The 144,179-nt window shown below is 40.5% G+C and overlaps 2 protein-coding genes and 1 pseudogene across 3 annotated transcripts; 2 read left to right on the top strand and 1 right to left on the bottom strand.

The window, feature by feature from the left end:
• Positions 1-50,128: 50,128 nt before the first annotated feature.
• On the top strand, positions 50,129-109,706 carry LOC147463933 (uncharacterized). 2 transcript variants are annotated; one of them, XM_086492000.1, is made up of 3 exons: positions 50,129-51,404; positions 55,862-55,942; positions 109,496-109,706. In XM_086492000.1, the coding sequence occupies exons 1-3, from the start codon at positions 51,280-51,282 to the stop codon at positions 109,530-109,532; spliced, it is 243 nt and encodes an 80-aa protein (XP_086348126.1). In that variant the 5' UTR covers positions 50,129-51,279; the 3' UTR covers positions 109,533-109,706. The 2 variants fall into 2 exon arrangements, with proteins under 2 accessions (XP_086348126.1, XP_086348122.1); XM_086491996.1 differs by lacking the exons at positions 55,862-55,942; positions 109,496-109,706 and adding an exon at positions 52,533-54,109 and having other exon boundaries at positions 50,970-51,404.
• Positions 109,707-112,085: 2,379 nt separating this feature from the next.
• LOC147463932 (dnaJ protein homolog 2-like) lies at positions 112,086-115,295 on the bottom strand. Its single transcript, XM_086491992.1, has 7 exons — positions 114,951-115,295; positions 114,467-114,641; positions 114,156-114,306; positions 113,941-114,074; positions 113,121-113,263; positions 112,825-113,023; positions 112,086-112,498 (listed from the first exon to the last, which is right to left on the bottom strand). Exons 1-7 carry the CDS (start codon positions 115,098-115,100, stop codon positions 112,170-112,172), a joined length of 1,281 nt encoding a protein of 426 aa, XP_086348118.1. The 5' UTR covers positions 115,101-115,295; the 3' UTR covers positions 112,086-112,169.
• A 1,014-nt stretch (positions 115,296-116,309) lies between these two features.
• Positions 116,310-118,623, top strand: LOC147463931 (uncharacterized; annotated as a pseudogene).
• The last annotated feature ends 25,556 nt before the right edge of the window (positions 118,624-144,179 follow it).

Below are 144,179 nucleotides of genomic sequence, written 5' to 3'. Positions count from 1 at the left end.
CTTGGGTTGCCCTTGGCCTTACACCCATCTTTTCTTTTTGTGGAAATTGGGATTTCTACATGCATTACTTGTAAAAAAATTGGGTTTATTGTAAATTTAATAAGCTGAAACTACAATTTTGTTGGCTAGATTTTGAGCTTGCGTCGAAGAAAATTGGTAAAATTCTACAAGGTTTAGTACAAGATAGAGTGAGCGCTTGGTGAGCCGATGTGAAGAGAATTTCAAGTTGTTATTTATCTTGCAAAGACATTAGTTTTTCAACTTTTTATTAATACTATCATTTGTGTGTGTGTGTGTTTGGGGGGGGGGGGGGGGGGGGGGGGATGCAAGGGGGGGCAATGATAGCCCTTGGTGGGGGTTGGGCAGCACCCTGTAGCCAAAAATTGATGAGAAATTGTTAAAGGGTTTGTGGTTGAAAAGAAAATGAAAATGGTGTGGCTCACATTACAAGAAAGTAGTACAAAACTGCTTGTATTTCTTCTTGGTGCATATTGAAAGCACATGAATGCTTTCTCCAATCATGGATTTAGTCCATATTGGGAAAAGCATGTCTATTGGTGTCTCTCTCTATCCATTGTGCTCTGGGCACTTCCAATTCTTTGTCCATTCTCTGTTTTTGTGTGTGTGTGTGTGTGTGTGTGTGTGTGTGTGTCCATTGTGTTTTGTGTAGTTCCAATCCTCTTTATTTTTTCAACATTGCCTTCATTATGGGATTGCTTTGATATCTTGTCGATCCTAACACCCACACTTGCAATGCTCAAAAAATACTTTCTTCTGGAAACTTGAAAAACCTATCTATGGGAAATTTTGGAGGTATTACTATATATTTGAAGGTTTTCATACTGACTTTCTCTCAATTCTGTAGGCCTTTTCACCTTAAAATTTAAAACTTAAGATTGAATTTGTAGGTGGGATTTCAAGAACTAGGGTTGTGGCTAAGACTAAGATTAAGTGGGGTGGCAGTTAAATTTCTTAGGCCCATTTTGAATAAAAAGGTCGAAATGAAGCCCCAAAAAATAGAAGTGGGTGGCAAAATTTTACTTTCCCTCCCCTACGTGGACAGGCAACTCTCTCCCTCTCTCTAATTTCTAGCTAGCTTCACTATCTGATTGGTGCACCACTTGCTACATACCCCTCATCATGTGCTTGGAACGTGTGCTAACAAGTAGACACTCCCAATACTTGCCGTTTCACTGGTTGTCGACATCATGCCAAGGGTATTCCCCCCCTCTCTCTCTCTCTCTCTTTCACAAGTTGGTATGGTGATGCCTAGCGTTTGTCCTCGGCTCATACTTGTTTTCATTTGGCTCATGGTGGCTAATTGCAAGATGTTTGTGTAGGTTTAGCAACATACAAGTGCATTTATTGCTGAGAAAGGGCTAGTTTAGGATTTATTGTGATTAAGATATCTTTTAAAAAGAAGTATAAAATTTACAATATATAAATTGGAAAACATAGGCAGCTCTTCTGAATCATGTAATATGTATATAATTATTCCCACGTCAGGATTTTCTCTCGTGTGTGAAAGATGGACCATAAAAGTAGCATTGAGTTTCACCCACCTGAATCACTGGTCTTCAATGATGGAAAAGTATGCAATATTCTTCTTAGTTGTTAAGAATTTCTTACTAGGTTTCATTCATGTTAATTGTTTTCCTTGCATATTACACAGTTGTGATGTGCAAAACATTGTGTGAAAACAGCTTTTTCTCTCACAAGAATAGTTCTTAACCCAAGTAAGCCAAGTGGTTCACTCAAAAGAGGCATGCCGGCCTTTGATGTGATTCATCAAGCATGATAAAAGAATGAAATCATACACAAATGAAGTGTTACCAATAACTTTGCCTAAAATGCAAAGAATAAATCCAGGCAATACAACTTTGCGGCTTAAGATTGTTGGCATTAATGATTTATTGCTCTTCCACTTATGGATGTGGCTATAGTTTAGGAGTCTTGGATGAGGAAGAGCTTTTGACAAAGTTGGGAATGAAGATGGTTGATATTCCTTTGGAACCTCCTTTACCAAAAATGCTGCTCACTAGCATGGACCTTGGTTGCATTGACGAGATTTCGACCATCATTGCCGTGTTATTTCCATACAGCATTTTCTACAAGCTTTGAGAGTAACACACTGAAGTCAACCAAATAAGAGCAAATCTTTTCCAGATACAGGGGGGTTATTTGACCCATTGAGTGGTTTATGAGGCAAGTAAAACAAGGAACCTTTGTGGAAACAACGTCACTCTTTCTTTCTTCTTGTTGTTGCTCATCATCATACTAGCCAATGCTGCCATCGTGCCAACTCTCTAAAGTTAAAAACAACTCTTTGAGCATGTGTGTTCAAAAGTTAACATAGAATGAGGTTCTATCACAGGCTTTGTATGGTGTGCATAGTCCCAAAATATTCAACGACAATGTCACTACCAAGCATGATTAGAGACTCCTAGAGGGAGCTGCTTCTTTGATTATATGTTGCTACATCCTTAGCTTTGCCGCCACGAAGTCATTGGATTGAAATCACTCAAAAGAAACTCACAACAGCGGGTTGCACTACGTAATGAAAATTGTTATGAGATGTCTATCAACTTAGTTGTTGAATATTTAATCCCATCAATGTTCTTCCTACACATGGCTATTACTGAAACAATCTTGCATGCTTTGGATCATCCATTGTAGTGGCTATGCAATCAATACTATGTAAAAGTTAATTAAAAATGTTGAGTCAATCTCATTTGTTTACGTTTTAAAAGAAAATCAAGTGCCATAAAACATTATGATTTTCTACCTTGATAAGTCAGCTCGCTAAAAACTTATTTTTGCAATTTATCCATATAGAGATGCAAGTCTTTTCTTAGAATTTTTAAGGTGTTATATCCCTTGTGGGAATCCTACTAAGTACTAAGTAGGAGGCATACTTATTTGATAAGCTTTTGAAATTATTGTCAACATAAAACTTTGACAAAATGTTAAAAAAGAACACAATATCTACAACTATTGATAGAGAGATTAAAACCCCCTACATATATTGTAAAGGGGGTCAAGTTGACTATACAACATTGTAGAAAAGGGGTTACATGATTGCTTTAGTATTTTTGGATAGGGAGTTGGGCTAGTGCTATAAGATCCATGGATAGGGGTTTTCCCTATACGGTCTCATGTAGGTGACATCCCCCCGTAAATATAAGTGAATCCCTAGGGAAGGCTATTGAGGTAGGATTGTTTATAAATAATTTTTTTGGAGAAGCAACTAGCTCAACTAGCTACAACACTCATGATGTGCTAGATGAATAAAAAGCTATTTTCAATCAACATCAAGGGATAAGGCTAACCATGGTCTTGTGATTTGTACGAAAAACTTAGAATGGAAAACTCATCTATGAGGAGCTTAGTCAAAGTATGTGACAACCCTCATAACTTAGATGAAGTTCTGGTATCTTTCCAAGGAGATTCCATCTACAAGGTGCTTCCAAATGATGGACAAGATACATCTAGATCTAACAAAAGTGCTCTTCTACTTCATACAACTACATATTGGAATTAAGTATTCTCAGGTTTCGGCTCAATTAAATCGGAAGTAATATCCAATCAATATGAAAATCATGATTTGGTTGAGATTTGTTCAATAATGCTTTGATACAAAGAACCCTAAAGGAGACACACAATCATATCTTTCCTAGAGAACTTTTCAGGAAGGGGGAGCTATACACATGACCATCACTTAGAAATTCCCTTACAAAAGCTTGTATTTTTGCAACTAAGGAAGAAAAATAGAGAGAAATAAAATAGCTAGGGAAGTTTGAAGGTATGCAAAAGAATTAGGATTGTGCACAGACACAACTTCTAAAATATTTTCCATTATTTTGTTAGAGAAAAAGAGATTCAAGTGTCGAATTGAGACTTGTGATAGAGAATAAAAGTGGCCTAGTTTAAAAGATTGAGGAAAAGTAGCTTGGTAATGGATTAGACTTGGTTAGCCGGATCCAATGCTTCTTTTTCTGCTGCTTCAAAACACTAATAAGTATAAAACGTCTAGTGATAAAAGCAAAGAAGCCATAATGAACTTGTTGTAAGGAAAATGATCACCATGAACCAATTTTGTAAGTTTACAAGACTAAAGAGGTTCACAAGAAAGAGGCAAATGCATCTTGTAAGTGCTTCTTCGGGCACAAATTTGGCAATCCTTATGCAAAATGCAGAAGGGCCTTTATACGTAGTGTCAATATGATTTGTTTGTTTATGATACAGTTATTGTAGAGTTTGCATGTTCGGTGCTTTGGCAGTGGCGAAATTAAGCACATCACATTTTTTCATGATTTGTTCACTTCTCCTAAGATCGTTTTTAGTGAGAAGACTCGTATATGTGCTAACAAATTACCTTCTTATCCAGTCAAGGGAGTTAAAGATTATGCTTATTGCTGTAGGTAAAAATAGGCATGTTGATGCTTTATCACCTGGGATCCAGAAGAATCTTTTATCTATACTTAAAGTGAAGACTTGATCTTGTATTTAAGTTTGTGGATGACCTATGTGTTGTCCATGATCTCCATTTTGGTAATACAATTGAGGCATCTAATGCTTTCATTTGTGAGTTGTATAACCTATGTTGGAACAAGAGGCTATGGTGGGTGTAGCCTGAGGCAAGCCATGGCGTGGATGATGAGCAACAAAAAGAACGAGAGAGAGAGAGAGAGAGAGAGAGAGAGAGAGAGAGAGAGCAGAGATTAGGCCTGAAAAACACACGTATTCTCTATTGAAGTATAGCCTTACATATAAAGGCAAAAAGCCATGCACCACTTGACTTACAAGTAAAGTTGATCTGCATGCTATAGAGCCTGTACCCACGAGCTAGACACCGGACATTTGGATATTCCCATAATTGGGCTTGCATACCCAACAATCCCCCCCTCAAGCCCGAACTGGACAAGCAGCTCATGATACCTCGAGTTTTTGGTGACTCGTCAACCGTGAGTTTTAGGTTTTCTCACAACCAAGGATTTCTGGTTTATCCATAACCTGGTGCTATGTCAGTAACCCCCCCTTGAATAGATAGGGTGTAGGCAAAATAGTTAGCTACCAAAAATGATTGGAGTTTTTGGTTCACTGCCAAACCTTGGGTTTAAGGTGTACCCAGTAACCTCATGAGAGTGCAACAAAAATGGGCTGAGAACTGATAAAAATTGGGAGGTCTTACCACTTATCTTTGTGGCAGTGTCTATAACTCGTACAATGTGACAACTGACAAGCATGACAATAACTCACAATGTAAAAGAAAAAGCTTTGACTGGAAAGTTTATGATGGTTTTGACAATAGACAAAAGCTGACAAAAACTATGACACTAAACTGGCAAAAAACAGTTGATGAAAAAACTTGTACTGTGGTCTCGAAGCGGATCTGGATGTTCAGCATCTTTTGATGTACCTCTTGGTTCTCGAAGCAAATCTTCTTTGGCCTTAGTGGAACTCCGCGTATAAAAAACTTGTTTGCCTCTTCCTTGCTGACTTGAGCTTTTGAAGCGTTTTGATATACTCCGAGAAAAGCTTGTCTTGAAGCTTTCTTGCACCACTTCATTGTTTTGAGAAGCTTTTCCGAGTGTGGGATCTTGCCGATTTGTGTGCATGTTGACTTTTGATGCCATATTTGACAGACAATTGAATTTGATTGTTGAAATTTCCGAAACTGAAATTGGCAGCAGCTGTCGAACTTGAAGCCGCGCACCAAAATGAGCAGAGATTACTTGATGAGGGTGTGAGTGAGTATGTCTTTTATCGAGGTGATGTGTGTGAAGCGCTTCTTGACCAAGGCTAAAAAAATAGGAATGACACGTCATAGTGTGAAAATGAAAACAAAAAGGGCGAAATTTCTCTGTGTAGAGATGGCGCAACAAACGGCGAGGAGGGTAGTTCTACTTGTAGCGATCAGCAGAGGCCGAATTGGATATGCTCGTAGTGTCGAAAAAGCCTTACAACAGCAGGGCGATCAGGTTGATGCCGTTTTTGGTCGGATTTGAGCAGGTCGACAGTTTGCTTTCCCTTCTGCAGGCACTGGTTCCCGCACGCCGACTCGAGCCGAGAGCAGTGGCTCTGATACCAGTTGTTGGAACAAGAGGCTATGGTGGGTGTAGCCTGAGGCAAGCCATGGCGTGGATGATGAGCAACAGAAAGAACGAGAGAGAGAGAGAGAGAGAGAGAGAGAGAGAGAGAGAGAGAGAGAGAGAGAGAGAGAGAGAGAGAGAGCAGAGATTAGGCCTGAAAAACACACGTATTCTCTATTGAAGTATAGCCTTACATATAAAGGCAAAAAGCCATGCACCACTTGACTTACAAGTAAAGTTGATCTGCATGCTATAGAGCCTGTACCCACGAGCTAGACACCGGACATTTGGATATTCCCATAATTGGGCTTGCATACCCAACAAACCTCAATGCTTACAATAAATGTGTGGAAGAGTCAACATGCTTAATTTGTTCATCTAATATTATTTCAAATGCAAAACATTGCTATCCATATTTGGTCTTATGAATTTCTGCGACAAAGATTTGATATGCCACTATACACTATATTTGATAGGGTTTTTCCCTCTAAATTTGACTAGCTTGCTATGTTTGGAAAAGTTGGTACGTTATCATCCATTAAAGCATTGTGGTCTATCTCTCAATATGAAGCTTGGGATGGCCTATTAGTCAGTTACATGTCCTTGGTTGCTTGCAATGCTTTGATATGTGAGCCATAAGAGAAAAAATATGATGATAAGGTAGTGAAGATTTTGTTGGTTATAAATCAAAGGTTATAGATTGCATCATCTATAAACCTAGTGTATCTTGATCACTCAAGATGAAGCTTTTGTGAAAGATGCAGTTTAGCCTTTGTTAACATGTACCAAGGAGATAGATGTGAGCCCACAAGAATGCTGTGAGCTCACATAAATGGTGGGAGTATGCTCGTAAGTCCTAATGAAGCACATGTACAACCTATGAATCTTTTGGCTGATGTTACAAATCAGTGAATTATTGATATAGATGTATAGGATTTACTTAATGGGCATGTGGCTAAAAATGAGCATGCTAGAGGTATGTCAAAATGATTGGTGTCTAGCCATACTTGTTTAGCTTCTTAGAATGTCTTTATGCATCAAATTGTTATGATTCGGTAGCTCAAAATGGTTGGGATGTACATCAAGTTGACATTATATTGCATTTTAGAATGGTGATTTGCATGAGGAAGTGTATGTAGCATGACCTCAAGGTTTTTTCTAAAAATGGTAGGAAAACAATGTAGGTTGTGAAAGGATTAAAGAATACGCTTATTGATTTAGGTAAAAACACACATGTTGATGCTTTATGCATACATGGAATAAAGAAGAATCTTTTGTCTATATTTGAATAGTAAATTTGATATAGTAGTCAAGTTTGTGGATGACAAGTGTGTTGTCCATGATCTCAGTTTTGGTGATACAATTTAGGCATCTAGCACTTTGTTTTGCGGGTTGTATAAGTTCAACTCTTATGAGTAATGTGCGTAAGATTCAACATGTATAATTTGTTAATTTAAGGGCATTCCAAATGCAAAATTTTGGTATGCACATTTTGGTCATATAAATTTTGCTAGTTTGCTATGCTAACAAAATTTTTGATATACCATTATAATCCACTAAATTTGATATGTAATTTTCATGTGAATTTTGCTAGCTAGCAAGATTTGAAAACTATGATATGCTATTGTACACTAAAACATTGCAACATTTCACTTTTTATGAAGCTTTGCCTTGCAAGAAGCCACCTAGTTGCCATTTACATGTCCTTTGTTGCTTGTGATGCTTTGATGCTTGAGCCACATCACCGAAAATATGATGATAAGGTAGTGAAATATATCCGTTGGTTAAAATTCAAAAAGAAAGGTTATAGGTTGTATCATCCACAAACCTACGGCATCTTGATCAATCAAGATGTATTACTTGTGGAAGTTGCAATTAAACCTTTCTTAACATGTGCCAAGTAGAGAGATGTGAGCTCAGAGATATGTTGTTTCTTGTATAAATGGTGGGAGTATGGCTGTAATTCATAGTGAAGAACATGTATGACCTATGCATCTTTTGAATGATGCTACAAGGCAACAAATTATTGATATGGATGTATAGGATATACTTGATGGGGATAGGCACGAAAATGACCAAGCTAGATGTATGTCAAAATGGATAGTGGTTGGCCGTGTCTAGTCATACTTTTTTGAGTTCTTAGTATGTCATGTATGCATTAGATTGTTATGCTTTGGCTATGTCTAGTATGCATAATGAGGAAGAACTTTTGCCGTTTGATGAAGCACAAAATTTAAAAATATATTCAGGTATAATGAAATTTGAATATGATGCAATTATGAAGAAAATTGTATGGTCTTTGTGTGACTTCTCCCCTTAACAAAAAGATTGGTATCAAGTGGGTTTTCAAGTTGAACCATGAGTAGGTTGGTAGTGTTGATCAACATAAGGCTAGATTTGTGGCAAATGGCCATGTGTAAGAGAAAAACATTGATTCCAACAAGACTTTTACTCCCACTCATCATATTACTGCCATTTATATCATTTGTAAATTCACAGCTAAGAATGGTTGGAATGTACATCAACTTGATAGTAGATAATAATTTGTGCAGGTTGTAAAAGAATTTGTATATTTTAAAACAATCTCCAAATACTTGAGTTAAAAAGATACATTCTTATTTGGATGCGCACGATTTTCAAAAGTGTCTAATTGAGTGTAATTTTTATGTCAAGCTTGCGGATCATGTACTTCTGATCATTGTTCTCTATGTTGATGACATGCTTCCTGCTGGACCAAATGAGGGACAAAGTGATAAATTTGAGGCTAATTTGAATGCCTCATTTTAACTAGTAGATTTTGAGGCTCTTACATCAGTATATGAGTAGACAATGCAGTGTCTTGTGCCAAAAAGCATACACAATGTGGGAAGGTATGCTACAACTACATAATTGTCACAGAATCTTTTGAAAGAAGTAAAGTTCAAGGGAAATGTAATCAAAAGGAGTAAAGAGGATGAGTATGTTCAAAGGGAGTCAAATTTTTACCTGAATTTTAGTTATGTGTATAAAAGTGCACACAAGACGGGAACATATGCTAAAGCCATGTAATAGCTGCTTAAGCCATTGGAAGAAGTACAAGGTAAATGAAATGGAAAGGAATTAAGAGGGCAAGCATATCCAAAGGGAGCCACCATTTTTGGCCAAATTTGTTGTTCCCATTTTCTGCAAAACCAAATGGCTACAACAAATGATTGATGGAACTTGCTATTGACTAGAATCCAAGGCTTCACAATCATGGAGTTATTGTCAATTCAAGTAATTAGCAGCTACGGGAGAGGACCACACAAAGTGGCAAGAAGCTAGTGACACAAGATAGGTGTCGACGGGAGGGTGTACTAGGCTAGACGTGAGTCCTACAAGATGGCGAGCAAGTTTTTCTGAGCGATGAAGAAAATGGGTGAGTCCCTCAATAAAGTTATTTGTGAATTAGAGTAATTTTCAAAAGTGGTAAAGGGGGCAAGTGACATCAACCTTACGAGCATTGAGAACACCAAGAAACTCCATACAATGTTTTGTGTCCATTGCTTTGTGTATGTGTATTTAAAAGCTGCTAATCAACCTTGATTTCTATTTTTGATGCATAATCCTTGTGTGTTTTTCTTTGTTTAAGTGGTTGTGCTCTAGTTTGTGATTTAAAGTGGAAATACAGTAAGTAGCACACTTGTTTGATCACTAATGTGCACACATTTTCTCCTTGGTGCATGCAGGGTGACTATATCATTCCACATTACATTGAGTGAGAGTCTATGAAGCATTTGAGCAGTTGAGCATTGCACATGTAGGAAAGTGTGCCCATTGTGTTCCAAACAAGTAGGTCAAGGAGTAGGAATGGTAGAGCTTGCAAGCGGCATTTTCTTTGCACCTCTCTAGACCACCAATAGAGTAGTGAGTGTAGATGGCTTCCGTGCCCTAGGTTAGGGTTATCTTCCGAGTTAGTGTGGGGTTAGTGTGATGCTACAATGCAACTCCACACATCAACCTCTAATGCTACCCCATTTGTTAACCCTCACGCACATTCCTATCACCTATGATAGACGCCGTATTATTTATTTGGTAGAGTCAGGTACCGGGCTTGTCGGTCCAATGGAAAAAGGATAAGAGTGATCACCGATGAGAGGTGCACTCTAGCAGGAACAATCAAGGGTTAGTTGGCTAAGTATGGGCGCCCAAGTGTGAATGGGGCGAGCTCATACAAAAGTCACCTAAACCTAAAAAACACTTATTCTTTCATTTGTGCAATTGAAGAGTACTCTTGCTCCATCTCCATCTTCTTCTTCTTCATCTCCTTGTGTATGAGAGAGAGAGAGAGAGAGAGAGAGAGCGACCGAGCATTGCGACGACGGCATGGCGGCGGCAAAGCGGTTGAGTGCGGCGCAACGACGGCTCCTTCTTCTTCGCGGCGAGGAATCCTCCACGAAGGCGAGCGTAGGACGGTGAGTGACACACCCTTGCTCTCTTGAGCGTGCTAGATTAGTCTAGTTGTGTGCTTGGAGCCATTTGTGGCTCGCACACAGTGTATCGGTTAGTCCCTTGCATTGACACGTGCGATGGACGCGCATATTCTTGGCACCGCTGCTGGGGAATGCCTCACACTAAGCTCGAGTAGCACTCTATGCTACTTTGTGGTGCATTTTGAAATGTAGGAAAGGTAGAGAAGGAAGGTGTGTGTGTTGAGAAGGAGTTTGTTTTGCTGCTGTGTACTGTTTTTGTTAATAAGGTGTTGAAAGGTATTGTGTTTTGTGTTTTATCTGTGATAAGGTGTTAGAATTAAGGTAGTAAATGCATAATGTTAGTTCTGTGTAAAGTACAATAAGTAGATTTGTTAGCTAATGAGTTGTTGTAGTACTGTGTAACAATAGGTGTATTAGTTGTAAGTAGGTAGGTTAGGTGTGTGTGTGCTCGCGCGCACAGCGTGGCTGCGGCGACCTTATCAAAAAAAAAAAAAAGTAAAAAAATTTTAAAAATTTAAACATTTTAAAGGTAGGACCGGGATCGAGAATATCCCCCAGACCCAAGCCCAGACCCAAGCCCAAGCTTACGCTCAGGCTGAGGCCTCAGTTCCCCTTTCAAATTACGTATTTTAGCCTCACGTGTAGGTAAAAATCAACTTTTTTGAGGACCAACAAAGCTTTAGGTAACCGAACGTTGTGTTGTAAAGCACACCACGACCCCCTGAGCAATACGCTTGTTTCGAGCTATTACACGCTATAATCCAAAAAGCGATCATTAAAAAACATTAAAAAACGAGTGAAAACGAATGCCTAAAAAAGTAAGCGGTTAACCTTCGAGGTTATTCACCGACGCTACAATCCACAATGGGAGCTACTAGTGTGAGGATCAACAACAAAGAGTTTGTCAGGACAGAACAAGGGGATCCACATGCCTTCAACGGGTCTCATGAGATTCTTGGAAACAGGGAAGGCTAAATAACCAACCTTATCGCAAATGGAGACTCCCATGGTAAGTTCAATGGATCCCCCATATGTTGTTTCACCAGGGGTCTCAGTGCAATCTGAGCCCATCAGTGATAGATTTACTTTTCCAAGTCTAGCTAATATTTCCCTTGATGACACCACGGCTACCATGCCTACCATGCCTACCCCAATGATGGGCATGCCAAGAAACACTCCATGGACATCATTTGTTAGTAAAGCACCACTACATGGTAGCTCAATGCCTGCAACAGTACCTACGAGTGTTACCAATCGTATATACCTATAGGTCCTCGTACTCATGTAGTCCCTACCCCTCCCATTGTTTCAACTACCTATGCTCCACAACCACAACATTCAAGCTCTTATTCCATGGGACCATACCGGCTAGCATTAGCATGTCACATCTGACGTCTGCTATGCCTAGGGACACACATATGAACTTTGGGCCGCCACATCGCGCAACACCGTACCAAATGTGGAACCCAAGGGCTTCCTATGCGCCAAGCCCAATGCCAATACCTACTCCACATGTAGTCTCTGGAGCACCTCCACCCACGGTTCCTGCTCACTTAGGTAACTTGGCAAAATTTGCTCAAGCTATCGATCGATCTATTGCTGAGAATATGCGGAACATGCCTGATAGAGAATCTAGAAGTAAGGCAGTACAAATAGCCAAGCTCACACAAAAATTTAGTAGAGACGGGGATGTGAGAAAGCATATCGAAGTGTTTGAACAAATATGCGATTTTCTAGGTGAACACAATGACCTGCATAAGAGTAATGCTTTAAGCATAACCTTCAGTGGAAAGGCTAGGGATTGGTATAGAACCCTAAGGGTGGAAGAAAAAACAATATACCCTACTCTTAAGAGACTGTTCTTAAAAGAATACATACGAGAGGGAGTGCTTTGGGGTGTAGCCTCTTAGCTCCAAAAATCCCAATGAGAGGAAGGAGAGTCGGTGAGAGACTTTATTAGTCGCTTGAAGCATTTGAATTCGCGTTGTAATCCAAATGAGCACTTCAATAATAATCAATTGCTTGATAGATTCATTAGGGGATTACGACATGAGGATATCTACAATGGCCTGGTCATTAGAGGTATCACCACTTGGGAAGCAGTCACCACCAATGCGATCCAATTGGAGGGTAATTTAATGATTCAAGGAGAAAGAGTGTCTGTTGAGCCTAAATCTATTAGCTCACAAGCATTGGGGCATCAATCAATGACCCTAAAGCCTATTGATAAGGAGCCAAAGATATCTGAGATGACTTTAGCAGATCTCACCAAGGCCATTCAAGAGAGTCTTAGAGACAATCGTGCTCCGCAAAACAATCATATGTATCCAAGAAGGGAGCAACAATGGTGCTCAGTATGCGATGGACCACATAGTACCAGTGAATGCCCTACTTTTAGAGTAAAATTCAATGGGAACTGCAATGCCTGTGGGAGGTATGGTCATCAAGCTAAGGATTGTATAGTATTTAAGCGTGCGATGGCCAATAGACCAATCTTAGCATGGACAGACACACCTTGAGTGCTTGCATTGATGCCGGCCCCACCTCTTGAACAAACGTCACAACGCATGGTCCCTAGGGCCCAAAATGTTGTTCAAACAACACCCTTACCACCTCCAGTGCTAGGACTGCAACCACCACATCCAAGAATCACTTCTGTGAATCAAGTGGGTTGTGAGTCATCCATTGCTTGTTTGGAAGGCTGCGAGGAAGATATAGACCCTAATATTGCCTATGGGATGGATGCGCATGAACAAAGTCCACAATACTTCATGGGGGACAATTGGGGACAAGTCAAACCTGTCTATCAAGTAGCTACTCTTGCTGCAAGAGGCCAAAATATCAATTACACTGCTAAGAGACCACCTCTTCAATGTTATGAGTGTGGAGGTCCACATCGTGTGGCTGAGTGTCCTATTAGGCTACAAAATAACGCCACACTAATGCAAACAAATCAAACGAGCACGTCTACAATGCCGATAGTCATGTGTAATCAATTTGGCATAGATCATTTGATTGCCCAATGTCTAAATAATCCAAATGCACCCACGATCACGCCATTAAACTTGATTGAGGTTATCGAGGAGCCATCACAAAGTGGACCTGTGGTACCAGTAAACGTACTCACACTATCGATGCTCCAAAAACTAAATTATATTCTTGAGTAAAGAGACACGACATCAATTGTCCAATCTCAAAAAAGAAGAAAACACTAAGGAAGAGATCGCAAAAAGCAGTGAAGTCAGACCCCAGTTCAAAGACCAGCATAGGGACTGGTGACGACCCCGTATATATGAACGACACTGAAGAGGATTCTGATTGAGGTGAAATCATGGAGACCAAAACGACCATTAAGATAGAAATCAACGAGGAAGATCTTCATGAGCCACAATGGCCAGGATCCAACAGGAAGATAGGAACTTATCCAAACCCTACAGAGGAGATCGAGCGAGTCAAGCAATTAAGGAGTTTGGTAGAAGATACCCAAAGGGATCTAGAACCAACACCTAGGTAGATCCAGATTACAGACACAGTGTTCCCTATGCAACAACAACCTCACCAAGTCCATAGACCCTTAGCCATACCTAGCGTCATCCAAGAAGAAAGTGACTTAAAGTCATGGGAAAGTGGGTGTACTCACTTCTTGATGGAAAAAATGTTTACAGAGGGACTACCTGATCCTATCGAAGAAATGGAGATCCCATCTTCCCCACGTCAAGGGACTGAAGCCCAAAAGGTGTCGTTAATCATTTCCAAATTGATGGATTTCATGTCTTTAGAAGTTAGAACCACCATCATGTCCAAACTATAAAAAGACCCCGAGCTAGTCTCAGCTCTTCGAGACTTCCTCAATGGAGAACTGAAGTTTGGGCTACCACAATTTGCACAGATGGATGGAGATGGGGAGATGCCAATAGAGGAGGAACACTTAGACCCACAACCCAACCTAGATGAGAACCTTGTGGTAGAAATACATGTTAACAAGTTGGGACAATACTTTGAGGGCGATGAATCCAATACAACCATACCAATCACTACCAAGGGATTAACTATGAAGAGAATCCTTGATAGTGGCATTGGGCTTAGCATTGTGAGTAAAAATTGATCGGAAACTATGGGAAGACCTCACCTTGCAACCACAACCATAGTAGTGAAGATGGCCAATGGGCCTATTGTTAAACCTATTGGGATGCTAGAAGATCTCAAGATCAAGGTCTTTGGACATAAAATAAGAGTTACCTTCATTGTTATGGATTTCTCCAAGCACACTATGGCATCTGAGATGATCTTAGGAATTCCTTTCATAAGGGAAGCGAAAATGGTGCATGACTGTTCTAAAAACCATGTCTACTTGCAGTTCCAACATTCTGCCATTTGAGTGGATCTTGTAACTGGTCAAGCGCATCCTCTAGGAAACAGGTTTATGATTGATCATAGATGTGACATCACAGTTCACTCAGCCCCATTGTAGTATTGTTACACATGTAAATCGGACATTGATGTTGGGGAAGATTCTCCTTATATGGATGTACTACCTGGGATGACTGAGTCGGACAATGTGGATTGGGTCCACCTAGCAGCAACCATAGACACTTGGGGAAATAGGGGGACGACCTGGGTAACACCTGAGGAGGATGAAATGCCCGTACCCTTAAATATGCTAGAAGCAACGCATATAGCTTCTGACAAGACTTATCCTAATATAACAAAGAAAACATACAAGTGGGTCCCGAAAGCTTCTTCAGCGACCATAGCTAGTGTTAAAAAATAGAAGCCTTGTAAGAAACATCCCACTCGCTCCAAGAAATGTAAGGAAACGTGGCGGTGGATTCCTAAACGACTATTGGAAGCCCAAGGCTACTATCAAGGAAATGATCAAATCTGGGTGCCAAAACGTAAATTGTGTTCTTACTTGTCACCTGACCCATGTGAGCCCAAACCCGTAGCTCCAAAACGAATCGACGATCACGGAAAGAAAAAAACCACAAAATGCTACACATCCGATCCAGAGCTAGTTTGGGTACTGAAGAAAGAACGATTTGTTCCACCTAGCTCAGAAAGGGGGGAGTCCCGTGAAGCTTCTAGCTCCTCATGTAATGCATCCATAGAGGTAAAAGCTTCTCCACAACCTCCACCTACAATAGTGGACCTCCATGAAGCTACAAAGGAATCCACACCTGTCAGTGTTCAAGAATCACCTGATGAACCACTTCAAGTTTGATCCTGGGAGAGTACCTCACCACCCTTGCAACTCGACGGGGCAGCTAAGGTAATAGAAAAATACTGACAAAAATCCTCACCTATTACCAACTGGAACAATTGGTTTCAAAGCGTGACGAGCACATTTCAAACGGTATGATCTACCCAAGGAAAGGGGGAGTGTTTGCTGACAGTCATCATTCACTCACTCCCCTCTCAACCTTCCTCCCTGACCTCTCAATCACCAATCTTAGGGAATGTATATATAAAGCCTTATACTCACAAAAAAGAAAGATAGTAAAGAGCAAGAGCAAGAGCAATTAGCAAACGAGTGTGCACAATAAAAGTCAACACATTGACCAGACCTACACATTCATATCCGGTACACTGAAACATAAACCTATGTCATCAAACACCTTTGATCCTCATCTATCGAGTGATGGAGGGTAGGTAAGATTAGTACGATAGGAGTGTTTCTGTTTTAGAGTTTAGTGATTAGCAAAGTTCTTTCTTCCCACTGATGTGCCTCCTATAGGTATTCTTTGTGTATCCTAGTGTGTACATGAATGTGTTGCTATTGTTAGGATTTGGACCTTCATGGGATCTCTCTCATTCACTCTTCAAATCAAGCGCGATTATTAACACAAACATGTGTTTCTTGTCCATTAGCATTGCCCCTTATCTTTTTTGCATCCACGTTTGTCTGCTTTAATTATAATTGGTAGCATAATATTCAACGCATTTGGTTAGTATCAAACATTAAATTCAATGTAATTTTTTGTCATAATCACTTGTTTAGGTTTAAAAATTAAGCAATCCGACTAAGCTACTTTGACCAAGCTAGGCGTTACAGATCTTCTCTTAATACCATGGGGAATGCATTCCTAATAATCAATGGTTACTTAGGTTCTTAATCCAATTTAGGCAGCATTGTGTGAAATGTACTAGGGCTTTCTAGTGGGCTTAGTCCCTTTTGACCTTTAGCTTAAGTATTATAAATCGAGTTTACTAGTGTGATGAGCATGGGGAGGGTAACAATGTTATATGACCCCCCAAAGTTACAAAATCAAAATGCTAAAAATGAAAAAATAATAATTCAAAGTGCCACAATGTAAAATCTTAAGCTGGAAGAGAACTCTCAGCTTGATTTGGTACTCCACTCACATGTATCAACTATGGTACTAGAGCCCTAGAGGTTCCTAGTGTGGGAGCTTTTTCTTTAAAAGAAAAAAACCCAAGGCATACAAAATAAGCACATCAAAATTGAATCACTGTGAAAAGACTTTGGGGGGTCAAAGGAAAGGTAATCAGTCAAAGGAAAAGCCCTAGAGGTTCCTAGTGTGGGCGCTTTTTCTTTAAAAGAAAAAAACCCAAGGCATACAAAATAAGCACACACATCAAAATTGAATCACTGTGAAAAGACTTTGGGGGGTCAAAGGAAAGGTAATCAGTCAAGCGATGATTTCATGAGAAATTCCTTTTATCGTAGCTTAACTACAAGGCCTTCTAGGTATAGCCTCTAGTCAGCCCTCGGACATGAAATACTTGGCTCTCGCAATTAAACAACTTAATTGACCAAAGAAAATTGAGAAGCTTGCCCATGGTATTAATAGTCGATCTTTAGTGCCTTTGGATCGTTAAATTAGAGACCCCAAACTTGTTTAATTTTTTATCTTTACAAATATTAATGCGTTTGATTATATTGCAGTTTAATGTTTATTGCTGACAAATGGTTTGAAATTTTTACCAATCAAATTGCCTGCGTACAACTGCATATGATTTTTAATTGATTATAAGGATGCACTTATTGCGCCACTTTTGTTTGATTTTGCAGTGACTAAAGAAGGCTAAGGACATTCATCTCAAATGCTCTTCCACGTCGACGAACAAGCTTCAACTCAATAGCTTCCGAGGACGGAATCTACATCAAGAAGGGAGACATGTTAACCCTCACACACATTCCTATCACCTACAATAGATGCAGTATTATTTATTTGGTAGAGCTAGGTACCGGGCTTGTCGATCCAAAGGGTAAGAGTGATCGCCGATGAGAGGCGCACTCTAACAGGAACAATCAAGGGTTAGTTGGCTAAGTATGGGCGCCCAAGTGTGAATGGGGCGAGCTCATATAAAAATCACCTAAACCTAAAAACATTTATTCTTTTATTTGTGCAATTGAAGAGTGCTCTTGCTCCATCTCCATCTTCTTCTTCTTCATCTCCTTGTGTGTGTGTGTGTATGAGAGAGAGAGAGAGAGAGAGAGAGAGAGAGAGAGAGAGAGAGAGAGAGAGAGAGAGAGAGCGATTGAGCATTGCGACGACGGCGGCGAAGCGGTTGAGCACGGCGCAGCGGCGGCTCCTTCTTCTTCGCGGTGAGGAATCCTCCACGAAGGCAAGCATAGGGCGGTGAGTGACACACCCTTGCTCTCTTGAGCTTGCTAGATTAGTCTAGTTGTGTGCTTGGAGCCTTTTGTGGCTTGCACATAGTGTATCGGCAAGTCCCTTGCATTGACACGTGCGACAGACGTGCACACCATTTTTTTATCACAATAAAGAGGTGGGTTGCAAGCTCTAGATCTATTATAACAGGGTGTAGGTAACTCATGCTTGCCGAAAATTATGTCCCTTATCAGAACCTTTTAAGCTTCTTGTTGAGCCATTGCATATGCAACATTATGTGGAAAATCCTTTGTCATGTCTCCATCCCAATGAATTGTCATGTAGCACAACCTCTTGTTTTAGTAGCCCCTCCTATTGCATCCGTTTAAAACAATCAAGAGAATCTTTGGTCGCCATTGTTGAGCAGATTGTCCCATGCATGCTGTCAAACAAAATACAGCTTATGAATACCCTCAATGTACATTGATTATAAACAACAAAGAGATTATTGACACTCCCTTTGCTGCTTGCCATATTCTGCATCCCCACATTCCAAGAACTACTAGTGTTTACCTAGTCATCCATTGCTTTTTTTTCACAAATTATATGCAAAAAGTCATTGACTTTAGAGAGCATATATGGTTGTTGATGAGAGATTTCTACTAGGGATGTCATCTGTTTGATTGCATTGACTAGAGGTTATTCCATATTTTGTAAGGCCAACAATAGTGCGAAGAAGGTGTCTCTAGATGCACTCATCTTACATCTCGTATGCATTTGGCACTATTCAAGATTTTTAAGTGCACAAGAACATTCAAGATGGCACTAGTAGCAAAGGGTTCATGAAATAAATAGTCGTGCTTGACAAAGTATCTATTGAATTGCACATAGGGATTTCATATTCACGTAATCACGAGTTTTTTTTGTGATCAAACTGTTCTCAATTCACAAGTCTTCACATTCACAGAAAATGACATGGTGACCTGAAGGGAACCTGGGGGGGCGTCAGGAATTTCTCACCGGTACAACACCTTAGTCTATAGGGCCCAACAGGGGAACATCCTCAGCCCAACGGGCTGCACCTCCAACTGGCCCGACACCTAGCCCGATGGGAACCCTTAGGAAACTATATATAGGGGTCCTAGGAGTCCCTTGTTTCCCTCACAATTCCCTTGCCCTCTACTCATAGAACTTCCCAATTTTTTGAAATCTGCCAAGCTTTCCCAAGCCCTCACAAGCAAGACAAAAATTTATGGTATAATCCTTAGCCTAATATCCTAAGCCATTTATTTGCTTTGTAATTAAGTTGGTATACATTTTTCTTATAATGTTTTTATAAATGTTTTTTTCTTAAACTTTAAAGTGTGCTGATGTTGCTTCTAACGTCACCATCAATCCTTTTATTGGACTGGAAGTATCATTGTGAAATGCTAGACCAACAGGCACTGTTTTACAATGTTGCTACTATGTTTGCTTTGGCATGGGCTCTATTTTGGACCTGAAGTGTCGTTGTTGAACATGGTTGGCTACATTCGATTTATGGGTAGTTATATTAGTCTTCTTGTTGGCATCATTTCTACTATTGGATTGGGAGTGTCGTTGTGCAAGCTAATAGTCTGCTTTCTATGTCTTGTGTGCAATACACGTGCTTTTAGGCTAGTTAGGTGTTGCTTTTGGCATTAGCTCTACTATTGGGCTAGAGGCATCATTAGTTTCATTGAATGATGCCCTAGTTTTTAGGTGTAGTTCAATGTTGTTTTCGACATCAGCTCTACTATTGGGCTGGAGGTGTCGTTAGTTTCATCAAATGATGCCCTGATTTTTAGGCTTAGTTTAGTGTTGCTTTTGACATCAGCTCGACTATTGGGCTGGAGGTGTTGTTAGTTTCATCAAATGATGCCTTGCTTTTTAGGCTAGTTCGATTTTGCTTTTGGCATCAGCTCTACTATTGGGCTAGAGTTGTCGTTAGTTTCATCAATTGATGCTTTGCTTTTTAGACTTAGTTCAGTGGTGCTATCGGCATCAGCTCTATTACTAGGCTAGAATTGTTGTTAGTCTTATTGAATGATACCCTGCTTTTTAGACTAGTTTAGTAGTGCTCTCGACGTCAACCATTAGGAAATTTGGGAGGTCATTTGGAGGGCCTTATTGAGGAGAGAGAAAAGGAGGCGCATCCCATGAACAACAATCTAACGTAACGTAGAAATAGGAAGAAATAAATCAAAAAATGCAAAAGAAAGTAAGAAACATGAGGTAAAACCTTGTTTTTATGCAATTTACGGTATCTATATGTGGGCCCCGGGTCTTAATGTAGTTAAGGTATTGAAAGATAGCTATAATAATGTATCGTACTCCCGCCACCAAAAGCTCTTGCTCCATTAACCAAGCGTTCAAAATCGAATTTCCTCCTTTGCAAGCAAGTTCATGCTTTCTTCTACCACTCAGAAAGAGCCATGGTTTCTTCTTATTCTTCTTCCCACCCTAATAGCTCTAGGGATTGTTGTGCTCTCTCCACAACCACCCTTGCCATTAGTCTCCCAAGGAGGCCAAGTAACACCATAAGCTCTATCACTATCTCAAACTCCATCAATATAGATATTCAATGGCAAAAACACACAATATACCAAGGTTCTTGGGTTCTTATGCAACCAAGAAGGAGGAAAAGATCCTCAACAGCAAATCTATTTTGTTCAACATGGAAAGTATGAGTGCTAGATTTCAAAGTGGAGGTGCACAAGAATAATGTTAAGGAGGTTTTGGTACAGCATGTCTATAATCACTCCGATATGCTTGCTAATGGCGGAGACGTCTCATTAGCTTATCATCCTCAATGTACCTGTAAGTGGGTTCATAGCCTTCCATCTAAATTATTTCTTTCAAAACTTGTTGTTCTCTTAATTTCTTTTTTCTTTTTGAAGAGGTAGAACAATATTAACAGAGGTAGATCAAGTTCTCATAAGTACTAAATTCTATTAAGTTGTTAGACTAGGTTTTTTATTGCAATTGTAGATGTCTATCCTTCATCATATGAGGAATGGGAGTGTATTATAGGTCTCATCTTTGTAATCCACGCTGACATTGGTGTTTTACAATATGATGGAAGAACTAGCAAGAGTCTTGTAGATGATGGAATTTTCTTCTACGAGAATTTCTACCAACTCAACCAAAAAAATAAAAAAGGTACTCTGGTTAAACTCCCCCTCCCTACCAATAGGAGCTGTATTGACTGGCCAGTCTCGAACACCACAGTGTGTGAAGCTCTCAAAAGCAAGCTGTTTAGCGATGTGCAAAGGTCCCTACAAAATTTGGTACCCACTAAATTGGTAAAGATTTTCTAATTTTTCTCCTATAATTTTATTTGTGGGATTATTTCACACCTGCCACATACATGTTGCAAAGAGAATGTTGGTATGTAAATCTCTAGACACTTGCTTCTGTGACAATCTTCTTCATAGAGGCTAGTATGTTAAAGAGGTGGATGGCATACATTGCGAGGTTGCACTGGACACTTTGGTGGCCAAGTACATGATTATCACACAATCCCTTCTCATCTCCTTCTAGTACCAGATCTCTCAAATTGTTATAGGCTACTCTAAGTTTATTCCTATTTATCAAGACTCGGTAGGCCTGGAGAACAATGGTATCATAGATGTGGAGGTATTTGACAAAGAGCTCAACCTTGTGGCAATGGTCACAATAAGAGAGCAATGCAGCCTTTTGGAACTTCGATACGACATCATGGACGAGACCGCGGAGAAGGAGCCCTTACAATTATATTTCTTAATTGGTGGATGCAAAGTAATGCAATGAAGGGAAAAAGAGATTGTCTGTAGAGAACTAACTGGCGGAGTCCAAATTGTGCCAATGTAACTAGAATGAATTCCATTGGGCATAACTTCTTCTTTACTTGAAATCTATATTCATGACTTCCATTCCAATGTTTCTGGCAATTTAAATCTTTTGTTTCAATTGTGAGATGATTCCCACAGTTTGTTTATATCTTTATTTCAATTGTAAGATGAAACTATCTTGCTACCTTTGTCCCTTTGTTGGGGGGGGGGGGGGGGGGAGAGAGAGAGAGAGAGAGAGAGAGAGAGAGAGAGACCAACATCTTGCAATTTATGAGAAATGTGTCATAATATTTAATAAAAAAGTCAAATACTGGTGTGTCCTAATACTTACCTATTATTGCATGTATTATGTTTTTCTTAGGATTAAGATCTCACAGAATGAAGAGGCAAAGGGTCTATCCAGAAATTATCTTAGGTGAACAGGAAGCAGAAGGGAGACCACCTCAGTTGCTGAGAGGCTCTTTAAAGAGAGATGTGACTTTGCTCAGACCAAAGATATATTTCTTGGAGATGATGTTATGGGGGAGACAGAGGAACCCCCAATCACTCAAAATCATCAGAACAGGAAGAAGTGCCTGTAAGTCTGAAGCTTCAAGTGACTAGCACCAAAAAGAGAGACATTGATCTTTCTTCTGCCTGTGAGCCAGCTACAAAATGTAAGGAGGAAGGGGTGGATGGTGTTGAGAATCCTGCATGTGTGGATGAAAGATTGTTTGATTTTGTAGTATTTGTAGGAGCTACTGAAATGTTTGACAAGGTCTCTTCTATCTTCAATGCCCCATTCATTCTGGATGACCTTATAGCTCAGCACAACGATTTCCTCAAGTCTAAAAGAGACAGGTTTGAGCTTGAGGTCCAAAGGGGCACGGTGGTTCTTGTTGACATGGTGGTGGTACACTTAAAAGATTGTGATTCCACAAGACGGTTATACAAGAAGTACCATCAGTTGCTTATCATCTATAGACCCTCATGGTGTCCTATGCACGAACAAGATTGCAAGCTAATCAAAGATTCCTTTGGGTTCCTTCTATTCTTAAATTCTCTATTTGCTAGTCTCTTGAAATATCCTTCAGAGGTAAAGGAGGAGGAGGATCTACCACCCGATGAACAAGATGATGAGGACATGGAGTCCAATGAGGTTCCCGAGATTGAGGAGGATATTAATCTTGAGGCCGAGGCTAAATAGGTGCAACAAAGCAAAATACTTACAGTTAAAACATCTGACATCAAACTACCTTTAGATGTGTGTGGCTTTAATGAGAAGAAAGAAACATTGATGCTTCATAGACTGCAAGAGTTCAAATTTGGTGAGAGATCGTACATTTTCTTCCATGACATTCAAATTATATTTTCTTTAAGGGAGGACTTTGCACTTGCCACCATCTCCAAATTTCAAAAGGGGAGGAGTGGATTTGTACCTGATGACAGTAGTGACGAGAGGCAATGGAAGCCTCCAGTAACCCAATGGAGTTCCTCAAACTCTACTTTGACAAGGCAAAAAAGTATAGAGAGACACTCCCAGATGAGGCTACCTTCCAAGCTATCAGAAACAACCCCAGTCCGTCAACCAGTACTCAAGAAGTAGAGGATTGGTTTACGCGTCCGCACAAGGGTCCACAAGGTTAGTGGACCTATGGAAGGATGACTTATATATGCAAGATGAGAGCTACGTGGTAGCCCCCCCTCCAACCCCCCCGACCCAAAAGTTCTAGGTGTCACTGTCTTTCTCTAACTCATCCTTTTGTGTACAGTCATGGATTATTGAAAAGGATGACTTCCTTCACCATCGGATAAGAGAGTATCATAGAAGGGATGCAACACTACCTTGACAAACTGTGGGAGGCGCCATACTACTCTTCCACAATGGGGTGTCACAAGAGGGAAGTACTGCAACATTCTCCCTCAAGATGCTCTCACAATTCCTAGGTGGACCAATATGCAGACAAAGTTATCCTCGTCAACAAAGGTTTTGCTACACAATGTTTGGATATTGTCCAAGGTACACTGGTGGTCGTACAGCTTATTATTACACATACACAACAATGGCACTCACTTTGGGAAACAAAACCCAAATGAACTCTTAGATTATGGAAAACATTTAATGATCCGATACAAGGGCAATGTGCCAAAAGATATCCACTATTTGTCATCAAGTTGAGAAGCTTGTGACTTGTACTATATCTATTATATGATTAGGTATCTCTTGTACATGTTGTGACCTAAAATCAAAATATCTTGATCCGCATATGGTTAACATATTGCATTGTCTCTCTCCATTTTCTCTAGCCTTCACGATCACTGGAGTTGTTGAATGCCACTACTCGTTTCCTTTTCCTTTGTTGCAAATGCCTAATTGCTTGTGCTGTTAACAAATAGTTCAATACATGTTTTTGCTACACCCAACGAAGGTTTTTCTGAGATAAAATTACTGAAACAACTCTTTCAAACTATTTGCCTTATCTCGAGATGGCACCATTTTGTGTGTGTCTCAAAAATATGTATTCCTGGCTATGTAATAAGACTTTTCCAAGCCTTGGGTGTTCCATATGACTGGGTTTCCATACTTTTCAATAAAATATGGTGAGTGATTGAAAATGATGTGCTGCAAATAAAGCAAATTGTCAAGAATTTTAAACATCCTTTTAGCCCTTATCATTTAAAAGGATGCTTTAACAATACCATGTAATGAGTAATCTGAGTTTCAATCCATGCTGTTCTAAATGCTTTCTTTAGTACCTGAAGGATCTCCTTAAACTTGTTTCGATCATTTTGTGTCTATGCATCTTTGTCACACATCTGAAATAGCACATCGATGGAATGCCACACTTCACCCTTGGCATTTGCGAGTTGTGGGTTCCTGGTCCTTCACTACCATATGGAGATTTTTCCAGTGCTGAAACTTAATTTTGCTGACATAAGTGGAGTAATATATCCTTCCACGCTTGATTACCTTCTTATGTTTCACGCATGTTGGTTTTCATAAAAAATGACGTACCTTGACCCCACAAATAGATGGTCTGCAAGTTACATTTATCATTGGTTGACCTTTCCTTGTCCCTTTGGATTTTCACATTGCCCCCATGGAGACCCATCTCTGACAAAACCAGTTCAAGCTTCTCTACCACAACCTTCTGTTCTTTTGAGTTCTTGATTTTCCAAGCAAACCCAATGTACAGATACACTAACTTCTCCACAATTCTAAAAAGAGCATGCATTGTACAAATGTGGACATTGACAAGTGGAATATCCAGAACTGGGTGGAAATGAAGATCCTCATTGTGGAGAGTAGGAGCCTTTCTTCACCATTTTGGATCCATCATCTTTGCAAGCTCCATGCAATACAAGCATGGAGCCTTTACCATAGCACCCATTTCACAATTATACATACACTTCAATGTTTTTAGGTCACTTGCAAGATGCCATTGGACTTGAAAGTCTCCCCTCCCTTTGACAACCATCACCTTTCCTTGATTCATTTGTTTATCAATGATATCAGGGTTAGGGGTTTGATGGAACACCCAATATAAAATGTCATGGTTTTCTTTCTTTACCTTCAAGATTAAATCCGCATGAGATGTGAAACTAAATCTAAAATTAAATCTCAAGAGGGCTAACAAAGGTGAAGAGAAGATGGAAATGGAATACCTGAAAAGCACCAAGCCACCATATGTTTGTTTCTGATTGAACACTAAAGTATGAAGGATCATCAGTGGGGCATTTTCAAAGATCCCTATTCATCAATGTTATTGTGACTCATTCTAGCTTCTTGTCGTTGAGAATCTCACACTTATCTAGCTTTAAAAAAAAATGCAGAACGCCACATGTCTCTTCAAATGTTACATTGTAGAACTCAACCAGTCTAGTTTTGCAACAAAGTGAGGTCCATGAAGATATTGTTGTACTCATCGTAGGTTACAATTGTTCCTTGAGATCTATAAATACCATCAATATGAAATGGACATCCAATGAAATCTATCTATGCATGGTTGAGTTGAAGTCTCTCTTTTCAGACACTTGTTGTTGTTGGTACCAAAGTTTAGACTTTATTCCATTCTTCAAAAAAATGGAGGAGATAGACTACTGAATAGCTGAGTACCCTCTCTTACTCATTCCAAGGGAGTCAAGTGTGCACTGTATTTCACTGGCAGGCACAACACTCTTTGTAATAAATTGGTCAACAGCATCTCGCTGCAAAACCTTATACTTTTTGTCATGCATTATATCTTTTGCAAGACCACTTGTTATCAAAGGCTTCAACTGCTTTCCTACATTGGACTTTGGATCTATGTTTTCTTTGTTTGGATAGATAGCATGTCTACATAGAAAATATGACAGACATAAGAAACAACTATGTATAGGTGAAATAAACTAAAAGGTTCACAATCCTGACCTCAATGCTTGGATTCTTTTCTTGAGACCTACAGAGCCAACCTTAAGGTTTCAAGATTCCATAGTCTCTTCTTTCGCACATGAGCACCTAAGCTTGTATCTTTCCTTTGTAAGTTCTACACTTTTTCTTGCAAGACTTGTATTTCTTGTGTGCATTGCAAAAGGGTTTTTTGGTCCTCACAATGCAAATTAGAAAGTCATAGAATCTCATTTGCTTGATGGTGAACCATGATTTTCTGATTTCTAATTTCCCAGTTAGAGCTTTGCAGTAGCCAAGTAAAGTATTCTCTTCATAACCTGCAAAGGTCAATAAAGTAGTGGGATTTGCAAATGCAAGGGAGGCATTGGTAATAGGATGCAAAGGATAGAGTGAGCCATTTTTCCATAAATATATGTGTTTTGCTCGCTCTACTTTGAGTCTTTTTTTCTCCGTGAATGTTACTATTGTATTTGTTTTACTTCGCTTGCATAAAGGCTCATGTTCAGGATTTAAATTAACGTGTAGATGATATTAATGTCATTTAGTGATGAGAAGGTTTGAGGGGGTGGATGAATAAGCCATGAATACACAATCAAGAAAATCAAGAAACAAAAGAGTATAACGCCATTACTCCCTAGACTCCCTATTGCATACATCGTATGGAGAAGAACTTTCCTCCTATATGACAAGGTGCATTCAATATAACTGAAAAGGGACATTCCATCAATCATTATGACCGTTTTGATTCTGTCAAAAGAATCCACTTCAAAGTACACTTTTTGAATGGTTGATGAGGACACCTTTTCTTTTACCACACCAATTTTCTAGAGAGAGAAGGCAAAAAATTGTATTTTCTCAAAAGGCCCTCCAAATGACCTTCCAAAATATTCTAAAAGGATTAAATAATATGCTTATTGATTTAGGTAAAAATACACATCTTGATGCTTTATGCATACATGAAATAAAGAGGAATCTTTTGTCTATATTTGAATAGTAAATTTGATACTGTAGTTAAGTTTGTGGATGACAAGTGTATACAATTGAGGCATCTAGCACTTTGTTTTTCAGGTTGTATCAGCTCAATTCTTACGACTTATGTGCGTAAGATTAAACATGTATAATTTGTTGATATAAGGGCATTCCAAATGCAAAACTTTGGTATGCACATTTTGGTCCTATAAATTTTGCTAGTTTGCTATGCTAACAAAAATTTGATATGCCATTATAATCCACTAAATTTGATATGTAATTTTTCTTTGAATTTTCTACGTTGCAAGATTTGAAAAATATGATATGATATCATCCACTAAAACATTGTAGTATATCACTTTGTATGAAGATTGGGATTGCAAGAAGCCACCTAGTAGTCATTTACATGTCCTTGGTTGCTTGCAATGATTTGATGCTTGAGCCACATCACCAAAAATATGATGATAAGGTAGTGAAATGCTTCCATTGGTTAAAACTCAAAAGAAAAGGTTACAGGTTGTATCATCCACAAACCTAGGGTATCTTGATCAATCAAGATGTATTTTTTAAGGAAGCTCCAATTTAGCCTTTCTTAACATGTGCCAAGTAGATAGATGTGAGCTCAGAGAAATGTTGTTACTTGTATAAATGGTGGGAGTACGGTTGTAATTCATAATGAAGAACATGTATGACCTATGCATCTTTTGAATGATGCTACAAAGAAACAAATTATTGATATATATGTATAGGATATACTTGATGGGGATAGGCATGAAAATGACCAAGCTAGATGTACAACAAAATGGCTAGTGTTTAGCCCCTATCTAGTCATACTTTTTTGAGTTCTTAATATGTCACGTATGCATTAGATTGTTATGCTTTGGCTATGTCTAGTATACATAATGAGGAAGAACCTTTGCCATTTGATGAAGCAAAAAATTTAAAAATATATTTAGGTATAATGAAATCTGAATATCATGCAATTATGAAGAATTATGTGTGGTCTTTGTGTGACTTCTCCCCTTAACAAAAAGATTGTATTAAGTGGGTTTTCAAGTTGAAGCACAAGCAGACTGGTAGTGTTGATAAACATAAGGCTAGATTTGTGGCAAATGGCCATGCACAAGAGAAAAAAATTGACTCCAATGAGTCTTTTAGTCCCACTCATCATATTATTGCCATTTATATCATTTGTAAATTCACAGCTGAGAATGGTCGGAATGTACGTCAACTTGATAGTAGCTAACAATCTGTGAAGGTTGTAAAAGAATTTGTATATTTTACAAAAATCTCCAAATACTTGATTTGAAGAGATACATTCTTATTTGGATGCACACAATTTTCAAAAGTGTCTAATTAAGTGTAATTTGTATGTCAAGCTTGCGGATCATGTACTTCTGATCATTGTTCTCTATGTTGATGACATGCTTCCTAGTGGACCAAATGAGGGACAAATTACTAAATTTGCGACTGATTTGAATGCCTCATTTTAACTAGTAGATTTTGAGGCTCTTACATCACTATATGAGTAGACAATACAGTGTCTTGTGCCATGAAGCATACACAATGTGGGAAGGTATGCTACAACTACATAGTTTTTACTAAAGCTTTTGAAAGAAGTGAATTTCAAGGGAAATGCAATCAAAAGGAGTCAAGAGGACGAGTAGTGCCAAAGGGAGTCAACATTTTTACCTCAATTTTAGTTATGCGCATAAAAAGTGCACACAAGACGGGAACATATGCTATAGCCTTGTTGTCATAAATTCTAATATCTAACCTACCCAAATGATCTTCTCATATTAAACTGATCATTTAATGTGGGAGAATAAATGGGAACAAGGTTTACAATATAGGCATTTGCTTATAGATCTATCTGAACACGGGGCCAATGGTAAAGGGGTCCAAATGAGAGATGGTTTGTAAAAGAGTAAGGCTAGCTAATGGAGCTTAAAGACCTTAGGGTTATCTTCATTAAAGACCTCCAAATGTTAGTGTTAAAAGTCCTCTGACCTTAGGAAATCTAGGACTGAGCTTGAGGTGGGAACCCGACCCAAGCTTGAGGTCCTTGCCGTGCTTGCTGGCTAAGGTGCTTGAGGTGCTTGTCGTTCTTTGCTGACTAAGGTGCTTAAGGTGATTGAGGTGCTTAATGACTAAGGTGCTAAGGTGCTAAGGTGATCCATGACTAAGGTTCTTAAGGGGTTTAGGTGTTCAAAAAGTCAAAGCGCATCCCTACTTATGAGGGGGCAATCCCTCTTTGTAGGAGCTAGAGAGACAACACACACCCTCACACATGGCAAGCTTGGTACAAAGAAAGCAACTAGGACACTTGTCAAGTTCTTCTTCATGTTGCCTTGATGGTGTGCCTAAAACCTATTGGTTAGCTTCCAAGGGGTCCAATGATAATTTAATTAATTTTGTATGCATTTATCAAGTCCTCTCTCTCAAAGGGGAAAGGGGGACACTTGTCCCAAGGCTACCCTTGTTGCTTGATATGCATTAAGCATGTGATTGACCAAGCTTGAGGAGGTCCAATCAAGTGCAAGCTAGTACTAGAAGAGGGGGTCGACCGAAGCAAGGAGGGGGCTAGCTTGGGGGTATACTCTCCCAAAGACACACACACACTCTCATTGTGTGAGTTGCAAAGTGATCCTTAAGTTGTCCATGAAAGGTTGGGCCTATTTATTGCAATAGGATAAGTGGGACAGGGATCTATTATCTTGGTTGAGAAGGAATTAGTTTGAGGTACACCGTTGGGAACTATAGTCTTAATAATGGAGCCTCTCGGGGCTTTCCTTTGGCTTAACCATTATTGAGCTACGAGCAATCTCAATAGGAACCATAATCAACTGAGCAATGTTGGACCCTCTCCACTAGTCTTTGCAATCAACAATGTCTAAACCACGGGTGTGGCTACTTGAGAACTGATTTTCAAAGCTAAAGAAGAGTAGAAACTAAGGGTTTTAAGGGTACCAAAGCACAAAGTAATCTAAACATGAGTTTAACTAGCATGGCTGACAATAACCAAGAGAGTAGACTGAACATTGATAACTTTGATTTTACACATGAAGGTGTTAATGATGATGCCCCCATGTTTGTTAATTACCTTGCTACTAGGTTGCAGCAAGCTATGGCAACCCTGCTTTGTAAGCCGACGTTACCAAATAACTTCATGCTTATGGGATTTCCCTTCATCTCCAAGAGGAGAGAGAGCTTAGGAGGCCTCTTGATGAGACCCCCAAAAGAAGACTCTCTCCCATAAGAGATGAGGAATCCAAACAACAAGAAAGAAGCAAATCCCTAAGTTCCTCTGAAGATGTGGCTCCACAAAGACGGCGGTCTATATGGTCGCCAACTCCTCCCAAGAGGAAACAATTAACCTACATTCCTTCTCCTTGTCACTCCAAAAGGGAAGAGAGGTAACAAAGGAAGGAAAGGGCAAGAAATAGTTCACCCTCTTCTCCTTCTTCTTCACCTTTCTATGAAAGTTATGGCTATTCTCCTAGAGAATACAAGAGGGGAGGACATTGTAAATCTTACCCTACATGGCAAAGGTCCCAAAATCTCAAGAATTTCAAAGAGGGAGGAAAGAGTATCTCTTTCCTCACCTATGATGGCACCTTTGGTGCCACTGACAAAGTATTGGCCTTCATCCAGCAATTTGATGCGGCCTTTGGAGACAAGGGCTTCACGGAGTCCTCCAAGCTACACCATGTAGCTGTGTACTTCTAGAAGTCTGCTTGTCAATGGTGGGCTAGCCTTCATGGAAATGGTGAGGCCCCAGAGACATGGAAAATTCTACAAGTTTCCACCATGAAGCAATTCCTTGCAAAGCGATGCAAAGGACAAAGTGCTTACCGAATGGTGGAGTTTGAAGCTTCTCTCCCATGAGTCCATCCACAAATATGTGGAAATTTTTTGAATTTACATCTCAAAGCTGTTGTCTTTAAAAAGATAGACTTTGCCGAGAAAAAGCAAAAATTTTGTGTGGGATTACCTGAAGAGATGGCAGACTACGTCAACTCCCAACGGCATGGTTCTATCACACTGAAGTAATCCACCACACTGTGGTTGCTTCATGCATCAATTTCCAAAAAGGGTCTAGAAGGAATGTCAAGCCCATGGAAAGAAAAGACAAAAGTGATGCAAAGGGGAAAACCAATGCCCAAAATTCTTCCCAAGGTAATTCCAATAACAAAAACAACTACAATCAGTCCAAGGAGAAGGGAGTTTACAAAGGTAAAAATAAACTCTCTTCTAAAGAGCTTGAAGCTTTTCGTAAGGACCACAAATGTTTTAAGTGTGGGGAGCAAGGACATGGCTATCGTTCTTGCCCCAAGAGAAATGCCTGCAATGAGACTCTCCTAGAGCTTCCACTATCAAAGCTCCAAAAGAGGATGCTCATTTCAAAGGATCACCTCTCTCCTACGCTTGGTGAAAGGTAAGGGAGCATGATTCCCTTATCTTGTTTGACCCTGACTCTACTCACAACTTCATATCAATGGAGTTGGCCACCAAGTTGGGCATTCAAGCTTTTGAGATGGGAGATACTATAACTGCTGATACAGTTTTCAAGGGACAACAAGTCTCCGTTACTCCCTTGATTGAGAAGTTGAGGCTTCATGTCCAAAGCTACATTGACAAAGAAGACTTTTTTATCTCTCCTCTCCAACATGAGAATGCTATCCTAGGGGCACCATGGTTCAACCGCATGGCTGCCAACATGAAGTTCCCTGAAAGGAAAATCTACTTCACCTACATGGAAACGAGCATGTATATAGATGCTAGTGAGTTTGGTCATACTATACCACTTGTACCACTTGTAAATTCTCTTGATTTTAACAAATCAATGAAAAGCTCAGTTTCTACGTACATGATTTTTGTCAAAGAGTCCCTAAAAGGTCCTAATGTTTCATCAAATGTAAATGGTAGGAATCAAGAAGAGTTAGACTTGTCTAATTTTCTAAAAGGATTCCAAGATGGTTCATCGATGATATCCCTATGGACTTACCTCCAAAACAAGGGGATGATGACCATTGAATTGAGCTCCTACCAAGGAGCTCACCACCTAACAAGCCTCCTTATCGAGTTTCCCAAGCTCAACAAGAGGAGATCATGAGGCAAGTACAAGAATTGATAGACAAAGGGATGGTGAGGCCTAGCTCCTCTCCCTTTTGTTCTCCAATCCTTTTAGTACAAAAGAAAGATGGTACATATCGCATGTATGTGGACTATCGACCACTAAATCATATCATTATCAAAAACAGATTTCCCGTACCTCAGTTAGAAGATCTGTTTGATAAGCTACAAGGATCTACCTACTTTAGTAGGATTGACCTTAAAAGTGTCTACCATCAAATAAGGATAGTGAATGAAGATATTCTAACGACCGCGTTTTGTACAACGTTTGGTCTTTATAAATATCTAGTCATGGATTTTGGATTGGCTAATGCACCAGCCACATTCAATCATTCAATGGAGAAAATCCCGCAAATTCACCGAAGTGTCCTTGATGATATCATCATCTACTCCAAGTCCTTGGAGGGATACAAGCAACATCTCCATATGGTTTTTCAAGCATTGAGGGAGAACAAGCTTTTTATCAATTAAAAGAAAAGTGAATTTTTTCTTCAAGAGATTCAATACTTAGTCAAATGGTAAGATTATCTGATGGTATCTTATTAAGTTCAAGAAATATCCTTTTGAAGATGCTAGATGGATGCAAGGAATACAGCTTAAGGATAGTATGAACCCTGTCAAAGCTACAATGCTACATTAGAGTAAGAAAATGTACATGTTTCTTTTAAATGATCATTGTTTTTGTCTTATAAGACTAATTCTCTTTTTATTGTGCACAAAGTTAAGTAGCATGCATGCTTAGAATCATGTTTGTGATGACGACGTCTCTCAAGCACCAAGTAGAATTTGTCACTCTACTAGGGAGAATGAAATGGACTAAAGAGCAGACATGCTTGCGGTAGCTACGTCTCCCAAGCACCAAATGGATTAGTCATCCATCTTGAAATGATGTCATAGGGTAAAAAGGGATCCTTTACCCACTAAGAAATATTGACTAATGACTAAGGCTTTATCTCTTCTACCTCATAGTAGAGGACAACCATGATTTCAAGAGAGAGGTAATGTCATAAAATCTAATATCTAACCTACCCAAATAATTTTCTCATATTAAACTGATCCTTTAATGTGGGAGAATAAACGAGAAGAAGGATTAGAATATAGACACGTGCTTACAGATCTATCTGAACACGGGGCCAATGATAAAGGGGTCCAAATGAGAGATGGTATGTCAAAGAGCAAGGCTAGCTAATGGAGCTTAAAGACCTTAGGGTTAGCTTCATTAAAGACCTCCAAAGGTTAGTGTTGAAAGTCCTTTGACCTTAGGCAAGATAGGTTTGATCTTGAGGTGGGAACCCGGCCCAAGCTTGACGTGCTTGCTGACTAATGTGCTTGAGGTGCTTCCTGACTAAGGTGCTTGAGGTGCCTGTTGTGCTTGCTGACTAAGGTGCTTAAGGTGCTTGAGGTGCTTAATGACTAAGGTGCTAAGGTGCTCCATGACTAAGGTGCTTGAGGGGTTAAGGTGTTCAAAAATTCAAATCACATCCCTACTCATGAGGGGGCAATCCCTCTTTGTAGGAGCTAGAGAGAAAACACACAAACCCTCACACAAGGCAAGCTTGGTACAAAGAAAGCAACTAGGACACTTGTCAAGTTCTTCTTCATGTTGCCCTCATGGTGTGCCTAAAGCCTATTGGTTAGCCTCCCAAGGGGTCCAATGAAAATTTAGCTCATTTAATTAATTATGTATGCATTTATCAAGTCCTCTCCCTCAAAGGGGAAAGGGGGACACTTGTCCCAAGGCTACCCTTGTTGCTTGATATGCACTAAGCATGTGATTGGCCAAGCTTGAGGAGGTCCAATCAAGTGCAAGCTAGTGCAAGAAGAGGGGGTCGACCAAAGCAAGGAGTGGGCTAGCTTGGGGGGTATACTCTCCCACTCTCTCTCTCTCTCTCTCTTCTCTCTCTCTCTCTCTCTCTCTCTCTCTCTCTCTCTCTCTCTCTCATTGTTTGAGTTGCAAAGTTCAAGAGCTCCATCTCCTTCTTCAAACTTGTAGAGAAGTTGAGAGCTTACACCAACACTCTTGGCTATGGAATGTAAATCCAACCGAGAGCCATGCTCAATGCTTAAGCTTTCCATCTTCTCCATCTTCATTACTATGCTACTATGTATGCTAAGCAAGAAGAGTGATGATGAGTGATAAACTATCTCTTTCTCCTATGAATATTTCTTCTTCCTCTTCCCTACCCTCATTCCTCGGTAGCTCTCTCTAGTTTTGAAGGTGTTTGCAGCCTTGGGACTGAGGCCTTGGTACTGAGGCCTTGGGACTAAGGCCGGGATGGTTAATGTTTTTTACAAAGTCTATGTTATGCTCATGATGCATGAAGCTTCCCATCTTCATTCCATCACATAGGTCACAAGAAACACAAATATTCTATTCTACCAACTCTCTCTCTTGATGGAGAATCTATAATACAAAATCCTATTTGAGGGGGGACCGGCTCCACATAAATCCGGTCCTCAACTATTGTCATTTTCTCTAAACTCTCTCTCTCTCTTGCAAAAATATTGTTCATGCCAAGTTAATTAAGTATTGTGGTTATGTTGCTACTGCTAATTAAGTTTATCCTCTATGTTCTCAAAGTAGTCTCACAAAAATACCCACTCTAATTCTGCTATTCTCAAAGTTCATAGGCCATTTCCATTACACATGTAATAGCTGCTTAAGCCATTGAAAGAATTACAAGGTAAATGCAATGGAAAGGAATTAAGAGGACAAGCATATCCAAAGGGAGCCAACATTTTTGGCCGAATTTGTTGTTCCCATTTTTTGCAAAACCGAATGGCTACAACAAATGATTGATAAAACTTCCTATTGACTAGAATCCGAGGCTTCACAATCATGGAGTTATTGTCAGTTCAAGTAATTAGTAGCTGTGGGAGAGGACCCCACAAAGTGGCAAGAAACTAGTGACACAAGATAGGTTTCCATGGGAGGGTGTAGTAGGGTAGACACTGATAGCCATTTTTTGGCTATCTAAAATTGCCATAGTGAGCTACCTCACCCTATCAAAATCACTCAAACACTGTGGCTATCCCTACATTTTCATTGTACATAGGCATGTGTGAGTTAGGGGACTTTTCCCATATCTCCTTAAAACCCTCAGCTAGCTAGTCATTAGGTTAGTTGAGCCAAAAAAGTAAATGCATAAATAAATATATATATATTATGGCCCATTTGTGTGTAAAATATTTCATTCTATATTGGGCCTAAATATAAGGATTTTTCATAATTATTTTGGTATTTATTTAAATATTTCTACTTAGGTGTGTGTTATTTGCCTATGTATGCTATGTACATTGACTCACCATTACCACAATTTTTCTTACCATTTTGCATATTCTTTATTCCATATAGAAATATTTTCATGCAAGCTTCTTTTATTTTTGGTGTGAATCCACTCCAAGGAAAACCTCAAAAAAATACCTTCCACCATCAGTCATTGTCTTTCCTTAAATTCCTATTTTCTATAGGTATTTTTCCTTACCTCTTGTAAATAAATATACATCACTAAAAAAAAATGAGAGCCCTCTTCAATTAATTCCCTATATTTTCATATTTTTATTTTATATATATATATATATATATATATATATATATATATAGCTCACACTATTCTAGATTCCAAGAATTGTTTATATATACTAGCCCGTGCTCTTATGCAAGGAGGGGCTGACCTTTGGATCCGTATGCAAACTCAACAAAAGGGGGGCCACTGAAGACTATTTTGTGAAGAAATATAGGCATTTTGGTGGGACTTTTTATATCCATCTCCACTCCAAATTTGAAGCGGTGGAGAAAAGTAAAAATGTGAACCAAGAGCTGAATAATCATCTCAAACATTTTGGTAATTTTTGGAGCTACCACAGGTGAGATAGGATTTTTTGAGTGAATCCCAATCTGCCCACTTTTCTCACAAGTAGCCCATAGTCTTCTCTCACCTGTTTCCACACTTCTACACACACACACACACATACTCATTCCTCTCAATCCCTCACTCAAACTTACACCTTTTGGTTTCTCTCACCTTCTTCACCATTAACCTCTCCTCTTACTTCCATAGCTCTCATATGAGCTCTACATGTACATACACCATCTCTATGCCTCTCTCTATTGCTTCCAAAGTACAATTTCATCTTACCCCTTCTCTATATACATAAAATTCAGCATGTAAACCATGCTTAACCTCTGAAAGCTAAGAGATCTCATCAACCAAAATGCCATTTTCATCGCGATAATCAACCTTGGTGGCAGTGGCATAAGGAAGAGAAGAAGAAGAAGAAGAGGATCGAGAGTCATTTTGAGAACCTACACAAGTAAGTCCAAAACTTCTTCAAGCTTCACCAACACAAGGATTTCCTCACTTCATTCAACCATCTTACCTCAACCATCCACCTCATTCTACCCATTGTAAATATATCATTACTTTTTAGTGATTACTAACACTAGCCACTAAGATACTAACACAAAATAGCCATTGACCTAACCATAAAAGACTACACCTCACCTCAAGACATGTGCATAGTAAGTCTCTCTTTCTCTCTCTCTCTCTCTCTCTCTCTCTCTCTCTCTCTCTCCCTCCTTAAAACTCTACTTTCATCTTATCTACCATCAATAATGCTCTCTTTTGAGCCCACATCCATGATTCAAACAGACAAAAAAGCCCCGCAATGTTTTGATATTAAAAAAAATCATAATCTTGATTTGTTAGCTTGTAAATTAGGATTCCAATAATCTTAATGAGATGTCTCCAACCTATAAATAGCCCCCTCTCCCTCTCCTTTTTGTAAGTCATCTCCAACATCTCACAAGCACCCCAATACTCTTTACACAAGGAGAGATTTAGGTGTAATCATAATCTTGTGAGCTTCACACTTGTGTGAGAGACGATTTGTCGCTACACATTGCAAAGTGAGAGAGTGTGAGTGCTCTATCTAAAACCACTATTGTATATGCTCTTCCATTTTCAACAAATTGAGGTTTTGGTGCTTCAAAGGCATGTGTTTGTTCTAGAGTCTTTGCCCTTCCACTTGTGCCACGTGTTTGGTGAATGCAAGGTGACTTGTATCCTTTAAGTTCCATCATTTGAGCTTGTTTGAGAAGTGGTTAGTGTGTTTTCATTGGCAAGTTTCTTGTTCATTGTAAGAGGGTTTTGTGGTGAGAGGTTTCCCACACCCTAAGACAGTGTGTGTGTGTGTGCTAGCACTGTTTACCATTCACTAATGGTTTAGTTTATGCAAGCTCCGGGATAGTGGGATAGTATCCATCCTTACCTTGCAAGTTGTCAACAATCAGATATTTGCACAAACTTCATTCCATTTCTCCCTCTCTTCCCATTGCTCTAGGTCTCTCTTGCTCCATTTGGTGTGTGCCTTTCTTTGTGTTATATTTCTTGTGTGCGTTTTGTTGGACCTCCTCTTGGTATTTGTACAAACTCCATTCCACATCTCCCTCTCTTCCCTTTGCTCTAGCTCTCTCTTACTTCATTTGGTGTATGCCTTTGTGTGAGATTTTTTGTGTGCGTTTTGTTGCACCTCCTCTTGGTTGTGACAAAATCTCTCTTGCGTCCTAGTTCGCATCCTACAACTAGCTAGTGCTCCTATCTTGTTTGGGTTTGGCTATGGGTTTGTTGATGTGTTGTGCACCGAATGTCTATTAAAACCAAAAACATGACATGGAGAATTTCTTGTGGTAGTAGAAAAATCAGGGATGATTTTGAAGATGAGGTTGTCTACTCTTAAATATGTGCATTTTGACATGAGAGTCATGCTAAAGCTATAGATCACTTCCAAACGTCCTGGTGATTTTTTATTTTATATTTAGTTTTTTCTCCAAATAATTTTCTTAGGTTCTATGTACTATGCTACTAAGAGTACATCATTATTCTTTTTAATACTTTGAAAGAACATTCATGTCTTATGTCTTATAGAGTCACCAACCTTGTGCTTGTTTGTTGTGAATATTTGATGGCTGCAAGAGCCTTCAAACAAGCATGTGTGTAATTCAAATGAGTATAAGCAACAATGAAGACAATGAAATTTGTCTTTGATAAACCATGCTTGGTATCTCATCTTGTATCACCTTTTCTTATGTTGGCTTGTGTTTATCTATTTGTCTTATGACATCATGTCATTGATGCCTATTACCGATGTAGATGTACAAGATATACTTTGCAGGTTCTGGGTTCAAGTCAAGGGTTCAAGTCAAATAGGCACACCATGTGACATATAACAAACTATAAGGTCATACATTAGCCACTTACTATGATAGAATATGCATGGTAGTACTCATGCATAATTTTAATGATCATTTTAGTCTATGTTCCTCACTTACTTGGTAGCATGCATGCTACCAAGAAAGGCATATCAGAAGAGATCTTCTACTAGTATTTCCTTTGAGCATACAAAAAATGGTACCTTAATCTAGATGATCCTACAACAATGTGCTTCAACCTTCAACCATGTCAATTTGGATGTAATCACAAAAACTGATACCTAGTCATTTGTCCTAGTCATCTATTTTTGTCGCTTTTTTAAAATTAAGGCCAATAGATTGTTTGTGCATCACACTATCAGTTGCTAGGGTGCTTGAATGGCTTTTTAAAATGGAGCCAATACAACATTTTAATTGGGATTGTAATGATTCTTAGCATCAAGACTAGATTTACTATATCCACTAAAATTGAATAAATCCACACAAGTAATTTTTAAACATTTATTATGTGTAGACTAGTATTTTTTGCTTACATATTCCAACCAAAAGCACATACATATATACATATAAATGCACTTAAATGTATCAATATTAACACCTATATCAACAAAAAACTTTTTATAGACATCACATTACTTGCATAGCCTTATAAAGGCTATTTCTCTTTGGTAATAGTAGCCATGGATTATCTCTTGAGCATTTATTAATTGAATTTTTTTTCAAATTATGCTTTCAAGCATTTTTTTCAACTTGTGCTCCTAACTTCAATCTGGTTGTTTTTGTGAGTAAACCTATTTCTTATCAAGTCCAAGCTACGTATCCACTATGCAAAGGCTAACAAATAAAATCTTTTTTTTTTTAATAGCAAAACTCACAATTGTGAGTGAATTATATTGAGCAGCCCAAAAAATTACAAGGTTATGTCATGCTCATGTCAAAATTACAACGGCTATCAGGGCAGCCACCCCTACCACACCGCCTCCACATCCTTGATACACAAAGCCCATGCTCTTGTCATTCTGAGATCTTTTATTTACTGATGGCCAAGATTGCCCCCATCCTAGGCATTCCATTTGCTGACAACAAGGCACAAGTAGTCCTAGACCAATCCTCCGAGTGATGCTTGCGCCCGAGTGCCCATATTAGCACTTTGCTTTTTGGTATAATTTTTGCGAAGCTTGCCACCTCAAATCCTCCTTCAAAAACACGGCGGTTCCTTGTCTGCCATACATTATGAAAGAAGAAGTATCTGACGATCTGAGTGTTGACGAGGAGTGCAGGACTACCTAAATTTTTACTTCCAAGGCATAGGTCAGTCTTGAAAAAACTAATTTTCCATGTTCTCTGGACCCACTTGCATACTTTCCCTGCTAGGCCTTTTACAGTTGGGAAGTCCATGAACAAGTGGGCCAGATCTTCACTAGCTAACCTGCACCCCAAGCATCGATCTGACCCAATCCCTCTCTCCTGAATCTTCACCCCCGTCGGTAGAGCACCCCAAATAAACTTCCATAAGAAAACCTTCATGAACAGCGAAACCTAAGGCTTCCATATGTTCTCCATTACATGCTCCCACCTTTCCTCCGACCATTGCTTTTTCCATAGCTTGTTAAGGGGGCTAGACCAATTCTTTATTTGCATCATTGTCTGATAAATGATTTTAGTATGGGGTTACCACAAGAGATTGCTTCCGGGCCATTTCTAGGCATTCCAGTCCAACTCCGCGAATCACAGATTGGCATCACTAGATTGTCTATACTAAGTATGGTTATAGAGTGTATCTTGAACGATATAAGTGACATGGAGTAGGCAATAATTTTATGATGCATACTCCTCAACTCAAATAGATTGGATTCTGAATCATGAAATGTTACTTGAAATCAATCCTATTATTGCATTAAAGAGCAAAGTTGATAGAGATAGTGATCACAAAGACTTTGTGTAACTAGACATGCCCATGCCTCCATATGCCAGATTGATTGATGCATGTGGTATTGATAGTTCGTGTTAGTGCCTAGTATGCTATGATTTTTGTTTGCACTAGAAACCACCCACTAATTTTCATTAGTCATTCTAGAAAAAAAAATGATCAATCAAATAGAGTTCTCATCTCAAAAAAAATGCCATAATTGATCTATGAAAATTTTTATGCCGGTTAGACTTTTTTTGGACAAGTTATTATATAAGTGGCTATAAGTAAAAACGTGTATAGCATTTTGAATTTTTATGGATTTGTCGTAAACTTATTTATATTGTATAACATCAACATGCATTGTTGGCCAGGTTTGAATGAATGCACGTGCTATAGGTGGTCTTTGGAAGGTGGACCCCCTTCCAAATTTTGTATACCACTAAGGTAGCAGTTATACATTTTTAAGTAAACAAAGCTTCAAAAAAATGTCTAATTTTATATGGTTGTACTATTGCCTTACCATTATGGCATCCGTACAAGTTAACCTCTTTTTAAGATAACACCACTTGGAAACCCAAAAAGACAACAAAGTTGTGAAGATCTTTGAAAATCAATTGAGAACTAGCAATATATTTTTAAATACACATTCTTTACTTGATATGTTCTATTGAGACCCTGTCCATGCATATTTACAATCTCTCTTACTCATCAATTGCTTTCTTTTGTTTAGTATTTGAAAAATGAAAAAAAGGTTAGATAAGACTTGAAGGATCCTCCACTCCAAATTAAGGAGAGGGTGAGTCATTAGCACATAGGTGGGCCACAAAAACCATACAATCTTATAACTTCCATATCTCTCTCTCTCTCTCTCTCTCTCTCTCTCTCTCTCTCTATATATATATATATATATATATATATATATATATATATATATATATATATATATATATATATATATATATATATATATATATATATATATATATATATATATATATACCTCCACTCCAAATTAAGGAGAGGGTGAGTCATTAGCACATAGGTGGGCCACAAAAACCATACAACCTTATAACTTCCATATCTCTCTCTCTATCTCTCGAGAGAGAGAGAGAGAGAGAGAGAGAGAGAGAGAGAGAGATAGAGAGAGAGATATGGAAGTTATAAGGTTGTATGGTTTTTGTGGCCCACCTATGTGCTAATGACTCACCCTCTCCTTAATTTGGAGTGGAGGTATATATATATATATATATATATATATATATATATATATATATATATATATATATATATATATATATATATATATATATATATATATATATATATATATAGAGAGAGAGAGAGAGAGAGTATGTGTGTGTGTGTATGTATGTATGTATATATCAAACCCTAAACCTACATACATACACACACACACATAATCTCTCTCTCTCTCTCTCTCTCTCTCTCTCTCTCTCTCTCTCTCTCTCTCTCTCTATATATATATATATATATATATATATAGGGTTTGATGTAGCAATGTCTTATTCACAAACTAGCAAAACATAATTTTTTCACTACAAGAGGTTATGTGCACTTGTGACGGCTGTAGCGACTAAAATACAATGGGTTTTTTTATCTCCGACTTCGCTAAAAGCATCGCAACAGGAACGTCGCTATAAGAGTCTCTATAAGCCGTGCTATATGTGTTGCTATATGCATCTCTATATAGCCACGCATACAATTCCAATTTAGTGATGGTCATAGAGACGTTGCAGAACATTATATAGAGATGACTATAGCGACACCCAAGAATTAAAAAAAATTGGTTGGCAGGGCAATGGATAATGCCTTGCCACCCATCAACCATATTGAACATTGTTTCCAGAATAAAGATGCAAAAGTGACAAAAGTATTTCGACGAATGCGAATTGACAAAAGTAATACAATGATAAAATTATACACATGATAGGAAAAATCACTTGATTGTTAAGCTTTGACCAAAATGTAATAGTTACAACACAATTTTCATTATTAAGAAAATATATTGTTGACCAATAGTTACAAAAATGACGTACACACGTCATCTCATTATACATGCTATGACAAAAGAAAACTAGTGCTATCTGGCTACAACTAGATTAATGTCATCTAATCAGACGTCTCATGGTGTCCGAGCGGCGTATCTGTTGGATTCTGCACAAAAAAAAAACGATAAGACTTTCTATAAGTATAAAAATATAATTACAAAACAATCTATTTTTAGCTTATCATTAACATAAAACAAATGTAAGAGAGTAAAGTTAAATACTAACCATGCCGGAGTGAGAACTGAGAATGTCCATAAGGGCGTTTATGCCCACATACTGGTGCTTGTACGATGTTGAGGTCACGTCCTGTCTCATCGACCACTGTTCAAAATATACAAAGAATATGTTATGTTAGAATTTAAAAGTACAATTATCCATAACTACCAAACCTAAAGGGTGATGCAAAAACACTTACAAAGTCGGCCTTAAATGATGCCCACCCATCGCTCCCCAAGTGGTGCGAGCTCCCTGCCTCTACTGGCGCTTTGGCTACCTCCTTCTGTTGCTTCCACTTGTCAGGATTCTCACGTGCTGCTCGCTTTGCATTCTTCCAATCTTCTTTAGCCAGCCAATCTGGCATGTTCCACCCATGCTTTATTTCTTTTTGCACTTAAAACGCTTGTGCTTGCAGTATTCGCTCATCTTGACTTGACACGGGAAACTCGTCATGCACCATGCTGGTGACTTTGTCTTTTAATTCATTTGGCACTTCATGCTTGTGTAAAACACTTTTTGTCGATCCGTTCCACCCTAAAATGTCAAATTTACACCATGCTACTGTGTATGACTTATACTACAACGAGCAAAGATTTTGAGTGGCTATCCAAACATCTAGAAAACCACGAGTTGTACATTGCAAACTTACTTGGTCGCGCAACCCCAAGAGTACTTCCACTCCTCCTCGGTCACTTGTTCGCCACACTGTTGTGCACTTTTCAATTGGTTGTGCAATTATCTTAAGCTCATGGCTCTCAAGACCCGTTAGATAATGCATCGGTGGTCGTCTCCCCATCTCCACTAGATTTGTGCCCTTTGTCGCTCTTGCTTTGCATCCTCGTATTGTGAAATCTACTTTTGCATCACTGGATTCTGAAGCATCCAAAATCAATTGATTTTAATCTCTAGATCTTCCGTCATTTTTTTCTCAACACCAAGATTTCACATGACAATCCCAGATATGCGCTCATCATCTATGGTTTGCCATTGGGAATGTGGTTTGCATGATCACCCTCCACTGTCAAAGGCTACATCATGTGGCCTCGCATATGCTGCTTGATCGAAGCACTTGCGAACACATCTATTGTGTTGCAAGATTGCTACCTGTTGGCCAGCGTCAGAGTCCGACGAGTTGTATTGGCAACAACTCGATCTATAATAGATGGGTCAAAATCACCAAATTCGTGAAACCATGCTGCAAAGAAACACGTCTTGTCCATCACACAGCATGTTTGCATTGATACAAGGACATAAGATCCTTGTTGAGAGATAGGCATTTCGGTTGCACGACAAAACCTTATAACTTGAACATAAATTTAATTTTCTATTGGCATCGCCCGTCTCTTATCTCTCTCTCTCTCTCATAATAATCAATATCTAATTCTCCTAAATAATTTTCTCATATTAAACTGATCATTTAATGTGGGGAAGTGCCATGGGAGAAAAAGCTAGAATATTGGTTAAGCTAGCAGACCGGCCACAATAGGGATCCAAAGGAGGGAAAATAGGGATCCAAAGGGGGGGCCATCTGCGAAAGAGCCATGTGCAACAATGGGCTAAAAAGACCCTAAGGTTCAGCCCATTAAGACTTCCAAAATGCTAAGGTTCCAAAATTCAAAGGTTGTGTCCAAAGGTCAACCCTAGGGGAAATTGGATGCTTTGTGTGTAACTAAAAAGTCTTTGCATATCCCTACATGGGAGGGGGCGAGCCCTTCTTCTAGGGGATGAGAGAGAAAGTCACACACACACACACACACAGGCTCCCTTTACACAAAGGGAATTAGGGACACATGTCAGCTCCCTAGCCCAGATGCCCACAAGGTGTGCCCAATTCCTATTGGATGGCCTTGGAGGTGGACCAATGAGAATTAGGCTAGAGTAAATCTAGTTTAATTAATTTAAAAACACTTAATAAAAGAACCAATGAGAATTAAGTCTCCTAGAAGACTATTGGACAGTCTCCCAAGGGGTCCAATGAGCATTCAGGAGCCCAATGGCTTGCCTGATTCCTATTGGCCACGAGGCAAAGGGGTCCAATGAGAGTTTAGTTTAATTATTAAATTACCTAAAGCTCTCACAAAAGGGGAAAGGGGGACACATGTCAGAAGGCTATCAGTTATGCTGCTTGATAGCCATTAGCTTGACTTGGGGAGGTCCAATGGGGAGCCTACAAGAGCAAATAGCAAGAGGGGTCGCCCAAGAGAGAGAGGGGGCTGATTTTTGCAAGGCATTATCACACACACACTCACACAATCCCAAATGTGAAGAAAGAAGCCTACATCGACACACTCTTGGCTTGTGGATGCAAATCCAACCAAGAGCCAAGCTTCAATGCATGCTCATCTCCTCTACCAAGATAATCACTAAGCTAAATCTATGCTAATATGAGTGATTATGTGAGGAGATGTACATCTTTCTCGTAAGATACTCCTTCTTCCTCTCAATCTACTCTCATGCCCTGCTAGTTCTCACCATCTTCGAAGGTGTGTGAGGTCTTGGGTCTGAGAACGGGGATAATTAAAGTTGTGTTTACTAAGTGTTTTGCTTAGTGCATGAAGCTTTCATCTTCATTGCACTAGCTAGTCTTGAAGGAACACAAAGAATTGTATTGTACAATGTCTCTCTTGATGGGAGAAACCATAATACAAAGCCTTTTGGAGGGGGGACCAGCTCCATGCAAATCCGATCCTCAATTGTTGTCAATAGCTTAATTTCTCTCTCTTTTGAAATTATAGTTGATGCTATCTAACTAGGTGTTATGCTTTTTGTTGCTCTCTCCACCCAAGCACTCTTGTAATTCTCATTAGGAATCTATTCTAATGAAATGCCCACTATGTTCATGCTAATTTCCGCTACACATAAGTTTTTAGACCATTAAATGTTACACACTCTCTCTCAATCTCCCTCACAGTCAACAAACCATAGATCACATTGTAAACTACCTCAAATTCTCTAGGCATGTCCGATCCCCCCACACCACGGTCTAGAGGTGTACGGAGATCAGAACCACCGGGTTATAATCTTGTCTTTATTGATCAATGCCTATATTTGTGGGTACGAGAAGTCTACACACCCACTTCTACATATGACAATGCATGTAGTGGACAAAACCCCTTTGCCTCTTGTTCAGCTGTAGCAATTCACATCAGCTTAACATCTCTTCACAGCAGCTCCTCGAACAAGGTTCGAGGGATTACTATGCACATTACATGTCTGCCTCCATTCTGAGTATCATGTCGTTAAAAGCTTTCCAAATTAATGCCCCATCCGTGGAGAGGAAGAGAGGGATTATCATAAACCTAACTCTAAATTTAAACCATAATCGTAAAGATAAACTTTAATATAAAAACTAAATCCAAAATCTAATCTTAAATCTAACCTAATATCTCTCTCTCCCACTCAAATATGTATGCACATACACATAACAAAAATGCAGATTTTTCAAATGAAAACTGCTCTTGCTACGTCGTCTGCTTCAGCTGCTCTAATTTTTACTCAGCATCAAGAGTGCTCCCTCCCTCTCTCTCTCTCTCTCTCTCTCTCTCTCTCTCTCTCTCACACACACACACACACACACACACACACACAAGCCAACTTGATACATTGTGAAAGTCCTGAGTTATCCACTTTTCTCTTCCATCACTCAAGCTCAACAGAAGGAGAATGCTTTCAGTAGCTAGTGTTGTTGCCTACCCTTTGAACATTCCAAAGCTAACTAGCTTCAAACACCTTTAAGCTCTACAAAAAAAAGGGAAATGGCTGAGCCTCTTCTTCAACTCTAAACCTTAAATCTTGAGTTAAATCATAAACCTAACCTCGAAGCTCTAATATTAAATCTAAACCTAAACTCTAACTTAAATATAAAAACTAACTCTTAACCTATGTTGACTCTCTCTCTCTCTCTATCTATCTCTCTTTTCCTTTCTCTTTATCTATATATATCATAGTACTCATAGTACGTCTATTTACAAAGACAGACATTGACGCAGCTCTTTATCGACCAATGCACTATTTTCTTGGACAACACAGACAATATATTCGATCCACAAGGAGTTTATTGGATTGGTCTCATAAATCTTTTTAAAATTTTAAAGACGTTCAATATAACATTTTATTTCATATTTTCTCTCCTTTTCTCTATTTATCTCTCTCTCTCTCTCTCTCTCTCTCTCTGTTTTCTCCCCTTATCTCTCTGTCGCTCTCTCTTTTCTTTCTCCCCCTCTCTCTCTATCTCTTTGTTTTATTTCTCTCTCTCTCTCTCTCTCTCTCTCTCTCTCTCTCTCACACACACACACACACAAACAAAGACACACACACACACACATACACATACACATACACATACACAATGTGTGTGTGTGTGTGTGTGTGTGTGTGGGAGAGAGAAAAAGAGGGAAAGGGAACTTGAGAGGGAGGAGAGGGAAGGAGCATACATGGCTCTCCTTCCTCTCCTTATGTGTGTGTGTGTGTGTGTGTGTGTGTGTGTAGAGAGAGAGAGAGAGAGCACGAGTAAACCTGTTTCATTAGCACATCAAAACTCAGATCTGAGATCTGAGTTTTTGGCGCTCTCGGATTATTTTTTTACCCTACGACATCACTATGCAACAAATAATATAGCGACTCTCATAGCAACGTCGTGCATTTTCAGATTTACATGTCGCACTACTAACGTCGCTAATATGATGAACCTCTTGTAGTGATTGTTTTCTATTAACACTTAGATAAATAGATGCCAAGCTCTTGAAAGATTTATCACTTACTTGCATTCTAATAATGGGCCCTTACTATTTTTGGTTTTGAATATAAATTGTCTTTGTAAATAGCATGTTTTAGACTTTGTGCAAAACAATAAGAACCCAAAGATAATTTCTATGCATGTACTTTCTTATGGAGACAAAAATTACGTGGGGCCTTGATCTTGTAGTATTCCTAATGGCTTCAAAAAAATTAAAAGGTATTCATAATTCAAAGATTTCTTAACAACAACAAAAATGATGTGCTAGTCTATAGCACATCGTTTCTTAACAACAACAAAAACGATGTGCTAGTGTATAGCACATTGCTATGTGCTAGTTTATAGCACATAGCAATGGGCAATGATGAATCACGTAGATTTGTAACAATATTAGCTAGGAAGGACGGATACAACATTGAGAGAGAGAGAGAGAGGACACTTTGAAGAGAAGAAAACTTTAAACAAAAAATAAGGAGAAGAGAAACACCTCTTTATATGCACACAAAATGTGTTTTGACTTGTCACCTTGATATGTCTTTTGACTTTCACTTTCATCTATCTTTTGATTTTCTAAACTCACATGCACTTAATATGTTTTGAAAGAATTTTTATTTTTTTTGAGATTGGGAAGACCTAATAGTAGGAAAAAAAAATTGAAGGAAAGATTGTTTTAGTTGTGGCTCGTGTATGAATCTTGTGGGGACAGAGCACATGTGCTTAATTCAGATGACACAGCTCATGATTTTTGAAAACTAGGGATTAAAGCTTATCACACCATCAGTAACACAAGGATTTTCATAAGAAATTAGCTTTCCTTTTCCTATGCACCTGATATGTGACTGCACGTGTCCTTGATCATTTTCCTTATACATCCCTGCACCCATGTCATGCTCAATTATTCTGTATGCTTTCTTGTGTAGATCCTAAAGGAAAATACTTCTAAGAACTTTACTTCGGAGTTGCATGTTGTGACAAACCGAGGATACAATGACGTGTTTGAGAGGCCATTGCATACTAGAAGTGCAATGGCTCCATCCTAGGATAGAAAGTGCAACAAATCATTTGTGGCAAGAATAACACTATAGAAAAGAATATTATATTCACTATGGTATTTAGGTACATATCAAGTGTAGGAGGAATCCATTGTAGAGTGAGATATTTTGAAAATAATGTAACCAAATTTGCTTCCAAGGAGCATCCTTCCTTTTTATGATAGATCATGGCTAGAGAAAAAATCTTATGTGTAGCTCAAGTTTTGGGCAATCCCTTTACAACATCTCATTATACATGATTGAATTAAATCGGCAAGCCTTGTTGCCTAGGTTACAGGTTACAGGTTACCAAACATTGTGATTTAAGACTTATTAAAATAGGATATCTCATGATTTAAGACCAACAACAACAGAAATACTGGTGACTTGAGCAATGTTGTTGGTTCATAGGACAATTTTGCTGATAAGAAGGAAGCTTCCCTCCTAGGCCACAACACATTACTGAATAGAAATAAGAAAAGATATCAAGAGTGCTTCCTTTATTCATTATCAAAGACCGGGTACAGTAATACCATAAAAAGGATGAGACAAAAAGAGGCAGAGAAGCATCTTCCAAAAGAGATCTCCTTGAAAAGACGATGAAATGAAGAAATGTAATGAGGGGAGATGATTGGCACATACAAACACCTTTTCAAAAGTTCTAGTATAGTTACAGATGGAAGGAAGGAATACATGACAATGCATTGCACTCGCTTGCAGAAAATTAAGCATGCATGATACTTACAAAATGAAAAGGCATTGAAGAAGGGCACCTTTACCACTTTGGGCCATAGAGGGAAACATGGGGGATAAAGATTGAATGAGGGGGCAAAACTAGGACAAGAGGAAGGAGTTTCTCCCCTAAAAAGGGGCATTATGATGCAAAAGTATAGAAAGAAGCTTGAATTTTCCTTTGGAATGTGTCTATTCAAGCTAAACTGCCCCCTACAAATTTGAGCAAACGAGCGAGTCGATCACTTCAATATTAAACAACTTCAAATGGAAGAAAAGGTCTAAGGATGGATTGAAAGGCCTCGGATTGTATGGGAAAGAGAAAAAAAAAAGGGTCATATGTAGGATCACATGTGGCTTGTTTTTATGGAGTGATTGCCACCTAAGGCGTAGTTTACTTGTTTTGAAGGAGTCAATTGATGCAAAGACATATGTCATCATCAAAGAGGTTCAAAAGTAGGTACCCAACAAGATGATGTAGGGAAGGCACAGCTTGTTTACAGAGTGCATTACCAATGAATGAGCACAAAAGCAACCATAGTGTGAGAGACATTGCTTTGTCTTTTGTAGTCTCGAAGTGGCCACGGGAGCGACCTCTACTCTAACTAAGAAAGTAATGGGGGGGAGGGAGAATATTCAATCTACTTTCATGTGATGAAAGAAATGGATAAAGCAAAAGGGAATAGAAGCGGTCTTCTTGCCAAAAAGCCGCACTAGTGTTAAAAAAGAAAAGGCCACTCAAGGTAAACAAAAAAGGAAGAGAAATTGGGGAATTGCTCCTCATGCCTAAAGTCCACAAACCCAAAAATAATAATAATGAAAAGGGAGCACCAATGAAATAGTCCAGTTTGCCTTTGAGAGTGGAGAACACGTGGGAGAGGGGCATTAGGAAAAGGGGAGATATTTTTTTTTAATTGATCATTAGGAGAGAAGCCTTTTTCTTTGCACATTGGATTAGTACATAAGAAGGAGATATACCGTGCTGTCCCATAAGTACTTGAGAGAATGTATGTATGTGAGAAAAGACTAGTTAACAAACACAATCACAAATTCACACCCATGTGAGGAAGACACATGAATAGCTTGCTAAGTTGCTATTCCATCCTTGTAGAGATCGCTCGTCCGCACACACAAACACGATGTCAAAGCACCCATGTATAGCTTGCTAAGTTGCTATTCCATCCCTGTAGAGAGCGCTCACTCGGTCACTCACTCGCCCGTCTGCACACACAAACACAATGTCAAAGCACCCATATTACTAGGAGCCCACATAAGATCATATACAGTGCAATTGTGTAGTTGCACACATATATAATTATTATTACTACTAGTACCTTAATACTAATCTCTCTTTCCATACCCCCCTCTCATAGTGGTGTCTCAACACGCAATGCTTTGTTATATGCTTGTTAGGTGTAGTGGAATTTTACATGATTGTGATTCGTCCTCAAAGTTAATGGAGGGGGCTACCCACACTAGGGCAACACGCATCCATTAGAAGAGACACTAATACATACATTTTTGTTTAGCGCGCGCGCGCGCGCACACACACACAGAGAGAGAGAGAGAGAGAGAGAGAGAATCTACCTAGTGCTCTTGTCAAAGAGAGAGAGAGAGAGAGAGAGAGAGAGAGAGAGAGTGCACACGCTCGTACGCACACCTACCTATAATAGTTGAGATGTTATTGTTCATAGGTACATACACAAGTGTAGGAGGTTCTCCTTTTGTTGCCTTGGTCTTGAAGATTTGGTGGGTGATATCTTGAGTGTTCATCAGCTGGTGATAGTAGGCTGCCTGCCTCTTGTTGCAAAAGAAGTGGCTAGGAAGAGGTGATTGTGTGCCTCCCTCGCTCTTGTAGTAAATAAGGAGCTCTCTCTCTCTCTCTCTCTCTCTCTCTCTCTCTCTCTCTCTACATACAAACGCTTATTATGGGAGTCTGCCTTCCACACGCTAATTACCTTCTTCCTCAAATCAATCGCCACCGTAACCCACTTCGGAAAATAGCTGAAATCACCCTGCGCAATGCACAGACGGATCATCTTCCTCACAGCAGGTACTCTCTCACTCTCTCTCTCTCTCTCTCTCTCTCCCACAATTCTGTCGCACTCTGCCGGTTGCATGGAACATTGGATGTCGACGTAGAGGAATGATGGTAGAAGACTTGCATTGAGTTCACTCTATTTTTTTAATTAAAAAATTGCAATCTGATATGTGGGATTTGCGCCCACATATCGCAGCTATAGGCCAACTCCCCTTCACGCATTGAGTCCATCATAAACCAGTGCTTACATAACCTGGTTTGTAGCGTAGATTCCCTCCCTATTGTAATTTCATTAGACCTTTGATTTCCAAGGTGAAAAATTGGGCTCTTTAGTTATAAATCCCCGGAAATACCTTGCATTTGGGCATAAATTCCTATAAATTTACCTTGGATTTGGGCAAAAATCCTGGCTTTTATGACCTTAAAAAACAAGGTCAAGAAAATGGTTTTTTTGGAGCATTGATCACAACATAGCCTATCCTAATGCAGAAGGAAATCACCAAAACAAAACACTACCACTTTAATTGCAATGGAAAGGTAGCTCAGTACTCTCTCTATATAATTCTAGCTGAGTGCTCTATTCTATGATTGTACCTCAGTACTCTACCTGCCTGATGCAACTAGCTCATGCGTGCATGTGTGTGCGCGCGGAGGATGCGATTGTAGCTCAATTCTCCACCATATAACAACACATGTCAAGCAACGAGAAAAAAGACCCAAGGGGACAAAAACGAAGCAACAACAAGCCTTTTTTGCATCAGTCAATGTGATTACATTGTTAGGATATACAAAGAGGGGAGTAGACTTGTGCAGGAGTCCATAAGCATGGGGGGTTCAACATGCACCAAAGAACAATGCAAAACCACATTCTAGTACACACAAACACACACACACACACACACACACACGCTATGCATACATGTCCATGCATCCATACAAGAGAGAAAGAGAGGGGCGGGGGGGGGGGTTGAGCATGAGTGGGATCTCTCCAAAATATATATATATATATCCATGTACCACTACCCGAGATATATATCTCAAAGAAAATAGAAATCACTAAGTAAAACCTCCAAAAACACGATGCTTTTTTTTCTGTTGAGATTCATCAAATGAGATTCGTGTAGCTTGGGCAATATGCAGGTTCTCTTAAAGGAGTTAGCATGCTTGCAACCAACACAACCAAGCCACTGCAATGGGGTGTGCCGGCAATGGCACCCACGAGGAACCCTTGTGTGAAAGCTATGGGAGGAGTCAAGTGCACATCAGGCCCTTCTACTCTCATTATCGTTATTGCGGGCATGTGTGCCATGATGTTGCTTGTTGTGGTTGCCATATTGCTTCTATTCTTCTCACACTTCAGATATAGACGAAGATTGAGATCTTTGCAACAATTCAACCATCAACAAAGTATGGTAATAGAAGCATCTCTCACTCCTCCACTCTCCAACTCAAATGGAAGCCTTGATCCTCCTCATACCACCAACTCTTGTGATGGTATTATACTAGTTTTGCTTCCCGGAGACAAGCATGCTTCCTCTTGTGCTAAACCTTGCCCCCTTTTCTTAGAAACACCGACAAATGCTTGTGATCCAAGGACTATAATAGACATCAAAGATAAAGTGTGCAATTAGTAGTTAGCTAGAGTCATATATATGTACATCACATGAAATTGTTTTTTGACATAGATTATTGGAGCTCCAATTTTCTTTCCCTTGTATACTCCATATACAAAGATAGCGTAGCAAAGAGAGCATACAGAAGAGAAGCAGACATTTGAATTAGAGATTCTCCCTCTCTCTCTCTCTCTCTCTCTCTCTCTCTCCCTCCCCACAAGCAAGAAAGCATGAAACCTACACGTGCACACAAATCTCACATGAGAGAAAGAAATGCTAATCAATGCATATTAGGCTAGTGCTGCAAGATGGCACACAAGCATGGAGAAGGAGAAGCTCTAGAGAATTCAACATGGACTTGATTACTTAGTGTGTTAATAAAGAGGATAATGCCCTAAAATCATGGCAGCAAGCATGAACCAAAAATGGGTGTATCTGCAAAGCCAAGTAGTAAGAAATGCTTACCCTATTCCAAAACATATGATATATTACAAAATAAACATGGTTCAATCACCAATTAAAAACCAAGGTGGAAAAGATTTGTTTTACCTTATATTGTATCTCTTAGCTCTCTTGTCACATACATGAGTGTGTTGTTGTTTTGAATAGATATAGGCAAAAGAAGACCATGTTCAAAAGACACTTAGCTCTAAACAACAAGAAAGTATAGGCACAAAAACATTTCTATACGTTTTAGTCAAAATGAATCTCATTCCAATTGTCATGTATATAAAGACAAGAAGTAGGTTTATAAATGAGCTTGGTCCTCATCTTCAAGGTAGGACTATACCAAATCTAGAAATCTTTAAGCAAAGATAGGACTCTCACTTGTAGCCACATACACAAAACAACAAATTTTGTAAGCTTTGGATACATTGTACATGTGTCAAAGAGCCTATTAGTTGATATCCATGTCAACACTTAATTACAATTATATTTTGTACAACTATGTGTATATATGTGTGTTTATGTATGTGTGAAGAGCATGATTCCCATGCTCTCCCTTGCTCACCCCTCCTTGGCTCTATCTTTGTAAGTTGTCAGCTTGCTCTCCCCCTCTCTACACCCTCGTCTAGAAGCATAAGCACTCAATTACATACTCATATATTTTCCACCCAAAAGTTCTGACCTTGACCTTCCCTTGGCAATGTTTCTAGGCCCTTTTGAATCCTGCCCCCCCCCCCCCCCCTCCCCTTCGCTCTCTTCCCTTTAGAGATCGTCCCCTAAGCTAGGCCTTGGGCCTTCACACCCCTTCCCTAGCATGCATCATCACAACATAATCACATAACCACAAGTAGAAACTTAAAGAGAGAGGGAAAGAGAGATGAAACACTATTAAGGGTTGGAATGGCCAGCTCCCCCCCCCCCCCCCCTCCCCTTCCCCCGGGTCCCATAGGGATTTTTGTATTACTAAAGCTTGCAATGAAAAGAAATACAATCATGATACATTATCTTGTCAATAAGGAGGTCTTTTCATCATGTGCCAACATAATTTCCTGCTCTAATCAAGCCAACAATTTTGGCCTTCTCATATTGCCAAGAAGGTGGCCTTTTCATCGGTGGCATTTTCATCATGCCAAAATAATGGGCTCTGATCTAGTCAAAAGTTTTGGCCTTCTCAAATCAAAAACATAGACTCACAAACTCCTCACATAGTCATCTGATTGAAGAATCGTCATCTTCTTCTTCCTTCAACATCTCTTCTTCATCATGTGGAAGCATCACAAAAACACACAAAGATTTGAGAATTGTGTGCATGATTCTTTTTAGAAGGGTTTTAGTTATAGAGGTCCATATTGCATGGCTCATGCATGATGGCACATAATTTCTTCATCGTCTTCTCTTGGACTGGTGGGAATAATTAGCAAGAAAGGTTGCTACTATAAAAAATGGTAAACATTATAAAAACATGAAGCTAATATGATATATGTGTAGAAATCGAAGAAAGCTTTCTTTTGAGACTTAGGTTGTGTGATTATGACAATTGGAGCTCAGATTATGGGAGTTTTTGTGAAGATTTGTCATGTATGCATGGCGATATGCTTGTTTGTTTGAGATAGTCATTTGCATGAAAAAACACCCTTGTCCCCTCTTTTTAAATCTTTTGGCTTCTTTTAATAGTCTCCTCTCGTCTTTTTCAACCAAGCTTAGCTTACAAGCGGAATTGGATGTAAATTATTGAACTTTAAAAAGCGAGCATGTAACCTTCACAAATTTCACATCCAAGGATAGATTCTCAATCGTGAGATTGTTCTCTTCAAAAACATTAAAAAGCACACTTGATTTTTGAAAAGTGCTTTTTGCTTTTTAGAAAGCACTTTTGCTTTTATAAGAAAAATGACTTCTAAGTATGTTCTAATCATAATTCTCACAAAATGACTTCTAAGTATGTTCTAATCATAATTCTCACAAAAAAATTTGCAAATCATAAAACACATATCGTAAAAAACATAATCTATGGTATTGCTTCTTCAAAGAGGGGACTCTGTGAGTATATGTTTTTTATCTAAGAAGGCCAAAAGAATGTTGACTTGATGAGTGCACACTATTATGTAGGCACATTATAAAAAGACCACTTTATTGACAAGATGAGAATCATGATTGTATTTAGCTTCATTGCAAGCTTTAGTAATACAAAAATCCCTATAGGAGGGTCAGCCATTCTGACACTCAGTACTATGTCATCTCTCTTTAGCTCTCTCTTTAAGTTTCTAGCATCTACTTATGGTTATGTGAATCGATTATGAATCCCTTTTTTGTTTTTTACAAGTGATGGTGACGGTTGATTACTCAAATTACGTTACATTGGTATCAGATACAAGGTTGATTACTCAAATTACGTTACATTGGTATCAGATACAAGGTTGGCTTCTTCCTCTATGGAGTGATGGTGACGGTTGATTACTCAAATTACGTTACATTGGTATCAGATACAAGGTTGGCTTCTTCCTCTATGGAGTGGTTTGATCCAAAATAATGAGGTAGAGATTCAAAATTCTCAAAGATTTATCTCTTTTTCAATCAAGAAATGAATTGAAGTAAAAAGAAAATTTTTATGATAATAAAAAAATGCCTTACTTTCATTGAATAAGCGATTCTAATTTGAGAAGAGAAGCATTAATATGGATAACATCTCAAATCTTTTATGCATATGGATTTCTCTCAAAGAGAGGAAAGAATAAGTCATATTGAGATTCCTGATAATTTTTACGAATGAGGGAAAGCGATTCAAACCATGCATGCCGTCATGGATCTCTTCCCAAAAGAGCATTAATTACTTCCTCTTTGGATGTTGTATCGATGCAATCAAAAGATGAGAGTAACAATATAAACACCAAAATAAAAGCATACAATACTACATGGTATGAAGAAAATAATAATTATGTTATGCATCAAAGGCCTTTTAAGATTCATTCAACAAATGGTTGTTATGCCACATCCAATAAGGTTTATCAATAATTCAACACGAGCAAGATCTAGAAGCATGAGAAATGTGTACTTCACCAACCTCATACAAAATTACCCAAATGGTCACAGAGAAAATCTTTCAAGTTACAAAAAGGGTACGTGATTGGTTTATAGGCTCAAGTTGCCACCTAGTTGGCTAAAAGCTATGCCTCTCAACAAGTAAGCATATGACTTCCTCTTATGGAGATACTTATTATTCATAGCATGAATTTGAATAGCATGAGGACATTTTCAACCACCAAGGTTTCTCAAGAATGTGGATAAGCCACCACTCAAAGGTAAGAACTATGTACATATATAGATCGGCTCAAAAGAGAAAAATTTGATGACTTTTGTTGAGTAATGAATTGCAGCTAGATGGTCCAATGACCAATGTAAATGAGTTGAAATATTCATATGAGTTGAACACCAAACAAAACATTGATGTAAAAATGATATTAGTGAAGTAATACTTTATCCTTATTTCTCTTATATATTCGTTAAAGCTCTAATTTTTTGTAATATTTATGTGCAAGAAGACACATGTGGTAGACTATGTAATTCACTCAAGCACTGTGTAGACAAATAGCCACCTAGTGTGGAGTGGTGTTGTTACTCAAATGAAGTTCCGCTAGCACAATGTCTCTTTTTTCTTAAGATGACTTTTAATTGAGGAGGACTATAATGGAAGGGCAAGATAATGTCACCAAAATTGTATTTTGGTAAGAGCCCCATCAAAGTATTTTCTAACATCCTACAACGTTTTGAAGGAGTTAAAATAAAGTTTGAGGCTTAAAACATGATTTTGTCCTTTTAGGCTAGAGGAAAAATTCTCTATAATGCCTAAATTAGAGATGCAAATGTAATGGGATTGGTTATGACAGACTCTAGATGAGCTATATGTTTTTGGGACATTCAAAGGCCATCGGGTATAATTAAGTGATATAAAGATTATTTCATTGTTTCTTTCTTGCTTAAGAGAGATAATATCTGTAAAGTTTTATTTCAATCTATGAAATCATTGAGAATGGCAATACCAAATTTTAGGAGCATGAAACCCTGGAGCATTCAAGAGGGACTTAACTACCCAAGAGATAAGTAACTCACAGTCGAGGTAATGTCACCAAAATTGTAATTTGGTAAGAGCCTCGTGAAAGTTCAATAATTAAAATTTAATTTATAACATCCTACAATGTTTCAAGAAAGTTTGAGGTTTAAAACATGATTTCCTCCTTCTAAACTAGAGGGAGAAAAGGGAGAAAATACTTTTTAATGCCTAAATCAAAGATGCAAACATAACGGGAATGGTCATGATAGACTCCAAATGAGCTATATGTTTTTGAAACATACACCAGCCATTAAGAAAATATTTACGTGATTAAAATTCAATTTGAGTTAATTCTCTCTCTTTAATGTGGAGAGACAATATTTGTAAAAGTAATATTCCAAGTTACTGAGTCAAAGGATCATGCAAAGATGTAGAGAAGCTATGAAATTTTGGAACGTTCTTAAGGGACAAAAATACCTCCAAGAAGTAAGCAAGACATAGTCCAGGATGACTATGATTTTAAGGGAGAGGTAATGTCACTTTTTACGATATGGTTTTCATGATTTATGAATTCTTTTTATGAGAATTATATTTAGAACATACTTTCTTGTAAACACAAAATTTATTTCCAAAAAGCAAGCTGGCGTTTTCTTGAAGAGGAGGACTTCATGATTGAGAATCTATCTTTAGAGGTGAAATTTGTGAATGTTCCGTGCTCGTTTTCTTAAAGCTTGGTACTTTACATGCTTTTTATAGCATGTAAGCTAAGTTTGGTTTAAAAAGATGAGAGGAGGCTACTAAAAGAAGCCAAAAGCTCTAAAAAGAGGAGGCAAGGTGTTTTTGCATATAGAGAGGAATCTCTAGATCATAGAAGCAGGTTGCCACATATGTTGAATAGCTTTTTACGAAAACGGCCATAATTTTACCTCCCGGAGTCAGAGTCGTGTAACCTAGGAGTTAAAAGAAATCTCTTGTTGAGATCTATGCATCTATGGTATTAGTTTCATGTTTTAATAATATTCTACTATTTTTCAGTAGCATCTTTTTCTTGCCAATTATTCTCTCTAGGCCCTAGAGAACGATGAAGAAGTTATGTGACATACACGAACCATGCATGGACCTCTGTATGCACAACTCTTCTAAATAGAAGTATGCACATGTTTCTAAGAGTTTTGTGTATTTTTGTGATGCTTCCACTAGATGAAGAAGAGGTAATGGTGGAGGAGGAAAAAGATGCTTATTCAAAGAGAGGACTGTATGAGTATATGTTTCTGATCAAACAAGGCCAAATATTTTGGGTTTATCATAGGAGACCATGAAAATTTTCTATGAAGCATCTATAATATGCACACATTCCTACAAAGCTATTAACTCATGAAGATTTGTTGATATAGGCCATCTTTTTATTACCTCTAACTTGAAAATTTTCTATGAAGCATCTATAATAGGCACACATGCCTACAAAGCTATTAACTCATGAAGATTTGTTGGTATAGACCATCTTTTTATTACCTCTAACTTTTCGGGGTCCATTTGGATTCTTGCTTGGAAGATAATACGGCCTAGATATTGAATCTCTTTTTTTAAAAATCATTTTTCTTTTGATTACTATAAATTTATTATCTCTCAAAATTTGAAGACAATTCTAGTATGGATCCCACACCATCTACATCCAAAACAAGGGTGATATCACTTAACAAGCAGTGAAAAACCGTTAGGAAATATGACGTAGCTAAATAGATATTTGAGTAGATTACTTAATGGAGAGAGATAGATTTCACACACAAGAGATTATAGAGTAGAGAGAGAGAGAGAGAGAGTACACACAATATACGTGGTTCACCCAATGTGGGCTACGTCCACGGGAAAGCAGCCACTCAATGGCTTTAGTACTTCAAAACAAGAAGTAGTTTACAAAGGGATTATACCCTTAATGAAGCTCCCGCCTTGCTTCACTCTCACCACCTCACACTCACCTTGTTGCATCAACCTCACACTATGACATGTGTGTAAAAATGGCCTCCTTTTATAGGCCAAAAGGGTTGCCCTCTCTCATGAGAGGCAGCCATGTGTAGCCGCCCTTGTGTAATAAGCCCAAATCGGACCCTTCAATCCGCCCATGTGTGGCCGTCCTTGAGAAGACAAGTCTGCTTTTGAATTCGGCGACCGGCCATTGACTACCGGCCAACCGCCAACCGATCGATCGTTTTTCGACCACTTTTCGCCGGCCGGCCATAATATTCCGACGAAAAGGAATATTCCGGTGAAGAAAAAAAAGTCCCTGAATTTTGGCCATGAAAATTTTGGTTTCCGGTGAGTGATTTTCCTTCACACACGATGGCTTCTCCTCATAATGGGGGCCTTATAAATGTGCGTTTTTACCACAAAAAATTACAAGGGGTAAATTAGGCTCCATACTTAACAAAAACAAGTGATGGATAAAATGCGAGCAAAGAAAATCAAGGAATAGGGCATGTTGATCCAAAATTAATATTGTTTATCCTCACGAGTCACCGTACCCTGTTGGGGAGTGTTTCCAAAAGCAAGGTTAAAGGGGACAAGAGTGGAGCTTTTGTGGTGAATATTTTGAAGCATGACCAACGACCAGTCTTCCTCACTAAATGATAGGGGGTAGTGTTTTAAAATGCAAGTTCAAATGGCCATGTGTTATGATTAAGGACATAACCCTTTTGAGGCAACACTAAAGTGAGCAGCCTTCCTTCACCATGCCATATGGAGTAGCGTTTCGAAATGCAAGTTCAAATGGCCTGGTTCAAGGGGGAGAGCACTACTTGATGCTCTTATCAATTGCTAGGGGTAGAGGTTTGCTGCACATGAAGCTTGCCCTACCATGTTTAGGGGAGCAGAGCTCATTTAGCACCAACTATGGCCCTCCAAGTCCAACTTGGCCTTCTCTTGGTGGTGATGATAGCGTTATGGTTGGCACATTAAAAGCATCTAGCACTCTCGATGTATATAACATTGTTAAGGGTAGACACTTCTTGTATATTTTCTTTGTGGGTGAGATGCCATTCAGACTCCTTGGGACTTGACTCAGTTTTTTGGGAGACCCTTCTTAGTTGTTAGGGTGCTACAAACCGATTAGGGTTTGAGGAGAGTGGTGTGCTTTAAAGGCAAACAATCCAGTGGTAGATTTGAATCACTCGATTTTGTGCTCACCATGCCTTTCTCAAAAGCGTTTGGAAATGCAACTTGGAAAGGTCCGGTTGAGCTAATCTCTATATCAACATAGAAACAACACAAAGAAGGTCCAACTAGCGTGTACACTAGCAGCCTGGATGCTTTTGCAGCTTGGGTGTGATGGAATGCACAGGATAGCTAGTGACCAGCTAAGTAAGGCAAGCATTCAACCATTGCCACAGGATTTACTGAGGGAAATAGAAATATTTACGTAGTCAACTCCGTTTTTGCCGATCGTAGCTGTCTTTCTTTTTGTCTTACTTGTAGGCGGGAGCAGCTAGCCCCCTCTTCCTTCCGCTATTGTCGAATTTCTGCCTTCTGACAACTCAAAGTTGTGCCTCTCTTATCCACTGTTGTTCATGACCTCCTTCACTTCCTTTGCCTTGATTGTGGCTCTTGTGACTTGCCAAAGCCACCACTTTGCCCCCACGGACTGCTTTTGGCCATGCCTCACTCCAATGCCATTGGCACTTTTTTGCCCACCTATGGCTGCTTCAACTGAAAGATGTTGCATGTCTGAGATTGCGTATGTTGTGTTGACCAGGCTCTTTTGTATAGAGTTTTGAAACACAAGATAGAAGGGCCTGGTGAGCACTAAGCTCATGCTTTAAAAAAATGGGAATAAAAAGGGAATGCTCAAATCACTGCATGCAATGTGAGTAGATGAAGAGGCGTGGAAGAGAAGTTGCATGTGTGGAGGTGGGCATTCCAAGTTTGGTGCAAGAGTATATGGAGGAAGCTATCTTCAAAGATGGTCGTGTTTGCCTACCAAAAGAATTGCTACATGTCATCTTCAATCATGGACCCATTAAGCATCAATCCAAGTCTCAACAAAGGCACAATATGGTCAAGCTCCATTGGAGCTCTATGGAGGCCCTTGTTCTTGAGGGGAGATTGCACGATGCTAGCAAGGAAGAACTATAGTTGGTCAGTAATAAGGCCTACCCTAAAATCAAAAAATGGTGCACTTGGTGGGATTGCACCGTGCTGGGGAGATTGCAGGCTACTAGCAAAGAAGAACTATACTTACACATTGAGGGCACCTACCACACAATCAAAAAATTCCATGTTGGAGAGTGCACATGCTAGCAATCAAGAACTAAGGTGGCATGATCACCTTTGTTTTAACTACTCAACAAGCATGAGTTGTGCTCATAAGGACACAAGTTCATTGTGTTTCATATGAGCCCATCTCCCGACAAGCATCAAGCTTGAGTTTATTCAATAAATCCCAAGTTCCTACCACCACATAATGTATACTGATAGATTAAGATAAATGATAGTTGCACAACCACGGGTTGGGGATATTTGGAAGGGAAAATGGTTCAGAATAGTACTGGCGTATAGGAGCACTGATGGGGGCTTTTCACAAGCCAAGCTCCCATACCCCTCTTCTCTCGTCCCCACCCCATGAAAACCCCCTCTTATGGAGGGAGTGATAAAAGGCATTGGAAAAAGTAAGAAAAAAATAAAGTATGATTATGTAAATATATAAGAAAGGTAAAATAGGCCACCTCATGCCTGCAGGGTAGCCCATCCCCACCTTGCCTCCTTTTTCTTCACTGTTGCCCTGCCGGGTGTCCCTTTTCCTCTCCTCCACTCAAAAGGTCAACCCCCTCTCTCTTCCCCTTGTCCTTTCTCCTTTCTCTCTCCCCTCAAGCTACCCCACCTCTCACCAATAATGCATTATAACTCACCAATAATGCACCCTAACTCACATGCAACTTACCCTATCTTCCAAAATAGTATACCCCACCCCCTCTTTCTCTCTCCTATCATATCCCATGACCCAAATACCCCCCTCTCTCTCTAAAGGGCGCCATGTCTCTTGTCTTGTAGCTAAATAACCTCCCCCACACTCACACACACTCAGTTTCACTGAAAAAGGTGCCCACAGACCCATCCCCACCCGGTGGTTACCTGATTTTTCTTGTGTTCACACACATCTGCACACAGATTCACCTCTGAACACACTCCCCTCTCTCCCCTCTTGTAATTACTTTATTCTCCATGCCACCTCTCACTTTTTTTCATCAACCCATCTCTCTCTCTTAGTCTCTCTCTCATGAGACTGCTGTTCTGGCACATATACACACAGCCAGACAAGTGGGGCCCACAGTCACATGGCCTATGTAGATAATGATTTCTTCATTTCTAAATTCTAGAATTTCTCCCCCCCATCCTCCCCTATATAAAGAGGGGTCACCATCACACAAAAACACACAACATCACCAAAGAACACACTATGCACTGTGTGTGCCTAGTGCACACACACACACCCACACCATCACCATCACCGCAATCACCATGCTTGTCTTGAGCATGACCTCTACACCCTTGGCTATGGAAGATGAAGGGCAACTAAATGAAGGATGATGGCCATAATCCTCGTGCGAGTCTTCGCCATCAACTCCCACCTATCCGCCATGTGCTCTACCACTCTCTCCCTTCTCATTCCCCTACCCTATGCTCCCCATTTCATCGCCTAATTCTCTAAATAAAGCTTGAGGTTTTGTGAGTATGTTTTCTTGCAATGTTTTGCCCATGTGAGGTGTGCGGAATTGTCACCTAGTCTTGTGTTTTGGAGTGAGCTTGTGTATGTGTGAAGGGTGTGCGGATTCGCCATCCTTTTGTGATGCCTAAGTACTAAACCGCTATACCCCCTCCCTCACTCTCTCTCTCTCTCTCTCTCTCTCTCTCTCTCTCTCTCTCTCTCTCACTCACTTGATCTCATTCCCTTTCCTTTTCATCACTACTCCCAAGCATCCATCTCTCTTGGATGAAAACTTTGTTATGGTGGTGTGTTGTTTGCGTCCTAGCCGCTGAAGCTAGGTGGTGCCCCCCCCTGTTTGCTTTACCATGACAGGCTCGAGGCGCGCCATTCGGTCCCCGGTGTTTTAAAGGCCGTCGGGGTTCGAGGTTCGCTTTGCTCCCGTCATTTGGTGCCCCCACTGAGGATCTTTTCATGAAACCTTTCAGTTTACAAGACTGAAACCCCTAAACTATTGTGAATGGATGAATGGCTAGCAGGATTTGCTAATTGGACGACAGAAGAAGAAGAGCTCCAAGCACAACTAGACGAACTCCGCATCTCCATCGAAGCTCGAGTGCCAGGCGTAACGGTAATCGATTTGCAGTGGGAGAGTCAACCAACACGCCAAACCTAGTGGATATACATAGGCCAAGTGCCAAGAAGAAGAAGGAGAAGGTCGAAACCATGTCCGCAACCTACAACAAACCCACAACAACAAAATGGAAGGAGCTCTACACAATAGAGAATCAACACTATTCTACTTTGAGAATCGGGTAACTCAAGTCACCGAGGTAATTATCACAGTCAATTTTCAAGTCGCACCTGATGCTGCAGCACAGATAACGGAATCATTGGCTCACACTCTCACTAGAGAAACTAGGGATCTACTGAGTTTGTTTTAGGAAAGAACACCACCCTCTCCCACAAGCTTGGACAGTGACTAAGCACCTCTAAGCTTCACATGAATCAGTACAACCTACCTCAAGACAGATCACACATACCAACACGTGTACGCTCAATCAAGGTAATACTGGATTTGAAGGCTCACTACCAGCACATCATTGACACCATGTTGGGTGGGGAGCGATTTTTTGAGGTTCTGGCATCAGATCAACCATTTGTCCTACCTTTGGTACAAGGCAATGTACCGTTTGAAGTTTTAATCTATGTCCTAGTATAAGAGGGTATACACGCCTCCTTGTAAAGAAGAAAAAAACTATTGCAAGTTAAGCAGTGTGTCTTTCTAGCTCTCTCTCAGTAATCATGGCAAGTGTATCATTTCCAACATTTAAAGGAAAGAAGGGGGAGGATTTGGTAACAGACTTCCTAGATGACTTTGAAGTAGCATGTGTAGTGAGCAACAAAGATACGGATGAATCCCGGGTTAGAATCTTTAAGCATCTCATGAAGCTAGAAGCTAGATCATGGTACAATGCACTTCCACAAGCAACCAAGGATGACTGGGAACCCTTAAAAACCGCTTTTAAGAGGCACTTTGGGAGAGGTACCACTTCAGAAAAGTTGTGGGACAAGTTGAGAGACTTAAAGCAGGAGGGTCTTTTAGAATATGCCACCTATGAGTCCAAATTTGTGGATTTGTGGGAACGGTGGGTTGAGTCACTGGCAAGGGGGGAAGCTGCACCCGATTTCCTAAAAAAAGATCGGTTCACGCATTGCTTATGGCCGCTTCTCAAGGAGAAGGTGAAAGGTAGATTCCCGGCTACGTACGAGTTAGCCGTTGAGATTGCTCGCCTTAAAGACAAGAAGCTGCGAATGAAAGCCAAAGAAACCGAGTCAACAGAATCAGGAACATCGCGTCGACCAGAAACTACGACAACCACCATTCCACCACCACCACCGGCTCTTGGGGTAAGAGATGACCAACAAGATATGTTGGCCCATATTACTGACCAACTGCAGAATTTGTCTGTCCACTTAATACAACAAGGGAGGAGTCAAGAAAGAGATCAAGACCCTGGAAGAGCAAGACGAAAAAACAGGGAGTATCATTGCTACAACTGCGGAGAAGACGGTCACGGTATGTACTACTGTCCCAAACCACGACAAAACTATAATAGAGGAGGTAGGAGGAACCAATTGTCACCCCCTAGAGAAAGAACACCCCCACCCCGAGCACCACCCCCACCAACACAAATTCTACATCCACCCCAGACACCACTACAAGCATCCATCCCACGTCTTCCACCAGCCCCACCACCTGATTGCCCTGTAAACATCATAAATCTAGAAGAGAAAGGAAAAGCCATAGTAGTGGATCCACCCAGAGCAAAGGAGAGGGACAAGGGTAAGGAGAAGGTAACCTTTTTAGAACCACTTGAAGCCATGACTGTGAAAAGAGCTAGGAGGGAGAAAGCTACACAATCAGATGATGAGAGAAGCATGAGAGGAGAAACTAGCAAGAGGCCATCCAGGCCACAACGGAAATTGGGCATCACCGACTTCCAGCTAGGGGAAAGTTCTAAGCCCTATGATCTAACATTGGATGTGGCAGAGTAAGGACCGAAGATTACATGGCCACAGCTGCTACATCTTGCACCAAAAGTAAGGCGACAATGGTCTAAAATGGTAAGTACAAGACGCCCCAAAACAAAGGTAGCCGGAGCAATTTCGGGATGCAACATGGATGACATCCTTCCAATTGTCGACGTAAACATAAAAGGAAAGAGGGTTGGAAACACCTACATTGATGGAGGTGCACAAATCTGTGTAATGAGCGAAGCTATGATGCTTCGATTAGGGCTCGAGGTTGACAGGCCTTCTCCATGCAAGGCAAAGATGGCAAACAACACAAAAGTAAAGTGTGTGGGTGTGGTAAGTGCCGTGAAAATCAAAGCTTTCAACACTGAGGTAGAGGTAGATGTTTTTGTAATTCCTACTAAGGGGGAGGGCTATCCACTAATTTTGGGAATGCCATGGTTGATGGCTATGAAGGCAAAACAGGCTGGGGTACTGGCCTTCTACGCATGACTGGTAAGAAAGGGGAGACAATCTACTACGACATAAGGATTGGCAAGCAGAAGCAAATGAATCTGGAAACATCGGCAGATGAAACCACTAGCGAATCTTCCAGTTCTGAGGAGGAGACCACATCCACCGACGAAAGTGACAGTTCCATTGATGTGATGGGTATCATTATGAAGGATCCACAAAGGGTAAGCACAACTGGTGATCCATCACCAAAAGGGAAACCCAATGAAGAGGAGAGAAAATCACCTGGCCTAGGAGGAAGTAGGTTGAAGGGTATGTTGTCTACGGAATTAACACTTGAGGAGAAAGATAGTTTTTTGCAAATGTTGATGGGATTTCCTAACCTGTTCATTGACAACTATGAAAGAATCACAGGAATTACAGTGGTGGAACATCATATTAAGCTGAAGGAAGGGGTAAAACCAGTTGTGCAAAAGCTACGACGATTGGGGGTCATACAAGAAAAGGCACTCTTGGCCGAGGTAAGGAAACTGCTGGAGGCGGGATTCATCTATCCTGTAGAAAACTCAGAATGGGTGTCACCCGTAGTGGTGACGCCTAAAAAGAATGGTAAGTGGAGGGTCTGTGTTGACTACAAACCACTAAATGCAGCTACAAAGAGAGACCACTTTCCTCTCCCTTTCTTGGATGAAATTCTGAATGAAGTAACGGGTTTTGAATGCTATACCGTCTGTGATGGTTATTCTGGATATTTTCAAATACGCATAGCCTTGGAAGATCAGCTAAAAACCACTTTTATCACGCCATGGGGTTGTTTTGCATACAGGGTTATGCCATTTGTCTCACAAATGCACCTGCCACATTCCAAAGATATGTCACATATGTTTTTCAACCGTTCTTTGGAACATCCATAAGAGTGTTCATTGATGATTTTTGTATATATAGCTCCCGTATTTCACATTTAGAAAAGGTAACTGAAGGTTTGGCCAAGTTGCAGAGCCTAGGTGGGCAATTAAATGTGGATAAATGTCACATTGGGGAGAGTAAAGTCATTCTACTAGGCCATGAAATTTCAGCAAGAGGTATCAACGCCGACCCAAGTAAGGTGTCCACACTCATAGCCCTACCTTCACCAAGGACCGCACGTCAACTGGTCTCTTTTCTACAGAAGGTGAGGTACTTAAGTAGATTCATACATCTACTATCCCAACTTGTTCTACCACTGCAACAACTCACTCAAAGATCAACTTTTACTTGGGACGAGGAAAGCGAACATCACTACAACAAGGTAAAGGAGGTCTTAGCCACTCTGCCAACTATCTCACCACCTAAGTGGGATGAAAAATTCTATGTCACCTCAAGTGTTGGTGATGACTCATTGGGGGTTGTGCTACTCCAAAAGGATACGACGACATCTTTCATGAGGCCAATCTACTTCTCCAGTCGAATGATGACAGCAGGAGAGAAAGGTTTCACCCATGTGGAACACTTAGTCCTAGCTCTTAGATTTGCAACTACAAAGTTTAGGTCATATTTGCTGCCTAAGCAATTTGTGATTCTAACCACGGATGAAATATTTCCCTATGCTGTACAACACATGGATGTGTCTGCTAGAATTACTAAATGGCTAGTTCGTCTGCAAGAGTTTGACTACACGGTACAGGTAGAAAGCACGACAAGGGCAAGTTTGGGGGGACTCATGACCTACCAAGTCTTTGAAAGGAAGGAGAAGCAATCTAAGGAAGGAGAAGTCCGATTACCTCCAGTACCACCGATGGTAGAAGGAGCATACTCTCTCTACTTTAATGGAGCGTACAAGCGAGCGTCCGACAAAGCAGCTGCAGGCATAGTGGTCTCTGATGACAAAGGGACAAAGGTATTTTCATTGGGCCAATTGTTAGATTCACATTCTAACAATGAAGCTGAGTATGCAGCACTAACCAAGGGTCTACAATGGTGCGTCTCGCAAGGTGTACAACGCCTTAATGTATTGGGGGATGCTCTACTTGTGGTAAGGCAAGTAAATGGAGCATGGACATGCAAGAATCCTAATTTAAGGACTCACTTAAGTGGTGTAAAAACCTTGTTGGGTAAGTTTGAAGAAGTTCAAATACACCATATCCCAAGGGCTCAAAACCAAGAAGCAGATGCCCTAGCAAGTGAAAGACTACAGGAAGTGGTGGTTGGAGCAATAAAACTAAAGCTCCCTCTATTTCAAGGAAGTGATGCATTGCCTGACATCATGCATTTTTTGGAAACAGGGGAATGCCCATCAGATTTAACAAAGGGACAGAAGCAATGGCTGACGCGGAAGGCCACAAGGTATCGACTCATCAATGACGGTTTGTACTGTAAGGGTAAGGACCAAATACTCAAGAAGGTCCCTCTCTCTCAGGAAATCACGGGAGTAATTGCTAGCTGTCACGACGGGGTTTGTGGTGGTCACTTTGCCCTAGACATAACAAGTAGGAAAATCTTGCAGGCAGGCTTCATATGGCCTAGCCTCAACCGTGATGTACACCATTGGTGCAAAATGTGTAAGTTGTGTCAAAAGGCCGGCACTAGGTCACTTATGCCTAAACCACAGACACCTATTCTCTCATATGGCCCATTTGAAAAATGGGGTATCGATGCCATTGGGCCATTACCTAGGGCCAACTCAGGAAAATTCTACATTATCATGGGGGTCGACTACATGACTAGATGGGCAGAGGCTACAGCCACCACTAGAATCACAGCGGTAGAGGTAGCTAAATTTATCTACGAGCACATATGCTGTAGGTTTGGCACACCTTTAGAGATCATCTCTGATAGAGGGCCAGGTTTCAGAGCAGACTTGGTAGGAGAATTAATGCAGAAACTGGGCATTACAAGGAGGCACTCTTCACCATATTACCCTCAATGTAATGGCCTAGTTGAAAAGGTAAATGGAATGGTTTCTAAAATTATTACCAAGCAGGTAAACAATCATCCCGAAGACTGGGATAAGTATCTACTACCAGCTTTATGGGCCTACAGAACTTCATTTCGTACATCCTTGGGATTCACACCGTATCATCTAGTATTTGGTAAGGAAGCAATCTTGCCCATTGAAGTGCAACTACAAAGTCTCAGAGTAATGGCAAGCCAACTTCAACAACCCAACATGCATTTGAGAGATCACATCATCAACTTAGAAAGACTGCAGCTGGACAGAGAAGAAGCAATAAATTATTATGCAGCACAAGCAGAGCATAGACGGCTTAGCTTTAACGAGCATCTCCGGAAAAAAGAATTGAAGAAAGGAATGTTGGTGCTCCGCTACGACAATCGCTTCGACACGCGCAAGGATAAGAAACTCCTGCTCCGATGGGAAGGCCCTTTCATCATCAAGAAAAAGTATGCCAATGGAAGCTACCAGCTTATGGAGGCTGATGGAAAACTTCATAAAACCAGGGTAAATGGTTGGCGACTTAAACCTTATTTTCTTCGATTTGCCAGGCTCCACCAATTGACATTCCAGATGAGGACACACCATCAGCCGCCACCTCCGACAATAATGATCAAACAGATGAGCTAGACATATGAATGCCTCTAGCCAAAAGGGGAGGGCTAATGATGGGGGCGTTTCACAAGCCAAGCTCCCATACCCCTCTTCTCTCGTCCCCACCCCATGAAAACCCCCTCTTATGAAGGGAGTGATAAAAGGCATTGGAAAAAGTAAGAAAACAATAAAGTATGATTATGTAAATATATAAGAAAGGTAAAATAGGCCACCTCATGCCTGCAGGGTAGCCCATCCCCACCTTGCCTCCTTTTTCTTCACTGTTGCCCCGCCGGGTGTCCCTTTTCCTCTCCTCCACTCAAAAGGTCAACCCCCTCTCTCTTCCCCTTGTCCTTTCTCCTTTCTCTCTCCCCTCAAGCTACCCCACCTCTCACCAATAATGCATTATAACTCACCAATAATGCACCCTAACTCACATGCAACTTACCCTATCTTCCAAAATAGTATACCCCACCCCCTCTTTCTCTCTCCTATCATATCCCATGACCCAAATACCCCCCTCTCTCTCTAAAGGGCGCCATGTCTCTTGTCTTGTAGCTAAATAACCTCCCCCACACTCACACACACTCAGTTTCACTGAAAAAGGTGCCCACAGACCCATCCCCACCCGGTGGTTACCTGATTTTTCTTGTGTTCACACACATCTACACACAGATTCACCTCTGAACACACTCCCCTCTCTCCCCTCTTGTAATTACTTTATTCTCCATGTCACCTCTCACTTTTTTTCATCAACCCATCTCTCTCTCTTAGTCTCTCTCTCATGAGACTGCTGTTCTGGCACATATACACACAGCCAGACAAGTGGGGCCCACAGTCACATGGCCTATGTAGATAATGATTTCTTCATTTCTAAATTCTAGAATTTCTCCCCCCCCCTCCTCCCCTATATAAAGAGGGGTCACCATCACACAAAAACACACAACATCACCAAAGAACACACTATGCACTGTGTGTGCCTAGTGCACACACACACACCCACACCATCACCATCACCGCAATCACCATGCTTGTCTTGAGCATGACCTCTGCACCCTTGGCTATGGAAGATGAAGGGCAACTATATTAAGGATGATGGCCATAATCCTCGTGCGAGTCTTCGCCATCAACTCCCACCTATCCGCCATGTGCTCTACCACTCTCTCCCTTCTCATTCCCCTACCCTATGCTCCCCATTTCATCGCCTAATTCTCTAAATAAAGCTTGAGGTTTTGTGAGTATGTTTTCTTGCAATGTTTTGCCCATGTGAGGTGTGCGGAATTGTCACCTAGTCTTGTGTTTTGGAGTGAGCTTGTGTATGTGTGAAGGGTGTGCGGATTCGTCATCCTTTTGTGATGCCTAAGTACTAAGCCGCTATACCCCCTCCCTCTCTCTCTCTCTCTCTCTCTCTCTCTCTCTCTCTCTCACTTGATCTCATTCCCTTTCCTTTTCATCATTACTCCCAAGCATCCATCTCTCTTGGATGAAAACTTTGTTATGGTGGTGTGTTGTTTGCGTCCTAGCCGCTGAAGCTAGGTGGTGCCCCCCCTGTTTGCTTTACCATGACAGGCTCGAGGCGCGCCATTCGGTCCCCGGTGTTTTAGAGGCCGTCGAAGTTCGGGGTTCGCTTTGCTCCCGTCAGCACAATTCAAGGATCACTATGATGGTATAAACAAGATGTTCTCAAGGAAGAGGTGCTTGGGGACATTTGAATAAGAAATCATTAGGAAGAGAATGAGGTCTAGAAGGACCTCTTTTATTTGGCAGTATAAAGGATTCAAACCTTAAATATTAAAAAAGAATCAAAGGACATCTTTTGAATTCAAACATGCAAAACAACTATTCTGGTTTCCCTCCCAAAATGAAAGTTAAAATCTAATGGATATCAAGCAACATATCTCTGGGAAGAGATCGGCGTATATATCATAGATTTATATTCGCCACTCAAATTTGAGATGGTATATAGGAGTTATGGAGGCCAACGCCATAAAACTCTCCATCTTCTCTTTTGGGAAGGGTATCCTTGACCACTTTTACACCTCTCTTATACACCCACTATTCGTGCACACATGACGTGCACCTATTCGTCAACATGTTAAGCACCTTCATAATATCATGAAGATAGAAAGGCCCTCCTAGATCCCAACCTCTGTCTAATGGTTATAGCATGGACATGAATTGACAAGGATAGAAAGGATCTAGTGGTATACTAGGACTCAAGCATGGCGGAAATAACAATTTAACACCAAATCATCATTTGCTTCATAATGAAAACCTTTTTATCGTAGCACATTTGCAATGATTTGAATAAATCATTGGATTGGAAGCGTAAAAGTTGTATGAATGGAATACATCAATAGAACTCTGTACAATTATGTTGGGGAAGATGTATTGGGTGGTGGTGGTGATAATGGTAGAGAGAGAGAGAGAGAGAGAGAGAGAGAGAGAGAGAAGAGACATTGAGAGAAACAGAGAGAAGGTAGAGAGAGAAATGATAGATAGACATAAAGGAGAGGTAAAGAACTAGAATAAGAGAGCCTATTTCACAGTGATCATTTTGATGATGAGAAATGTGTAGTGGAGAATCTAACAATGACACAATCAAATTGTTAGCTAGCATGGTGTACATGGCATTGATAAGGAGTGATTTAGAGAATAGTCAAATAGTACAACAGGAGGATCCTTAAGAAATTGGAGTGGAGTTCTAATCATCATGATCAGGTGATGAAGTATTTTTCTATCTGATACAGCTCCAAGAAGTTTGTGTTTTAAAAAAATATCCACTACTTAATTACCCTAATAGCTAGGATCTACATGAATTTTGCCCTTGCTCGCTCATTCTCCGTTCGTTAAATGGTAGCACCCCCCAAAACAATATCCCACATGTTTGATGTGTGGGATTGTAATTGTACCGACCTTTGAAGATGATTAGGACTAAATTAACCTAAACTAGAGTGCATGGGAAGCCGAACAAGGTAGGGAACAGGTAAGAGCGTTGGAAATGTGTGTGAGTTTTCATATACATAAGAATTAGACATTCGAGAAATGCATGCACATAGTGGTCGTAAGACTAAGAAGTGAAAGATGAGAAAACTTAAACGTCTAAATCTCAAATTTGCAAGATCATAATACTAATTTCTTTTTGCCATGTCTCTCCATCTCGGTGAAGTATGTACCTTTTTAGGAATTCACTGCTATTGTTCCAAGTTCAGGGTATAAATGAAGAGATCCCACACACGGCACCACATCGCCTTTGATATCAAAATTGCAAACACAAGAAACAAAAAGATAAATCAATATTTACATCAAAATTATATTTCATTAGATGGTTTTGTTTTATTGACGTGTAACAAAATTATATTTCATTAGATGGTTTTTTTTGTTAGGGGCTTGGTTCTTGACCCCAATGTTAGGTTGAGAAAATGTAAGGGTTCAGATTGGAAGAATAAGGCACTTGCGGACCAGTTCATTCTTTTCATTTCATATTATTTTTGCCCACCTAGTATCTTGTCTTTACTTGGTGAGCCCAAGGTGCTTTTTGCAGTACCTGAATGCAGAAGCCACCACGTGGCATTAGATTTAAATTTCAAAAACTCTAATGAAAATCTCTAAAAAAAACTCCGCGCGAAAAGCTGCCAAGTGAATTAAATAAAAAAACCTGCTCTCGTACAGAAGCAGTTCGCTCTGCTCCCCAGAAGCAGGTCGGAGCTTCAAATCGGCCTTCTTTTGCCGTGAAGCCTTAATACCTAATCGGCCTTCTTTTGCAGTGAAACCTACTTGCGCCTCCTAATCGGTCTTCTTTTGCAGTGCAGCCTACTTGTGCCTTCCCCACATAGCAATCATAGCAGTTTATTGTGCAACAAGACCCAGTGGTGAGTTGAAGAGTATGTCCAGATTCAACTACCTTACTTAGCTCTTTTCGGCAGACACAACTAGTTATGGACTGCATTATTCCGCTCCAAGTATATACTCTCGTGCCAACCCTGTGCCCTCCGCCATCCTTCAGTGTTCATGGAAATGATATGCAGCAGATCCCCATGCCTAATTCTCAAGATTCACACCAATTATTTTCCGCGCAGTTTACATGTGAAGCAGTAAGCCCAGCAGAACCGGAAAAGAGTACCAAAGACCTTTCAAACCCTGGTTATATTTCCTAGATCATCAAGCTAGAGGGTACTTCGGATGCTTGCCGACTTGATGAGCATTCTCAAAGATCAGATATTTCGTGCGATCAACCAATGGCAGAGGTCTGTTCTAGTGCTACTGAAACAGAAGATAATGAGATCTCAATCGATGATCAGTTGGCCTAATCTGGAGTCGCGAACCACCAAAACTCGCCCGTTCAACACATTTTTTTGCTGATGCTATCAGGGTGTTGGCAATGCAATTGGAGGAGGCCGAAGAAATGAAAATAATAGACGTCGAAGTGGACATGAGGGCAGAAAAGCTTAGCAGGATCGATCTCACTGAAGTTGTGATGGTTGTCCTCAAGTAATTAAGCCAGCGGCTTCAGTGCTAACTACTTGCGCTTTTAGCAGAGAGAGAGCTCAATGTCAACGGAAAGGCATTGGGGAATATTGTCACTAGTGCAAGTCATGGTCTGAGAGTTGCTGACTTGAGTCGCACTCCTTGTCCAACTCTGCTGATAGCCTATCTGAAAATTTGATGGGACACGCATTTCACAACGATCTGCAGACAAACAGAAACATCTCTCATGACCAATTCAATGCAGAATATGGTGTCCATGGGAGTGATTGATTAATGTGTAGCTCCAAGGAGATGCAACAACATTGAGCGAAAGTCAAGTAGTCAATCGGACTAGGATCAAAAGAATAGTCAAAGAGCAGAAGCGGAAGCTAATTCTTTTTCCCACACGAAGAGATTTGATGCTGGAGAAGTCGAAGAACAAGGACTTCAGAGTAATGGCATACCAGGAGACAGGCATACCAATACGTCAGGACCTATTAGCCTACAGCAATAGTTCACTGTTGGCCATTCAATAACTGGATGGGATAGCAAAAATTTTACAGACGATGTGGCCCAATATTGTGGCTTGTAAAGATATTCTCTTTCTAAACCGCGTGCAGGCGGGAGCCAATGCGGCCGCAGTTGAGATTAGCAACAACAGTATACTGCAGCGTTGCTCTTTAGCAGAGCTCTCTTCTTGCCAATAACCATGATTTGGTGGTGGATTCTATGAGCAAAGATCCATGTACCCAGCAGCTATCGGATCAAGTTCGGACGGTTGCAAATGCAGACATCAATTTGGTATTGATACATAACGCACGTTAGCCAGCAAGGAGGCAAGAAGACATAATTGCTGATCGAAACAGCTTACAACTCTGAGAGAGAGAGAGAGAGAGAGAGAGAGAGAGAGAGAGAGAGAGAGAGAGAGAGAGAGAGAGAAGGTAATATTGATCAAAGGACATAGAGCATAAAGTTTCATTTGCATGTTTTGTGTATGGCAGGGAGGACATATATTCATAACATTGCACGTTCCAATTGCACAAGCGCTACTCCAGCTCGACAACATTGCAAGGTCCGTTATCTGTATCCAATTTTCCATGCGCATGCGTTTGCTTGGCGCAACACATAAACTCTACGGGGCAGGGCACGACTTCCGTTTCTTATAATTTTTTGGAGAGACCACAGTGCCAACTCTCCACCATACTTTTGTATGGCACCTCTATATGATGTGCACAACATACTTTGCACTTTTAGTGTGACGTCTCATTGCAAGATGATATGTTTAACTATTCACATTGCTTTTTTGTAGCTTGACTCACATATCGGCGGCGTGTAGATTGGACAATCAAAAAGCAGGAGTACAAGATTCCATGTTAGTAAAGCACCTCATTTATTGTTGCAATTCATTCATGCTTTATCTATTTTCTTGTTTTAGAACTTTCTGCGTTACTTCCTTTGCTTTTTTTTATTTGGATCTCGTTTTCAGAACTATACACTTAATGTCGATCAACATTTTCACGTGAGTTACACACGTAACTTTTTGCAGACGGTTGCTTGCCAAATGTATGTGATGTATTACGGTAGTGAATACATAAGTAGTGAATGCATGTGGTGTATCACAGTAGTGAATTCACCTTGTGCATCTTTACTTTAGCTTTAAATAAATTATACCATACTAGGTGTCTAAATAATCGATGCCATACTATCGTTTCTCTCGTACTTAGGTGTCAGTATGAATTTCTCAAGACCTAGAAGATTACAGTTCAAGCGTCAATAAGCTAAAGAGTAAACTGCAGCCAACTTGAAACTACCTTACCGTCCATATGCTAGGTCATGGTTTGAGTTCACTTCATTGTATAAAGATTGAAGCATGCAATGTGACATCTTCACTCACAATCTAGAAGTATATCTCTGCTGCGTGACGGCATACCTCACATATATAGCGATAAACAAGGTCGACAGATAAATGAAATAGATACTCATGTTGCCCTCCCTTCTGTATTATTGTTGGCCACTTTGTCATCAGAGCGGAAACAACAAGGCTTAGCAGTATTCTATTTACAGTCCATTATCAGTTCAAGATACCAACCACGAATCAACAGTATCCTCTCTCTATTCATTATGAGACCGATGAGTAATATTTGGACATAGAAGAGGCAGATATTATAATTATAGAGACGAGCTATCCATGTTAACCCAAACGACTTTTGACCTTATAGTAATACAAAATGTCAATGTAACAACCAGTAAATTGGTAGATCCCTTCAGCAACAAATGTGTTCTCTTGCTCGGTGATCTTGCCCAACTACCCCCAGTTTGTAGCCACACACGGGAGCTTTGTAACACATGCCATATCACAAGCTCGGTCCACTGGCTACGTGTAGCTTTTTACAAGATGTCATGCTCTATAAGACATGCAACGGACCCTGAATTGCTTCAATTCTTCACCATTTTTTGTGAAAAAAAACCACTCGTAGATAAGATCAATTGTATCAATTGTCGATGCCATAACACAGAATGTGAAGTTACATGTATTATTGTCCTCATTCATTGTACTGGGAATAACTACAAAAGAAGAAAGGCAACACACAAACAACTATAAAAGAAGAAAGACAAAACACAGTCAAAATCCACCTTTGTTGTGCTAGCAACCATTCAATGAAAAATTTCATCTGTAATACAACCTCGCTTGGATATAATCTCAACTGTGACCACTCCTATAAACTCTAATAATTGATCCCATGAACATTATAGCATTTTTTGAGTGTATATCCCTTTCACGCAATGCCGCCCTTCTCAAATTAGTCTTGCTTTTGTTCTCTTTAGTCATGCTAGCTGCTAAAAGTCAATTTGCATATTTCATGTTATATTCTATAGATGTTATATAGCAAGGCCCACCAAGCAAGACTAGTTGATTTCAAAATAAAGAAAAGACTTTTGCCAACATGTGTGTGTGTGTGTGTGTGTGTGTGTGTGTGTGTGTGTGTGTGTGTGTGTGTGTGAGTGAGTGAGTGAGAGAGAGAGAGAGAGAGAGAGAGAGAGAGGGGGGGGGGGGGGGGGGGGGGGGGGGGGGGGGGGGAGGGAGAGGTTCAAAGTGGCCTGGAATTGCCTAGGCATCATACATACGCAATATGAATGTGGCCAAGAAGCACTTTTTGGTATAAGTGAGGATATTAAAGAGGGATTTCCATGCAAATAAAGTGACATTTTGTGTGGATTTTGTTGCGTGTGGTACTCGAGTAATTGCATTTAGACATCAATCTCCTAGGAGGGCCAATTCCATTGGAATTCCAAAAGGTGGCAAAGCTAACCACCTTTGTCTTGAATAATTCCCTAATTTCCTTTTTTGGGCATATCCTCCTAAAAATTTTACAAAATTCTATGTTGGCATATCCTCCTCAATATCGTTGCAAAAATAATTCCATAATTTCCTTTGTTGGGCATATCCTCCTAAAAATTTTGCAAAATTCTATGTTTGAAGAGACATCTTCCCTTTGCATTGAAGGAAAATAGCCAGGAGCTCCTAGCCTTGCAAATCTTGGGCATATCCTACAAATCATTGCATTCCAAAGACCACATCCCGTACATGAAGTGCATCAAAAACTTCTTGTGCCACAGGCCATCAAGGTGCAAGCATAAGATTTTGGTTTGTACCTGGAGAGAGTCATGGAGAACATCTGGACGCCAAGGTGGCCTCAGTATATGAAGATATTTCTGTGGGAAGTGATGTGGGGTGCTCTGCCCGCCAACGGGCATAAAGATACAAGAAAGAGGAATTGGGTCCCATCGTTGCTCGGGGTGCAGAATAGCTAGTGAAGACCTAGCCCACCTTTTCATGGGATGCCAAGCAATCAGTGACATGGCAAGGAAAATATGCAAGTGGATTCAAAGGACATGGCAAATTAAGTTCTTCAAGACTGATCCGGTCTTTGGTAGTAACAGGTTGGGAAGTCTGCTCTTCTTGTCTGCACTCAAATAATCATGTACACTACTTCTTTCAGCGGATTTGGCAAGCAAGGAACCGGCACGTGTTTGAGGGGGCTTTGGCTATGGCAAGCTTTTGTGAAATCATACAAGAGAGCAGAATGACGATCCACATGATCGAAGACAAACAAGCCTCAAAGGACTGGTCTAGAACAATACAAGTCATGATGACATCTTGTAATAAGTAAAGCCTAGGAGTAGTTCTGGTTTCTTTGTCGAGCAAAAAACTTGTAATCCTTTGACCCTCAAGGCTCGGTCTAAGCTCGAGGTTGGTGTATATTTCTGATGTTCTTAATACTATCCACTCACAATTGTAAGTTTTGCCAAAAAAGAAAAATATTGGTTTGTAGAGATACTCTCATTTTGCATCTGGTGAAGATAGTTGAGAGCTTTTTGGCCATGGCCTTGGCCTTGTTGGGCATAACCTACAATCAATGCATTGGAAGAGACAACATTCGGATAGGCAGCTCATCTTGAGGGGGTCACTACAACTAAAAAAATACATATCACATGGGTTCAATAGTAGCGATTCTTATATTTTATATTTTCTCACATCTTCACATACAAATTAAAGATGTCAAAAAATGATCTTGAAAAGAATTTTATAGATTGATGTATGTGGTTAGCATTATAATTGGGATAGTTGGCGTGTAATGATTAATTACTATGATATCTTTTATTTTCAATAATATTGAGTTGATGTTGTGTAGACTGGAACTCTAGGAATTGAGGAGAAGGTGCCAACAACAAAATAATACTTCTCGACTATCTACCTATGCATAATGATGATATAGTTATTTTTCCAATAAGCCGATATGGCTCCATTGTAAATATTTAGTGAGAACCCACCCTATAAAGGGTCATGCAATAAGTGATAGGAACCACCCATGAACTAAAGTGTAAAAAGGGGTCTCAAATTTTTGGCACCTAAATAAATCAATAAAAAAATTAATACTCAACTCCACAAGAGGTGCCTGGAGTTTGGGGTTTACAATTAAATAATTAAATAATTAAATAATTAAATAATTAAATAATTAAATAATTAAATAATTAAATAATTAAATAATTAAATAATTAAATAATTAAATAATTAAATTAAATAATTCCACAAGAGGTGCCTGGAGTTTGGGGTTTACAATCTTTAAGCCATTCTCTTGCAAGATTCCTCTCTCTCAACCCTTATGCTAAGCTATGTGTACAAGACTCTATCCAGCCCTCTATCCCAATTATAATGAACTAGTCAGTCAAATGAGATATGTCAGAGCAGTAGATGAGATCCAGGAACGGTATTAGCAGAGCAAGGTGATCTAGGTGGCTTGGAAATTTGTACTCAATGAAATAGAACAAAAAAGCACAGTATCTAACTTGAAAGATGCTTTGGTGAATCTAGGGGCATGATGAATCAATGACGGGGCCATATTAGTTGGTTCATCAAGTATACCAATGATTTGTTGTAGTTATCAATAGAGGCCTCCAAGATTCTTGAAAGGAAATCGGCTAGTTTGTTATGAAATTTGGGAAGTATCTGGAAAACTCTCCCCATTCCAGAGCCTCCGTTGCTTTCTTACACTTTCACAAGGATAGGGGGTAGGGTGTTTTCCCCACCCCTGCAAAGTTTCATGGACATCCATTGTTGTCTCAATAGTCAAGCGCTGAACATTCACCAATTTTTTGCCATTTTGCTTGCTAAGGGCCCAACACAAAAAATTGGTGTGTGAGCCGGTCCCGACCATTGAGATGGTTAGCAATGGCCATGAAACTTTGTTGGGCTGGGGAGGGGATTAGGGATATTTTCCCATCCCTGCAAAGTTTTATGGCCATCCATTGTCGTCTCATTGTTGTGGCATCGCACAGTTGCCAATTTTTTGCCATTGGGCTTGCCAAGATCCTAATGGAAAAAAATTAGCACATAACACATAACCACACATATTCCAAGAAGATGAGGGCTATATTGTGACCATATAGCACCTAGATTGTGCTACATAGCATATAGCATATAGCATATAGCATATAGCATATAGCATATAGCATATGGCATATGGCATATAGAATATAGCATATAACCACACATAGCGTATAGCACATAAACACACGCACTCCATGAAGATGAGGGCTATATTATGATCATATAGCACATGTATTGTGCTATATAGCACATAGCACAAATGGATTGTGCTATGCAGCATACAACACATAAAAATACACTCCAAAACACACATAACCACATGACCACATGGTAGAGAACCACACACTCCAAAAAAAAAAATCAAGCATATGTCTCTACAGGGGCACATGAGAATTGCCAAATCAAAACAATCAAGAGGTGTTGGTCTGCAGTGTCTTGCATGCAATCAATGTAATGGTGTAAACGAGGGCAAACCCAAGTATCACCAACATGGACCACGAGGGTTGTGAGTTGAGGTGGAATCAACAACACGTCCACATATCTACGACGATGGAGGGCATGAAGGTGTCTTAGCATCATAAGGGAGGAGAGAGCCTAGGGCTTGTCTTGTTGTTGCAATTGTCCCACTACTTGGAGCAATCTCAAAATAAATCCTACCACCCATTATTCAAGTCATCCTCTCCTCCAAATGTTAGAGTCGTCATCTTTCTCAAACCCTCACTAGATGAAAGAGACTTTTCATAGCATTCTTCTACTCTTGGAGGGTCATCTGAGTTCTTGGCCCTTGATTGTTGGATGCGATGTTCCCCAGTATAGTTGTGACCCTATGATCGGTCATTTGGCTATCTACATCTTCATTGATAGTGCCTTTTGATATCATTCATACATTTTTAATTTGGTTGTTTCCCAATAAAACTTTTGACTGGTTTCCCAAGCTTTGGATATTCATTGTAGTGATCTGCTTGGTTTGGAGATTCACCTGTAATTCATCTTGTGTCAAAACAAATTCTGGTATTCTATTCAGACTTGAATCTTTCAGATGTTCTCATAAACTGCAAATTTTTTGTTCATGATAAATGATGATTTTCCACCGCTTGATCATTCTTTTAGACCCTACATACATCATCTGATACCTCTATAGATCCAAATATACAGCATTATTCTATAGAAAGATTTGGATTTGAAGTGTCTTTTCTTGGCATAGGCTCTTGCTCAGACTCAAACATTAGTCAGAGAAAAGTCAAAGTTATGGTTTGAGTCTGACTCTGTTAGCACAACTTTTCCTTTCTTTTCACTTGTAAACACCCTCAAGTACTCGATGCCAGATTTTTTCTCTAGAGGTGCATGTTCTTGTCCCCCTTTGGTGTTATCATTAGGTTTTTTAGATGTCTAATCCGATGGACCTTGAAACCTACTAGGGTTCCAAGGAATCTTTCCCCCTTGAGTGGATCCAAGAGCATTGGAGGGGTCATCATCAACTTTCTTATCAGATGCTCCCCCATCTTTTTCATCCTGCTCTTTGCCCTTATTTTCTTCCTCTTCATCCTCATCCTCATCTACATTTGTACAAAAGTTCTCAATGAGAGCTTGATTTGCCATTGTACTAGTGTAAGTGGAGCTATTAGCCTCCGGATCTAGCCTCTGGATCATCCTTTATCGTTTCCTCTAGATTGTAGGTCTTCTAAATTCAAAGTTAAATTCCCAATAGAGCCAAATATGTCCACTAGTGATTGATAAATGGACTTGTCCAAAATTGACTATTTAAGTACATTGTGGACCTCTTTTAAACTACTTAGAACTGTTGTCTTTTGATCCAGTAAAACCTTTTGTGTAAAATTATCCTTTGTGAGCCTCCATTTGTCAACATTCAAACTTGAATTTTGGGCCTTCAATTGCTCTGCTTGTTGTTGGAGCTCTTTGGTAGTTTTTCCATCCGACTACCTCTGATACTCTTGTTTAATAAGATATTCTTTGAGCTGGAGTATCTCTTTTCTTTGACTTTCTAATTAGGCAATCTCTCTCTCCACTTCTTGCTCTACCATAGTTATATTAGCATGTTTGATGGAACCCTGAGCTTCCATCATTTGGCCAAGATCATTGATTATTGTGTTTCAATCAATTTGGATGGTGGAAACACAACCTTTAGTGATGGTGTCAGTGTCTATTTGTTACGTCTGGTATCTAAGAACTGGAACGTTTTAAGGCACTGCCAATGTCTTTGATGAATCTATGACCAAATTTTTCACCAACATTTTTTTATAAAGAACTTGTAGCCTATTGAGTGGTCTCTCTATTATGGTAGCAGTGATACTGGTTGCTTGTTCAGATGTGCCGATTTGTTTTGGGCCTTTTTGGAGCTCTATTACTTTCTCTGGTATCATGTTAGTTAGTACAATTAGTTAGTACAATGGTTGTGGCTATTGAAGTGCATGCTACCTCCCCAATTGTTGCTAATCCTGGTTTCTTTTCAACATGGGCCATTGTTGATTTTTTTGTCATAGCACTGAGCTACGACTAGCACTGAGCTAGTCCCAGAATTCTTTTCTAAGTTTCTACTTTTTGGTTGTTGGTTTGGATGTTCCTGTTGCATCTTTTCTAGGTCCCTTTTTGTACCTTGTGTGACTAGGGTTGTCTGCTCTATCTAAGTCACTCAACTTCATTATTCACATTTCCATGTTTTGGGATGCTAGTAGCCCAGTACAGATATAGCCACACATAGGCTTTAAATTTAAAAAAATTAACCTTTGTTGTTTGGGTCACCACAGTGCCAAATAGAACTGAGCTAAGATTGATACAATTTTGTTGTTTACTGTGCTTACTAGGATGGCTTTGGAGCAATCTCTCTATCCTTAGGTCATTGACTACAAGGTATCTTTGGAATGATGATGGAGATTTGATGACAATTCTCTAGATGGTGCATCAAGTTGATTTTTTTCACAAGATCTACTTTTATTAAGACAATCATTGCATGCACGACAATACTGAACTATAGCATTATGATTTGATGACAATAATGGCACATCTATGTAGAATAATCATGCCTAAAGGAACAAAAGTATTGAATGGAATCAAAAAAAAAAATGAGACATAAGTCATATATTCTTTTTGAGGTCGATGGCCTCTATAGAAAATTTGTATGCTGCTCTATGCTCCAGTGCAAATACTAGAATTTCTTGCCCTCTTACCTTTCTCTTCTTCTTGGTTTGAGGCATTTTATTTAGAAAATTGCTAATTGTATCACCACTGCATGGTTGCACCTTCTAGTCAAATGGTAGTCTAAAGATATGTGAGATATCAACATCAGTAATTTGGAGATTCTCACTATTAACTATGATTGTTCATATCTTAGCATCAAAGGTATCCACCACTTGTTCAATGATGTTGGAATCAATAGGAAATCTGGTAACTTGTAAAAGAGCCATCATTCCCTAGTTTTGCAATAGTTCCCTTTTTCCATCCTAAAAGACATACTTGCCAATAGGTTGATAGGAGATTGTGAGTTGAGGTTACCCTGGTACTAATCCCTGTTTCAAGTTTCTTCTAGCTTCAATGAAGTGGGTGAAGAAAACCAAGCATGCACAGGTGTCTATATGCATGTATCAGCAAGAGGTAAAGATGTTGAAGTAGGAGGCTAGAAGGCTCTGTGGACACAGGAGGTGAAGGAATGCTCGCTGGGTTGTGCAACCTCCTCATAGTTATTCTAATTCAGTCCATGAATGCTCCACTCTTTGCATGCCTCAGAATTATAGTAGTCATTATTGAGTGGTCTTCATCTAGCTTGGCCTCCCCTATAGTCTAGCTTTCATATTCTTCAGAAGGCCTACCATCCAGATTCACTATTCCTTCACTTGGATTTGACTCAATGAATTTTTTTGGGTATTACTATTTTTGGGGTTCTCTGACCTTTCATGATCCAAAATTATTGCATTTAAGTCTATCTTAGTCATGGGAAATATGTTCATGGATGCCAACATTTTTTCAATCTTTTGTATTCTATATGTCATACATAGCTCTTCTGGCCTCATTGCCCTCTTCCAGGTTTTGGTATTGTTTGTCTTGATCTAAATTCTTCTATTGGGTCCTTGGATGGTCAGTGTTTGGCTTGCATAGTCATGTATGGGTCCTGCACTCATGAACCATGGCCTACCTAATAGCATACTATATATCCGTTGCGCATCTAGTACCAGGAAATTGGTTTTGAAATTCTTAGAGTCTACCTTATCTAAAGATTTTCAATCATACCATTGGCCTGGACTATTCGATGGTCTGTCATTTGGATTTTGAAAGGAGCTAGTTTCATTTCTTGGATTCTCGGGCTTTTTTTAACATGCTCCCTTAGAATATTGACACCAACATCGCCAATTGATTTCTTCAATTGTTCAAAACTTTCTTGTTGCCTGTTAGTCCATTTAAAAGGAAATTTATCCTGCAACAAATTAGTCATAGGAGCTTCCATGAATGAATAGAGTTCAAAAAAATTATAATAAAACCCTGAAAGACCAAGAAAAGATCTCAAGGTTGCTACGGTTTGTGGCAAGGCAATGCCAAAATCACTGCTACCTTCTTGGGATCCATCTTGATTCCCTTGGCATATAGCCCAAATACTCAATCTGAGCCATACATGGAAAAGTCTCATCCACATAGCATAGAGACCTCCCTCTCTTAAAGCTTGAGCAATTGCGTACAAATGTGGTTCATTGTCTCACAAATTCCTACTATAAACAAAGATATCATCAATGAAATCACCTTAACACGTCATTCACTAACAGCCTAAAAGTTGCTAGATCATCAAAGTTGTTGGATCATCAATAAGACCAAAAGGCATCACTAAATACTAAATACCCCTACCCTATAGTTTTTTTTGTTTTAAAAACCCCTGCGTAACACTTTATAATAAAATTTCCCCTTGTGTATCAAAAACTTAACTATTTCAAATAAATTTTTTTGTAACGTTATAATAATAATCAATCATTATTTTGAGCTCATGTGTTATTTTACATTATTCTAGTGAACCCACCCCCCCCCCCCCCCCCCCCCCCCCCCCTTCCCGAGTTTAACACCATCATGGCCACAATTTTGGATTTCTTAGGGCAATCTTTGAATTTATATTTGCCCAAACATCCATAACATAAACCTTCCTTCATCCATAACATATTTTTCCCTTTGTTGTGGGGTTAGCACTAAACAATTAAATGCATTCTCTAAAATAGGAGAAACTTTCCTTTTAATACACGAGAGGATAGGGATCATATATGGATCTTTGGCTTCCTTCCCCCGCATCTAACTAAATTATTGCATCATAGGTATGCACACAAGAGGCCTCAAAGACTCCTTCAATCCTAACGCAAGTTTGGTGCACTTGTAAGAAGCCAGGAATATGCTCTAGCAATTTTAAAACAACCTCATGATACTTATCTCCATACTCATGTATAGTCATGTTATTCTGGGACAAACAACAATGCATCAAGTCCACAACTACGATCATCAACCGGTATTTTGTGAGCATCACTTTGAAATCCACCCAAGTCTTAGAACGCACTATTTTATCTTGCTCTATCGTATGCCACCATCTATGTGCAACATCTAGCAAATTATATGTAGTATGTTGTATCTTGGCCTTGTCATCATAAATATGGCTTAGTTTATAGCATTGCTCCCATTTAGAGAGCCACTGCTCCAATGCATCTACCGTATGATTATGAAAATATGCCCATTAAATTTAGGTGACTTAAGATCTATGAGCTACCATTTTGGCCCATGGCCTTGCTTGCCATTGATCATGCATTTCTAGCTTGGGGGGGGTGGCAACGTCTCCTGAGTTTCAATTTGCTTGCTCTTGTTTTGCATCTCAAGTAGGGCAGTCATTTGCCCCAAAAGTGAATTTATAGTGTCTTCAAGGGTGTAGATACCTTTATCCACATCACCCTTGGCTACATTTTGTGGATCCATGTCTGCATGGATGGCAGCATCATTGTTGTATAGTTCATTGGGATCCTTTTTTGTTATTTTGTTTTCTTCTCTCTTTTTTTTAAAAAAAATCAACAAAAAAAGCAATATATACCAATTTGATATTTACACCAAATAATCTATGCACCTTGTATTTTCATCATCTTTTAGTACGCAAAAAAAAAAAGAGCACCAAAATTACGTGTAATTAGGCATTTTGAAAAGAATTCCAAGCATAATCATTCATTCCACATGTAATTTGAAACACATAAATACTTTCTCAAGTGCAAACCACAAGCACATATATGCATCAAGTAGTATACAATGACAATTTGCATTCCAAGCATCAAAACGATACAATCCGCATGCTAAAAGTCAAAAAAAGTGTATTTGACACCTCGAAACAAGCTCGTAGAAAAATTTTAGATTTTTTTTCCTTTTCTAAGTTCAACAGTATGCTCAATTTGATCCAAATTGCTATAAGAAACCCATAGGCACTTACAGCTCATCAATTGGAGGTGTTTTGAGCACTTTTTGGCTCAAAATAGATCTATTTTTAATTTTATGCACTCCTTTCTACCATCCACCATGGCAAATCCTCCGAGGACCATTGGTAGTCATGTATGTCCACCGAGGACCATTCCTTATGTCAGCTTACTATCATGCTCTCAAAGTGGCATCTCCATAAGATTGCCCCTTCGTATTTGTGATAAGCTTGCCGTGCTTGCTTACTAAGGTACTTGTCGTGTTGACTACGGTGCTTGAGGTGCTTAATAACTAACGTGCTGAGGTTCTCCATGACTAAAGTGCTTGAGGGGGTAAGGTGTTCCACAAAGTCAATGCATATCCCTACACAAGCGGGGGCGGGCCCTCATTGTAGGGGCTAGAGAGAGAACACACACACCCTCACACAAGGCAATCTTGGTGCAAAAAAAGCAGACAGGACACTTTTCAAGATCCTCTTCATGTTGCCCTCATAATGTGCCTAAAGCCTATTGGTTGGTCTCTTAAGGGTTCCAATGGTAATTTAGTTAATTTAATTAATTGTCTATGCATTTATCAAGTCCTCTCTGTCAAATGGAAAGGGGGACACTTGTCCCAAGACTACCCTTGTTGCATGATATGCACTAAGCATGTGATTGGTCAAGCTTGAGGAGGTACAATCAAATGCAAGCTACTGCTAGAAGAGGGGATTGACCAAGGAAGGAGGGGGATAGCTTGTGGGGTATACTCTCCCACACACACACACAAATACACTCTGTCTCTCATTGTGTGGAGTGCAAAGTGCAAGAGCTCCGTTTCCTTCTCTAAGCTAGTAGAGAATTTGAGAGCCTACACCAACACTCTTGGCTATGGAATGCAAATCCAACCAAGAGCCATGCTTCAATGCTTAAGCTTGTCATCTTCTCCATCTTCATCACTATGCTATTATGTATGCTAGCAAGAAGAGTGATGATAAGTGAGGAACTATTTCTTTCTCCTATGAATGATTCTTCTTCCTCTTCCCTACCCTCATTCCTAGCTATCTCTCTCCACCTTTGAAGGTGTTTGAGACCTTGGGACTAAGGTTGGTGATAGTTAATGCTTTTTACAAAGTCTATGTTATGTTCATGGTGCATGAAGCTTTCCATATTCATTGCATCACCTAGGTCACAAGGAGGACAAATATTGTATTGTACCAAGTCTCTCTTGATGAAAGAATCTATAATACAAAAGCCTATTGGAGAGGGGGCCGCGGCTCCACATAAATCCGGTCCTCAACTGTTATCAAGTTCTCTAAACTCTCTCTCTCTCTTGCAAACGTATTATTCATGCCAACTTAATTAAGTACTATGATTATGTTGCGACCGTCAATTAAGTTCACCCTCTATGTTCTCAAAGTAGTCTCACAAAAATGCTCACTCTAATTCTCCTAATTCCGCCATTCTCAAAGTTCATAGGAAATTTCCATTTCATTAGTATCAGAGCTATTGATTTCTCTTTTCTTGCTTAAGAAAAGAGGTCCTTAAGTTGTCCATGAAAGGTTGGGCCTGTTTATTGCAATAGGGTAAGTGGGACAGGGATCTATTATCTTGGTTGAGAAGGACTTAGTTCGAGGTACATCGTTGGGAACTATAGTTTTAATAATTGAGCCTCTCGCGGCTTGCCTTTGGTTTAACCATTATTGAGCTACGAGCAAGCTCAACAGGGACCATAATCAATCGAGCAATGTTAGACCCTCGCCACTAATCTTTGCAATCAACAATTTCTAAACCACGGGTGTGGCTACTTGAGGACTGATTTTCAAAGGTAAAGAAGAGAAGCCACTAAGGTTTTTGAGGGTACCAAAGCACAAAGTAATCTGTACATAAGTTTAATTAGCATGACTAAAAATAACCAAGAGTAGAATGAACATTGATAATTTTGATTTTTCACATGAAGGTGCTAATGATGATGCCCCCATGTTTGTCAATTATCTTGTTACTAGGTTGCAGCAAGCTATGGGCAACCCTGCTTTGCAAGCCGAAGTTACTTAACAACTTCGTGCTTATGGGATATCCCTTCCTCTCCAAGAGGAGAGAGAGCTTAGGAGGCCTCTTGATGAGACCCCCAAAAGAAGACTCTCTCCCATATGAGAGGAGGAATCCAAAGAACAAGAAAGTAATGAATCTCTAAGTTCCTCTAAAGATGTGTCTCCACAGAGGCAGTGGTCTACACGGTCGCCAACTTCTCCCAAGAGGAAATAGTCAACCAATAGTCCTTCTCATTGTCACTCCAAAAGGGAAGGGAGGAAACAAAGGAAGAAAATGCAAGAAAGAGGTCACCCTCTTCTCCTTTTTCTTCACCTTCCTCCTCTTCCGACGAAAGCTATGGCTATTCTCCTAGAGAATACAAGAGGGGAGGAAATCAAAAATCTTACCCTACATGGTGAAGGTCTCAAAAGCTCAAGAAGTTCAAAGAGGGAGGAAAGAATATCTCTTTTCTCACCTACAATGGCACCTTTAGTGCCACCGACAAAGTATTGACCTTCATCCAGCAATTTGATGCGTCCTTTGGAGACGAGGACTTCACGGAGTCTTCCAAGCTACGACATATAGCTATGCACTTCTAGAAATCTATTTGTCAATGGTGGGCTAGCCTTTGTGGCAACAATGAAGCCCCAAAGACATGAAAACTCTACAAGTTTCCATCATGAAGCAATTCCTTGCAAGCGATACAAAGGACAAAGTGCTTACCGAATGGCGAAGTTTGAACCTTCTCTCCCATGAGTCTATCCACAAATATGTGGACAAGTTTTGGGATTTACATCTCAAGTCTATTGTCTTTCAAAAGATAGAATTTGCCGAGCAAAAGCAACAATTCTTTGCGGGATTACTTGAAGAGATGGCCGAGTACGTCAACTCCCAACGGCTTGGTTCTATCACCGAAGTAAACCACCACACTATGGTTGCTTCATGCATCAATTTCCAACAAGGGGCTAGAAGGAATGTCTTTGCGGGATTACCTGAAGAGATGGCCGAGTACGTCAACTCCCAACGGCTTGGTTCTATCAACGAAGTAAACCACCACACCATGGTTGCTTCACGCAACAATTTCCAACAAGGGGCTAGAAGGAATGTCAAGCTCATGGAAAGAAAAGACAAAAGTGATGCAAAGGGAAAAACCAATGCCCAAAATTTTTCCCAAGGCAATTCCAACAACAACAACAAGTACAATCAGTCCAAGGAGAAGGGAGTTTATAAAGATAAAAATAAACTCTCTCTTAAAGAGCTTGAGTCTTTTTGCAAGGACCACAAATGTTTTAACTGTAGGGAGTAAGGACATGGCTATCGTTCTTGCCCCAAGAGAAATGCCTCTAATGAGACTCCTAGAGCTTCCTATCGAAGCTCCAAAAGAGGATGCTCATTGCAAAGGATCACCTCTCTCCTATGCTTGGGGAAAGGTAAGGGATCGTGATTCCTTCATCTTGTTCAACCCTTGCTCTACTCACAACTCCATATCAATGGAGTGGGCCACCAAGTTGGGCATTCAAGCTTTCAAGATGGGAGATACTACAAATACTGATACAGCTTTCAAGGGACAGCAAGCCTCCATTGCTCCCTTGATTGGTAAGTTGAGACTTCATGTCCAAAGCTATGTCAACAAAGAAGAATTTTTCATCTCTCCTCTCTAACATGAGGGTGCTATCCTAGGGGCACCATGGCTCAACCGCATGGCTGCCAACATGAAGTTCCTTGAAAGGAGAATCTACTCTACCTTACAGGGAAAAGAGCATGTATTCAGATGCTAGTGAGTCAGGTCGTACTATACCACTTGTAAATCCTCTTGCTTTTGATAAATCAATCAAAAGCTCGGTTTCTACGTACATGATTTTTTTCAAAGAGTCCCTAAAAGATCCAATGTTTTATCAATTGTAAATCGTAGGAATCAAGAAGATTTAAACTTGTCTAAAGTTCTAAAAGGATTCCAAGATGTGTTTATCGATGATATCCCTATGGACTTACCTCCAAAACGAGGGGATGATGACCATCACATTGAGCTCCTACCAAGAAGCTCATCGCCTAACAACCCTCCTTTTTGAGTTTCTCAAGATCAACAAGAGGAGATCATGAGGCAAGTACAAGAATTGGTAGACAAAGGGATGGTGAGGCCTAACTCCTCTCCCTTTTGTCCTCCAGTCCTTTTAGTGCAAAAGAAAGATGGTACATACTGCATGTGTGTGGACTATCGAGCACTAAACCATTTCAGTATCAAAAACAAATTTCCTGTATCTCGGGTAGAAGATCTGTTTGATAAGCTATAAGGCTCTACCTACTTCAGTAGGATTGACCTTAAAAGTGGCTATCATCAAATAAGGATAGTGAATGAAGTTATCCTAAAGACCGCGTTTTGTACAACATTTGGTCTTTATGAATATCTAGTCATGCCTTTTGGCTTGACTAATGCACCAGCCACGTTCAATCGTTTAATGGAGAAAATCTTTAGACCCTACCGCAAATTCACTCGAGTGTTCTTTGATGATATCATCATCTACTCCAAGTCCTTGGAGGAACACAAGCAACATCTCCAAGTGATATTTCAAGCATTGAGGGAGAACGAGCTTTTTATCAATCAAAAGAAAAGTGAATTTTTCCTTCAAGAGATTCAATCCTTAGGTCATATTATATTGGTATGTGTGCATACTATGGACGCTTCATAGAAAAATTCTCTCAAATAGAATGACCATTACATGACTTAAAAAAGAAGAACATTAAGTATTCATGGACTGCTAAGGAGCAAAATGCTTTTGACAAGCTCAAAGAGAAGCTTACCTCTCCCAACCTGTCCTTATGCTTCCGGATCTATCAAAGCCATTTGAGGTCTAATGTGATGCTTGTGGTGATTGCCTTGGAGCAGTCTTGCTTCAAGAAGGGCATGCCATGGCATATGAGAGTCAAAGACTCAATGACGATGAACGAGTCTTGGGCATATACGAAAAAGAGCTTTTAGATGTTCTACATGCGCTAGACACATTGAAGCACTATCTATTGGGGACTCCATTTATTTTACGAAGAGACAACCAAAAACTCAAGTAATTCATGATGCAAACCAAGATTTCCAACAAACAAATGAGGTGGGCAAATTTTAATATCGCAATTTAATTTTCATATTGCTCACATTGCTGGTAAGCACAATCGAGTGGCCGATGCACTTTCACAACGACCAAAAGTTAATGCGGTGTCTATAGCAACTCACCATGATCTATCTTCTATAATAGATGAGTATGCTACTGACCCTAAATTTAAAGACATAATGTCAGCTCTTGCTTTGGGGAAGAAAGAGGAACCATTCACCTTGCAGGATGGTTATCTTCTCCATGGCAATAGGCTATGTGTTACCCACACTCCCTTCTTGAGAATGTTATGTATGAATCTCATGTTCCTCCCTATGCGGGGCATAGAGGCATTCAACCTACTCTTTGAGGAGTATAGACATACTTCTATTGGCCTACCATGAAAGTGGACATACAAGAGTAGGTTTCAAAATGTGTGGTATGCCAAAAGACTAAGTATGATAGAGGGAAGCAACTAGGATTATTCCAGCCATTCCAACTTTCCTAATTCACCATGGGAGAGTATATCCATGGATTTTATCTTTGGATTACCCAAGTCTATCCATGGGAATTGAGGAATATGGACAATAGTCGACAGGTTTAGCAAGCAAGCACACTTTATTCTTGTCAAAAAGACTATTAAGGCACGCCAAATGGCAACAATCTTCATGTCTCAAATTTTCAAACATCATGGATTTCCAACATCCATCGTGTCAAATAGAGACCCTAGAATGACGCGTAATTTCTGGAAAGGTCTCTTTAAAATCTAGGTACAAGATTGAATTTCTCTTTAGCCTATCACCCACAAATGGATGGCCAAAGTGAGATAGACAATCTTACGATACTCGATCTGCTAAAGACTTATGTTACATAAGTAGATCAACGCTCACAATGGGAAAAGTACTTACCTCTTGTAGAGTCTGCGTACAATAATATTGTCCATACTTCTACAGGAAAAGCACCTTTTGAAATCATAGAGGGAAGACCTAAAAGTCCCTTGCTACTTAAATACATGGGAAGATCTTCGCTACCGATGAGTATAGTCATGACCTACAAGAATCTTTCCAAAAGATTAAGGAGGCTATATCCATCTCTCAACAAAGGCAAAAAGTTGTTGTTGCTGGCAAGTACAGAAGGGCCATAACATTTATAGAAAATTATTGGGTCTTACTTGAGTTTCCCAAGGCTGAATTCAGGCAAACGACGGGCAAAAATACTACGGGCCATCAAAAGTATTATGCTAAACTAGCAAAAAGATACTATGGTCCTTTTCAAATCTTGAAGCCAATCAATGAGATGGCTTATCAACTCAAGCTGCCCAACCATTGGCTTATACATGATGCTGTTCATGTGAGCCTACTTAAGCCCTACAAAGGAGGACCACCAAGTGAACCAATTATTGAAGACCCTCCCAAAATAGAAGACCAAGAAGAGGTGCTACAACTTGAAGCTATCCTTTGGCATGAAGATAAGGTACTACGACATGGTAAGATTACCCGGTAATATCTTATTAAGTTCAAAAGTTATTATTTTGAAGATGCTAGATGGATGCAAGAAACACAGCTTAAGGATAGTATGAACCTTGTAAATGCTTACAATGCTACATTAGAGTAACCAAATGTACATGTTTCTTTTAAATGATCAATGTTTTTATCTTATAAAACTAATTCTCTTTTTATTTGTGCAAAAATTTAAGTAGTATGCATACTTAGAATCATGTTTGTGATGATGACTTCTCTCAAACACCAAATAGACATTGTCACTCTACTTTGGGAATATGAAGTGGACTAAAGAGCAGACATGATTGCGGCAGCCATGTCTCCCAAGCACCAAATGGATTAGTCATCCATATTGGAATGATATTGTAGGGTAAAAAGGGATCCTCTACCCGCTAAGAAACATTCACTAATGACTACATAGTCGAGGATGACTATGACCTCAAGAGAGAGATAATGTCATAAAATCTAATATCTAACCAACCCAAATGATTTTCTCATATTAAACTGATCATTTAATGTGGGAGAATAGAGGGGAACAAGGGTTAGAATATAGACATGTGCTTTCAGGTCTATCTCAACACGGGGCCAATGGTAAAGGGGTCCAAATGAGAGATGATATGTCAAAGACCAAGGCTAGATGATGGAGCTTAAATACCTTAGGGTTAGCTTCATTAAAGACCTCCAATGGTTAGTGTTAAAAGTCCTTTCACCTTAGGTAAGCTAGGGCAGTGCTTGAGGTGGGAACCCGGCCCTTAGGTGCTTGAGGTGCTTGTCGTGCTTGCTGACTAAGGTGCTTGAGGTGCTTAATGACTAAGGTGCTAAGGCACTCCATGACTAAGGTGCTTGAGGGGGTAAGGTGTTCCACAAAGTCAATGCATATCCCTACACAAGGGGGGGCTAGCCCTCATTGTAGGGTCTAGAGAGAGAACACACACACCCTCACACAAGGCAATCTTGGTACAGAGAAAGCAGATGGACACTTGCCAAGCTCCTCTTCATGTTGCCCTCATGGTGTGCCTCAAATGCAAGTTAGTGCTAGAAGAGGGGGTCGACCAAGGAAGGACGGGGCTAGCGTGGGGGCTATACGCACCCTCTCTCTCTCTCTCTCTCTCTCTCTCTCTCTCATTGTGTGAAGTGCAAAGTGCAAGAGCTCCATCCCCTTCTCCAAGCTAGTAGAGAAGTTGAGAACCTACACCAACACTCTTGGCTATGGAATGCAATCCAACCAAGAGACATGCTTCAATGCTTAAGCTTGTCATCTTCTCCATCTTCATCACTATGCTATTATGTATGCTAGCAAGAAGAGTGATGATAAGTGAGGAACTATTTCTTTCTCCTATGAATGTTTCTTCTTCCTCTTCCCTACCCTCATTCCTCGCTAGCTCTCTCTACCTTTGGAGGTGTTTGAGGCCTTGGGACTGAGGTTGGGGATAGTTAATGCTTTTTACAAAGTCTATGTTATGTTCACGATGCATGAAGCTTTCCATATTCATTGCATCACCTAGGTCACAAGGAGCACAAATATTGTATTGTACCAAGTCTCTCTTGATGGGAGAATCTATAATACAAAAACCTATTGGAGGGAAGGCCGTGGCTCCACCTAAATCTGGTCCTCAACTGTTGTCAAGTTCTCTAAACTCTCTCTCTCTCTCTCTTGCAAACGTATTATGTATGCCAAGTTAATTAAGTACTATGATTATGTTGCTACCGTCAATTAAGTTCACCCTCTATGTTCTCAAAGTAGTCTCACAAAAATGCTCACTTTAATTCTCCTAATTCCGCTATTCTCAAAGTTCATAGGCCATTTCCATTACATGTGTGTGGTGCCATCAAGATATTTTCCCTCTATTGTAGGTCTCTAGGCGACAAATATCTTTGTTTCTTTTGCTACAATAGATCCGCATGCGGCGAGGGTGGTGGGAGGACCCTGCAGGGGGGTGGGAAATATTGCAGTTTGGAGAGAATACTGTGAAATTTTGCACCACCCGACTATGTGTGTGTGTGTGTGTGTGTGTGTGTGTGTGTGTGTGTGTGTGTGTGTGTGTGTGTGTGTGTGTGTGTGTGTGTGTGTGTAGCAGTTCTAAATCTATAAATATACGCAAACGAACACTACTTGTTCACAGACCAACAATTGTAGAATAATACAATGTATTTGTACAATAATTTATTTGCAGTTGAAAATAAACTTTGTACAAGGTAATGAAGATAACAGACTACAGTGCGGGAACCCGCAATTCCACAGTCTGGGAAATTTTGCATCATGGTAAGAGATCCGCCATAAGTTAAGAACGGAATGTTTTAATCAAAGAAGGTAGCCCTCATCTGCACCCATAGCCACAAGAAAACAGTTCGTTAGCACGTGACTGTACGCAGGTGATGCTGGGCATCCCAGTTGTTATCCATGTCACATTAAAAAAAACACACAGTTCTTAACTTGAATCATGTTTTTATGAAAAGAAGAATCTAGGATCATTGCCAATCCAATTAGTGAAATCCCCATAGAGCAGCTGAAAAATTTTTACTTTTTTTGCCTAACCTTAGTTTTAAGTAGGTTTTTATAGGAAGATAATCAAAGCTGAAAAGAACTACAACCTTAATCAGATAAGAGAGAACTACATTGTAGATGCCATCATGGGCCAGATTTATGTTATGGACAACTCCTCCTTCGTAATTCGAAGTATAGAAAAAACAAACTTTCGAACCAGTTCCTATTCCAAAAAATATATTTCCTTTTTCTAAAAAAAACTGAGATATCCCAACAACTGGTTATTGCATGATAGTAGGCAAAGAAAAGTTCAAATACATACGAGAGATAAATTTGCATTATCCAAGTTCAAACCAGCCACAGTCAGCAAAGCTCAGTCGATAAGCTGAATCAGTGATTAGTAAACAAACCATTCTTTAAACTTCCCATATTGTGATGTAATATGGTAAAAACAAACGAGAAAGAAAGCTAATAGCCACCATAATAGGGTAAGTGATGCCATTTATCGCCTTTAGAGCATCAGCCGATTTGGCAACACATCAGAAACGAAAGAGGATGCAAGAGAGCTACACAAGACAAGCACAAAGCACACAGAGATGGAAAGCTTCTTCTTCTTCGTACAGAAAAGAGAGTACAAAATGACTAAGTGCTAAAACTGAAAAGTAGCACATATGTGCATGCGGTCACTAAGTGTGAACTTGCTAGAAGCTGTTAAAGAATATGATGTTAAAGAATATGTCCATTGTGCTATGGGCGGCTAGACACTGACTACACTATGTTGTAAATATACTTTGGATAATAGTTCAAAAGAGAAGAAGAAGAGAAGAGCAGCTCGTTGAATGGCTGCTGCAGGGTAACGATTGTGTGTGTGTGTCTCGATGTGTGTTGATGTGTGTGTGTAGTCTTCTTTCCTACCTTCTCCATCACCTACGCACTATACAAATTGGTATCAGAGCTCAGTTTGAGGAGCTACAGTCAATACACAGGTTTCCGCAGCATTGGAAAACAGCAAAAAAGAGAGGTTTTTCGGTCATAACTCTCTCACTCGAACTCAGAATACAGTGATCCAGGAGTCTATCTTTATGTTTTTGGGCGTTCCGAACGCATTGGCATACTCAGATTTTCCAAAATCTGCAATTTTCTGCACCAAACAGCCAGTTCACACAAGCATAGAAGATGTCCAGGTTTGCACTCGGCAGTAGATTTACAGGTTACAGGTGAAGAATTCAGCATTTACACAGGTTTTGGAGAGCGACATAGAGCTTTTGCATCATGATATTGTGTTATCAAAGATTATGTTTGGTTGTTGTGGGTCCGTTATGGACAGCTGCCTATGTAAGAAAGGTTGTGGGAAGAAGTTGAGGCGGTTATATTGTCAGATTGAGTACTTTGTGGTTATGTATGGATATGCGGTCAATGTATTTTGGAAAACTGCAGCCTTTGTGAGGGTCGAGTGAGGTTTTTTTGAAGCCTTGCCTTGGGAGCTTTGGTACCTTGGCAAGGTGGATTAGGTACTGGAGCGAACTCCCGACTAGCCCCGCGAAAGACCTCATATGTCGTTTACGACTATGGGAAGAAGGTGGATGTATGGATATGTGGTACAGGACAGCGTATGGATTGCATTTGCATACAGGTTCATGTGGACATTGTTTTAGAGTATTTATGCATAGTACTGAGTCAGTCTGTGGCAAAGTGAGTCAGTGGATTTTCCCTTGGTAGTGAGAGATTTTCTGTCAGTTTTTATGAGCACTTTGGTTAAGATTTTCACTTGAGATATTGTCCAAATACAAACGAAACTCTGCCGAAATTTTGTCAAAATTCTTTGGAAGAAATTGAGAGAGTGAAGATGGCAAAAAGTTCAACTCAAGTCACACAGATTGTTCGAGAGAAGCTGACCAGAGAGAACTACAGCATATGGTCTTACAGGATGGAGAACTTTATCATGGGCAAAGGTTTATGGGATTATATCATAGGTGAACAAGAGTGTCCCGAGGTTGGTTTGGAACCAAATAGAGAGAATGTTGAAGCACATAAAACATGGCAAGCAGGAGTAGAAGCTTACAAGAAGTGGATCGAGAATTCAAGGAAAGTGATGCATTGGATTTCACTATGCATTAGTGACTTCTTTATACCACATGTGAAGAAGGCTCAATCTCCAAAGGAAGCATGGGAGATACTAGCAAGAATGAACTGCTCCAATACAGAACCACGAAAAGTTCACTTGAAGCAAAGGTTACATTGTGTATGGCGAGGAAATAGATCCATGTGACAGAGATAAAGCAAATACAGGAAGATCTTGCGAGCATTAATGTTGAAGTTCCAGATGATGACTTAGTTTCAGTGACATTGAATGGTTTGGGACCGGAATACAAGTCATTAGATACATCTATATCTGTTCGAGGACACATGCCTGATTTTGAAGAGTTAGTAAACCTTTGTTTGCAAGAAGAGGTGAAGTTAGGCAAGTCAGGTCCTTCTACATCAAATAACAATTCCAGAGATCAGGTTTTTTACTCTAGAGGTCGTGGAAACAATAGAGGTGGAAGAGGAAACTATGGTCGTGGAAACAATGTTGGAAGAGGTCAATGGCAAAACCAACAAAGTCAAAGTTACAATGATTATAGCCAAAGAGGCAGGGGGAGATCCCGAACTCGTAGACGTGGAGGTGGACGATTTTTACATCCTCAAAGAGATGGATATTGTAACAGATGTGGCATTTATGGTCACTTTGAAAGAGAATGTTACACAAGGCTAAATCAAAATCGTGATCGTGGTGGAAGAGGCCGAGGTTATGGCAGACATGGAGGAAACTTTGTTGGATACAATCCTCATGATCAAAATATATATGACAATAGGTCGAGTGGACATTTATTTCCTATGGAGCATGTTGTTGGAAGCATGGTGGAGCCACATCATACAGATGATTGGTATTTAGATATTGGTGCCACAAATCATATGACATATCATGGTGAATGGTTTGACAGAAAAGAGAAGTTAGAAGAGGATGAGTTTCTCACTACAAGTGATGATACTATGCATCGGATTACACATGTTGGTTCAGTTCCGTTGCTAGAAAAAGACGGGACATACAACACATTGGGAGATGTTCTATATGTGCCTTCAATCACAAAGAATTTAGCATCAGTTGGACAGATGACAGATCAAGGGTTGCAAGTCTGTTTTAATCATTATGGCTGCTTCATAGAGGAGTTTCACAACGGTAGACCAGGCAAGATATTGGCACGTGGAAGAAAGAAAGGTCGCTTGTTCTCATTGGAAGCTGGAGATCCATGTTTACACAGTGGTATGTATGCAAACAAATCAACCACTCAAGATGATTGGGCAGAGTTACGGCATAAGAGGATTGGTCATGTCAATTTTAGAAGATTAAAGCATATGCAATCAAATCAAATTGTACGTGGATTACCAAAGTTTGGCAGATTGAATTTTGATCATGTTTGTGAAGCTTGTCAATTTGGAAAGCAATCTCGTTTACCATTTCCAAAGAGGGGGAGAATTAGCCAAAGTCCTTTGGAAATTGTTCATTCAGATATTTGGGGACCTTGTGATCATGCTACACCAAATGGTTGTCGATATTTTATCACATTTACGGATGATTACAGCAGAATGACATGGGTTTACTTTCTAAAGGCAAAGTCAGAGGCATTTGAGGTATTTTTGGAGTTCAAAGTTATGGTTGAGAAAGAGAATGGTTGTCAAATTAAATGCCTACATACAGATGGAGGGGGAGAGTACATGTCACACAGTTTTGATGATTACTTACGTGAACAAGGCATAAGAAGACAGATTACTTGCAGATACACACCACAACAAAATGGAGTTGCTGAGAGAAAGAATAGAGTCATAGCAGAGATTGCAAGAGCCATGATGAATGAGATGAATATGCCATTAACATACTGGGCTAAAGCAGTTCATACAGATGTACACATTATGAATCGAACACCAACAGCTGCCATTCATGAAATTTCACCTTATGAGAGACTTTATGGGATCAAGCCAACAGTTTCCTACATGAAAGTTTTTGGATGTGTTTGCTATGTTCATGTGCCAAATGAAGCAAGAAAGAAGATGGAGCCAAAGGCAATGAAGTGTATATTCTTGGGCTACCCATTTGAAAAGAAAGGTTACAAGTGCTATGATCCTACGACAAGAAAAGTTTATGTCAGTAGAGATGTCAGATTTTGTGAGCATGAACCATGGTATAAACCAAAGCCAGTGATGATAGAAGATGAGTATGAAGAGCAAGAGAATGTGCGTCATGTTGTTGATAAGCCAGGACCATCAACAAGAACTATTTCAAGACCACATATGGCAGAGGAGAGTATAGGAAGTGTCAACCCATAGAGTGGTCGTTTGCGAGATAAGAAGCAAGACGAGAAAGGCAAGAAGAAAGTGGTTGAAGAGAGTTCTGGAGATGAAAGCCTCGATGAAGAGCATGGTTTACCACATTTGAGGACACCTGGCAGTAATCATATTGAGAAATATGTACCCCCATATGCAAGAGTTGAAGAGAAGAGTGCACCACAATTGAGAAGATCAGAGAGGGTGCGTTATCCAGTTGATAGATTGACATACAATGGTTACATGCGTACACATTATGCATACATGGTTTCACGTGTGCAACATAAAGAGCCTACATGTTTTCAAGAGGCAATTGGAAAATCAGAATGGGAGTCAGCTATGGATGATGAGATGGATGCTCTTGTGAAGAATGACACTTGGGATTTGGTTCGCTTGCCAAGTGGAAAGAAAGCAATTGGTTCAAAATGGGTATACAAAGTCAAGTGCAAGTCAAATGGCAGTGTGGAAAGATACAAAGCGAGGCTTGTTGCTAAAGGTTATGCACAAACAAAAGGTCTTGATTATGATGAGACATTTAGTCCAGTTGCAAAGATGACAACAGTCAGATTGGTGATAGCAATGGCAAGTATGTTCGGTTGGAAGTTACGGCAAATGGATGTGGATAATGCATTCTTGAATGGTGACTTGGAAGAAAAAGTTTATATGATACAGCCAGAGGGTTATCAACATCCAGAGTTTCCATATTATGTGTGTAAGTTGAAGAAAGCATTTTATGGTTTGAAGCAAGCATCTAGAGCTTGGTGTGAAAAGATAACCAGATTCTTGAAGAAGATTGGATTTAAACAATCTACTGCTGATCACTCATTATTTTTGAAGCATGTTGATGGAGAGATCGTCGTTATTGTTATCTATGTTGATGACTTGATTCTCACTGGAAGTCATGCTGAGCAAATTTTGCATGTCAAGAAGAGTTTGTTGAGAGAATTCAACATGAAGGACCTTGGTGAGTTGAGATATTTCTTGGGAATTGAAATTGTCAATACTTTATCAGGAATTTGGATGATACAAAGACAATACGCGTTGGATATGCTTGAGAAGTATGGAATGACAGCGTGCAAACCGGTTGATACACCTCTTGATCAAAATGTGAAGTTATTTGATGATGGACATTACATTGAGGATGTCACTATGTATCGCAAGATGGTTGGAAGCCTTATTTACTTGACAATAACAAGGCCAGATTTGAGTTATGCAGTGGGTGTTGTGAGTCAATTCATGCAAAATCCATGTAAAAGTCATCTTGATGCAGTGAGACGGATTATGAGATATGTGAAAGCCACTGTCAGTTATGGAATGTTTTATGAAAATAATGGGAAGCTTTGTCTTTATGGTTACACAGATGCAGATTGGGCAGGAGATTTAATGGATAGAAGATCTACAAGTGGTTATGCAGTTTCCATTGGCAATGGCATGATAAGTTGGAGTAGCAAGAAGCAATCAACTCTAGCATTATCAAGTACAGAAGCTGAATATCGTGGAGCAGCTTTGGCAGCATGTGAAGAGTCATGGTTGAGAGTACTTATGGTAGAATTTGGTTTTGACTATCTTGACAGTGTCATTATATATTGTGACAATATTAGCAGCATCATGTTGACAAAGAATCCAGTCTACCATGCTCACACTAAACACATTGAGGTACATTATCACTTCATTAGAGAAAAAGCTTTGGCAAATGAGATTGATTTGGTGTATGTGAAGACAAATGATCAAGTTGCGGATATATTCACAAAAGCTCTTGGAAAGGAGAAGTTTTGCTACTTTCGTGAAGCATTGGGAATCCATCATATGCAAGCTCACTCTGAGCTTGAGGGGGAGTGTTAAAGAATATGATGTTAAAGAATATGTCCATTGTGCTATGGGCGGCTGGACACTGACTACACTATGTTGTAAATATACTTTGGATAATAGTTCAAAAGAGAAGAAGAAGAGAAGAGCAGCTCGTTGAATGGCTGCTGTAGGGTAACGATTGTGTGTATGTGTGTCTCGATGTGTGTTGGTGTGTGTGTGTAGTCTTCTTTCCTACTTTCTCCATCACCTACGCACTCTACAGAAGCCTACTAGGCTGGCACTATAAGTGTAGTCCAGCTGTAGAATCACTGGAAGAGATCCTCCATGTCGGTCACCTAACGCGCCAGTGAGTAAATGTCGTAAGCGGCCAAGACCCGTAGTGGATGCCAGCTCAAGATGTAGAACTCGACATCTCAACACTCCCCCTCGAGCTCCGCATGTCGCAGAGTCCAAGCATAGTCCGAAAACGTCGAAGCTTCTCAGCTCCAAGGGCCTTGGTAAAGATGTCCACTAGCTGCTCCTCTATGCTGACGTAGACCAAGTCGATGTCGCCCGCCAACACTCACTCTCAAACGTAGTGTTAATGGACCTCTATGTGCTTGATCCTGGCATGGAACACTGGGTTCCTAGCCAACTGCATGCTGTTGAGGTTGTCACAATGGATGAAAATCTGCTGGTCCACCTGCACTCCCAAGTCCTCAAGTAATGTGCGTAGCCAAGCTACCTCACACGCCACAACTGCTGCACCTCTGTACTCGGCCTCTGTGCTTGATAAAGCAACCGTAGGCTGCTTTTTGCTGCTCCAAGTAACAGCAGCACTCCCAAAAGAGAACATGAAGCCACTCGTAGATCTCCTATCAACAATGCTACCTGCCCAATCTGCATCTGTATACCCATACAATGCTAATGGCGCATCTGCTGGATAGAACAATGCGTAGTCAAGGGTCCCTTGCACATACCGAAGTGTGCGTCGTACTCCATCCAAATGTGGCTTCCTCGGAAGCTGCATGAACTGACTCTCCATCAAGTCTAGCCTCGTGATAGTCAAGTAAATTAGACTACCCACAATCTTCCTGTACATCTTGACATCCTCAACAACATCACCCTTCTCTGCACTCAGCTTTGCATTCACATCCAAGGGAATAGAAATTGGCTTACAATCAGCCATACCATACTTTGACAACATGTCCAAAGCATACTTTCTCTGTGACAACCATACACCCTCTAGAGTCCTGATCACCTCAATGCCAAGAAAGTAGCGCAACTCACCCAAGTCTTTCATTTCAAACTCCTGTTTGAGAAGACTCTTCACATGGTCAATCTCCATAGCATTGTCACCCACAATAATAAGGTCATCTACATATATGGTAATGACCACAATCCCCACATCACTCTCACGTACATAGAGTGAATGATCAGCATGAGCTCTCCTAAACCCAATACTGACAAGATACTTGGCAATCCTGTCATACCATGCTCTAGAGCCCTGCTTCAAACCATACAAAGCTTTGAGAAGCCTGCATACATGATCTGGGTAACCTGGATGGACATAACCAGGTGGCTGATCCATATACACTTCCTCTTGCAACTCACCATTCAAGAAGGAATTCTTTACATCCATTTGATGCATAATCCATCCTCTAGATGCAGCTACTGCTATGACAGCTCTCACAGTCATCATCTTTGCCACTGGAGCAAAGGTCTCCTCATAGTCTATGCCATATGTCTGTGCATAGCCCTTTGCGACCAGCCTTGCCTTGTGACACTCAATGTTACCATCAGCCTTATGCTTGGTTTTATACACCCATTTACAACCAATAGCTTTCTTGCCACTTGGCAATGGCACCAACTCCCATGTATCGTTTTGCTTCCAATGCAGCTATCTCTTCATTCATTGCATCATCCCAATGCACATTTCCAACTGCATCCTCAAAACATGTGGGCTCCACATCCTGTATCACCTTAGCCATGTAGGCTTGGTGATGCGCTAGATACCCATCATAAGTCAATTTCTGAACTGGATTTCTGACTCTGTTAGATTTGCGCGGTCCTGGGTCACTCCTTTGCCCTCTAGCATCTTCTTGTACTTTCCTTACACCAGGTGTCCTAACAGCCGGAATTCAAATTCCTCATCAAGACTTTGTTCAGAACCATCTGAATCCATGTCTACATGTGAAAAACCTAATCATGCATCAGCCATAAAGGGAGGTTCATCAACCTTTTCCTTTCCTTTTCGTGATACATTCCCTGTACCTGCTGGTGGAGTAACCTGCGTACGTAGTCTACCATTCCATGGCTTCTCAACAGAGCCACGAGAAGATGACTCTTGTGGTCCACTCAAAACCTGTGACTGTGGCCTCTTTCCAATCAAATTCTAAATAGGCAGTAAAACATTACTTAGACCTTCAACCACTCTATTCACTAGAAAAATTTCATTTCCGTTGAGGTTTTATTGGATAGCCAGTTGGTCTTCTTCTTTCCAGGTTTGGCTACTTCTGTCCCAAAACTGAGTTAGATGTGTTAATCCTTTATTGTTGATTCTTTTGGTTGTTTCTTTAGAAGGGTCTTATTGAATCACATCCAATCTTAGAGAGCCAAGCGGACATCTCCCCCCATTCTAGAGCTTCTGATGCTTTGGCACATTTATGCTCGAGCTCACCCGTGTTGCCACCTAGTTTCATGTAAGCCCAAAGTGGTGTTAGCAATTTGTCATGAGCTCCTACCTCTTTCTATGGGTCCCCTTGGGAGAACAGCTTTACCTTTTATATCGTATCCCATGTCATAATGGCGCAAGCTTGATCATAGTTCTCTATTGACACCACAAAATTGGCACATTGGGCCTCCGCATGTATCGTTGGGTTGAGCATCCCAATTCACCCTACTCCTTGGCTCTACCAACCCACTCCCATTTCCCCACCACCACATATTATTTTTCCATAAGAAATGTTTCACAAGCTTTAGGAGCTATTTCCAATTGCATTTGTTCATTTTCATGATTGGAGAGAAGAAGGATAAATGCGGGATCATGAATGAATTGATTAACTTCACTCTGCTATGGAAGAGGAGAAGCGCATGTTCCCATCGTCTCATCTTGCTCCTAATTTGTTCAATGATCCACCAGAAATTTTGTTTGTCAAAGATTCCTACTCCTAGAGGGCCTTCAAGGTGGCAAACACTATACCTTTAGAGATAATTTCTCATTTCCAATCAAGCAAGACAAATGCATCATTTTCTAAGAGGAAGATCAGTCTTAACTTCTCAATGTTGCATTTAGAGCCTGAGAATGTTTGCACTATCTTTAGAGTCTTTCTGAGTATGTGAGGGGTGGCTTTTAGGAACAACAAAGAATCATCGGCAAACAGTTTGGCCAGGAGTTGTTTCTTATATGGGAGCGACGAGCTTACTAGTCCTATTTCAAGATTCACAAACAAAACTGCCAATATGATGTCTCACATTAGTGAATTCAACCCAAGCCGAAAGGGAAAATGCCTTTGTTTTCATCTTAGAAGAAGCTTCAAGTACCATAAGTAATTTCATAAATGTACAAATCTCAACAAAAAAACGAACGCCTAGAGGTACCTACCTTTTACATCCTTTAGTGCATAGTATGTAAGCAAGGTTGCATGTAGGTCCAACAAGTCCGATCTTAGTGTGCACAAAGAGGTTCTTTAAATGCCTTCACAATCACCATAGTTTGAGCCAAGCAATGATGAGGTTGTGAGGAATTCAAATATCAAAGCTTTCTCTTGCACAATTTTGAATATTTGAAATGATTCAATAATTGTGGCATACCAAAGTCCTTCTACTTGCTACTTTGAGTCCTCACTGGAAAAAATGAGCAATATATCACATTTTAAAACTCACAAATACATCAAAAACATGTTTTTTATTTGTATACAACGATATGCTTGAAATGGCCATATCAAACACATAGAACTTTCCATTATTTTATATACTCTTGAGTGAATTTTTTTGCACATGAAAATTTCAATTACCTCTACCACAACTATGGAAAATTCACCTAAAATTTTCTACAAGGCCGCTTCGTTTTTTCTGGAGCTTATAAAGTTAATTTCTTCAAAGAATTAATCGCAGTTTTATGAGGGTCAACTTGATGAGTATAGTTCTTGATCATGGTGGCTTCTAAAATACAAGGTTATATTTTTTAAAGACCATCTAGCTAACACGTTTAAGCATGTCAAGAGAGTTTTCAATGTCTAATGCAAGTAGCATTTAATTTCAATTTGTAAAAAAAGAACACTTAAGTGTACTGTTTTGGTACCAAACTAGTGTTAATGTTGATACGGGCCATTGGCTTTTACTCTTAAACACAATCAATAGCTCATTTGGCTACCACTATTCTATTGGTGTACAAAAAGGGTAAGGTTACATTGGTTTCTCATATAACCGTATACACACATACACACACTCACTTACCTTGCTTGGAAAAATACTTGCCAATCAACTTTGGTTATTTGGAAACCCGATAATGCCAAATGTGAGTGGGAGGTTTTTTTCGAATCAAACTTTACAACTTTGGATGTCTATTTTAAGCAAGCCTCCAATTGTAAGTTCATATATTAGTGAGAAAAATGATGCCCCGGTTGTTGGTTACATGTGGATCATCGTATAGAATCCTACTTTTATGACTTATTCGGTTCTTGAGGTACTTAGATAGCTAAAACCCCCTCCTAAGAACAATTGCAATGGGTAATGTTAATAACATGAAAATGGGTGGATTTCAACGCACCTCATCTAATGAGATAGTGGGCTATAAATAGCCTTCCTACTTTTGTCGACCTCTCCCCTTTCTCGTGTATATAGAGGAACCAATAACACACATGCAACACACTCTTAGATTTTGCATGCACATACATATGCATATGAGTGTGTATGTGTGTGCACACACACAACGTCACAAGTGAGATCTTCGCTAGCTTGAGTCCTCTACACTTCCATCTTTTTCTTGTGTATAGAGCTTTGATTCTTTGAACTAGAGACATAAGCATTCAAAAACTCAACTATATCAAACTTTCCACGTAGATGAACTAGATGTATCAAAGTACACGGTACGGACATAATTGAGCACGTAAAACTTTGGTTTCAATGTTATTATGGAGGACTCAAGATTTTCAAGAGTTTTTGTACAATAAAAATTTCAAGATCAAGTTCAAGCAACGAGATTTAACCAAGTTAGGGAGCTGAAAATTTACATTATTTCTTGGTTTCAGCATATAAAGTCATTTGTAGTTGTCAAACTGCACTAGAATAGCCCCAATTCTAGGAGGGAACCTTTGAAAGAACAAAATTATGCCCTTATTCAACACGTGCTCAAGTATGAAATTATGTCTATAACTTACATGTGACTTGGAAGCTAGTCTTTGAAGAGCATTCCATTGTTTCATAACACTAAGTACTAAAGCCTGGCTTTACAAACATGAAAGAGGACATCTCTACAAAAAGATATAAGAATTTTATGATTTTTTGGGCAAAACAACTTGAAATTTTACTAAAATTTACAACTTAGAACTTACCATAATTCTTTCCATAGGGCTTGTATTTTGACATGGAGAAAAATCCAATGTTTTCTTTCCCTCATAACCAACTTTGCTAGAAGCAAGGTGTAAAGAACTTCTTTCTAGCTTGACAAATAAATTGCAAAAACTTGGTAGGGAAACAAAACATTTTAGCGTCTCAAGACACTTGAGTCTTCAATTACAGGACTAGTGTTAAAGTCATGATGTGGGTGTGTAGAGAGCACGTGTGTGTAAGGAAATGAGAGCTTGTGTTCAAGGAATGTGATTCACACTTGTAGAGCATTTCATAAAGAAGTTAATAATCTAACATAGTGTACCCCTCATTTTATAAAGAAGTTAATACTTTAACATAGTGTACCCTTCATTTTTCTACTTGGAGGGAGGAAACATCACATTCCAAGGACAGTTACAAGAAGATTATTTCCTTGGCCGCCTTCATGGAGAGAGGAAGAAGAGGACGAAGATGAAGATGAGGAGTGGGACAATGAGGATGACGATGGTGATGATGCAGAGCTAGGGCACCAGTCTAAAAAATTTAGTTGTTGGACTTGGAAGTGGTCAGGTAGGTGCGATCCATTTAATGCACGCTGAGGTGGAACACTGATTGGTACTAGGCTAGAGAGTATTTTGGGTATCTGTGCACACCAATTTTAACCTTGCTAAGATTTACTTGATCCTGGCTAGTGGTGGCTTTGGCATGGTGAAATCATGGGGCTACTAGCTCCCTTGTATTGTACTGATTCATGGCTATGATTAAATTTTGGATAATAGGCCTTCTTGGGATTGACTGTGTCTTTTTGGTGATACATTATGTTTTTAAATTTTTGGCTTAAATTATGGTTTCCTAGCTTGTGGGAGCTATTGAATCTAATATGCAGTACTTTTACTTTGTGTAATCTTTAGCCACTAGCCTTTTGTCGGCTTTAAGTGTTTGAATGACATAAGCTACTTTCAAGTGTAGCTCACTGGTGAGTTGTAGTGACTGGAACTTGCCCAACTAATATGGATTAGGTTTTACCTAGCCTCTGAGATTGGGTTTTAGTGTATAGCCTCTCTCAATTTCTTAAAAAATAGAAAAAACAAGTGGCTATAGATCATACCTTGTTGCTTGTTTCAGATTGGATAATCATTTGCTTGCTGGGAATTATTATTGATCGCATTTAGTTTGAGCTTTTTGATACCCTCTGTTTTTTTAGGGTTTTTGGATGATTGAATACTACTGTGTAAAATTTGACTTCGAGAAGAATCTAGATCTTACGAGTTTGAATATGTGTTCCTAATTACTTGAAAGGAGGGCTACCTATTGCTTCTTATTGGATTTACTGAGTAATCTAGGGGACCTTAGGGTTCTATGCTAAGCTCTTGGTTCATTTTGAGACTTATGGAGTTTAAATAAATAGGATAGGGTGAATTTTGGTTTGATTATGTGCTTTGCTAAGTTGCCGAAAGTGTGTTGAGAATTTTTATTTTCCTTTATCACTCAAGCATTAATAGAAGAAGACTTGGCCTTTTTGAAAAAGAAGTCTTTTGTGGTTTCCTTGGACATTGTAAGCTGGGTTGTAAATACTTGAAATCTAAAGGCAAAGTACCAATCCTATAAATTGACCTTTGAAAACTATGGACCAGTGCTTATGTCTTTTTGTAGAAAAGAGAGAAGAATGATTCTAGGCTTAGTTGATGATAGTAAGGGGATTGACTATTTTCCAGAAAAGGTCTTCCACCTGAAGATATTTTAGGAGATTGTTATTGTTCTGGATCCTTTCATGATAAACTCACGAATCTTTGTTCATAAATTTTTGAGTTCCACAAAAATCTTGAGATCGATTTTAATCAAAAGAATCTTCTTTACCACTTATAGCCATGCCCATCAAATGGGGCAATGCCCTATTAAAGGCAACTTACTGTTTTTGTCATACATGGTCGCACATTTTACGAGGAAAGGACCTTTAAAAGTATGCAATCAATAAAGTACTGAAAAGCCAATTGAATGGTCTCGTGTTTTATGAAATACAACGCAAGTGCTTATATCTTGAACACATTAATAGTAGTGGGATAAGGTAGAGGCACCTAGTGCTATGTGAAAATCAGTAGGTGGCCAAAACGTTCTTTTTAAGTTCAATAAAAGGGAATATTGAAAGATCCTTGGGTTGAGAGAGAGGGAAAAGCAAAAGGGAGACTTTTCCTTTATTGATTTGGGATTTTTGTTTGGGGTTTTTATGCAGGCGGCCAACCAAAGGGAGCGTGCGCGAGTCGGGGTGATCGCCAATACGTGATATTATCTTTGGAGATTTGATTCAAGCAAATTACAAAAATATCTCTCAAACGCAGTTGTATCTATTTTGGTTGGATTCTTCTAGATTTTTTGTTTATTCTTCCAAAAATATCTCTCAAACGCAGTTGTATCTATTTTGGTTGGATTCTTCTAGATTTTTTAATCTTTATTCTTCTTTGACAATAATTTGTCATGAATTAGGTTTCAAAAAATGAAATTATGTTTAAAAAATATGACCACCGACTCAATTTTTAGTTTTGGCATCTTTTATAATAAACAATCACTCTTCTTATGAAAAGCAACCAGGGGTATGTTGGGAATTTTTGAAAATTTGATGGCCATTTTGGGATTTGCTACATAATACAAGGGGTGTTGCGAATTTTGCGAATTTCAACAAATCAAAAGGGAACGTGTGGAGGACCTCTCTGCGCTTTGGTTTCCAGGTGTCTTGCCGTGCAGGGAGGGGCGGATCCACAGATTGCAGGGTGCAAGAGGCATAGGCGCAGAGCTGCAGACTCCCGTTGCGAGGCAGTGGCTCTCTGTCTCTCGTTTCTGCTGTCCTGCTTCGCGTGGCTGAGACGGAGAAGCACCCAGATGACGGAAGGGCTCTGCGACGATCCAAGGAAAGGGGATCAAGGAGAGGATTTCAGCTTTGCTAATGGAGCGATTCCCGAGGCCCTTGCAAGAGAGACACAGGATGGTGCGAGTAGTTGTGCCGAGAGCAGAGACAGAAGCCAATCGAACAGGCAGTTTTGTGTCGAGGGAGACGCATGTACAAGTACAAACGAGCATGTGAACGGCCTGCGCAAGGCGCTGATAGCGACATGCAGATAGTTTTTTACTTTCAATTCCAGATTCGTTTAGAATCTCAATGACTAATTAATGGGGTTTTGGAGTAGACCCAGTAGTAGTATTGAGTAAGTAGTATTGAAGAATATGTGTGCGTTGTGAGGCTGTCCATTGTAAGTTCAAGAGCTACACTCCACATGATCCCTGTAACATGGTTCTTTTTTAAAAACTTTTTGCTCACATTCAAGCTTTTTGGCTTGTAAAAGTCAAAATCACACATCTTGACTTAGCGACAACAAAACTAGGTCACTTGTTTATTTTGGCAACGCGTACAAATGCTCTAATGACCACTTCCTAGATGTCATATGGCCCACATGATTTCTAATCAACCAATGCATAGTAAAGGCTCTCATCAACAAAATTCCTTCACTAGTGCAGGCTGGGGTGGGGTAGAAAGGAAAACCACTGTGCCTTCAATTACAGGGACTGATAAGGCTATGCTCCGTTACTTGAGGCAAAGCTAGCAAGCCCAAACTTTAGCTTTGGCTTCTAAACTACATGAACGAATGGCATAAAGGACTAGAGCACCATTAAAATGAGACAGACTGATGAGATCTACCCTTAGTTTTTTAGGAACTCCAAAATATTAGTTGGTTAGTCCATGTCCACACAAAGACCGCACAACCGAAAAGATAAATCCTTCAAAACTTTCGCCCCGCAAACTCAATGAGCAAATGACGTGTTCATGTCATTTGCTAATATTCACCAACATATTTTCCGCGATCACTTTTAGCAACTTCAACTCAACATTGAGCAGTCTTTCAAAAATTGTTTGTGATGTTTTCAACATGCAGGCTGAGACTAATGTCCTCCAGCCCAGATATATTTTCCAACTTTGAGGACCATCAAATCAGCAAAAATGTTGTGCTATTACACGACACCATCTTCATCACCTCTTTAAGCATCTGCACCTTGTTTCAAGGAGCACGGCAAAAAGCTTCGCAAGCAAATACCAAGACCTCAAGATAGACAGCACACAGGATGGGGCTTGGTGCCTAATATCCATCATTAATGTTTCAGAGGAGTAAACTTGTCATCTTAACGAAAGGCCTAAATGGCTCCTCATTGTCCATGCCATAAGTCTGAGCATACCAAAAGGTTGTCACAACAAAAATTGAACAATGAGAGAAATTTCGCACCTCTACACTGATGTATGAGCATGAAATCTTGTCTCTTCAACATAGTTTCATGGCTAGGGTATGTACTTATCAAGTGCACGATGTAGCACAATAAATTTACTTTAAACAAAATAGACCACCTCTACAATGGCCATAAATGAGCAGTAGCACAAATGCAAGATACCGTAATTCATCACAACTAGCAGCAAGCAATATGACCAATAGAAATTAATAGTGCCAAATGCAAGATCCCCTAGTTCATCACAACTAGCCGCAAGCAGCAAAACAAACAAACAAGGACACCTGAAGCAATCACCTGAAATAAGCAGCTCAGTAATCACCATAAACAGGCAGCCAAGGAGGCAAGGAAACTACTTCGTCATGAACCACAGTTCAAAATGATTACAAAGTAATAACGCATTGAAATCTGCAAGACATTCGTTAGCCATATTATTGCCAGCCAAGCATTCATGATCACAAACATCTCCAAAGCCACCCGCTGTCGCAAAACCTTTCTAACCGATTATACCCTTAATCCCTTGAAAAAGAAAGCCATAAAAATGACAAAAAGTAGACACAAAACAAGTATCACATATGAGCGCCTTCTCAAAAGGTGTATATGCTTCAAAATACAATACAATAAACATCTCAACAGAACTACTGTTGAGTACATTGAACCCTTTGACCTCCCGCATCCTCATCATCATCCTCTTCATAGGCTTCTGCTTGATGCTGTTGTTGCCGTCGCCTTGTTTCCTCCTCCATGTTCACATCATACAAAATAGTTTCCTCACACTCATCAACGGTCGCTTGACTCAATTTGGGTGCTGACCTGGATGGTAAAATGGCTTTCAGGGACAGGCACTGGTCGGGAGAGAGGGCCCCGGCCTCCGGAAACTCCACTTGAAACTGGATGTAAAGGTTGCCCTTCATGATAGGCCTCTGATACATTGGCATTCCCTCATGATTGATACATTTGCTTTGCCCTGTGAGATGCTCATATAGTAAGTAAAATCCAACACTATGGACCCAAAAAAACCATAACGAACACCACCACCAAATACACACACACACATATAAAAATACCTAGATGAATCTAGGATATGCCAAGATACACCTTTGAAAGAAAGTGCAAGGTATAAACCCATGGTAGTCATCCACAAGTCAATATAGCCATCAGCTACATCATACATACAGCTCCATTATGCATACATACATACGTACATATGTAGATAAAACACATGCCGTGGGTCTTGTTTAACACCATCTATTAGTATTCCCAACAATAGCTTTCACTTAATAGTAAATATACCTGGCTTGATCACCTCCCCTGGGTTGGCCTTAACAAGCAGCTGCCGTCCATCAAGGTGAGTTAGTGCAAATTGAAACCCACACAATGCCTCTGTCAGCGTGAGACTGTGGTCAACAAACAAATCATCTCCTTTCCTCTTGAACTTTGTATGATCCTTCAATTGAAGCACAAAGACTATATCTCCAGTTTCAGTGTCAGGCTGAACCATTCAATGTTCAATCATCAACAGCAGGTTAGCCCAAACCAGAAAAAACTACAAGGAAACCGATCCAATTTTTGCATGTAACAACACGCACCGCCTCATCTGCTTCACCTCTAAAGACTATTTTCTGGCCATGCTGCTTTCCTTTCTCCACATGCACCTCCAGCACTTTCTTGTCCTGCATCACTTTGCCACCTTTGCACTGACCACACTTGTCCCTTTCACTGATGCTTTCCCCTGACAGTACCCAAAGGAACGATGTTCAAACCTTCACTTTGTAATAGTGAAAAGAAGAACTGGAGGACTAAGCAGAAAAGCACATTAAGTTGCCAACAACGAGAGGCATGTGGCATGCAACACAAAATGACTATCTGCTTATGACCACAACACAAGTTTCTCTATTTCCATAACGTATGTGAGAGGGAGGGAGGGAATGTACTTATGTCATCTACAGAAAGCCAAAACGACCTGCAAGACTAATCATTTAAGTGAGATATAATAATGTGTGAGTGCACATGTATACCTACATACATACACACTGTCTGTGTGTGTGTGTGTGTGTGTGTGTGTGTGTGTGTGTGTGTGTGTGTGTGTGTGTGTGCACGGCAAAAGGCCAGATGCCAGAGCCCATCAGAAGGGGGACTTTTTATCCGTATGCAACCTCCATGCAATCAACTCTTAAGTCTCTAATGCCAGTTACCAGCCCAGGTAGTCAAGATAAAGACATACTAAATAAAACAAAACCAAAAAAACAGGGAGCTTTTGCCATTCGTGACAATGGAAATCACGATCACAACAAATCCAAAACCGTGGTGTCTAGACTTCTTTACAAAAAGTATCCAGACAATCAGACGAATCATGTCCACATTCATGACAAACAATAAGTAAGAGAGAGTCAGTAATTTGGTCCCCACCTGACCCTTTGCAATCAGGACACACATGCTGCATTTGCTGGATCATGCCAGGTCCAATTTGGCGGATGCTTACTTTCATACCCTGCCCCTGGCAGCCTCCACACCGACCACTTGCACCAGACTTTGATCCCTTCCTGCACGTAACCATAATTTACAGTTATGCATACTTTGCATAAAAACCATAACAGAAACAAACTACGCAGACGCCGAGTCACCCTTTGCATTTGGGACACAATATATTTCTTGACAGCGAAAGCTTCTTCGAAGTTCCATTGTAAACATCCTCCAGAGAGACTTTGAGGGGATGCACCACATCTTCACCTCTACGCTTCCTGCGGCCTCTACTACTGCTACCTCTTCCAAAGTCTGAAATTAAAAAACATTAGGTAAGAGCAGCTGTTACGTGACTGTTTTGCAGGGCCTACCACTGCAATGACTCCCTAAAAAGATTCATTTTTATAAATAGATAATTCTTGTAATAGGCACATAATAGTTGGCGTATGAACATCGATGACCCAGGACCAACCTCCAAACGGATGGCTTGCACCTCCACCAAAAAATGACTCAAAAATATCAAATGGATTCATAGAGGGTCCTCCTGCACCCATGCCTTCTTTGAGTGCATCTTCGCCGTACTGATCATAAATATCCCTCTTTTCCGGATCACTTAGAACCTCGTATGCCTGTGCAAGCTCCTTAAACTGTGTCAAACCAACCATGAATGAGGAGACTACAAGAAGACCCCCTTGAAAAGATCATCAACACAAAAGCAAAGAACCGCATGTAGGAAATATGGCACAAACCTTCAACAACATGGACTATTGCAAGCACATATTATCGAATTAAATTATAAAAACAATTCAGCCATCTTACACTAACTGCATCTTATACATCCATCTAACAGTCTACAGACTATATTCAAATAACAAAAAGGACCGCTTTCTTGATATACGCAGATGAGAATCAGTAATACATCCACAAACTGTAGCTTCCACCACGAAGAAGATTACTTTCTCTGGATCGCCGCCTTTGTCGGGGTGGTTCACAATAGCAGCTTTGCGATAGGCCTTCTTGAGCTCGTCAGCCGAGCAGGTTTTGGGGACTCCCAGGATGTCATAGTACTTAGTGTTATCACTTTGGGCAGGACGGCGGCCAAACATGTTGAAACAGCTGGAGATAGGGTTATGAGGGCGAGAGGGTTTTGCACTTCTGTTGTATTAGAAAGCTCGTCTAGGTTAGGGAGGGTAAGGGCTACAGGAAAGGCAGACGAGTAGAGATGGACAGGTCGATCCCACGTGCTGATCTTCCACCACTCTCTGCAGCATCCGCCCGTTCCTTCCCGAGTAGAACGCAGGAGCCAGAAGAGAACAACTCGGTGGCTGTGAGATTTTAATATAGGCAATGCCGCACAATCTCGGCCGTCCATCGTCCTGAAATTTACTAAAACATTGAAATTCCTTATAGCATGCCACATGGTCAAGGCACTTGACACATTGAGCACCTTTGATCCGGATGTCAGGGCAATCTGGAGAGGGCTGCCCACCTCGTCACTAAATGACACCTCCAAAAGGAGGTGGGATCAACGCTGCAGGATGAAGGCAAATCTTACACCTTTGATGTTTAAAAAGAATCGTTAGGGGAATAAGGGAATCCAGCAGTCAATTTGCGGGGCTGAGCGCGGCCTCTAATTTTGGCAGCATGATATCAATAGCGCAGTTCACACTATTGCACTTGCAGTTCACAAGGCGCATGCTGGGAACTATTCGCAGAGAAGGAGGCGAGGCAGCAAGGCGGACAGGTGCCATCGTTCTCTCTCTCTCTCTCTCTCTCTCTCTCTCTCTCTCTCTCTCTCTTTCTCACACACACACACAGATTAAAGCTTGTGATTGGTCCCATCGTTCTCTCTCTCTCTCTCTCTCTCTCACACACACACACACACACACAGAGATTAAAGCTTGTGATTGACCAATCGGGGCACTCTCTCTATCTCCCTCTCTCTCACACACACATAGAGACATTCGACAGAGCTTGTTGACACACACATATAATTGTATGTAATTCACTTTCGCTCTCGAAATTGACTCACGCGTACACACACACACACACACAGGAATAATCCGGCAGCCGACCATACGTATGTGCGGAATCACACACACACAAAACACACCCACACACACACACTCGTGTGTATGTGAAGAATCAACTCTCTCCATCTCTCTCACACACACGCATAATTGCACGCAAAAATTGGCACACGATCGACTCTTTCAAGCACACCATTTACACCGATACACATACCATTCACACAATATGCACGCTAAAGCGAATGCGATTTTCTTTGCTTGCATTGTTGTAGTGTACTAGGCACCATGGCTGCAAATAGCGAGCCAAAATTGTTTGATGAAATTGTGCTTGAGGATGGGCGAAAAGCACGTATGTGTCTTGCTAATGATGCATGTCGGGCTCAGCACGTACGTTACTTGCGACGAGGGGACATGATGGATCATCTACTCGAAGTCCATGGGATAGAATGTGATATTCCAAAGCGCAAGGGAGGTCGTCCCCTTGGTTGTGTCGCTGCAAAGTTTCGAAGACCGGCATACGAGAAGCAATGTCGTGCACGATTCGAAGATGCTGAATATAAGTTCAAACGTAATGTAAAGGCACAGAAAGCGCGCGAGGTCAAGAAAGCAAAAAAAGCTTGGGATGCGCTCGAGGAAGATGAAAAAATATACGCAGGTTCCAAAGATAATTTTCTCAACCTCAAGGTAGCACAGGCCATGAAATCTTACCTTCGTGATAGTGAAGAACGAATGGCCAATATTCGAAGAACGATTGCAGATGGATTTGATAAGCACGTAAGTCCATGGTTATTTTGCATCTATTTTATTTTGTTAAAAATTCATATTAGCTTTTCTACTTAGACGTTACTCGTACTCAATAGAGACGTCCATGTGGGAAGGACTCCAAAAAATGTGAGGAGACGCACGATTCTAGTAACGAGGGCTCTGCAGGATCAACACCGGTACGAGCATAGGGTTGTATCAGTTTGTCTAGTCTGTTCTCGTTTGGAAAATGTACAAAGTTTCTTGAATGTTCATGTATTGCAGAAGAGACTTCAAACCACTGATGAACAAGGTCCTTTGTTGGCGCCTATGAAAATCCATGGCAAAAATGCTTTTCTTGAAGGGTCTCCCATATCCTCTTCTATGAGTCCGCTTCCCAAGGTAATTGCAAAATAGGCTGCGTGCATTTGTCTATACATGCATTGTGTGTTTTTTATGGCCATTCACCTAATATTGCCCTGAGAATTGATTGCGCATTTGTTTTTGTTAGTTCCGTTTTCGTGTGCAACGTCCCTCTCCGCACTTGGTTAGCGATTCACCACTACCAAGCTCTTCTCTTCCCCTCACGTTGTTGGTGACAAATAAATCTGTTCACATGGATGTCAAGACATCTAAAAGTACAGAAGGAGAGCTCCAATTGAAGGAAAGGTTAGTGGTTTGCATTCAATCACACATCAATGTCCACAATGTAGGATGTCATATTGCTAAGAGTTTAATGTGATATTAAAGGCTTGTATTCTCATTTTAGATTTGAGTCTGGAGGAAGTATTCAGTTTATTTCAGAGCACAAGAAATTGATCGTGGATGTAGACCTACTGCTAGTGGACGCCATAAGCAAGGAAAAGGCTTCCACTCGGAGGATGACATTATTTTGCATGTACGCATTTGTATCTCTTTAGAGAACATTGTATGCATACATTCTCAGTAAACAGCTTGCAGTTTTATCTTGACAGGTGGTTGGAAAACACTCTCTCACAAGACGTGCTTGATAGCTTGTGCTTCATTGACAGTTTGTGGTTTGACTTTTTGAAATCGGAGACGTCCCAAAGCGCTAAGAAGTTGCAAACCTATTTCAGTGGTGTGGATGCCAGCAAACATCTTTTTGTGTTCTTTCCAATTGTGGACAGGTACATTTGTCAACCAGGAATTCGTAATGCAACTTGTGCATGATGATCAATAACGTTATTGTCGTAGGGATCATTGGTGCCTTTTTGTGTTGTACAATAACGCAATCAAGAAGATAACAAAGTTTCCTTGGGAGAACCATGGAATCATGTACCTTAATTCCATGACATCGGATGACTCCGAAGAACATTTGCCTTTCGTTTATCGGTAATCCCTGATTTTGTATGAAAATAACATCAGGTAAGTATGTGTTTATGGAATGACTGTCTTCAAAGTGAGTGTTTTTATGCAGGGCATTGGAATTGATGGCTTCAAATTGCACGGCTCCGTCCTTGAAGGAGTTCATGGTCACGCCTAGAGATGAATTGGAGCATGGAGAGCGTCCTCGGGTATGACTAGTAATAAGCCTCATAGTCGTTTTTCTTTGCCTTACTCGTAGGACCTTTTGGGAGTCCAGGTCCCTCTACAACCTAATGTAGTTGACTGTGGCTTTTACGTCATGACATACATAAAGCGTCTTACTGAAGATGCCCATGGGAAACGGTCCAAGTCATTTGTGAGTTCAAAGTCCAACCTTTCATTGCGATTTTAGTGTTTCTCCATGTGTACTAATTTCATTAATCATTTTGTTTGTATGTTTGATTCTTATCTACGGTTTGCCTTGTGCAGTTGACAAAGACATGGTTCAAGCAAGACCAAGTGCAAGCGTTAAAGGAAGGCTTGAAGGCTTGGACAAAGAAGTGCATTAGTGGGACTATGGCTCAGGCTAGTTGAATTGAGAAATATAGCTCTAATGGTTTGTAACTTGGCATTTGCCATCAAACAAAAATGTAATATTGTCATTGTTGATGAGACAAGCCGCTTCGATGAAACGATGTAGACCACTTAATAGAGTGTCTTTTTACTTAATCGGAGACGTCTCATAAACCTTAGGGATTTCTAAACTATGTGTGAACTATGGGTAAACTTAGTGTGAACTCATTGTGAACTTAGGTGTGATATGTGTGTGAACTATGCCGTTAGCTCTGTGAAACTTTCCAAAGAGCAAAATGTAGGGAACCCTTGGTCTCATAAACCTTAGGGATTTCTAAACTATGTGTGAACTATGGGTAAACTTACTGTGAACTCATTGTGAACTTAGGTGTGATATGTGTGTGAACTATGCCGTTAGCTCTGTGAAACTTTCCAGAGAGCAAAATGTAGGGAACCCTTGGTCTCATAAACTATACATAAAGTTGTGTGAAAAATTGCAGAGAACAAAGTGTGAACCATGTGAAAACGTATGATACTTTCAAGAGACCGAACCTTGCAAAAAACGTGGTCATATATTATGCAAGTCTTGCATTACTTTGCATTCATTGTGACCAAAATAAGCCTCCATTGGGAGGCTATAACATTATTGAGAACCTCTCCGTTCTCTTGCATGAGCACAAAACTTCGCTCTTCTTGTGGAGCAAGACCAAGTTTACAAGTTATTATCTTAGCAACAATACAACTCGGCACATCGCATATTCGCACCACCTTGCCAATAAGGTTTTGTTCGCTCCCTTTTGAGGCTAAAGACAATGAAAATGGTAACAAGGCATTACAATTGAAGCATGTGATTGTCTCCTTGGGGTCAACCACAAAGGTTTTTGTGTGGCAATGTGGACACCACACTCGTTGGGTCTTCTCTAGCCTTATGCGACTTCTTCCTCGTTGATGCTTCCGCCTCAATTGTCCAATAAGGCGTGACGGCTTGCAAGGTTCACTGGGAGGCAGTTCTTCACTTGCTTGAGTGGTTGGAGCTGGCTCATGCTTCTGTCCATGACCAAGACGTGTATTTGTAACATGCTCTTGTACTTTTCTAATGCTTCCTTTTAGTGGCAAATCAATCTCTTTGGGAGCATATCCACCTGAAAGAATGTCTTTGCAAGTGGCTAGTCGATGCAAGTAATCCTTGATCTGAGTTTCATTGCAATCGTCCAATTGTATCTCTATGTTGGAAAGAAAATGCCTCACCTCTTGGATAGATGCAATGACTTCACCTTGCACATGGACTTCACCTTGCACATGGACTTCACCTTCCTCATGCTCGTCCCCCTGGGAATTGAAGCGTTCTTTAATCATCAAATCGAAATCAAGGCAATTATCCAAGGAGGGAATAATGGGAACCAAATGCACAAAGTGCTTCTGCAATATGAGCCGCAAACCATATAAGTGTTTACATTCACTTGACAAATCCGGGCAGTCACAGTAATTGCTTTGCAGGCTCACATAATACCACTGGCTAGCATCACTACCGCTTTGCATCCTAAATAAAAATGTCAATTCATTCATGATGACCAATGTGGAAGGGTCAACCTCATATCGCCGTAGTATTTGCTCTCCCTCTTGTAGTCGTTTGGTATGTTGCTTCAATGAGCCTCTCTTGCTAAAGCGCCCTGAATCAACTGCGACACATAATGATGAATCCTATTACACAAATGTTCATGTATCATTCATGAAGGAACGCTAGATGCTCACCTATTTCTTGCTTTTGTCTAAAGAACTCAAGCAAAGTTCCTCCCATTCGAGTGCCACTTGTGGAGTCGCCCACAAGTGCATGTAGAAGCTCGACAACAGATATGTTGATTTGGGCATTAAGCAAGGTGTATTTTATGTATTGCCACAACCTCTCGACTAAATTGGTAGTGTCAACATTCCCATAGCTAAAAAGTCGTGCAAACTTAGGCCATCGTTGACGCCATGGGCAATCACGACCACACCATCCATTGGTAACATAACTTTGCACACTTGTAAATGAAGAGAAGTTACTTAAGAGCTCCTGATAATGATACTCAAAGTCTGTTTCAGAGGCACAATACATCAAAGTGTTCATTGAGGAGTATAATTGATCTTGGAGATGCTTTGGGACCTATGATCACCCACGTACAACAACAACATGTTAACGTTAATCAATGATGTATTCATAACACTCACATGTACGCATAAACATGTACCTTTGGAAGAAGATTCTCCACCCATGCTTTGTTTGCATGGAACCAACATATAATAATATGGCAATGAACTTGCATACGTATGTCGTCACTGTTATACTCCCAGCAAGCATCATCGGCCTTGATCACCTTGTCAAAAGCGTCAAGCTCCAATTGTGACTTATCTATTATAATTGATGTAGGCCGCACATTGCCCATTCTTTAAAAAACTGTTTGTAGAGTTATCTCAAGTGCCGTACTTTCTTGGTCCGATCCAGCGTCAGCCGTGCATAACATAAGCCAAATGGGTATACCGATGCCGTGTTGGTTTGGTAAGACAGCAGCATACAAGGGGAGACCAAAGACATTGGTCTTGAAGGTGCTATCAATGGCCCATGTGTTGTTAATGGAAAAGCGTCTGGCCATAGCAAGCATCCACTCATCCTGAATAACAAGAATGAATGGCCTATCCGCACGCTCGGGCGCCAAGGGATTGTATGGTTGAAAATAGCACACCTGAAAACTCCAATAGTTATTAGCAAGCCATTGCAAAGCTCCAAGAAGTTGCTTAAGAATAAGCAACAAACCTTTCTTTGTTTTTGTAAAAGTGCAACGTCCCTCAACATTGAAGTCCAATCATCTTTTGTGATTTTCCCTACATTCTTAAAATGCTAGTTTGATTAATTGTGGATATGAAGGAAAGACATCTCATTGAGAAGAAAGGAGTTTACCTTGATTGCGGATTTGGTACAACAACATTGCAACCTCCCTTGGTATCATAAAGAACCTATAGATTACTTGCTCGATAGGAGAGCATCTCTCACATTGTAGCTTCTCCTTTGATATTGACATTCTTGCAACATGCCGTGAGATTCCCACATCGAATAAATCTTCTGTGCAACATTCAATCACATTAGGGTGAACCGGCAAATAATACAAATCCGCACGCGAGCCGAGAATGGTGGCCTTCATGATGAGGAAACAATGACACCGTAGCAGAGTTGGTCTCGTGATCACAATGGACCCGTACTCGAAATGAGCAACCGCATCTCTTTGACCTCCTCTTTCTCTTTGTGGTCTCCCTCCTGCGTGGCTCTCTCCCCCTATGGCATGCATAATCGACCACAATGCTTTTCTCATTGGTACCCTTGATGGTAGAGCGGACCTTTACAAGCCGCACCTTATGCTCAATCATAATTTGGTTCAGGCATACACTTAGAGTAGAAATGTCTAGCCTCTTTTGATATGGTATAAGAGGAGACCTCCCTCTATTTGTTGGAAGATGGGATTGTGACATGGAATTACTTGTACTTGAACAAACACATGATGATAGTAAATCCTTCACATAAGCCAAAGGTATGCCATACCTTTTAATATCCATGGACCACATCTTGTTGAGGTTTAGAAGAGTCTCGGATACCTCCAGGTGGGACCTTTCATCCTCGCTTAAGTGACATGATTGCACAATTCCCTCCCACTCTTCTATGTACACTACCCTTGGTGACGACGCACTTTTCAAGCACAAGTAGCCTCCTCCATCTGACTCCCTCTTCAAACAAAGTGCATCTGTCATCCTCCTCCATCTCTTTAAATCAAGCAAACCCCGGAGATCACATTCCTTTAACTCCTCCAAGGTCATAGGGTTATCTCTTTGTAGGACAAGCCTCATCATTGCATGAGTTTTGTTGTCAAAAGAGTAGAATGTACGAGAAGTATAGTTGTATGGATCAAGCGTTGAGAACATATGTTGAGTGCTATGTTGCCATGTGCCCATGCAATGATCCATATGGCCTATACTTGTTTCCTCATGATCGGCTGATTCCTTGGAGCTTGCGTAACCATCATGCCCTTCTCCTGTATCGTGAGAGCTAGAATACTCCTCACAACTTTCGTCTGAAAATATGTGACTTGTAGCTCCATTCTCCTGAATGTCCATGATCCCCTAATAGAAAAGGCTTGATATTGTTCACATCTAGTTCACTCTCAGATCACACCAAATAAACTCTTAGTTCACTCGAACACAGCTCACACATGGTTCATGGCAAAGGGAGAGGAAAAAGCAAAGCGTGTAAAGTAGATTTGAATCTTTGCAAGTGGTGGGCTCTCCCTCATTAAATGGCCCTAACATTGGCAGCTTGCCCCCGAAATCGTGCACTTTTTGAAGTCAGAACATAGTTCACACCTAGTTCACACTAAGTTCACACGAAGTTCCCGGCTAGTTCACACCTAGTTCAAAAAAAAATGGACGGCCAAGATTTTTGCCGCTCGTGATGCCAATCTTGCAGCGTTGATCCCACCTCCTTTTGGAGGTGTCATTTAGTGACGAGGGGCTGCCAAGGCAAGTACATCTACATACATGCCGAGGGAATCTACGTGGATGCGGGAGGGGAATCGGCATGTTTTCATTGGACGCACACAAACAGGGCTGCCAAGGCAAGTACATCTGCATGGATGCCAGGGAAAGCTATCTTATTGGATGTGCAATAACATGACCACCCACTTTGGACAACTCTCTAACCCCACTTAGAGCAGTATCCACTAGTCGTAGGGTCGAACCATGGACCAATGGAAATACTTGAAGCAATAGCCAATAGGCTGTGTAAGTGAACTTGGCAACATTTCGCTTTTTACTTTTATTTGAATAAGCGAATAGGTTGTGTTTATGGCCCTTCTTCGCATATTCAAAATGGGGATGGAAGGCGATGCTTGGTGTGTGCACCCTCAATCATATGAAGAAATGACCTACGAGTTGCACAGCCCACATTTCCTCCTAGAAACCTTTGTGGAGAAGATCGTTTTGAATCTACCTTGAGAGGGAAGCGCATTGTTCAGTACCAATAATCGAAGTAAGTGTTTACGTCTCTTTTCAAAGAATCAATCGTATATAGATACATAGTCGACAAAAACAAGAAAATCTGCACAGTACAATGTTAGAATTTTAGCATGATGGCATGCCAAGGAGTTACTGCTCAAAGAATTACTACCAATTAAAGCATATGGTAATTCAATACAGTCAACAAGAAAAGGTATTATCCTAAAATATACCATTTGGGGTGAACAAATCTTCTTTTTTTGCAATACTCTCTCTCCAAACGGAGAGAGTTAAGATAGATTAACAAAACAATAAGTACAAGGTCTCCATGTTAAACATGATCCATGGAGGCATTCAAAAATAATTACAAGAGCCTCGTGGGGTGAACAAATCTTATATGATGTGATCAGACCCAGTTTATATGTAATCCCTTTACAAATTTGTAGGTATGGTTTGATAATTTGAAACTTTCTTGAAACATACCCTAGGGTTAATAATAGAGCTTTCTCCAAAAACAATGTTAAAGATAAAAAAACAATCCTGTCAATTGAAGATAAGAAAAATATGATAAAAGGCAGATGTAGTTGAGCGAAAAAGAAAATTGATACATTTAACAAGATGTTCTTCTTTTTGCCTAGTCACAATTGTGAGTGGATGGTACATTAATCCAGAAAGAAATGTACAAATATCTTCAAGCATGCTAGGTGCCTTGATGGGTCATAACACACATATAAAAGCTACACATCCCCTGACAAATGAGAGCTAATTAAATAGTTACATTTTGGTGACTAGATGAAACCAAACCCATGACGGCTTTGATTACTTGCTTCCAGACTTTAGAGTTCTTGAGTTTTCCAATATAGATTATCATGTCCCTACTTTCGCAAGTAATCTCCTTAAATTTTTCCATTGAGTGGTTGTTTTCAAAGATACACCAGTTCCTAGCCTTCCAAACTTGTCTGAAGTAGCAAAAGCGGACAATTTGTGTGCAGACTAGAATGGCTTGGTTCTTCCAATTCTTTCCTCCCAAGAGTACCTAGGTTGTACTTGAAGAACATGATCTTCCAGGTCTTTTGTATCCATTTAAATATTTTGCCCACTAGGCCTCTTATAGATGGACAGTTTTGGCCCATCATTCAGCTATTGAACAACAACTCCGAAAGCTTGCCTGCTCTTGGGTGTGTATTATCTGACTGAGCTGATGACCAACACCCAATGCTTTCATGACGTCCTTTATATATGACCAAACAATCTGATCGTACCATTTATCTAAAGTTGTAAGAGGATACATTCTTGATCGCGATGAAGTTTACCTACCCAATGCCAACCATTGCTGCCAGAATGTTATCATAGAGTCGCCTTCCTTTGAAAAGCTGCGTTGGTGGGGGGTCATAGCTTTATCTGTTATAACTAATATCTAATTCTCCTAAATGATTTTCTCATGTTAAAGTGATCATTTAATATGGGGAAGTACCAAGGGAGAAAAAGCTAGATTATTGGTAAGGCTAGCAGGCTGGTCTCACAGTAGGGATCCAACGGAGGGAAAATAGGGATCCAAAGGGGGACCATCTGCAGAAGAGCAATGTGCAAGCAATGGGCTTCAAAGACCTAAGGTTCAGCCCATTAAGACTTCTAAAATGCTAAGGTTCCAAAATTCAAAGGTTAAGTCCAATGGTCAATGCTTAGGAGAATTGGATGCTTGATAGTGTACAAAAAGTCTTTGCAATCTCCTACAGAGGAGGGGGTGAGCCCATTTAGTAGGGGATGAGAGAAACCCGCACACACACACACACACACACACACACACACACACACACACACACACACACACACACACACATGCAAGCCCCTTTACACAAAGGACATAGTGGACACATGTCAGCTCCCTAGCCCAATTGCCCACAAGGTGCATTCAAATCCTATTAGATGGCCATAGAGGTGGAACAATGAGAATTAGGCTAGAGTAAATCTAGTTTAATTCATTTAAAAACACTTAATAAAAGAACCAATAAAAATTAAGCTCTCTAGAAGACTATTGGCCAGTCTCCCAAGGGGTCCAATGAGCATTCAACAGCCCAATGGCTTGCGTGATTCCTATTGGCCAGAAGACTAAGGGGTCCAATGAGAGTTTAATTGCATTAATTAGTTACCTAAAGCTCTCACAAAAGGGGAAAGGGGAACACATGTCACAAGGCTATCACTTATGCTTATTAATTATCATTGGCTAGGCTTTGCAGGGTCCAATGGGATGTCAGCATGAGGGGTCGACCAAGAGAGAGAGGGGACTGATTTTGTCAAGGAATTATCACTCAAACACTCACAAAATCTTATGTGTGAAGCAAAGAAGACTCTCTCTCCTTCTCAAGCTTTAATGGAAAGCTCATCACCTACTCCAAGCTTGTGAGAAGGGAGGCCTACACCAACAACTCTTGGCTTTGTGATGCAAATCCAACCAAGAGCCAAGCTCCAATGCATGCTCATCTACTCTACTATGCTCATTACTAAGCTATGCTAAGCTATTATGAGTGATTAGGTGAGGAGATATACTTATTTCTCGTAAGACTACTCCTTCTTCCTCTCAATCTACTCTCATACCCCGCTAGCTCTCACCATCTTCGAAGGTGTGTGAGGTCTTGGGTCTGAGACCGTGAGGGAATTGATGTTGTGTTTTATAAGTGTGTGCATGGTGCTTGAAGCTTCCATCTTCATTGCACCAGCAAGATATTGGAGGAACATAAAGTATTGTATTATAAAATGTCTCCCTTGATGTGGGAAACCTATAATACAAAGCCTTTTGGAGGGGGGACTGGCTCCATGTAAATCAGGTCCTCAATTTCTCTCTCTTTTGAAGTATTGTTCATGCCTATCTAGCTAGGTGTTATGCTTTTTGTTGCTCTCTCCATCCAAGCACTCTTGCTATGCTCATTAGGAATCTATTCTAATGAAATACTCACTATGTCTATACTATTTTCCGCTACACACAAGTTACTAGGCCATTAAATGTTACATTGGTATCAAAGCACAAGGTTTCTATTTTCTTTTTCAAGAAGGGAGGTCCTCAAGCTAGCTATAAATGGTTGGTATTATTAATTGCAATTGAGTAAGTAGAATAGGGATTTTTTTGCCTTGCAATGTGCCTGCCTTCGTGCAGATAGCAGGCAATCACCGTGGAGAGCTATGGTCTTAATAGTGGAGTCCTATGGGGCTTGCCTACAGCTTAACCACTATTGAGCTATTAGAAGCTTGACAGGAGCCAATATTGTTTGGGTGTTGAAAGACTCTCTCTTCTATTCCTTGCAATTAATGATATTCGAGCCATGAGTACAGGAGCTTGAGTGCTTTTCTAAAGGGGTAAAGAGGAGCAGCAACTAGGGCTTGAAGTGCCAAAGTGCACCTAAAAATATTACACCTAAAAAATTGTTAGAATGGTTGACAATAGTAAAGAGAGTGAAATTAATGTTGATAGCTTTGATTTTGCTAAGCAGGCTACTAATGATGCCCCTATGCTTGTTAACTACCTTGTTTCTAGGCTTCAATAAGCCATGGGCAATCCATCCCTCCAAAGTGAAGTGCAACGGCAGCTACGTGCTCATGGGATTCTCCAAACTCCCCATGATGACGAGTGAGTACCTAGGAAGCCTCCTTGCGAGATTCCAAAAGAGGCCTCTCTCCGATTTGGGAAGAAGAAGAGGATCCGTATGAAGGGCTCAAAAATTTACTACTTGACGGCGCATCTCTTTCCCAAAGGAGAACTAAAGAGCCCCCACCAAAAGAACGAGAAAGAAGTGAGTCTCTTGCCACCTCGACGGAGATGGCTCCATGAAGACGGCAGGCAAAACGCTCTCCATTACCTCCTAAATGGAGAAGATCATCGCACACCTCTCCACACCATAATTCAAAGAGGGATGATAAAAAACAAGAGAAGAAAAAGGCGAGAAAGAGGTCACCCTCTTCTCCATCTTCTTCATCCTCTTCCTCTTATGAAGAAAGCGATGGTGCAGACAAAGAGTAACAAGGCAAGAAAAAGGCGAGAAAGAGGTCACCCTATTCTCCATCTTCCTCAATTTCTTCCTCCTCTGAAGAAATGATGGTGCAACTTTCGAACCACCATAAAGAAGAGGCCATAGGAAATCCTATGCCGCGTGGAAGAGGTCGTCCAAGCTCAACAAGTTCAAAGAGGGAGGAAAGAACGTCTCTTTCCTTACCTAGGATGGCACCTTTGGTGCTACTGACAAAGTCTTGGCTTTCATCCAACAATTTGATGCGGCGTTTGGAGATGAGGGCTTCACGGAGTCCTCTAAGCTACGCCATGTAGCTATGCATTTTCAAAAGTCCGTTAGGCAATGGTGGTCTAGCCTACGGGCATACGGTGAAGCCCCACGAACATGGAAAGCTTTAAGAGCTTCCATCATGAAGCAATTTTTGGCCACTGAAGCCAAAGACAAAGTACTCACCGAATGGTGAAGCTTGAAGCTCTCTCTCTACGAATCCATTCACAAATATGTAGACAAGTTTTGGGACTTACATCTCAAAGCCACTGTCTTCAAAAAGACGGATTTTATAGAGCAAAAACAACAATTTTGTGTAGGCTTAACTGAAGATATGGTGGAATACGTCAACTTCTAAAGGCCACGCATCATATCTGCGGTCATACACCATACCATGGTGGCGTCACGAATCAATTTCCAAACAGGGGCTAAGAGAAATCTTTAGCCCATGAAAAACAAGGGTTCCAATGAGCCTAAGGGGAAGGACAATGTCCAAAAGTCTCCTAAGGGAAATTCCAATAACAACAAAGCTAAGGAGAAGGGAGTTTACAAAGGCAAAAACAAACTCTCTCCTGAAGAGCTTGAGCGTTATCGCAAGGATCATAACCGTTGTTTCAAATGCGGCGAGCAAGGGCATGCGTACCGTGCTTGCCTCCAAAAGAACACCCGCCATGAGCCTCCTAGAGCTACCTTGGTTGAAATCCAAGAAGAGGAAGCTCACCACAAAGGATCTCCTCTATGCCATGCTTGGGGAAAAATAAGAGAAGATGATGCTTTTATTCTCTTTGACCCTGGTTCTACTCACAATTTCATATCCACAGAGTTGGCCACCAAGCTAGGCATCCAAGCCTATGAGATGGGAGATGTCCTACCTGCCGATGGTGCTTTCAAGGGGCAAGAAGCTTCAGTCACTCCCTTAATGGGGAAATTGAGGCTCCATGTCCAAAGTTATGTGGACAAAGAGGACTTCTTTATCTCTCCTCTCAAGCATGAGGATGTAATCCTAGGGGCACCATGGTTTGATCGCATGGTTGCCAATGTTAAATTCCCTGAAAGGAAAATCTACTTTAGGTTCAAGGAAAAAGATATGTACATAGATGCTAAGGAGTTGGGTAACACCATACCCATTGTACATACGCAAGCTTTCAATAAGTCAATAAAGAGCTCTATTTCCGTGTACATAATTTTTGTTAAAGATTCTCAAAATGAACCTAGTGCTTTAGCAAAAGAAAATATAAATAATCACAAAGAATTAGAGTTATCCAATTTTCTCAAGGGATTTCAAGATGTTTTTATTGACGGCATCCCTTGTGAACTACCTCCTAAATGAGGCAATGATGACCATGCAATTGAACTTCTTCCAGGAAGTTCACCGCCTAATAAACCTCCTTATAGAGTTTCTCAAGCTCAACAAGAGGAGATTATGCGGCAAGTGCATGAGTTAATTGAGAAGGGCATGGTTAGGCCTAGCTCATCTCCATTTTGTTCACCCGTGCTATTAGTGCAAAAGAAAGACGGAACATATCATATGTGTGTCGACTATAGAGCACTAAACTATCAAAAATAGGTTTCCCGTTCCATGGGTAGAAGACCTATTTGATAAGCTACAAGGGTCGACCTACTTTAGTAGAATTGACATAAAAAGTGGCTACCATCAAATAAGGATAGTTTATCAAGACATTGTAAAGACCGCATTTCGCACTACGTTTGGTCTTTACGAATACATTATCATGCCTTTTGGTTTGACCAATGCACTAGCCACATTCAACCGTTTGATGGAGAAGCTATTCAGGCCTCACTGAACCTTTACTGGACTGTTCTTTGATGATATTATCATCTACTCTAATTCACTAGACGAACACAAGAAACATCTCTAGATAATATTTCAAGTCTTACGAGAGAATAAACTTTATATTAATCAAAAGAAAAGTGAGTTTTTCTTACAAGAGATTCAGTATTTAGGTCACATTATCTCTCAAGATGGCATCCAAATGGATCCATCAAAGCTAGAGGTAATAAAAGGATGGCCTAATCCAAGGAATCTTCATGAACTAAGAATCTTTATAGGTATGTGTGCATACTATAGACGCTTCATAGAAAAGTTCTCACTAATACCAGGACCATTACATGACCTAACAAAGAAAAATGTTAGGTATACATGGTCTGCCAGGAGAACAATGCTTTCGAAAAGCTTATCTCTCAACCTGTGCTTACACTGTCGGATCTCTCAAAGCCATTTGAGGTCCAATGTGACGCTTGTAATGATTGCCTTGGAGCTGTTTTGCTCCAAGAAGGGCACGCCATAGCCTATGAAAGTTGAAGGCTCGACCCTATTGAGCAAGATCTAGGCATATATGAAAGGGAACTCCTCGCAGTTTTACATGCCTTAGACTTGTGGAAGCACTATTTATTGGAGACTCCTTTCATTCTCCAGACAGATCACAAAAGCCTTAAGAACTTCATCAGACCAAGCTCTCCGACAAACAAATGAGGTGGGCAAATTTCCTTTCGCAATTTCATTTTCATATTGCTGACATTGCTGGCAAGCATAATCAAGTAGCCGATGCACCCTCAAGACAGCCGAGAGTGAATGCGGTTTTCATAGCAACTCACAATGATCTATCTTCTATTATAGATGAGTACGATATGGATCCCAATTTTAAAGATGTGATTTCAGCCCTTGCACTAGGGAAGAAAGAGGAACCGTTTACTTTACAAGATGGTTATCTGCTCTATGGCAATAGACTATGCGTTACTAACTCACTACGTGAGAAAGTAATGTATGAATCTCATGCTCCTCCTTATGCGGGGCATAGAGGGATTCAGTCTACCCTAAAAGGGATTGAAACATATTTCTATTGGTATGCCATGAAAGCAAACATACAAGAGTATGTTTCTAAATGTGTGGTATGCCAAAAGAAGAAGTTTGATAGAGGAAAGCAACCTGGATTGCTTCAACCTTTGCCAATCCCTAATTCACCATGGGAGAGCATATCCATGGATTTTATCTTTGGATTGCCTAAGTCTATCCATGGGAATACGAAAATATGGACGATAGTAGACAGGTTAAGTAAACAAGCTCATTTTATACCTGTCAAAAAGACTATCAAAGCCCATCAAATGGCAACCCTCTTCATATCACAAATCTTCAAGTACCATGGCTTGCCGATGTCCATAGTGTCGGATAGAGATCCTAGAATGACCAGTAATTTTTGGAAGGGTCTCTTTGAGAATTTAGGGACAAGGCTAAACTTCTCTTCGGCCTATCACCCCCAAACGGATGGCCAAAGTGAAATAGCTAACCTAACAATTCTTGATCTACTAAAAGCCTATGTAACGGAAGTAGACCAAAGGTCCCAATGGGAGAAGTACTTACCCTTAGTGGAGTATGCCTACAATAACATTGTACATACTTCCTCGGGAAAGCACCTTTTGAGGTAATTGAGGGGAGATCCAAAAGTCCCCTGCTACTTAAAGTACATGGGAAGATCTTCGTTGCAGATGAGTATAGCCGAGACCTACAAGAATCTTTCCAAAATATTAAGGATGCTATCTCTATCTCACAACAAAGGCAAAAGGATGTTGCTGATAAGCACAGAAGAGCCTAAGCCTTAAAAAAAAATGATTGGGTCTTGCTTAAATTTCCCAAGGCTCGATTAAGGCACACCACGGGCAAGAATCCTATGGGACACCAAAAGTACTATGCTAAGTTAGCAAAAAGGTACTATGGTCCCTTCCAGATTCTTCGACCAATCAATGAGATGGCCTATCAACTCAAGTTTCCCAGCCATTGGCTCATACACAATGCTTTCCATGTGAGCCTACTAAAGCCTTACAAAGGAGAACCACCTCAAGAACCAACTATTGAAGACCCACCGGAGATCGAGGACAAAGAAGAGGTGATGCAGTCCGAGTCCATTCTCCGACATGAAGACAAGGTATTACGAGACGGTAAGACTATTCGATGATATCTTATGAAGTTTAAGAATTATCCTTTTGAAGATGCTAGATGGATGCAAGGCATACAATTAACGGATAACCTAAACCTTGTCAATGCTTACAATGCTTCCCTAGAGTAAGCAAATGTACAAATGTTTAAAATGAACAAAGTTTTTGTCTATTAAGACTCTCTCTCTCTTTATTGTGCACAAATATTTAGTATGCGTGCTTAGAATCAAGTTTGTGGAGACAACGTCTTCCAAACACCAAGTAGAGCTTGTCACTCCACTATGGAAGATTGATAGGACTAATGCGCAGACATGCTTGCGGCAGCCTTAGGCTCTCAAGTTCCAAATGGAATAGTCATCCATTCTGGAACGATGTCGTAGGGTAAGATAGGGATCCTCTACCCGCTAGAAAAAAGGCTAATGAATAGGCTTTATCTTCTCTACACCATAGTCGAGGACGACTATGATTTCAAGAGAGAGGTAATGTCATAATAACTAATATCTAATTCTCCTAAATTATTTTCTCATGTTAAACTGATCATTTAATATGGGGAAGTACCAGGGGAGAAAAAGCTAGATTATTGCTAAGGCTAGCAGACTCGTCTCACGGTAGGGATCCAAAGGAGGGAAAATAGGGATCCAAAGGGGGACCATCTGCAGAAGAGCAATGTGCAAGCAATGAGCTTCAAAGACCTAAGGTTCAGCCCATTAAGACTTCCAAAATGCTAAGGTTCCAAAATTCAAAGGTTAAGTCCAATGGTCAATGCTTAGAAGAATTGGATGCGATAGTGTACAAAAAGTATTTGCAATCTCCTAAACAGGAGGGGGTGAGCCCATTTAGTAGGGGATGAGAGAGAAACACACACACACACACACACTCATGCAAGCCCCTTTACACAAAAGACATAGTGGACACATGTCAGCTCCCTAGCCCAATTGCCCACAAGGTGCATTCAAATCCTATTAGATGGCCATAGAGGTGGAACAATGAGAATTAGGCTAGAGTAAATCTAGTTTAATTCATTTAAAAACACTTAATAAAAGAACCAATAAGAATAAGCTCTCTAGAAGACTATTGGTCAGTCTCCCAAGGGGTCCAATGAGCATTCAGCAGCCCAATGGCTTGCGTGATTCCTATTGGCCAGAAGACTAAGGGGTCCAATGAGAGTTTAATTGCATTAATTAATTACCTAAAGCTCTCACAAAAGGGGAAAGGGGAACACATGTCACAAGGCTATCACTTATGCTTATTAATTATCATTGGCTAGGCTTTGCAGGGTCCAATGGGATGTCAGCATGAGGGGTCGACCAAGAGAGAGAGGGGACTGATTTTGTCAAGGAATTATCACTCAAACACTCACAAAATCTTATGTGTGAAGCAAAGAAGACTCTCTCTCCTTCTCAAGCTTTAATGGAAAGCTCATCACCTACTCCAAGCTTGTGAGAAGGGAGGCCTACACCAACAACTCTTGGCTTTGTGATGCAAATCCAACCAAGAGCCAAGCTCCAATGCATGCTCATCTACTCTACTATGCTCATTACTAAGCTATGCTAAGCTATTATGAGTGATTAGGTGAGGAGATATACTTATTTCTCGTAAGACTACTCCTTCTTCCTCTCAATCTACTCTCATACCCCGCTAGCTCTCACCATCTTCGAAGGTGTGTGAGGTCTTGGGTCTGAGACCGTGAGGGAATTGATGTTGTGTTTTATAAGTGTGTGCATGGTGCTTGAAGCTTCCATCTTCATTGCACCAGCAAGATATTGGAGGAACATAAAGTATTGTATTATAAAATGTCTCCCTTGATGTGGGAAACCTATAATACAAAGCCTTTTGGAGGGGGGACCGGCTCCATGTAAATCAGGTCCATGTACAAAGCCTTTTGGAGGGGGGACCGGCTCCATGTAAATCAGGTCCTCAAGTGTTGTCAATAGCTTAATTTCTCTCTCTTTTGAAGTATTGTTCATGCCTATCTAACTAGGTCTTATGCTTTTTTTCGCTCTCTCCATCCAAGCACTCTTGCTATGCTCATTAGGAATCTATTCTAATGAAATGCTCACTATGTCTATGCTATCTTCCACTACACACAAGTTACTAGGCCGTTAAATGTTACATTATCCGTCAATAGCTACATTGAACAAGATCTTTTTTTTATGTAGCAAATTGCACTTATCCCGTGCGAGACGATACAAAGCGACCGTGAGCGCTACCAGGGTCGCTTGGTTGCACTCGAACCTATGACCCAGGTCACGCCGGTTGAGTTCCCAACCAACCAAGCTAGCTCCTTTGGACACATTTAACGAGATGTTAACCAACACATGTGACCATAAGTGGAGACTAATCAACAAGCTACACCCTACTTAGTAAGGTTTATTCATCAGCTATTGCAAGTAAACTAAAAAGTTAAATAAATCTTATATCTTAGGTTTTACAAGTGTTTCCATCTAGGTGTCCATTCACACATATCTACTCTCTCTACAAAATTGTTCTCCCATACTTTGCTGCTACTGGTTTCATTGCATTTCCATTAGCTGCAATCTTTAGAGATTCTTCTATGGTTGTATCTTGCGGTGCAATGAAGACTCAAAAGTCACATGCAAACCCACATGTGAAAGCTATATTGAGCTCAGGTCAGCGAGTAAAGCAACAAAAATTGTGTTGCGCTAACCAACTTGCACAACAAACGCTAATGCCTCGTCAATGCTCCTCACTGATTCAAACAAAAAATCATATGACTGCCAGTTGGGTCTTGTGTTGCCTGTTGTGCCACTAGTGTTAACCCTCACGGCTCACGGACACCCCATCACCTACGACGGACGTGTATTATGTATTTGGTAGAGTCAGGTACCGGGCTTGTCGGTCCAATAGGGAAAGGTAGAGTGATCGCCGATGAGAGGCGCACTTTAACTTGGACATTCAAGGGATTAGTTGGTTAAGCATGGGCGCCCAAGTGTGAATGGGGTGAGCTCCTATAAAAGCCAACTAAACCTAATTTTTACTCATTCTCTCATTTGTGCAATAGAAGAGTGCTCTTGCTCCATCTCCATCTTCTTCTTCTTCTTCACCTCCTCGTGTGTGTGTGTGTGTGAGAGAGAGAGAGAGAGAGAGAGGGAGAGTGTGTGTGCGATCGAGCATTACAAAGGCACGACGGCGGCGAAGCGGTTGAGCGCGGAACGACTGCAGCTTTTTCTTCATCGCGGCGAGGAATCCACCACGAAGGCGAGCGTAGAGCGGTGAGTGACACACCCTTTGTTTCCTTGAGCTTGCTAGTTTAGGCTTGTTGTGTGCTTGGAGCCGTTTGTGGCTCGCACACGGTGTATTGGCAAGTCCCTTGCTTCGACAGTGCGGCAAGGAGCGCACATTTTTGGCGCCGCTGCCGGGGATATGCCCTACACTAAGCTCGGTTAGCACTTTACGCTTCCTTGTGGTGCAATTTCTATCATAGGAAAGGCAGGGAAGGAGTGTGTGGAGATTTCTGTTTTTTGCGTTTCCTGCATTTGCTGTCAAGTTTCAATTTCTGCTATTGTCTGCGTTTTTTCAATTTCTGCAATTTCTGCATTTTCAAGTTCGGCGTTTTCAATTTCTGCAATTTTCTGCATTTCTACGTTTTTTCAATTTTTGCAATTTCTGCATTTTCAAGTTCGGCGTTTTCAATTTCTGTAATTTTCTGCATTTCTGCGTTTTTCAATTTTCTGCATTTCTTCATTTTCAATTTGTGCGTTTTCAATTTCTGTATTTTCTGCATCAAAAAAAAAAAAAAAGTTTTTTTTGAAATTCGAAAAAAAAATCTGGGAAAAAAAAATTATAAAAAAAAAATTCGAAAAATAAAAACGCGAGCGAGCGGGCGGCTAAATTTTTCGAAAATAAAAGACGTGACTCTTAAAACGAGCGGGCGGCTAAATTTTTCGAAAATAACTCTTAAAACGGACGGGTTGGTTTGTATAAAAGATAGATCGGGATCCCAAGCCCAAGCCCAAGCCCAAGCCCAGGCCCAGGCCTCAATCCTCAATCTTATGATATATACTAGACTCACTCTTATATATATACCCTACTCCCTCAAGAGAGAATGAGAGCATGTGGGACAAGTCCTCCACTCTCCTCCTTTCTCTTCCCACTTGCACCCTTAGACTTTCTAGTTTGGGCCTAGTTCCCTACTGGAAATTGACAGTTTTAGGGATTCCGAGGGCATAGAGTGACCAAACGGAGGGCTGTAAAGCACGGCACGACCCTCTGACCGATACGCTCGTTTCGAGCTATCACACGGCCCATTCCACGACACGCTCTAAAAAATCTAGCAAAAAAACAAACAAAAAACACACTAAAAACTAGTCACAAGGCCTCCTAGAGCAGCTTTTTGACACCTTAGGGTATCAAAAGCACATGCACTTACGCTCTGGGCGGGTGCTAGAACACGAGCATATTGAGAGTGCCTCTGTTCATACGGACACCCATTACCCATCCACGATAAGCTCTAGACCCTCAGAGGGGACACAAGGTAGCACCACCCAAGACCCTAAAATAGCCGCTAGTGATTCCTCCTCCGACTCAGAAATCATGGAAGCATACCCTACCCAAAACACTGAGAGAGAAGGCCATGCACCTCCCGAAGCTCCACAGCCTAGTACTAGTATGTTTAGCCGTTTCATGGAAACATTAGGTAGAGCTACTTGCTCGGAACCTGATGCAAATGAAGCACACGAAGGGGGTGGGGAAGTGGACTCTCCTTTCACATCGCACGTGGACCCCACACCCCCAAAGAGTGTCCATGTGGATATCCTGCCAACTTCTTACCAAGAAGGCCCTGTTGAGCTGCCTCCTTCAGAAGTTCCCTCTAGAGTACCGTTGGTGACAAGTAAAACCACGGGGAGCAATATTGTTTCTACCTCACAAGAAACCGTTAACACGTCGACTCTAGAAGGATGGTTCATTAATGATCATTGGACATACGACCTCCACACTGAGGTGTTGACGGATCTACACTCTGGCCACGCCTACCATGTAGGATGGATAGAGATTGTACAATCCACCTCTAGTGCCACGAGCATCGAAGATCAACAGAAAATGATCTGTAATGTTATCCATGGCATTATTCAATCAGAAAGGCAAAACTGAGGGGTAAATATACTCTCAACTGGCCCCATGAGATTTCTGGATACGAGCAAGGCTCAACAGCCTACTCTATCACAAATGGAGACTCCTCTAATGAGCCCCATGGACCCATCTTACGTCATTTCACCTGGGGTCTCTATGCAATCTGAGCCTCCGAGCGAAAACTTTAGCTTCCCTAACTTGGCTCAACCCTCTATTAAGGAAAACACAGTGCTCACTCCAGGGATAAGCCTGACAAAGAATGTACCGATGACATCTACGGTTAGCGCAGTGCCACTACCTAGTGTCGTAGTACCTAATATGGGGCCTCGACCATATGTGCCTCTAGCCCCTTATGCACACATGGCCCCCACACCTCCAATTGTACCACTTGCTTATGCTCCTCGAGTGCCGCTCCCTAGCTCTTATCCGAGTGGACCTATGCCCGGTTATGTTCCATATCCTGCATCATCCACACATATGCCAAGACCGGCACCCGTCCCTCTCCCACATATGATTCCAAGAGTACCTCCACCGGCCCTGCCTCCTCACATAGGTGACTTGGCAGCGTTTGCTCAAACCATAGGTCGATCTATCGCGGAAAATATGCGTCATGCATCTGATAGAGAGCTTAGAAGTAAGGCAGTACAAATTGCCAAACTCACGCAAAAATTCAATGGGGACGAAGATGCTAGGAAACACATTGAAGTGTTTGAACAAGTATGTGATTCCTTAGGGGAACGCAACGAACTACATAAGTGCAATGCCTTAAGCTTGACATTAAGTGGGAAGGCTGGAGATTGGTATAGGACCCTAAGGGTGGACGAGAAAACAATCTACCCTACCCTTCGAAGGTTGTTTCTAAAGGAGTACATACGAGAAGGTGTGCTTTGGGGTGTAGCATCTCAGCTACAGAAGGCCGAACGTAAGGAAGGAGAGTCAGTAAGGGACTTCATTAGTCGTCTAAAGCACTTAAACTCTCGTTGCCCTGTAAATGAGCGCTTCAACAATAACCAACTGCTTGATCGATTCATTCGAGGGTTGAGGAATGAAGGAATCTATAATGGACTAGTGATTAGAGGTATCACAACCTGGGAAGATGTCACTGCCAATGCAATCCAATTAGAGGACAACTTGATGATAGCAGGCATGAGGGTGTCTACTGACACGAGATCCACTAGCTCACAAGCCATTGAGTATGAACCATGACTGCAAAGCCCATTGCCAATGAGCCAAAGGTATTTGAGACATTCTTGATAAACCTCACCAAGGCAATCCAAGAGTCTCTTAAGGATAATCGACCCCCTCAAAATAGTCACATGTATCCAAGAAGGGAGCAACAATGGTGTTCCATTTGCTTAGGTCCACATAGCACTAGTGAGTGCCCTACGTTTAGAGTAAAATTTAATGGAACTTGCAACGCATGTGGTAGGTATGGTCACCAAGCTAAGGATTGTTTAATGATCAAACGTATGATGGCAAATAGACCACCTGTAGCCTGGACGGATGCGCCTCGAGCTCCTGTATTGATGCCTACTCCACCTGTTGAGCAACTACCGCAACACATGGTCCCTAGATCTCAAAATGTTGTACAAGCTACACCGCTACCACCTCCTGTGCTAGGACCGCAGCCCCCGCATCCAAGAGTCGCCCCTATGAACCAAGTGGGTTGCGAGCCATCAAATGCTTATCCAGATAGCTCTGAGGAGGAAATAGACACTAGTATTGCCTACGGACTTGATACATTGGAAGAATGTCCTATATACTACATGGAAGATTGTTGGGGACAAGTCAAGCCGGTTTATCAAGCTGCTGCTCTCGCATCCAGAGGTCAAAATATCAACACCCAGGCTAGGAGGCCACCTCTTCAATGCTACGAGTGTGGTGGACCACATCGAGTAGCGGAATGCCCTATTAGGCTGCAAAAGAATGCTGCACAGATGCAAATGAATCAAGGGAGCACGTCTGCAATGCCAATACTCACATGTAATCGTTGTGGCATAGATCACTTGATTGCCCAATGCCCCTATAACCCAAATGCGCCTAAAATCACACCCCTAAATTTGGTCGAAATTGCTAGTGTGACATCGCCAATACCACCCGTCGCACCTGCTTATGCGATTACACGGTCCATGCTTCAAGGGCCAGGCCATATCCTCGAAGAGAAAGATACCGCGTCAGTTATCCAAGCAAAGAAAAAGAAGACACGAAGGAAGAAGTCGCAGAATACGGAAAATTCAAAGCCAAGTTCCAAAACAAACATAGGAACAGGAGATGACCCCGTGTATATGAATGACCTCGAGGATGATTCAGATTCAATCGAGACAATGGAGACTAGAACCAATACCACAAAGGGAAAGACCGACAAAGAAAACCGTAACATGGAACCAAATGAAAACCGAATAAGAGAAAACCATAAAGAGCCTCTGAAAACACCACAAGTGTTTCCAAATCCAATCCAAGACCCCCAAGATAAACCGCAGGGGCAAAAAGGGAAGAATCGTAAAAAGAAGATTGGGACGTACCCAAACCCAGTAGACGAGATTAAGCAGGTGAAACATCTAAGAGGTTTAGTGGAGGAGACTCAAAGGAAACTAGAACCAGAACCCATGCAGGTCAAAATTCATGACACAGTGTTTCCCACGCAAGTTCATCCACCCCACATGAACCATAGACCGTTAGCCATATCTAGTATCAGCCAAGAAGGGAGTGAGGACGGGACATCAGAAAGTGAGCATACACCCTTCTTGTTGGAAAGGATGTTTAACGAAGGAATACCTGATCCCATTGAGGAATATGAGATTCCATCCTCACCAGTTCCTAGTCAAGGACCTACACCCTGCAAAACGCCAATGAATGTTGCCAAACTAGTGGACTTCATGTCTTCTGAGGTCCGAACCACGATCATAGCAAAGCTGTATGGAGATCCTGAGTTATTCCTTGCACTTCGAGCATTCCTTAACGGAGAGCTACGAACGGGATTACCGCAGTTTGCGCAACCAAATAGGCCTGACTTGATTATGATTGATGAGGAAAATCATGTGCAATCACTTGACTTAGATGGACACGAGTCTGTGATTGAGGTACCCATTAACGAATTAGGGCAGTATTTTGAAGGCGACGAGTCTAATGCGACCCTACCCATCACTACCAAGGGATTAACTATAAAGGGAATTCTTGATGGTGGTGTGGGAGTTAGCATCGTTACAAAAGATTGTTGGGAATCCATGGGAAAACCCCGCCTCAGTGTTACTAACATTGTGGTAAAGATGGCAAATGGTACCATAGCCAAACCTATGGGGATGCTCAAGGATCTTAAGATCAAAGTTCTAGGACACAAGGTACGACATACGTTCATTGTAATGGATTTCTCTAAACACCTTATGTCATATGAAATGATTTTAGGACGACCATTCATGAGGGAAGCACAAATGGTTCACGATTGGTCTAAAAATCATGTCTATTTGCAATTCCAAGACTCTGTTCTTAGAGTGGATTTGGTGACTGGTAAGGTACACCCCTTAGGGAGTAAAACCATTATTGATCATCGCTCTGACACCACAGTTCACTCGGCCCCACTACAATATTGTTACACTTGTAAGAAGGATACAGACATTGGCCAAGATTCTCCTTATATGGATGTGTTACCGGGTATGACGGAATCAGACAACGTAGATTGGGTCCACCTAGCATCAACCATAGACACTTGGGGAAATAGGGGGATGACCTAGGTAACACCTGAGGGGGATGAAATGCCTATACCCTTAAATATGCTACAAGCGATGCATATCGCTTCCAACAAGACTCATCCTAATGTAACGAAGAAAACATACAAGTGGGTCCCTAAAGCTTCTTTAGTGACCATAGCTAGTGCTAAAAAACAGAAGCCTTGTAAGAAACGTACCACTCGCTCCAAGAAAAGTAAGAAAATGTTGCGATGGATCCCTAAACGACTATTGGAAGCCCAAGGCTACTATCAAGGAAATGATCAAATCTGGGTGCCCAAACGTAAAGTGTACTCTTACCTGTCACCTGGCCCATGTAAACCCAATCCTGTGGCTCCAAAACAAATTGAAAATCGCGAAAAGGAAAAAATCATGGAATGCTACACACCCGCTCCCGAGCTAGTTTGGGTATCAAAGAAAGAACAATTTGTTCCACCTAGCTCAGGAAGGGGGGAGTCCCATGAAGCTTCTAGCTCCTCATGTAATACATCCATAGAGGTAAAAGCTTCTACACAGCCTCCATCTATAGTAGTGGACCTCCATGAAGCTACAAAAGAATCCACACCTCCCAGTGTTCAAGAATCACCTAATGAACCACTTCAAGTTCAATCCTGGGAGAGTACCTTACCACCCTTGCAACTTGACGAGGCACCTAGGGTAATAGAAAACTAATGGCAAAAATCCTCACCTATTACCAACTGGAACAATTGGTTTCAAAGGGTGACAAGCTCATTTCAAACGGTATGATCTACCTAAGGAAGGGGGGAGTGTTTGCTGACAGTCATCATTCATTTGTTTCCCTCTCAACCTTTTTCCCTGACCTCTCAATCTCCGATCTTAGGGAATGTATATATATAGCCTTATACTCACAAAAAAACAAAAATAGTAAAGAGCAAGAGCGCCTAGCAATGAGAGAGCACCCTATCAGATCTTACATATAAGTCCAAATTCACCGTGTCAATTCAAGCAACACACAAAAACAACTCTTATGTTTTAAAGGCCTAACCAAATCTATCTGTCTTGTCAAAAATGGCTACTTCACCAGAGGCATGCACTTCTATTTTTGATGAAAGGTACCCCTTGTCTTTTCAACAAGTGTTCTATGTATGCTACCCTATACTTTCTTGCGAATGGGATTTGATAGAGAGCCTTGCATGTGAGAGAAATTTTGAGGAGTTAGAATGGCTGATACGTCTATGGCTAACTAGTGATCCCTACCCAGTAGTGAATGTGTTTCCAATGGCACATGCTTATTCTTTTGCACAAGATGAGTATCCACGCATCACGAGGTTCTTGATTAGCATGCTAGCACAAGAGGATGATGAAGAGGAACTAATAGAGACCGAGGAAGACTATGGCCTCACGGACAACGATTTTATTTATCTAGATGATGAGGATAGAGGCCTAGCCTTAGGGTGGCCACCCGGTTTATATAATATCCTCTTTCCTTGATTCTAAAAGGGGTGATAGATAGGTAGGTTAGGGGTCTAGATTGTGTTTTGAGTTTGTTTTTTAGGAGTTTTAATTTTTCCCACTGATGTGCCTCCTGGAGGTATTCCTTTTGTTTCCTAGTGTGTACAGGAGCGTGTTGCTATTGATAGGATTTGGACCTTCATGGAACCTTCAAATCAAGCACGACCATCAACACAAACAGGTGTTTCTTGTCCATTAGCATTGCCCTTATTTTTTTTTGCATCCATGTTTGTCTGCTTTGATTGTGATTGGTAGCATAATATTCAGCGCATTTGCTTAGTATCAAACATTTAATTCAATGTAATGTTTTGTCATAATCACTTGTCTAGGTGTAAAAATCAAGCAGTCCAACTAAGCTCGTTTGACCAAGCTAGGTATTAGAAATCTTCTCTTAATACCATGGGGAATGCCTTCCTAATAAGCAATGGTTACTTAGGTTCTTAATCCGATTTAGGCAGCATTGTGTGAAATGTACTAGGGCTTTCTAGTGGGCTTGACCCTATTGACCTTTAGCTTAAGTATTATAAAGGGAGTTTACTAATGTGATGAGCCTGGGGAGGGTAACAGTGTTATATGACCCCCCAAAGTTACAAAATTTAAATGTTGAAAATGAACAAGCAAAAATCAAAGTGCCACAATGTAAAATTTTAAGCTGGAAGAGAAATCCCTGCTTAAATTGGTACTTCACTCACATGTATAGCCTATGGTACTAGAGCCCTAGAGGTTCCCAGTGTGGACGCTTTTCCTTGAAAAGCAAAAAACCCAAGGCATACAAAATAATCACACACATCATAATTGAATCAATGTATAAAGACTTTGGGGGGTCAAAGAAAAAGTAATCAGTCAGGCGATGATTTCATGAGAAATTCCTTTTATGGTAGCTTAACTACAAAGTTTTCTAGATATAGCCTCTAGTCAGCCCTCGAACATGAATACTTGGCTCTCGCGATTAAACAACTTAATTGACCACAGAAAATTAAGAAGCTTACCCATGGTATTAATATTCGATCTCTAGTGCCTTTCGACCGTCAAATTAGCGACCCCAGACTTGTTTAATTTTTTACCTTTACATCTGTTTATGCATTTGATTTCATTGCAATTTAATGTTCATTGCTACCAAATTGTTTGAAATTCTTTTACCAATCAATTTGTCTACCTAAAACTACCTATGCTTTTTAAGAGAATGCAATTACTGTGCCAATGTTGTTTGATTTTGCAGTGACTGAAGAAGGCTAAGGACATTCATCTCAAATGCTCTTCCACCTCGACGAACCAGCTTCAACTCAATAGCTTCCGAGGACGGAATCTACATCAGGAAGGGGGGCATGTTAACCCTCACGGCTCACGGACACCCCATCACCTACGACGGACGTGTATTATGTATTTGGTAGAGTCAGGTACTGGGCTTGTCGGTCCAATAGGGAAAGGTAGAGTGATCGCCGATGAGAGGCGCACTTTAACTTGGACATTCAAGGGATTAGTTGGTTAAGCATGGGCGCCCAAGTGTGAATGGGGTGAGCTCCTATAAAAGCCAACTAAACCTAATTTTTACTCATTCTCTCATTTGTGCAATAGAAGAGTGCTCTTGCTCCATCTCCATCTTTTTCTTCTTCTTCACCTCCTCGTGTGTGTGTGTGTGAGAGAGAGAGAGAGAGAGGGAGAGTGTGTGTGCGATCGAGCATTACAAAGGCACGACGGCGGCGAAGCGGTTGAGCGCGGCACGACTGCAGCTTCTTCTTCATCGCGGCGAGGAATCCACCACGAAGGCGAGCGTAGAGCGGTGAGTGACACACCCTTTGTTTCCTTGAGCTTGCTAGTTTAGGCTTGTTGTGTGCTTGGAGCCGTTTGTGGCTCGCACACGGTGTATTGGCAAGTCCCTTGCTTCGACAGTGCGGCAAGGAGCGCACAACTAGCCATGCTCACCCCCTCCCTTGCCTCTTGAGGTGCGGCATTGACTTCCTTGCCCTCTCTTGTGTCTCGTCTGCCACCCATCCATT

The sequence above is a fragment of the Adiantum capillus-veneris genome, chromosome 2, assembly GCF_014529385.1.
Source record: "Adiantum capillus-veneris isolate H3 chromosome 2, ASM1452938v2, whole genome shotgun sequence".
Taxonomy (NCBI): domain Eukaryota; kingdom Viridiplantae; phylum Streptophyta; class Polypodiopsida; order Polypodiales; family Pteridaceae; genus Adiantum; species Adiantum capillus-veneris.
This window is presented reverse-complemented; position numbering and strand designations above follow the sequence as displayed.

Excerpts from the sequence above, each read along its gene's own strand:
- LOC147463933 (XM_086491996.1), top strand. The coding sequence starts at position 51,374 with ATGCACAGACGGATCATCTTCCTCACAGCAG. Across the intron at positions 51,405-52,532 it reads GATCATCTTCCTCACAGCAG|GTTCTCTTAAAGGAGTTAGC; the intron begins GTACTCTCTCAC and ends GGCAATATGCAG.
- LOC147463932 (XM_086491992.1), bottom strand. The coding sequence starts at position 115,100 with ATGTTTGGCCGCCGTCCTGCCCAAAGTGATAACACTAAGTACTATGAC. Across the intron at positions 113,264-113,940 it reads TCCTGATTGCAAAGGGTCAG|GGGAAAGCATCAGTGAAAGG; the intron begins GTGGGGACCAAA and ends GGGTACTGTCAG. Across the intron at positions 112,499-112,824 it reads AGGGGAGGTGATCAAGCCAG|GGCAAAGCAAATGTATCAAT; the intron begins GTATATTTACTA and ends AGCATCTCACAG.